At 55.1% G+C, this 121,896-nt stretch overlaps 4 protein-coding genes and 1 long non-coding RNA gene across 15 annotated transcripts; 1 reads left to right on the forward strand and 4 right to left on the reverse strand.

The window, feature by feature from the left end:
• Positions 1 to 8,105: 8,105 nt before the first annotated feature.
• On the reverse strand, positions 8,106 to 23,661 carry MEIS3 (Meis homeobox 3). Of its 5 annotated transcripts, none has more exons than XM_035286121.3 (14): positions 23,193 to 23,661; positions 22,401 to 22,502; positions 21,132 to 21,304; positions 20,744 to 20,903; positions 20,594 to 20,644; positions 19,036 to 19,086; positions 18,693 to 18,791; positions 13,941 to 14,052; positions 13,625 to 13,773; positions 12,259 to 12,335; positions 11,980 to 12,038; positions 11,789 to 11,872; positions 11,364 to 11,417; positions 8,106 to 8,527 (listed from the first exon to the last, which is right to left on the reverse strand). In XM_035286121.3, the coding sequence occupies exons 2-13, from the start codon at positions 22,485 to 22,487 to the stop codon at positions 11,368 to 11,370; spliced, it is 1,152 nt and encodes a 383-aa protein (XP_035142012.1). In that variant the 5' UTR covers positions 22,488 to 22,502; positions 23,193 to 23,661; the 3' UTR covers positions 8,106 to 8,527; positions 11,364 to 11,367. The 5 variants fall into 5 exon arrangements, with proteins under 5 accessions (XP_035142012.1, XP_035142011.1, XP_035142015.1 ...); XM_035286120.3 differs by having other exon boundaries at positions 18,693 to 18,842; XM_035286124.3 differs by lacking the exon at positions 22,401 to 22,502.
• Positions 23,662 to 36,949: 13,288 nt separating this feature from the next.
• On the reverse strand, positions 36,950 to 79,358 carry SLC8A2 (solute carrier family 8 member A2). The gene is made up of 10 exons (XM_054249658.2): positions 79,256 to 79,358; positions 73,365 to 74,055; positions 65,558 to 66,228; positions 57,115 to 57,537; positions 49,541 to 49,644; positions 49,373 to 49,390; positions 46,844 to 46,968; positions 46,459 to 46,558; positions 41,589 to 41,867; positions 36,950 to 39,764 (listed from the first exon to the last, which is right to left on the reverse strand). The coding sequence occupies exons 2-10, from the start codon at positions 74,037 to 74,039 to the stop codon at positions 39,388 to 39,390; spliced, it is 2,772 nt and encodes a 923-aa protein (XP_054105633.1). The 5' UTR covers positions 74,040 to 74,055; positions 79,256 to 79,358; the 3' UTR covers positions 36,950 to 39,387.
• Positions 78,031 to 84,900, forward strand: LOC128930463 (uncharacterized). Its single transcript, XR_008478529.2, has 3 exons — positions 78,031 to 78,189; positions 83,378 to 83,591; positions 84,030 to 84,900. It is a non-coding gene; the product is annotated as an uncharacterized LOC128930463 (long non-coding RNA).
• Positions 82,454 to 91,603, reverse strand: KPTN (kaptin, actin binding protein). 2 transcript variants are annotated; one of them, XM_035286126.3, is made up of 13 exons: positions 91,498 to 91,603; positions 91,217 to 91,367; positions 90,782 to 90,864; positions 90,576 to 90,660; positions 90,441 to 90,495; positions 88,341 to 88,416; positions 88,155 to 88,228; positions 87,762 to 87,871; positions 87,223 to 87,300; positions 85,115 to 85,190; positions 83,796 to 83,931; positions 83,523 to 83,705; positions 82,454 to 82,815 (listed from the first exon to the last, which is right to left on the reverse strand). In XM_035286126.3, the coding sequence occupies exons 1-13, from the start codon at positions 91,573 to 91,575 to the stop codon at positions 82,714 to 82,716; spliced, it is 1,287 nt and encodes a 428-aa protein (XP_035142017.1). In that variant the 5' UTR covers positions 91,576 to 91,603; the 3' UTR covers positions 82,454 to 82,713. The 2 variants fall into 2 exon arrangements, with proteins under 2 accessions (XP_035142017.1, XP_035142018.1); XM_035286127.3 differs by having other exon boundaries at positions 91,217 to 91,550.
• A 3,296-nt stretch (positions 91,604 to 94,899) lies between these two features.
• NAPA (NSF attachment protein alpha) lies at positions 94,900 to 121,685 on the reverse strand. 6 transcript variants are annotated; one of them, XM_078360238.1, is made up of 12 exons: positions 121,437 to 121,685; positions 119,036 to 119,151; positions 110,439 to 110,518; positions 108,034 to 108,150; positions 102,660 to 102,706; positions 100,585 to 100,662; positions 100,290 to 100,345; positions 100,134 to 100,218; positions 99,235 to 99,339; positions 98,102 to 98,170; positions 96,914 to 96,964; positions 94,900 to 95,611 (listed from the first exon to the last, which is right to left on the reverse strand). In XM_078360238.1, the coding sequence occupies exons 3-12, from the start codon at positions 110,464 to 110,466 to the stop codon at positions 95,510 to 95,512; spliced, it is 738 nt and encodes a 245-aa protein (XP_078216364.1). In that variant the 5' UTR covers positions 110,467 to 110,518; positions 119,036 to 119,151; positions 121,437 to 121,685; the 3' UTR covers positions 94,900 to 95,509. The 6 variants fall into 6 exon arrangements, with proteins under 6 accessions (XP_078216364.1, XP_035142021.1, XP_035142020.1 ...); XM_035286130.3 differs by having other exon boundaries at positions 94,900 to 95,623; XM_035286129.3 differs by lacking the exon at positions 119,036 to 119,151.
• Between the last annotated feature and the right edge of the window lie 211 nt (positions 121,686 to 121,896).

Below are 121,896 nucleotides of genomic sequence, written 5' to 3' on the forward strand. Positions count from 1 at the left end.
AGGGCTACTTCAAGTCAGAAATGCAGGCTTTTTTCTCTCACCTGCTACCCCCGATCAGTCCCTAGGCCCTGTCCTTTCACGCTGTATCTCCTGGGGGGTGTGTGTGTGTGTGTGTGTGTGTGTGTGTTTGAGACAGTATTGTACTTTCGCCCAGGATGGAGTACAGTGGTGCAATCTTGGCCCACTGCAACCTCCGCCTACCAGATTCAAGCGATTCTTGTGCCTCAGCTTCCCAAGTAGCTGGGAATACAGGTGGACACCACCATGGCTGGCTAATTTTTTGTACTTTTTCTTTTTGAGACGGAGTTTCGCTCTTGTCACCCAGGCTGGAGTGCAATGATGTGACCTCAGCTCACTGCAACCTTTGCCTCCCAGGTTCAAGCGATTCTTCTGCCTCAGCCTCCTGAGTAGCTGGGATACAGGTGCCCACCTACCACGCCCAGCTAATTTTTGTGCCCAGCTCACGCCATGGCACCCAGCCAATTTTTTTGTATTTTTTAATAGAGATGGGGTTTTGCTATGTTGGCCAGGCTGGTCTTGAATTCCTGGGCTCAAGCGATCCTACCACCTCTGCCTCCCAAAGTGCTGGGATTACAGGCGTGAGCCACTGTGTCCAGCTGTGTTTTGGCATCTACCCCCTGCTAGTTGCTGTGGCAGCCACACACTGACCATCCCTGGAAGGTGATGCATTTTGGTGACACCGTCGTCTCCAAAATGCCTGGCTCTGTTTACCAATATCCTTTCTGCAGTTCCTGGATGAGCCCCTCCCTCCCTCTGGTCCTCCCCTCCTCCCCCCCTCCCCTCCACTCTGCCTTCCTGTGTCAGTTTGCTAGGGCTGCCGTACCAAAACCTCACAGACTGGGTGACTTGAAATGACAGATCTCTCACAATTCTTGTGGGGCAGAAATTGGAAGCCAAGGTATCGGCTGGGCCGAGCTCCCTCAGGAACCTGCCAGGAGTCTTCCCTGCCTCTTTCCAGCTCTGGCATGCTGCCGGCTGTCCCCCTTTGTAGATGGGCATGTGCCATACTGGACCAGAGCCCACCCTATGACCTCATCTGAAAAAAGCCTGTTTCCAAATAAGGTCACATGCACAGGCATTGGGAAGAGGGTTTTAGCATGCCCTCTGCCGGGACACAAGTCAAGCTGACCTACCACCTCTAAAGCTCTGGAGGGATAGAGCCCTAGCCCGACACTGTCCCTTCTCTGCTCAAAGTTGTTCCAGGACAACGGAGTATCTTCAGCAATGAAAAGGAATGACAGGCCGTGCGCGGTGGCTCACGCCTGTAATCCCAGCACTTTGGGAGGCAGAGGTTTGAGCCCAGGAGGTGGAGACCAGCCTAGGCAACGTAGTGAGACCCCATCTCTACAAAAGATACAAAAAATAGGCCGTGCGCGGTGGCTGAAGCCTGTAATCCCAGCACTTTGGGAGGCCGAGGCAGGTGGATCACGGGGTCAAGAGATCGAGACCATCCTGGTCAACTTGGTTAAACCCCATCTCTACTAAAAATAAAAAAAATTAGCTGGGCATGGTGGCGCGTGCCTGTAATCCCAGCTACTCAGGAGGCTGAGGCAGGAGAATTGCCTGAACCCAGGAGGCGGAGGTTGCGGTGAGCTGAGATCGCGCCATTGCACTCCAGCCTGGGTAACAAGAGTGAAACTCCGTCTCAAAAAAAAAAAAAAATAGAAAAAATAGCTGGGCATGGTGGTGTTTGCCTGTCTCCTAGCTATTTGAGAGGCTGAGGTGGGAGGATCGCTTGAGCCTGGGAGATTGAGGTTGCAGTGAGCCAGGATGGCAGCACCGCACTTAGCCTGGGTGACAGGGTGAGACCCTGTCTCTAAATAAATAAATTAGTAAATAAAAAAGAAACAAAACACCCAGGCACAGTGGCTCATGCCTGTAATCCCAGCTCTTTGGGAGGCCGAGGCAGGTGGATCACCTGAGGTCAGGAGTTCAAGACCTGCCTGGCCAACATACTGAAACCCTATCTCTACTAAAAATACAAAAAATTAGCTGGGCATGGTGGCGGACTCCTGTAATCCCAGCTACTCTTGGAGGCTGAGGCAGGAGGCGGAGGTTGCAGTGAGCTGAGATTTCACCATTGCACTCCAGCCTAGGCAACAAGAGCAAAACTCCTTCTGTCTCTCTCTCTCTCTCTCTCTCTCTCTCTCTCTCTCTCTCTCTCTCTCACACACACACACACACACACACACACACACACACACACACGAGAAAGGAAGAAAACAAAAAGCATGCACAAAAACGGAATGCCTGACACTACACACTACAGCAGTCCTGCAGCTGGAAGACAGGACGCCGAAAGAAGCCAGTCACAAGGGCAACGTAGTGATTCCACTTCCGCGAAGTGTCCAGAATAGGCAAACCCATGGAGACAGAAAGGGGATTGGTGGTTGCCAAGGACTGGGGGCCGGCGATCACTGCCGGGGGTTCAGAGTTTCTTTAGGGGATGTTGACAATATTCTAGAATCGATTATGGTGACGGCTGCACAACCCTATAAATACACTAGAAGCCAAATACACTGTGCTTTTTAAATAGGTGGATTTTATGATTTATGAATTAGATCTCAGTGAAGTTGTTAACAAAAAGAAATCCACGGCTCTTCAGCGCCCCCTGGAGGGAGGCAGGATCACTGCCTTCCCCGCAAAGTTCTCCTGGTCTGCCTTCCTCCGCGGCTCCCTCCATCCCTTGAGGACCTGTGCAGCTCCGCTTTCCCCACCTCCTGACCTTCTCCCCTCCACCCCGCTGACGCTTCATCATCCTTCAGGCCTTAGCTCCCACCTTCCTCATCTCAGAAGCTGACCCTTACGCCCAGCACATCCCCTCTGGTGGGGCCTTTGTTCTGCAGAGGGAGGGTGGGTGGGTTCCTGGAATTCTTTCTTAAAATTTATCTCTAGTGATAGGGTCTCATTCTGTTACCCAGGCTGGAGTGCAGTGGCACAATCAGCTCACTGCAGCCTCGACCTCCTGGGCTCAAGTGATCCTCCTGCCTCAGTCTCCCGAGTAGCTGGGACACTGGTACCAGCCACCACATCTGGCCAGTTGTTTAAATTTTTTGTAGAGATGGGTTCTATGTTGCCCAGGCTAGTCTCGAACTCCCGGCCTCAAGAGATTCTCCCGCTGAGCGTGGTGTCTCATGCCTGTAATCCCAGCACTTTGGGAGGCCGAGCAGGGTAGATACCTGAGGTCAGGAGTTTGAGACCAGCCTCACCAATATGGTGAAACCCCGTTTCTACTAAAATCACAAAACTTAATCGGGCGTGGTGGCACGCACACCTGTAATTCCAGCTACTCAGGAGGCTGAGGCAGGAAAATCTCTTGATCCCAGGAGGCAGAGGTTGCAGTAAACCAAGACTGCGCCACTGCACTCCAGCCTGGGCGACAGGGCCAGACTCCATCTCAAAAAAAAAAAAAGATTCTTCCACCCAGGCCTCCCAAAATGTTGGGATTACTGATGAGCCACCGCTGAGCCAAGTCATAGCACTCTGATGGCTGCTTTGACTCTGCTGTGCACACGGTAACTGCGCCCACCTTGCCTTTGATTATTAACTTGGTCCCTGCTACCTTGAGATCCAATTATCCCAATTAGAGTCAGGCTTTCTGATTCTTGCTCCATCACTCAGGCCGGAGCAGCTCACTGCAACCTCACCTCCCACGTTCAAGCAATTCTCCTGCCTCAGCCTCCTGAGTAGCCAGGAATTACAGGTACTTGCCACCACGCCTGGCTAATTTTTTGTCTTTTTAGGAGGGACGGGGTTTAATCTTTTTGGCCAGGTTGGTCTCGAACTCCTGACCTCAGGTGATCCGCCTGCCTCAGCCTCCTAAAGTGCAGGCATTACAAGCATGAGCCACCGTCCAGACCTAATTTTTGTATTTTTAAAAGAGCCAGGGTTTCACCACATTGGCCAGGCTGGTCTTGAACTCCTGACCTCACGTGGTCCACCCAGCTCAGCCTCCCAAAGTCCCACTGTAAGTTCTGACCTAGGAGAGCGACTGTGACACATCGATGCATGGACACATACCGTTGATGGAGACCACCTTGTCACACAATTCCAGCCTGACACAAGAGGGGATACAGTAAGCAACTGCCTCCCCCTCACCGGACCTCAGAGCCGACGCAAGTGCAGCCTCGTCGTCACAGACGCGAACCTACACAGACACACACCACCTCTACCAAGGCACGTGTGACGGACGCCGCCACTCAGCGACACTCACATACCGAATTCAGCTTCAACAGGACACGCGGGCGGTGGCTCCAGCCACACCGCCCTCACTCCACCACTGCCCGCGACCACCACGTTCCCAGTCCGCAGGCCCAGAGGACACACAAGGGTGGGACACACACCAACCGCAGCCCCCACACCCCGCCCGCCTGTTCCCTGGGTCCTCACTCCCACGACTCACGTTGTCCCTGGACCAGGGGCCCTTCCTGCTCAGCTATGCCCACCTACCTTACAGGCAGGTCCAGCAGCGGGTTCCTCCTCCCAGGATGTGGGGGAGGTATTTATAGTTACAATTAACCTCCCACACAATTTCCCTTCTCTCCAGGCGCATCCAATTGGTTTAATTGGAGAGGCAATTCCAGGTTCTGGGGAAAGGGGGAGGAGGGGAAGAGGGGAGCTGTTCCCTCCCCGACTTCTCAGTGTCCCCGATGCTGGGACCCCTCCCCTCACCAGGCAGGAAACACATGAAGCAACTCTCTCCCCTCTCAGTCGACCTTAAAGCCTTGGCCTGCCCCCGCCCCCCTCTCCCACATCTTCCTTCAGGGGAAGGTGATCGTTTGAAGCCGTCTACCCATCATTCATCCCACTTGAGTCCCGGGGAGTTTTGGGAGTGATCAACTCTCCTCATAGTCAGAAAAACAGTATCAGGCTGGGTGCGGTGGCTAACCCCTGTAATCCCGGCATCTTGGGAGGCTGAAGGAGGCAGATGGCTTGAACCCAGGAGTTCAAGACCAGCCTGGGAAACATGGTGAAAAGCCATCTCTACCAACAAATATAAATAATTAGCCAGGCATGGTGGTGTGTGCCTGTAGTCTTGGCTGCTGGGGAGGCTGAGGAAGGACAATTGCTGGAGTGCTGGAGCTGGAGGCTGTAGTGAGCCGTGATTGCAGAGTGAGACCCTATCTCAAAAACAAACAAAAGCAATTTAAAACATTAAAAATCAGGCCAGGTGCGGTGGCTCACCCCTGTAATCTCAGCACTTTGGGAGGTCTAGGTGGGCAGATCACTTGGGGTCAGGAGTTCAAGACCAGCCTGGCCAACATGGTACAACCCTGTCTCTACTTAAAAAAAAAGTACAAAAATTAGCCAGGTGTAAGTATAATGCGCACCTGTAGTCCCAGTTACTTGGGAGGCTGAGGTACTGGAATTGTTTGAACCTGGGAGGCGGAGGTTGTGGTAAGCTGAAATTGGGCCCCTGCGCTCCAGCCTGGGTGATAGTATAAGACTGTCTCAAAAAATAATAATAATAATTAATTAAAAATCAGAATCTCAGAGAATTCTATTTTAAGGAAAGAGGGCTGGGCGCAGTGGCTCACGCCTGTAATCCCAGCACTTTGGAAGGCTGAGGCGGGCAGATCACCTGAGGTCAGGAGTTCAAGACCAGCCTGGCCAAGATGGTGAAACCCCCATCTTTACTAAAAATACAAAGAAATTCGCTGGGCTCTGTGGCAGGCCCCTGTAATCCCAGATACTCAGGAGACTGAGGCAGGAGAATTGCTTGACACCGGGAGGTGCAGGTTGCAGTGAGCCAAGATCGTGCCACTGCACTCCATCCTGGGTGAGAGAGTGAGACTCCATCTCAAAAAAAAAGAGGCTGGAAGTGCAATGGTTAGGGCCTGGGCCCTGAAGCCAGGCTGTCTGGATTCAAATGGAGTCCGGCCCTACAATCTCCAGCTGTGTAGATTGGGGCTGGAGACCTTGGACGAGCCACTTCACCTCTCTGGTCCTGCTTCCTCATCTGGGAAATGGGGACTGTGACTGCACGCACCTCCTGGGGCTGCATAGGGTTTAACAGATTCTCAGGTACACCATCCTAGAACAGAGCCGGGACCCAGCCCTCACTGGAGGGCCCCATAAGGTCATAAAAGGGGCAGCCCATGCTCTCATGCTGTGCCTGTTCTGCTTTTTGTGACACTTGTCCCCTTTTTTTTTTGAGACAGAGTCATGTTCTTGTCGCCCAGGTTGGAGTGCAGTGGTGCAATCTCAGCTCACTGCAAACTCCACCTCAGTTTCAAGCAATTCTCCTGCCTCAGCCTCCCAAGAAGCTTGGATTACAGGTGTGAGTCACCACACCTGGCTAATTTTTGTATTTTTAGTAGAGGTGGGGTCTCACCATGTTGCCCAAACTGATCTCAAACTCCTGACCTCAAGTGATCTGCCCGCCTCGGCCTCCCAAAATGCTGGGATTACAGGCGTGAGCCACCGCGCCTGGCCTCCCCTGAGATTTTGTTCATTCACTCATCCCCTCAGCAGATATTTTCTTTTTTGAGATGGAGTTTCACTCTGTTGCCCAAACTGGAGTGCAGTGGCTTCATCTCAGCTCACTGCAGCCTCCATCACCTCCTGGGTTCAAGCAATTGTCCTGCCTCAGCCTCCTGAGTAGCTGGGATTACAGGTGTGAGCCACCACGCCCATGTAATTTTTTTGTATTTTTAGTAGAGACAGGATTTCACTATGTTGGCCAGGCTGGTCTCGAACTCCTGACCTCAAGTGATCTGCCCATCTCAGCCTCCTGAAGTGCTGGGATTACGGGCATGAGCCACCACGCCCGGCCGCATGTGACGTATCTTCTGTGCATCCTTTATGTGTGTGTATGTTTCCGAGTGTACATGTGCCTATTTGCATGTGGGTCTGTTTATAGCAATGTGTGTGTCTCTGTGCAAATCTCTCCACCTGGGCCCACCCCAAGGGACTCAGGGGGTCCAGGAACACATTTTTCACGGCACTCCTCAAAAACCCACACACGTGCCCCCGGGCCTTGAACACAGAGCAGTGGTGAACATGGCTGGGGGTGCCAAAGAGACTCAGAGGTCCAAGGATGGATCTGAGGAGAGGGTGGTGAAGGGGGTGCGTGGATGGCGGAGGGGCTGAGGGACGCTACGGAGAGGGGCCTAGAGGGCAGTGAGACAAGACGAAGCAGCCGGAGTCCAAGGGAGAGAGCTCACCTGGACTCTGAAGGAGAAGGGACAGGGAGGCCCTGAAGATGTGGGTTTCCAGTGGGGGAGGGGACAGAGAAAGACAAAGAGTGAACAAGACAGAGACAGAGAGAACGAGAGGGAGAGAGACAGAAACAGGCAGGGGGGTGGTCCACGCTCGCCTTGGTGGTCTCTCTCTCTGGAGTGTGGAGGGGTCAGAGGTCTGGAAAGCTGGGAACCCCAAGAGACTGACATTGATTTCTGAGCCTGTTTTCCTAGTTAGCCTCTGCCTGTGATGGCTGCTTGCAGGCGGCTCATGGTTCCCCATGTGTCCCTCAAGATCCCTCCACCATCAGCACAATCCTCCTATAAGACAGGCAAGGCTGCTCTCCCCATTGTCTAGGCGTGGAAACCGGGGCCCAGACAGGTGAAGTCATAACCTGAGGTGCCACAGCTGTTGCCTTCCAGAGGTGAGATTCGAACCTATGTCCGTCCAGAAGCCTTGGAAGTGAGGGTGTCCATGCCTAACCTGCTCACACGGAGAGCCACAGCTGGCAAAGTGATGCACCCGTGGCCCCGGGACTGCATTCTCCTCGGCAACCACATCTCTTGCAGTCATTTTGCAGCTCCCTGTAGTTAAGAGGTGGCGTCTAGGCCAGGTATGGTGGCTCACGGCTGTAATCCCAGCATCTGGGAGGCTTCCCAGTAGCTGAAACTGCAGGTGTGCACCACCAAGCCCAAGCAATGCTTGCTTTTGTACAGATGGGGTCTCACTGTTGCCCAGGCTGGTCTTGAACTCCTGGCCTTAAGTGATCTGCTCACCTTGGCTTCCCACATGGTTGAGATTACTAATTACAGGCCAATTAGTATTCTTATTCGGGGTTCATGAGCTTCAAACTGGTGAGAATTTGAAATCTTGGAACAGACACAAAAACTCCAGTTGGTGGCTTTGTGTTTTTAAGACTTTATCATTAAAAAAAAGAAGAAGTTAGAGAGGGGAGGCGGGGGGACAGGAGGGTGAAGGAATCTCTCCAAAATGTCGGATCCGGGCAGCCCTCCTTCCCTGGCTGCCCAGCCACCCCCGTCCCTTCTCTGTCCTGGCGGTGAGGACCCAGCTGCCATCTTCCGGGGACCAAGGCCCAGGAGTCCAGCGCGCGTCCCAGGCAGAGGTGAAGGCAGAAGTGGGGCTCGGGGCCTGGAGGCCTTGTTGGTGTCCTTGAGAGCCCCTCGGATGGGCAATCAGGCCCCCATGTCCCAGCAGGGCCCCGGGGAGGTAGGCGTTGAGTGGAGGAGCCTTTGGAGGTGGGGTCCTGAAGCCGGAGGACCAGGTGGGAACCAGAGCCAGTGTGAGGCTGGTGGCCACAGTGGGTCTGTGGAGAGGGGAGGAGAGGCCAAGTCAGGAGCAAGCAGGGGGCCTGGCCCCACCCCAGCCCGCTGTGCAGCCCTCATCGCACCAATGTGAGGGGGACACAGAGTGGCTGGCGGGGAAGATGCAGGAATGTGGGAGGGTCACAGAGACAAGAGATGCAGAGGTGAGAAAGAGGGAGACAGAGAATCAGAGCAGAGGTGAGGGTGGGAGAGAGACCCAGAGACAGAGAGACAGAGAACAGCAAGGAGAGACAGGCCGAGTGGGACAGAGAGACCTGGAGGGGTCAGAGAGGGCGACGTGGGGAGAAAGAGAAGCAGTCATACAGAAACAGACAAATGGAGAGACGGAGAGAGAGAGAGGAGGGTGGGCGCAGTGGCTCACACCTGTAACCACAGCACCTTGGGAGGCAGAGGCAGGGGGATTGCTTGAGCCCAGGAGTTCAAGACCAGCCTGGGGAACAAAGCAAGACCCCCGTCTCTACAAAAATAAAATAAACGTTAGCCACATATGATGACGCATGCTAGTGGTCTTAGCTACTTGGGAGGCTGAGGCCAGAGGACTGCTTAACCAGTGAGGTGGAGGCTACGGTGAGCCATGATTGCACAATGCACCCCAGCCTGGGTGACAGGGAGAGATCCTCTCTCTAAAAACAGAAAGACAAGGGAGAAGACAGCAGTGGAGAGACAGAGAAGTGGAGAAGAGAGCCCAGGGGGTGGCCAGGCCATGGGTGAGAAGCCCCCTCAATGACTACTGAGCTGTCCCTGACCCTCTTCCCAGACCATCCCCACACACGCTTGAGCATGCCAGTGCTGAGTCACCCACTGCCCTACCTGGCCTGGACACTCCTGCCTGTCTCTTCTTCCTAGGCTCGGCCTCCAGCACCCGCCTCCACACCCACGCCCTGGGCAGGCCTCCGCTCTCATCCCCGGGGCCTTTCTGCTGACCCTGAATTCATTACCCACCTGCCCGGCCACCTGCCTCAACCCAGCCCATGGAGAACTTCCTCCTTGTGTGCAGGGGGCCGGGGCTGTCTCACAGCCATGAGATTTCCAAGCTCTCCTGACCTTGGCACATGCTATTTCCTCTACAGACACTCCTCTCCTACCTCACTCCTCCCAGTCTCCTGGTCTGGCCTCCGAAGTCCTCTCCTCCAGGCAGCCCTCCCTAAATCCTCCAGTCTGGGTCAGATGCCCCCTCTTCCAGGAAGCCCTCTCTGAACACCTCCCCCAATCCCAGGTCCAACACCTGCCGCTGTGAGCTCCTACGCTTCCTGGGCTTCCCCATCCCAGTGCTGCCCATTCTGGATCATCACCATCTGGGGATGGGTCTGTCCCCTTCACTGGACTTTGTGCCCCAGGAGGGCAGGGCTGGGGCTGTCATGGACACTGTTGTGTCCCAAACATCACCCAGCACAGGGCTGGGCACAGAGGGGCTCAGGGGATGGATGAACAGACGGATGCTAAACTAAGGAGTCAGGACTTTGTCCAGATGGAACTAGGGAGCCACAAATGGTTTAATCCATAGAGAGTCAAACTCTGATCTGTGCTTTGGAAACTCCAGGCTGCCTCCCCACCCTGGGCCTTTGCACATGCTGTTCTCTCTGCTTTTGTGAGCAGGGTACACCTGTGCAGTGACCTCTTCTCTCTGAACCTCGGTTTTCTCATCTGTGAAATGAAAATTAGGCAACAGTCTTTTCCTTTCGGAGTTGTGGTAAAGACTAAATGAGAAGATGCTCTAAAGTGCTGCCATCATACCAGGCCACAGGAGACTCATGGCCTGGGAGAGTCAAATGATGCCCCCCTCCTAACACTATCCCCCACTCTGCCCGGTGGACTCCTATTCATCCTTCAGGGCCCCATCCAGAAGCCACTTCCTCTGGGAAGTCTTCCCTGATACCCCATTCCCTCCTATGGGAAAACTATGTTTTACTGTTTGAGCACTTGCACTGGATTGTCACTAAGGTTGCCAACTTCCCCACAAGAACAGAATCTTCTCAAGATCCAGACCCTACCTGAGGCATGTCAGAAGGGAATGAAGGCTCAATTTACGTTTGGAGATATATCATAGATGGATGGGTGTAGGGATGGACGGGTGTAGGGATGGATGGGTGTATGGATGGACAGGTACAGGGATGGATGGGTGTAGGGATGGACAGGTGTATGGATGGACGGGTGTAGGGATGGATGGGTGTAGGGATGGACGGGTGTAGGGATGGACGGGTGTAGGGATGGACGGGTGTAGGGATGGATGGGTGTATGGATGGACGGGTGTATGAATGGATGGGTGTAGGGATGGAAGGTGTAGGGATGGATGAGTGTAGGGACAGACGGGTACAGGGACGGATGGATTGATGGATGGTGGATGGTGGGTGGTGGGTGGGTGGATATATGAATAATGGGATGTGTGAGTGGACGGACGGGTGCGTTGATGGGCAGATGGGAGGATGCCTGGGTAGGGAGGTTTGTGGGTGGTTGGTCAGCGTGGACATAGATGGATGAGTGGATTGGTGAGAGGATAGATGGATGGGGTGAGTGGGTGAACGTGTGGCTGGATGGGTAGTGCATGGGTAGGGGAAAGGACTAGGTTTGGATGGATGGATTGCAGGTGGACGAGTAATGGATGGATAATGACATGGACAGATGAGTGAGTGGGTAGATGAATGAATAGATGGAGGAGAGAAAAGGGGTTGGAGGGAGGGAAACATCTTCCCATCAAGCCTCAGAAAACCCGCAGTGCAGGGACCCAGGCTGGCCGTGCTCTGGGTGTGCCCACTCTTGGAGTCCTGAGGTCTTATGGAGGTTTGAGAATTGCACAGTCCCTAGCCCCCGGACACTCACGCCTCTATAGATAATGCCATTCTCCTTCCAAGTTCAAACTCATCCCCACTGATCCTGGAAGACAAAAAAAGGAGGGTCAGTGGGTCCTTCAGAGACACCCCAGCTGCCTCTAAGTCTCCCCCACCTCTTCCTTCACCAGGCGATCCCTCTACCAGGATAGACTGAGTCATCTTTTAAGGTGCTGGCCGTTTAAGAAAAAAATGAAGCCTTCCAAGGTGGTGGGCTTGAAGTCTGGAAGAAGTGAGGTTGTAAGGAAAAGGTGGGAGACCAGGAAATCTGCCTAGGAAATCCCCGCTAGGCAAGTGACACTATTCCGCTTCAATTGAATCTCAGGTGGGGGCGTTTTTGTTTCAGAGGTGGGGGCCAGGGGCGGAGGGGCGGGGCCTGGTGCAGGGGCAGGGCCTAGATAAGGGGGCAGGGCTTACCCGGAGGCCGGACGGCCACGTGTGACTGTGTCTCGGTGTAGCCCCCGATGGGCTGGCCCTCTGGGCTGAAGGCTGCACTCTGCCCTGCGAAGGGGGTTGGGAGGTGCAGGCTAAGCCTCAGGAAGCCTGGGGCCCGGCTTGGACGCCCTCCTAAGAACCCCAGGCTCTCTGTCCCCGCCTTCCCCCTGTACCTGTGCGGTTGGATTGATCGATCATCGGTTGCACGATGCGTCTCCGGGCGTTAATGAACCTGAGAGGCGGTCAAGGAAACGGAGGGTGGTGAAAAGAGGGAGTGGGAGAGGGGCCTAGACGAACACAGAGCAGGCTGGGCAGAAAGGACCGCAGCGGGAGAGGCAGGGCGGGGCGAGCAGGGGCAGAGGCTTCGCGGGGCTGGGGGCCTCCGTCAGTACCGCGGACAGCGCTCGGGCTCCCGCCCCCGGCCGGCCCGCGGGCCCTCCCGGGCCACTCACCAGTTGTTGACTTGCAGGATGGTGAGCCCTGTGTCCTGCGCCAGCTGTTTCTTCTGCTCCTCCGACGGGTACGGGTGCTGCGGCCACCAGCAAGAGTCACTCTGCCTGCCTGGCCGGCCGCGGTCTGAACCCCAGTCTTTCCCACCGGGGTCCCGAGGATGGGGCGCCCAGGCCCAGGCAGACGTCGGGAGAGCTGGCGCGTCTGAGCATCTCTGCGCTCCCCAGGATGGAGGCCAAGCGAGCCCCAGACTTGGGGCAATTACATGCCTGCGAGCCCCCGCCTCTTCCAGCAAGTTAATTGGCCAGCTCTGATTAGAGAGACCGTGTTGGGGGAGGGGGCTTCACTGGCGTCGGGCAGGGGAGCAAAGCCCAGACCCTCCCTTTCTAAATCTGTCAGAGTCTGTGTGGGCCTCTCCCCATCCATTTCTTTCTCTTTTTTTTTTTTGAAACAGGGTCGGTCTCCCTCTGTCACTCAGGCTGGAATGCAGTGGTATCTTCATGGCTCACTACAGCCTCAGCCTTCCTGGGTCAATCAATCCTCCGGCCTCAGCCTCCTGAGTAGCTGGGGTCATAGGTGTGCGCTACCATGCCTGGCTAATTTTTTTTTTTTTAGAGATAGGGTCTTACTATGTTGCCCAGGCTGGTCTCAAACTCCTGGGCTCAAGCGATCCTCCTGCCTTGGCCTCCCAAAGTGCTGGGATTACAGGTGTGAGCCACTGTTTCTGGCCCTCCATTTATCATTTATCTCTTTGTGGCTCTCACATTCTCTGTCTCTCTCTCTCTCTCTCTCTCTCTGGGATTCAGTCCCTCCCTGCCTCCAAGTCTCTGTTTTGTCTCTGTCCCTCTATGACTCAGCCTCTCCCTGTCTCTATCTTGCTCTGACTTGGTCCTCCCCAAATCTCCGTGTCCCTCTGTTCCTGGCTCTGTTTTTCTCCTCTGTCCTTGAGGCAGTGTGGTGAACTGGTTAAGGCCAGACTGCCTGCCTTTGAATCCACTTCTGGCTGTGTGACCTTATGCAAGTCTCCTAACCTCTTTGTTCCTCCATCTCCTATCTGCTAGATGGAGATAACAGCAGCCCCTCCCTCCAAGGGTATATTGGGTGGATGACTGATGGGTGGGTTAATTGATGGATGGATGATTCGTGGGACGGATTTAGTGAGTGAAGTGTCCCGAGCAGCACCTGCACACAGGTGGCACTCACTCCTGCTGGCTCCTGTCACAATTCTCCACGTCTGTGAGAGTCTCTCGAAAAATTTCCTGCTGCCTCAGTGTCCCATTTCTGGGTATCTCTGGGGTCCCAGTCTCTGTGGCCCACCCTCCTCCATCTCCCCACGCCCACCCTGCACCCGGGCAGCAGGGTTCTCACCGAGAGGTGCTGGAACAACCAGGCTCGCATGATGTTGGTGGCCACCTTGGGGAAGATCCCCCTCTTCTTGTTCCGCCGTCGCTCCTGGTCCAAGTCCTCACCTTCCTCACCAGAACTGGGAGAGGCTATGCTGGTGTCCAGCGTGTCTCCTGAGGGAGAGCAGTGAAGAGTGGGGGACGAGAGGGCCCCAGAACTCTCCCCTAAGACACCACTCCACACCCCCGGCATCTCTGCCCCTCTGGAAGTCCTCCCTGTGATCTACCTTCAATCCTCTAGTTGACTTTCCTGTTTGCCCTCCACCTCCTAAGATTCTCACCTTGGTCACTGGAGTTGTCACCACTCTGGGAGGCCAGGCCCCCACTGGATGGACCTGGGGTCCCCAAATGTACAGACCCGCTGTCCTCGTGGTCTCGAATCCATATATTATTCTATAAAACAAGAGTCAGAAGTTAGTGCCAAGGCTTGGGGCATGGGCTCTGGAGCTAGGACTGCTGGATGGGAAGTCAGTCACTGCCTCCTTCCTGGCTGTGTGATCTCAGACAAGTCATGTCCCTTCTCTGAGCCTCCGTTTCCTTTCTTGGAAAATGAAGGACAGGATGGGGCACAGTGGCTCATGCCTGTTATACCAGCACTTTGGGAGGCCAAGGATCACCTGAAGTCAGGAGTTCAAGACCAGCCTGACCAACATGGTGAAACCCTGTCTCCACTAAAAATACAAAAAATTAGCCGGGCATGCTGGCAGCTGCCTGTAATCCCAGCTACTCGGGAGGCTGAAACGGGAGAATTGCTTGAACCTGGGAGGCGGAGGTTGCAGTGAGCCAAGATGGCACCAAGGCACTCCAGCCTAGCCTGGGCACCAAAGTGAAACTCCGTCTCAAAAAAAAAAAGGAAAAGAAACACAAAATGGACAATAATATTCCTAACGGAGTGTAGGCAGTATTCAACAATGAGTTCATTACACAGAAGCTCAAACAAGATGACCTTACACCTTCTATGGCATCTTATCTAAAATCCTTGGGGCCACGCCTATAATCCCAGTACTTTGGGAGGCTGAGGCAGGCGGATCACAAGGTCAAGACATCAAGACCATCCTGGCCAATGTGGTGAAACCCTGTCTCTACTAAAAATACAAAAATTAGCTGGGGGTGGTGGCAGGCACCTGTAATCCCAGCTAGTTGGGAGGCTGAGGCAGCAGAATCGCTTGAAACCGGGAGGCGGAGGTTGCAGTGAGCCGAGATTAGGCCACTGCGCTCCAGCTGGTGACAGAGCAAGACCCTGTCTGTCTCAAAAAAAAAAAAAAAAAATTCTTGGGGCCAGAAGTGTCTCAGGATTCGGAAAATTTCACATTTTATTTTTATTTTGAGACAGTGTCTCACTCTGTTATCCAGGCCGGAGTGTAGTTACATGATCTAGGCTAACTGCAGCCCCTGCCTCCTTGGTTCAAGCGATTCTCGTGCCTCAGTCTCCCGAGCAGCCAAGTAGCTGGGGTTACAGGCGCCCACCACAACTGGCTAATTTTTGTATTTTTAGTAGAGACGTTTCACCATGATGGTCAGGCTGTTCTTTAACTCCTGGGCTCAAGCAATCTACCTGCCTCTGCCTCCCAAAGTGCTGGGGTGACAGGCGTGAGCCACCGCACCCCTCCCATTTCACATTTTTACACCATGCAGTTCGCAACAGCAAGCATCGCAGGCGCAGGCTGGGTCTGGGGCACAACCTCGTCATCAGACTCATTCACATTTCTACAGCAACACGGAAGAATATTTAACTACGTGGCATGTATAAAGACTGTAACTAGCCCCTCATTAGTTCAGGTCAGCTTTTGCTGCCAAATGAGTTTGCACTAAATTTATGGGATAAAATCCAAAATTTTCAGTTTCAGAGATTTTGAGGTCTCAGATTTGTAGCTAAGGGGGTCTGGGGCTGTATTCTCTTTTTCTTCTTTTTTTTTTTTTTTTTCCTTTTGAGATGGAGTCTTGCCTTGTCACCCAGGCTGGAGTGCAATGGAACGATCTCGGCTCATGGCAACCTCTGCCTTCTGGGTTCAAGTGATTCTCCTGCCTCAGACTCCTGAGTAGCTTCAAATACAAGTGCGTGCCACCACGCCTGGCTAATTTTTTGTATCTTTAGTAGAGATGGGGTTTCACCACGTTGGCCACGCTGGTCTGGAACTCCTGACCTTGTCATCTGCCTACCTTGGCCTCTCAAAGTGCTGGGATTATAGGTGTGAGCCACCACGCCTGCCCTTATCTTTTGAGACAGAGTCTTGCTCTGTTACCTAGACAGGAGCGCAGTGTTGAAATTTTAGCTCTCTGCAGCTTCAAACTCCTGGGCTCAAGCAATCCTCCCACCTTGGCCTCCCAAGTAGCCGGGACTACAGGTACGCCTGGCTGATTTTTCTTATGTTTTCTGGAGATGGCATTTAACGATGTTGGTCCACACTGCTCTTGAACTCCAGGGTTCAAACGATCCTCCTGCCTCGACTTCCCAAAGTGCTGCGATTACAAGTGTGAAGCCACGATGCTCAGCCTCGTATTTTCTTTATCCAAATTCCAGCACACCTTGAGGAACTCGACAACATGTTAGGGTTACCCTGCACCCCTGCTCTGTGCCCCAGGAGGTCAGCTCACCCACACGGGGTTACCCTGCACCCCTGCTCTGTGCCCCAGGAGGTCAGCTCACCCACATGGGGTTACCCTGCACCCCTGCTCTGTGCCCCAGGAGGTCAGCTCACCCACATGGGGTTATCCTGCACCCCTGCTCTGTGCCCCAGGAGGTCAGCTCACCCACATGGGGTTACCCTGCACCCCTGCTCTGTGCCCCAGGAGGTCAGCTCACCCACATGGGGTTACCCTGCACTCCTGCTCTGTGCCCCAGGTCAGCTCACCTACATGGGGTTACCCTGTACCCCTGCTCTGTGCCCCAGGAGGTCAGCTCACCCACATGGGGTTACCCTGCACTCCTGCTCTGTGCCCCAGGTCAGCTCACCCACATGGGGTTACCCTGCACTCCTGCTCTGTGCCCCAGGTCAGCTCATCCACATGGGGTTACCCTGCACTCCTGCTCTGTGCCCCAGGAGGTCAGCTCACCCACACGGGGTTACCCTGCACCCCTGCTCTGTGCCCCAGGAGGTCAGCTCACCCACACGGGGTTACCCTGCACCCCTGCTCTGTGCCCCAGGAGGTCAGCTCACCCACATGGGGTTACCCTGCACTCCTGCTCTGTGCCCCAGGTCAGCTCACCCACATGGGGTTACCCTGCACCCCTGCTCTGTGCCCCAGGAGGTCAGCTCACCCACATGGACTGCAGCAAGAATTCTTCGTTTTTCAGTTTAAGGCTGGGTTTTAATCTAAAACCACCTGGCAGATTGAACCCAACCTTAAACTGAAAAACTGTGTTCTTCTACCAAAATTCTCAGCCACTGTCAATCACTCTGCTCCTCTCTCTGGTTCTGGTGACCATTCCCTCTCCCATCCTCCTTCTTTTTTTGGAGACAGAGTCTCACTCTGTCACCCAGACTGGAGTGCGGTGGCGTGATCTTGGCTCACTGCAACCTCCACCTCCCGGGTTCAAGCGATTCTCCTGCATCAGCCTCCTGAGAAGCTGGGATTACAGACGCAAGCCATCACGTCCAGCTAATTTTGTATGTTTTTGTAGAAACGGGGTCTCACTATGTTCCCCAGGCTGGTCTCAAACCCTTGGGCTCAAACGGTCCATCCACCTGGCCTCCCTAAGTGCTGGGATTACAGGCATGAGCCACCGCTCCCAGCCATCACCAGGGGCTACATTTTTCTGTTTGTGACTGTAGTTTGAGGGTTTGGTTGTCTCATCTGTCACACTGCTGTGATTCCTGTGCAAGTAAGTAGAAGCCTCTGCGACTTGGCCGGGCGCGGTGGCTCACGCCCACCACTTTGGGAGGCTGAGGAGGGCAGATCACTTGAGGTCAGGAGTTCAACACCAGCCTGGACAACATGGTGAAACCCTGTCTCTACTAAAAACACAAAACTTAGCCAGTGTGGTAGCGGGTGCCTATAGTCCTAGATAGGAGACTGAGGCAGAAGAATTGCTTGAACATGGGATGCAGAGGTTGCAGTGAGCTGAGATCACACCATTGCACTCCAGTCTAGGTGACAAAGGAGGCTCCATCTCAAAAAAAAAAAAAAGTCCGAGGCTCCAGGACTATGGGTGTGTCTGGCCGCGGGGGGGGTCATCACGTGCGTGTATCTGAGGCTGTGTGGGGTGTGTGTGTGCATGTGCTGTGAAGATGTCACTGCCAGGTGTGCCGGCAGCAGGACTGCATGGGTGTGGCTCTCGTGTGACTTTGGGATCCACACGGCTGTCCCGTGTGTGTTTGCTGTCTGGTGTCCTAAGTGGATAAAACTAGTCAGGCTCCGTTGGACACGGTGCCACCTCGTTGCGTTGCTGGGTTTGATTCTGTGCGGCTGCATCTGAGCCTGTGAGTCTATTTCCAAGTCTGTGTGGATGAGTGGTGTGTGTGTGTGATCTCGGCTGCAGCCCAACTGTTACGTGGCCAGGATCACGTGTGTGCAAGAGGGCACCATGGCCAGTCTGGGCCCAAGCGTGCTTGCATCTGAGTTCGACGGGCAGTGCCTGGAGCTGTCTGGCTCTGTCTCCATCTGTGTGGCTGTTGTGTGGCTGAAGCGGGTGTGCGTATGTGGTGGACACACACGTGCTTGAGAGTGGGGTGTGGAATGCAGCCGTGTGTTCCATGCTGCTGCCGTACAGCTGGGATGTGTGTGTGAGTTGGTGGTAAATGCTGCATCTGGCTGTGAGTGGAAATGGCTGTTGCTGAGTTGGTGTGGCCATGTGTGGACCTGTGTGGATGTAGCGGAGTCTGTGGGTGGCGCCTGCAGCCGCTGGGGTGTGTGTGTCTGTCCCCATCTGCATGGCTGTGGTGTAGTGGCTGTGGGGCTGTTTGCCAACGTGTGCCCCGTGATCAGGCCAACCATGGCCCCATCTGAAGCTGTGTGGTGCGTGTGTGCCCTCCTGCGGGGTCCAGGCATGGCAGTGGCTGCAGGGTGCTGCCTGGCACCCACCCAGGGCCCACCTGGTCTGGGAGGCTGGGGCAGGAGGCGGGGTAGTCCTCAAAGTCCTCCCTGCAGCTGCTGTCCCGGTCCTCGATGACCAGGTCGATGGGCATCTTTCCCTTGAGGCAGGTGATGTAGCGGTGACAGAAGTTGTCGCACAGGTCGTGGACCTGGGGGGGCACCGGGGTACTGGGGGGGCCACCCAGGGGCGCAGGGCTGGGGTACATAGGGCTGGGGGAGGCATTCTGCTTCAACTCCGGTGGGGAGAGAGCTAGAAGGTCGGGGGTGGAGGTGACGAGAGAGGGTGGGATGGGGGGGTCAAGCAAGGGGATGGGTGTGTGTGGGGGGGTGAGACGCACTCACCTTCTCCAGCTCCAGCAGGTGGAACCGTAGCACTTGGATGGCCTGGATCATCTGAAAACAGGGATGGGAGGTGAGGGGAGACAGAGGGAATCGGGGGAAGGGAGCAGGGAGGAAGGAGGAGGAGGAAGAGAGGAGAGACAGAGAAACAGAAGAGTGAGGACAACAAAGTCAGCAGGAGCAGGGGGAGAGAGAACAGAGACGTGGCCAGAGCAAAGGAAAGAGCGGGCGTTAGAGTGAGAGGGAGGGATGAGGAAAGAGAAACAAGAGGAGAAAAAGGGCCCATCACCAGGGCAAGGACAGAGGTGAGCCCAGTGGTCCCTCGGCACTACCACTTCCGCCTGCTGGCCCCCAGCTCCAGGCCCACCCCCCGACCCGCTGCAAGCCACATTTCCCCGAGCCCTTTGCCAAAGCGTTTGGCCAATAGGAAGCCCTGGCAAGAGCTTGGGGAGCAAAGGACAGGAGAAGCCAGGCTGTTTCCCCTCCTTTCTTCTTTGTCTTCTTCTTTTTATTATTCTTGTTTTTAGATATGGAGTCTCAGTCTTGTCACCCAGGCTGGAGTGCCGTGGCACAATCTCAGCTCAGTGCAACCTCCGCCTCCCAAGTTCAAGCGATTCTCCTGCCTTAGTCTCCCAAGTAGCTGGGATTACAGGTGTACACCACACCCCGCTAATTAAATGTTTTTGCAGAGATGGGGTCTCACTACGTTGCCCAGGTTGCTTTTGATCCCTGGCACACTCAAACTATCTCCTGGCCGTGGCCTCCCGAAGTGCTGTGGTTCCAGGCCCGAGCAGCCGCACCCGCCTCCTCTCCTTGGGCGGCGGTGCCCATCCTTGCTTCGGTGTGGGTGCTGTTTCCCTGACGATGGAACATCGGACACTTTTTGAGCCCTATTCTGTGCCAGGTGCTGTCCCATGCACTTGAACTCGCTTTCACTCATTAAATCTCCACAGTCGGTCGGGCGCGGTGGCTCACGCCTGTAATCCCAGCACTTTGGGAGGCGGGCGGATCACGAGGTCAAGAGATTGAGATCATCCTGGCTAACCTGGTGAAACCCCCTCTCTACTAAAAATACAAAAATTAGTCCGGCGTGGTGGTGGGCACCTGTAATCGCAGCTACTCAGGAGGCTGAGGCAGGAGAATTGCTTGAACCCGGGAGGCGGAGGTTGCAGTGAGCCGAGATCGTGCCATTGCACTCCAGCCTGGGTGACAGTGTGAGGCTCCATCTCAAAAAAAAAAAAAATCCCCATAGCCGCCCTCCAAGACAGAAATTACTACCAGCCACACTTCACAGATGGGACGCTGAGCACTGAGTCCTGTAGCGCCACTTGCCTGGTCACAGAGCTGGGGAGTGGCAGAGCTGGGATTTGAACTCTGGCTGAGGGTCCTGTTCTCAGACTCTCAGGGACCACATGGCACGTGTGCAACAATCAATCATGGCTGTCTGGGGGCACGGACCAGGCGGCTCCTCTCTGTACCCCCTCAACCAACCCCGGGGACGGGGAGTCGGGACAGGAGACTGATGGGAAGGGGCGTAGGGGAGGGCCTGCATCTCTCTCACCAGATTGTCCAGTTCTGGGTTGGAGGAGAAGAGGGGCCTCTCCGAGCGAACCTGGGAGGGAAGAGAGAGGCAGGCAGGGGCAAGTTGCGCCTCCACCCGCCCCTCCTCGCTGGCTCTCCGGGTGGGTGCGTGGTGGGCGGGGGCACCCACCTGCTTGGCGAAGGCAGCAATGTCCTCGTTGAAGGAATCGGAGGAGCAGACGTCGCCGCCGGGGGGCGTCCCCACCCCAGCGCTGGCCCCGTCTCGGGGAGAGCAGGTAGCCAGTTCACATTTCTCAAAGACCAGGGCCAAGAGGGGGAAGAGCGGGTGTCTAGGGAGGCAGGAAAGGAGAGCAGTCAGGGGAGAGGGGGTGGATGGAGGGGCTGGGAGGGGGACAGGAGACCCTGAGGGGAGAGGAGACAGACACTTGTACACAGAGACACAAACAGACCCCAGGAAGTGAGGAAACAGAAAGACAGACAGGAGGACACACAGAGGACACACAGAGGACAGGAGCCTGCGTCCGCGACCCCCCCGCCCACCACCCGCTCACGCTCACCCGTAGATGTCATCCTTCTCCCTCTTCAGGCTGTCACTGTCCAGGCTGAGGGGCAGGGGCTGGGGAGGCCGGGGCGGGCCATAGGGCCCTGGTGCTGCGGGCACTGCCTCCAGGAAGCCAGCCAGGGCTTCTGGGCTATCTGCGATGCCTGGGTAGTGTGGCAGCTCATTGTACTGGGGGAAGGTGAGGAACAGGGAGCCTCAGGGAGAGGTCAGCACCCAGAGACTCGGCCGAGGAGCTTCTCCATCCTGGGACACAGGAGATGCCCCTCTGTGTCCCAGAAACCTGCCTCTGGTCCCCGAGTGTCTGAGCCCCACCCCTTTAAGCCCTCCAGGTCCCCTGGAGCTGTCTGGGTGGGAGTCAGAACCCCGTCCAGGCAGAATGTTGACATTCGGGCAGGAGGACCCAGAGGGAAAGACAGCAGGGTCTGGCTGGGAGGGAAGAGAGACGGAGAGAGGGAGAGAGCGGTGTGGGACGACAGAGGCAAGACAGACAGAGGGAGAGGGAGATGGTCAGCACCAACACCTTCCACAGGGACCGCTCCCACTGCTGTACACAGAGTACACATAGGAAGTCTCCCTGTCCACGGTTTCATTTCGCAGCTGTCAAATAGGCACGTCAGAGTATGTCTCAACACGTCACACCCCACTCACCACGTGAATCCACCACACACAGATACAGCCATACCACCAACCCACGTGCACACTCGTGTGTCAGTCACACCCCAATACACCCCCCACGTGCGCACACACACACACAGCCAACAGCAGGCACAGGAATGAATGTATGACTGAGACATTTAGCACACGAATGAATGAATGAATGAATGATTGAATGAGGCATTCGGCACCGGGCCTGGCTGGTGCTGTGAGCACTTGTTGCTGGAGAAGGTCACTCCGCACGGCCACAGAGACACACTTGCGTACCCAAGAGAAACACCATTAGTGTCCTGTCGTGACAGAACCTTGCGCCCGGGGAAGCCAGAGGCACCTTTCACCCATCAGGTCAAACCCTTTCCTCAGTGATGAAGACACGGAGGCTCAGAGAGGGAGCAGGACTTGCACACAGGAGGAGGCTGGGGCGTTCCTGCCTCCGACCCTCCCCCGGTCAGGCACCCTGGCTCGGTGGGCCCACTCTTTCCCTTTCCCTCTCCTAACTTCTCCTGCACCCTGAAGTTGAATCCAACCGCTCCCGCTCCCCGCGGCTCATGGCACACTCATCAAACACGGTCCTTACAGCCAACCCTGAACCCCCAAAGCAGGCTCGCACCTCCTCCTGTCTCCTGTCTCCATTCACATCCCTGGGGGGAGAGGCTCCCTGGGGCCAGCAGCCTGGTGAGCCCACCTCTTCCACCATGTCCCACTCCTAGCCCTGGAGGAGCAGGGGAGGCTTGGAACAAAAGTAGTCGGAAGAGAAGGATGGAAGAGGGAGGAAAGAGGGGGTGGTTGAGATGGAGAAGGAAGCCTAGGGACAGAGAGGAGAGATAAGGGGGGCAGAGAGGGGGGACAGAGAGGCAGAAAGAGGGGGCAGACCCAGGCAGAGAGAGGGGGACAAAGAGGCAGAGAGAGGGGGAAGACCCAGGCAGAGAGAGGGGGACAGAGAGGAAGAGAGAGGGGGAAGACCCAGGCAGAGAGAGGGGGACAGAGAGGCAGAGAGAGGGGGGAGACCTGGGGCAGAGAGAGGGGGACAGAGAGGCAGAAAGAGGGGGGAGACCCAGGCAGAGAGAGGGGGACAGAGGCAGAGAGAGTGGGACAGAGGCAGAAAGAAGTGGGAGACCCGAGACCCGGGGCAGGGAGAGGGAGACAGAGAGGCAGAAAGATGGGGGAGACTGGGGCAGGGAGGGGGAAGCTAAATCGTGGGGGAGGAGGTGGGGCCGAGGGGCAGGGAGAGGGGGCACTTGGGGGCAGAGAGGGTCACAGAGGGACTGGGAGAGAGGAGACCCAGGGGCAGAAGGAGGGGCAGAGACAGAGATGGTGGAGAGGACTGATGGACTGATGCAGGCCAGGCCGGAAAGGGGGGATGTAGGGACAGGGGGCGCGGGGTCCCCGCCCTGAGACCTACCCTCCGGGCCATGGGCTGAGGCCGGCGGCAGCTCCCGGGTCCCTCCAGAGCCTGGCCGTGGGGGAGGGCGCAGCCCGGGGCCGTAGCCCCCCACGGCCCGCGGAGCCGACGCCAGGGGGTGGGCAGGAGGCCGGGCGCGCGCCCCCCCACCCCCGCCGCCGTCAGCGGCAGGCGCTGGGCCGGGTGGGGGCTCCGTGCATGGACCCCGGCCCCGGCCCCGGCCCCCAGCGGGGGTCACGGCCAGGGACGCATCGCCGCCGGGACGGGGGCAGCAGGCGTGGGCGGGGCGCCCGAGACCCCCTCCCCGCCCCGCCCCGCCCTTCCCCGGCTCCGGGGGGAATCGAACCGGCCCGAGACGGACGGACCCGGGACCGTGGGGGGCGGGGGGCGGCCCGGGACAGCGCGGGGTCCGGCGGTGGCTGGGGGTGCTGGCGGCCGCGCTCCCTGCCCCGGGTCTCTCCCTCTCTGTGGTCACATCCGGAAGTTCCACGGTGGAGATGCTTAACCCACTGTCCGCCGGCGCGGCCGGGCGGGGCGGGGCGGGGCGGGGGCTGCGGGTTCCCTCCCTCCCCCCTGCTCCCCTGTCCCCTCCCCTCCTCCCCCTCCCCTTCCCCTCCCCCCACCTTCCTCCACCCTCCCCTTCCCCCCTCCCCTCCTCCCTCCCCCTTCCTTTCTCCTGTTTTCCCCCTCCTCCCTCCCGTCCCCCCTCCCCTCCCCTCCCCTCCCCTCCCCTCCCCTCCCCACTCCCCGTCCGCGCCCCGCCCTGCCTCGGTCCGGCCTCTCCCTGAGGCTTTTGTATTGGAGTCACCCGCCCGCCCCGGAGAGGCGTCCTCCCGACCCCCACCGCTCCCGCCTGGCTCGCTCCGGGCCGTGCTCCCCCCACCGCGCCCGGCTCTCCCTCTCCCCTGCCGGCCTCGGTCTCCCTCACCCCTTCTCTCTCTCCCCACTCTCCCTGTGTGTGTCTCTTTCTCTCCACCCCTGTCTCTTTTCTCTCTCATTTCCTTTCTCTGTTTTTTTCTGCTTCTCTCTCCTCCCACCTCTTCCCGCCTCTCTCCCCGTTTCTGTCTCTCCCTCAACCCCCCACCTCTCTCCCTGTTTCTCTCCTCTCTCCCCCTCCACCTCCCAGTCTGTCTCTCTTCCCCTCACCTGTTTCTCTCCTCCCCCCTCCACCCCTCCGTTTGTCTGACCCTCTCCCCCACCTCTCTGTCTCCCCTTACTTCTCTCTCCCCTCACCTCTCCCTATTTCTCTCTCCCCGTTTCTCTCCCCCTCACCTGTCTCTGTGCTCTCTGTCTCCCCCTCACCTCTCTATCTGTGTCTCTCTGTCTCTCTCTGTGTCTCTCTCTGTCTCTCTCTCTCTCCCCCTCACCTCTCTATCTGTGTCTCTCTCTCTCTCCCCCTCACCTCTCTGTCTCTCTCTCTGTCTCTCTCCCCCCACCTCTCTGTGTCTCTCTCTGTGTGTCTCCCTGTCTCTCTTTGTCTCTCTCTCTGTCTCTCTCTGTCTCTGTTTCTCTCTGTGTCTCTCTCTGTCTCTCTCCCCCTCACCTCTGTGTCTCTCTCTCTGTGTGTCTGTCTCTCTCTGTCTCTGTCTCTATCTCTCTCCCCCTCACCTCTCTGTGTCTCTCTCCCTATCTCTCTCTGTGTCTCTGTGTGTCTCTCTCCCCCTCACCTTTCTGTGTCTCTCTGTCTCTCTCCCCCTCACCTCTCTATCTGTCTCTCTGTGTCTCCCTGTCTCTCTCTCTCTGTCTCTCGTTCTGTCTCTTTCTGTGTGTCTCTCTCTCTGTGTCTCTCTGTTGCTCTGTTTCTCTCTGTGTCTCTCTCTCTTTCTCTCCCCCTCACCTTTTTATCTGTGTCTCTCTGTGTGTGTCTCTATGTCTCTCTGTCTCTCTCTCTCTGTGTCTCTGTCTCTGTGTCTCTCTCTCCCCCTCACCTCTGTGTCTCTCTCCCTCTCTCTCTCCCCCTTACCTATCTGTGTCTCTCTGTCTCTGTGTCTCTCTCTGTCTCTGTCTCTCTCCCCCTCACCTCTCTGTGTCTCTCTGTGTCTCTCCCTGTCTCTCTCCCCCTCACCTCTCTGTGTCTCTCTGTGTCTCTCCCTGTCTCTCTCCCCCTCACCTCTCTCTGTATCTCTCTGTCTCTCTCCCTCTCTCTCTCCCCCTCACCTATCTCTGTCTCTTTGTGTCTCTCTCTGTGTCTCTGTCTCTCTCCCCCTCACCTCTCTCTCTGTGTGTCTCTCTCCGTCTCTCTCCCTTTCCCCAGCCCTCTCCTATGGGGCAGAATCAGAGGAGAGGGCTGGTGCTGGAAGGAAGCCAGTCCTCAGATTTTCGTTTCTCTTCTTGCCCTCAACGCTTTCCCTCCCTCCTCTGGGAGAGAGGGGGACCCCTGTACCTGCAGCTCTGTGTGTGTGCGTATGTCGGTGTGTGTGGTGTGTGCTTGCATGTGTGTGGGCCTTATGTGTGGTGTGTGTTTTGTGTGTGCATGGTGTATTTTGTGTTTTTGTGTGTGGTCTGTGTGTGGCGTGTGATGTGTATGTATGCATAGTGTGTGTGGTGTGGTGTGTGTGGTGTCTGCGTATCTGTGTGTGGTGTGTAGTGTGCATGTGTGCTCTGTGGTGTATTTTGTGTGTGCATTGTGCATCTGTGGTGTGTGGTGTGTTTGGTGTGTTTTGTGTGTGTGGTATGTGTGGTGTGTATGTGTGTAGTGTATATGTTTGGTGTGTGGTGTGTATATGTGTGTGGTGTGTGTGGTGTTTTGTGTGTATGGTGTGTGTGTTTTGTGTGTGGTGTGTTTTGTGTGTGTGGTGTGTTTTGCATGTGGTGTTTTGCGTGTGGTGTGTGGTGTGTTTTGCGTGGTGTGTTTTGTGTGTGTGGTGTGTGTGTATGTTTTTGTGTGTGGTGTGTTTTGTGTGGTGTGTATGTTTTTGTGTGTGGTGTGTTTTGTGTGTGTGGTGTGTGTGTATGTTTTTTGTGTGGTGTTTTGTGTTTGTGTGTGGTGTTTTGTGTGTGTGGTGTGTTTTATGTGTGTTTTTTTGTGTGTGGCATGTGTACATTTTGTGTGTGTATGTTTTGTGTGTGTGGTGTGTGTTTGTGTGGTGTGTTTTGTGTGTGTGGTGTGTATGTGTTTGCGTGGTGTGTTTTGTGTGTGTGGTGTGTATGTGTTTGTGTGGTGTGTTTTGTTTTGTGTGTGTATGTTTTGTGTGTGTGGTGTGTATGTTTTTGTGTGGTGTGTATGTGTTTGTGTGGTGTGTATGTGTTCGTGTGTATGTTTTGTGTGTGTGGTGTGTATGTGTTTGTGTGGTGTGTTTTGTGTGTGTGGTGTGTATGTGTTTGTGTGGTGTGTTTTTTGTGTGTGGTGTGTATGTGTTTGCGTGGTGTGTTTTGTGTGTGGTGTGTATGTGTTTGGTGTGTTTGGTGTGTGTGGTGTGTATGTGTTTGTATGTTTTGTGTGTGTATGTTTTGTGTGTGTGGTGTGTATGTGTTTGTGTGTATGTTTTGTGTGTGGTGTGTTTTGTGTGTGTGGTGTGTATGTGTTTGTGTGTATGTTTTTGTGTGGTGTGTTTTGTGTGTGTGGTGTGTTTTATGTGTGTATGTTTTGTGTGTGGCATGTGTACATTTTGTGTGTGGTGTGTTTTGTGTGTGTGGTGTGTATGTGTTTGTGTGTATGTTTTGTGTGTGGTGTGTTTTGTGTGTGTGGTGTGTATGTGTTTGTGTGTATGTTTTTGTGTGGTGTGTTTTGTGTGTGTGGTGTGTTTTGTGTGTGTATGTTTTGTGTGTGGCATGTGTACATTTTGTGTGTGGTGTGTTTTGTGTGTGTGGTGTGTATGTGTTTGTGTGTATGTTTTGTGTGTGTGGTGTGTATGTGTTTGTGTGTATGTTTTGTGTGTGTGGTGTGTATGTGTTTGTGTGTATGTTTTGTGTGTGTGGTGTGTATGTGTTTGTGTGTATGTTTTGTGTGTGTGGTGTGTATGTGTTTGTGTGTATGTTTTGTGTGTGTGGTGTGTATGTGTTTGTATGTTTTGTGTGTGTGGTGTGTATGTGTTTGTGTGTATGTTTTGTGTGTGTGGTGTGTATGTTTTTGTGTGGTGTGTTTTGTGTGTGTGGTGTGTATGTTTTGTGTGTGTGGTGTGTATGTTTTTGTGTGGTGTGTTTTGTGTGTGTGGTGTGTATGTGTTTGTGTGTATGTTTTTTGTGTGTGGTGTGTATGTTTTTGTGTGCTGTGTTTTGTGTGTGGTGTGTATGTTTTGTGTGTGTGGTGTGTATGTTTTTGTGTGGTGTGTTTTGTGTGTGTGGTGTGTATGTGTTTGCGTGGTGTGTTTTGTGTGTGTGGTGTGTATGTGTTTGTGTGGTGTGTTTTGTGTGTGTGGTGTGTATGTGTTTGTGTGTATGTTTTGTGTGTGTGGTGTGTATGTGTTTGTGTGTATGTTTTGTGTTTGGTGTGTTTTGTGTGTGTGGTGTGTATGTGTTTGTGTGTATGTTTTGTGTGTGTGGTGTGTATGTGTTTGTGTGTATGTTTTGTGTGTGTGGTGTGTATGTTTTTGTGTGGTGTGTTTTGTGTGTGTGGTGTGTATGTGTTTGTGTGTATGTTTTGTGTGTGTGGTGTGTATGTTTTTGTGTGGTGTGTTTTGTGTGTGTGGTGTGTGTGTTTTGTGTGTGTGGTGTGTATGTGTTTGTGTGGTGTGTTTTGTGTGTGTGGTGTGTATGTGTTTGTGTGTATGTTTTTGTGTGGTGTGTTTTGTGTGTGTGGTGTGTTTTATGTGTGTATGTTTTGTGTGTGGCATGTGTACATTTTGTGTGTGGTGTGTTTTGTGTGTGTGGTGTGTATGTGTTTGTGTGTATGTTTTGTGTGTGTGGTGTGTATGTGTTTGTGTGTATGTTTTTTGTGTGTGGTGTGTATGTTTTTGTGTGGTGTGTTTTGTGTGTGTGGTGTGTATGTTTTGTGTGTGTGGTGTGTATGTTTTTGTGTGGTGTGTTTTGTGTGTGTGTGTTTTGTGTGTGTGCAGGAGTGACTCTGCATGTCGTAACCGTCTCTGCATGTGGTGGGTGCTGGAGGCCCCTCTGCCGTCTTAGGCCCCTGTCTTGAGCCTGCAGCCCCCTCAGCTGCTCTCAGCGCGTCCCTGGAACCTGCATTCCGTGGGGTAAACCCTGTGCCCCACACAAGGTGCGGAGGGCAGGTGCCGGCTTTCATCCCATTCCTAAGGCGAGCTTTCAACCTGGCGTTGAAATCGTGGGTGCAGAGGCTGGAAAGGGGGGAGCAGACGGTGCTTGGCGTGTCCAGGAAATATCCAAGAGGCTAAGGACGGAGCGGGAGGGCCGGGGGAGACCCTGCATACATTCAGTCTCACGGAGTCGTCTACACTGGGGGTCTTTAGTCCTCCCGCGGGGAGTGTGCGGGTGGGTGTCAGGAGACCCGTGAACCTAGAGGAGGTTCCAAGGGAAACTGTGGACTGGGTTCTTCTGTGTCTTTCCCCAGGGAGGTGCTCATAGTTTTTATCACATTCTCGCAGAGGGATACCTGACACCTACAAAATACTGAAACCTCACCCCAGAGGAACAGCGCCAAAGAAGAATGAGGCAGAGACCCAGAGAGAGGGGGACAGAGACCCGGGGGGGGACAGAGACCTGGGGGGGGACAGAGACCCAGAGAGAGAGAGGGGGCAGAGACCCAGAGAGAGAGAGAGAGAGAGAGAGAGGGATAGAGACCCAGAGGGAGAGGGGGACAGAGACCCAGAGAGAGAGTGGGGACAGAGACCCAGAGAGAGAGAGAGGGACAGAGACGGGGGGGGGGGACAGAGACCGAGAGAGAGAGGGGGACAGAGACCCAGAGAGAGAGAGGGGTACAGAGACCCAGAGAGAGAGGGGGAAAGAGACGGGGGGGGACAGACCCAGAGAGAGGGGGACAGAGACCCAGAGAGAGAGGGGGACAGAGACTCAGAGAGAGGGGGGGACAGAGACCCAGAGAGAGAGAGGGGGACAGAGACCCAGAGAGAGAGGGGGACAGAGACCCAGAGAGAGAGGGAGACAGAGACCGGAGGGGGGACAGAGACCGTGGGGGGACAGAGACCCAGAGAGAGGGGGGATAGAGACCCAGAGAGAGAGGGGGGACAGAGACACAGAGAGAGAGAGAGGGGGAAAGAGACCCAGAGAGAGAGGGGGGGACAGAGACCCAGAGAGAGAGAGAGGGACAGAGACCCAGAGGGAGAGGGGGACAGAGACCCAGAGAGAGAGAGGGGACAGAGACCCAGAGAAGAGGGGGGACAGAGACCCAGAGAGAGAGGGGAACAGAGAGCCAGAGAGAGAGAGGGGGGACAGAGACTAGGGGGGACAGAGACCCAGAGAGAGAGAGAGGGGGACAGAGACCCAGAGAGAGAGGGGGGACAGAGACCCAGAAAGGGAGGGGGGACAGAGACCCAGAGAGAGAGGGGGGGGGGAAAGAGACCCAGAGAGAAAGAGGGCAGAGACCAGGGGCGGGGGACAGACCCAGAGAGAGAGGGGGACAGAGACCCAGAGAGGGAGGAGGACAGAGACCCAGAGAGAGAGGGGGAAAGAGAGAGAGAGGGGGACAGAGACTCAGAGAGAGGGGGGACAGAGATGGGGGGGAACAGAGACCCAGAGAGAGGGGGACAGAGACCCAGAGAGAGGGGGACAGAGACCCAAAGAGAGAGAGAGAGAGGGGGACAGAGACCGCAGGGGGACAGAGACCCAGAGGGGGTGGGGACAGAGACTCAGAGAGAGAGGGGGGACAGAGACCCAGAGAGAGAGAGACAGGGACAGAGACTCAGAGAGAGAGAGAGAGAGGGGGACAGAGACCCAGAGAGAGAGAGAGAGGGGGACAGAGACCCAGAGAGAGGGGGACAGAGACCCAGAGAGAGAGAGACAGGGACAGAGACTCAGAGAGAGAGAGAGAGAGAGGGGGACAGAGACCCAGAGAGAGAGAGACAGGGACAGAGACCCAGAGGCCCTGGGAGAGGCCAGAGGCAGGTCTCTCAAGACAGCGCCCTCCTGCCTTGTGAAAATTGAACAGAACCACCTAGGCCCGGGAGAGGGGTGAGCCGGTGGCGTCAGGGCAGCGGCACTTCCCGGTGGGAGTGGGGCGGGGCTGGCTCTGGAAGGGACTGTGCCTGGCGCCCACAGGGCCCCCCCACCCGGCACCTGCTCCTGCCCACTGGCTTTCTCAGTCTCCCTCTCTCCCGTCTTGTCTCCTGGTCTCTCTTCCCTTCTCTCTCTCGTCCTTTCTCTCTTTGGCTCTGTCCTCTGAGCCCCCGACACACCATGGAACCCCTCCATGGCCATCTCCAGGGGTCCCCTGGGGATCTGCAGTCTGGTCCCACCGTCGGCTCTCCCCTCTCTCAGCCTGGATCCGCCCTTTGCAGGACAGGCAATGCGCTGGGGGCAGGGTGGATGGAGAAACAGCTAAGCTAGACGGTGGCAGGACTCTAAGGGTCTCGGCTGAGTCTGGGGGCCCCACGCTGGTGGGCTCCGCCCCTTGGCTACCCTGTGGCAGGGCTGGCCCTTTAAGGCAGTTGGAGAAGACGGGTCAGGAGGCCTTTCATCAAGGCCAGCACACCCGCCCCCAGATAGGCGTTTGGGAGCAGAAAATTAATTTGAATCACTTTTTAATTAAAGACACAAAGCTGTTTGGACTGCCGCACCCCCACCTCGCCCTCAGCCAAGACTTGGGGTGAGGGATGCAGGGGTCCGAGTCCCTGTCCCGATTTGCTTTTGGGGTGGGGGTACATGCTGAGGTCCCCTTGGCCCAGGCTGATCCTGAAACCGGGAGGAGCAGGTGGGGGGCGTGGGCAGAGTGGGAAGGGAGGGAGGAGAACGGGATGGGGGCGGGGATGACCTGGGGAGGAGGTAACTCCAAAGAGGGGGTGTGATTCAGAGAAAGGCAAACGGGGAGAGACAGAGAGACAAAGATGGAGGGGGGAGAGAGACACACACAGAGAGAGGTGCAGACAGGGCGAGAAAGTCAGAGGAGGGGGGCGTGGGGGAGAGGAGCTCAGATAGAGACCCCAGAGTCGTCCCTGCCACCGCCAAACAAGAGCAGGGGGTTGGACTCGGAAGCATAAATCTTTTTAATTAAAGAAAGGAAAGAGATGTTGGGAAGGGAGACATTTGTCTGGGAGAGAAATTGATGGGGGAAGGTGCAGACTGGGGTGAAGGGAGGAGGCGGGAGGCGCCCCGGCTTTCTCAGGCTCTTCAGCCTTTTCCCTCTGTCCCTCTGTCTGTCTGTCCTGTCTCTCTCATACACACACACTCTCCTCTTCCTGGCTGTCTCCTTTAAATAGTCCTAGGACCCTTCTGTTCCCAGGGAGGGAGCAGGTGGCAGCCAGGCCTGGTGCTGGAAGCGGGGGGGGGGGGACGTGGGGGGAGGTGGGGGGAGGGTGCCCTGCACCTGCTGGTGCAGTGAGGGGGCCAGTGTCTCAGTGTCCCAGCTGCCTTCACTGGTGGCTCTTGGGTGGTGCTTGGGCCTTTCTCTGTAGGTGTCTGGAAGTGTCTTCCCTGCCCGGCTGAGAGGCTCCCTGGGTGGCACAGAGAGACCCCAGCTCCCTGCCTGCTGGGTCCCCGCCCTCTGGCCCTGTCCTGCACCTGTTTTACAGACAGGAAGCGTGGAGCACTCTATGAGTAGACCTGGGAGACTGTCTCTCAGCGGCCTGGCCCCTCAGTGCCCCAATCTCAGCAGCGACCATCGGGACTCTGCCCCCCAGGCAGCCATGCCCCCCGGGGATTCGCAGCAGCCCCCAGGATCCCCTCTGAAAGGCTGCGGGAGGGCCTGCAGGAGCGAGGCTTCTCCCAGGCCTGCTAGCTCCCTGCCTCGGTTCCCTCTGTCGACAGCTCTGTGTCCGCCTCCCTCCTCTCGGGGCCCAGGTTTGGCTCCTTCTCACTCAAGGCTCTCTCCCAGAATCTGTGTCTCTGCGGGCGTGGGGAGGAGGGGACCCTAAAGCACAGGGCATCTGTCTGCGTCTCCGCCCGGCTGTGTCTGTCTGTCTCCTGGTTGTCTACGTTTTCTTTTCTGTATCTTGCTTTGTCTGGGTGTCTTCTCTGTCTCGTCTCTTATCTCTCTTTCTCTCCATCAGGGGCCTCTGTCTCTCAGTCTCTGTCTCCAGGGGCCTCTGTCTCATCTCCCTCCTTTCCTCTCCCTCTCTCCACGTCCCTGTGCCTGCGCAGTCCCCCCACCGTGCCCCCCCTTCTGTCTCCCTGGTGCTCCCCCTCTCCCCAACCCGGGGCCCTTCATACAGACGTCGCCCCCTCCCCCTCCTCCCCCTGCCTGGCTCAGCTCCAGGAGAAGGAAACATTGATCTTGGTGGGGACCCCACCCCCTGCGCCCGCCCCTCCGCCCGCCAGCCGTGCTATCCATCACCCGAGCCGACTCCGATGGCTCATTTGTCACCGGTCCTGACAAATGCCTGCCGCCCCTTCCCCTCCCGCACCACCAAGCAACTGTACCGTTAGCCACGGCTCAGTGGCGCGGGAGGACCCGGCCTGACCCGGGCGGGGGCGGGGTATGGGCTGCGGCTCCCACCGAGACCCTGTCTCCCCTTTCCTTCCGTCTTGCAGGGATCTGCTTTCCTTGGCCAGGTTCTGCTGTGCCTCGACCCGTCTCTGCCCGTCCTCCTTTTTCCTCCTTCTCTCCTCCCACTGTCTCTCGCACTGAGTCTCTTTCCGTCTCTGCTCTGTCTCTGTTGCTTTCTCCTTCACTGCCTCTCTCCGCTGCTGTCTCTCTATAACTTGGTCTCTCTCTGTCCCTGTCTCTCTCCGTCTCTCCATCTCTCCATCTCTCTTTGTCTCTTCGTCTCTCCATCTCTCTATCTCTCTCCGTCTCTCCATCTCTCTCTGTCTCTCCATCTCTCTCCATCTCTCCATCTCTCTTTGTCTCTCCATCTCTCCATGTCTCTCCAGCTCTCCATCTCTCTCCCTGTCTTTCCATCTCTCCCTCTCTCCATCTCTCCCTCTGTCTCTCCATCTCTCTCTCTCTCTCCCTCTGTCTCTCCATCTCTCTCTCTCTCCCTCTGTCTCTCCATCTCTCTGTCTCTCCCTCCCTCCTTCTCTCCATCTCTCTCCCTCTGTCTCTCCCTCTCTCTGTCTCTCCATCTCTCTCCGTCTCTCCATCTCTCTACCTCTCTCTGTTTCCCATCATCTCTCAGTGACTCTCTCCCTGTCTCTCCATGTCCCTCTCTGTCTGCCATGGGCTCTGTCAGCCCAGCTGTGCCTTTTTAATCTCTGGCCTCTGAGCATACCCTCGGCGTTGGCCTCACTGGCTCTGTGTGCTGGGAACAGGGTGAGGGCCTTGCCCTGGTGCCCCCTCCCTGCTCCCCTCCCTGGTGCTGTGTCCTGAGTCTCGGGCTTCCTCTGCCTGCGTCCTGTGTCATCTCTGCGTCCAGCATCATCTCTGTGTCCTGCAGTCTGTATCTCTGTCCTGTCTGTATCTCTGTCTCTGCGTCCTGTCTGTATCTCTGTCTCTGCATCCTGTCTGTTCATATGGGGCACCTCGAGAGTCCCCTGAGAGGTCCCCAGCAGGACGGAGACCTCATTGTCCACAGGGCGACCTGCTCATTCAACACGACCTTTATATATTTACTTATTTGAGATGGAGTCTAGGAAGGCTGACACTCCCTGGTGGTCTAGTGGTTAGGATTTGGCACCCTCACCATCGTGGCCTGGGTTCGATTCCCAGTCAGGGAAGTCTTCCTTTATTAAAAAAAAAAAGTTAAGGGGCATTTGGAGGAAAATTAAAGGAGAGGGAGTCTTGCTCTGTTACCTGGGCTGGGTGCAGTGGCGTGATCTTAGCTGACTGCAGACTGCCCCTCCTGGGTTCAAGTGATCTTCTTGTCCCAGCACCCTGAGTAGCTGGGACTACAGGCATGCGCCACCATGCCCGGCTAATTTTTGTGTTTTTAGTAGAGACGGGGTTTCACCATATTGGCCAGGCTGGTCTTGAACTCCCGACCTCAGGTGATCCACCTGCCTCTGTCTCTCCATCTCTCTCTGTCTCTCCTCCCTCTGTCTCACAATTCACTGCAGCCGCAACCTCCTGAGCTCAAGTGATCCTCCCACCCCAGCCTCTGGAGCAGCTAGGACTAAGGTGTGCAGCACGATGCCTGGATAATGCTGACTTTTAGTAAAGATGGGGTCTCACTGTGTTGCCCAGGCAGGGCTTGAATTTCTGGACTCAAACAGTCTGCCCAAGTTGGCCTCTCAAAGTACTGGGACTACAAGCATGAGTCCCCACACCTGGCCTGTTATTCTAATATAGATTCATTCAAGCCTCACAACAACCCTGGGACATAGGAACTGCTACCATCATTATCGCCCATTTTCCAGATGAGGAAATGGAGGCACAGAGAAGATCTGCCGCTAGGCTCTGCTGCCACCAAGGACAACGTCAATCACTCCCAAGCTGACCCCATGGAACTTTCTGCTTCCATGACCTTCCAGGTGAGGTGAGGGGACAGGTGTGAAAGCCCTCATGTTTTCCAAGCCTCAGGCTCTCAGTGTGTCCCTCCTTGAAGCAGAGACCTTACTCATCTTCCTGCACCCAGACTCTACACCCCACCCCCCTTTCTCTTTTAAGATGGAGTTTCACTCTGTCGCCCAGGCTGGAGGGCAATGGCACGATCTCAGCTCACTGCAACCTCTGCCTACTGGATTCAAGCAATTCTCCTGCCTCAGCCTCCCAAGTAGCTGGGATTGCAGGCGCCCACCACCAGGCTGGGCTAATTATTGTATTTTTAGTAGAGACGGGGTTTTACCATATTGTTCAGGCTGGTCTTGAACTCCTGACCTCAGGTGATCCACCTGCCTCAGCCTCCCAAAGTGCTGGCGTGAGCCACTGCACATGCCTGTAATCCCTCTTTGAAGCTGAGACCTTATTCAACTTCCTACACCCAGACTCTGCACCCCCACTTCTTTGTGCTTGTTAAGATGAAGGTGTCCCTTGTCCCATTCTGCACCCTGGACCTCATCCTGTCCCATCTTTGCCCTTTTACCTGTGAGATGTTGGCACGTTGCTTCACCTCTCCCAGCCTCAGCCTCCTCTTCTGTGGAGTGGGATGATGCACAGAACCTGTGGTGGGTTTAAGGAGATCGTGCATGGGGGTCCCCATCACTGCCAGCTGCTGTTAGCACAGGCCTCACTTGCTCTCCCGTGCCCCCGTAGCCAGTGTCCTGCTGCTTCTCCCACAACCTCCCCTCCTTGCATCCAGACTCTCCCTGACTCAGTTTCCCCACCTCCCCCTCCAGATCACCAAATCAGCGCACCTTCTGCCCCAACACCTTCCACAAACATGTTCTCACTCATCAAAGCCTAAAGCCAAAGGTCTTTTTTTTTTCTTTTTTGAGACAGGACCTTGCTCTGTCACTCAGGCTGGAGTGCAGTGGTGCAATCATAGCTCATAGCAGTCTCAACCTCCTGGGTTCAAGCAGTCCTCCTGCCTCAGCCTCCCAAGTATCTGGGACTATAGGTACATGCCACCAGGCTTGGCTAACTTTGTTTGTTTCTGGGTTTTCTTGTTTTGTTTTGTTTTTTTTTGAGATGGAGTCTTGCTCAGCCACCCAGACTGGAGTGCAATGGCTTGTTCTCAGCTCACTACAGCTTCCGCCTCTCAGGTTCAAGAGATTCTCCTGCCTCAGCCTCCCGAGTAGTTGGGATTACATGTGTGCGGCACTACGTCTGGCTAATTTTTAATATTTTTAGTAGAGACGGGGGTTTCACCATGTTGGCCAGGCTAGTCTCGAACTCTTGACCTGAGGTTATCCATCCACCTCGGCCTCCCAAAGTGCTGACATTACAGGCGTGAGCCACCGCACCTGGCCAAATTTTAAAGTTTTTGTAGACACAAGGACTCACTATGTTGCCCAGGCTGGTCTTGAACTCCTAGGCTCAAGCGATCCTCCCGCTCTGGCTTCCCAAAATGCTGGGATTAGAGGCATGAGCCACCATGCCGCGGGCCTATGGACAGTCTTGACGTCGGACTTTGGGTTGGGTGCGGCCACTGGGAAGCAGTGGCAGGAGGCTGGAAGGTGGGAGTGGAGTGAGGTTAAGCCTCCCCCGCGCCCCACTCCCCAGCGCGGGCCGGCGATGCCTGTACTCTTTACAGACCCAGGTACACGTCTCTGCACCCTCGGGTGCCTCTGCTCACCCCTTCTAGCCCAGGAATGGCAACTGCTCCCTCTGCTGGTAGCCATGCAGTACTGCACCTTCTCTCGTTCTCCCCCAACCCTGCCCACTCCTCAGTAGCCCCTTCACCCACCTCCCGCTGGCTTCTCCGTTTGAAAGAACACACCACCTCTCTCCTGCCAGGATGCTTTCCCTGAACTCCTTCACCCAGACCCATCCATTCTTTCTCAACCACTCCCTTCCCACCATCCGCCTCTCACCCCCCTACTCCTCTCTCACCTCCTTTTCTGCCCTTGTCCCTGCTGCAGCCTCGTCCCTGGTCTCCCAGCCACCAGTAGCCAGGAGGAACGTTTGATAAAATACATCAGGTGATATCAATCGCCTGCCTTCCTCTCCTACTTAAATCCCTTCCAAAGCTCCCCTTTGCTCCCAGGATAAATTCCAAGCTCCCTAGCGTGGCTGATAAAGTCTCTTAGGATTTAAGTTCGCTCCCGACGCACCCCATACCCTGTTCATGATAAGCATTTGCAGGGCTCTGAAAAAGCCATTATCTCACAAGTCTGCACACCTTTACACAGATTGTATCCTTTGGCACAACACACGCGCGCGCGCGCACACACACACACACACACACACCCTCTTCCTGTAGGATCTGAGAAAATTAGTTGCTTTATTTAGGAAATCCCATCAATCCCAGCTCTTTGGCTCAGGCAATTGAGCATCTTTCTCTTTTGTGTTCTCAGGACGCCTCATAAAGTGGAACAGAACAGTCTGGCTGATGCACGTGGGCGTGGCTAGTGGAAGCCCGTGATTGAAGCAGGAAGGCGTGGCTGAAGCGCGACTGATGAGTGGGGATGTGACTAGCGAAAGAGCTGGGCTGATGGATGGGGGCGTGGCTAGTGGTAACCCGTAATTAACGTATGGGGGCCTGGAAAGTGGAGGAGATTGGCTGAGTGGGGGCGTGGCTAGTGGAAGCCCAAGACTGATGGATGGGGTTGTGGCTAGTGGAGGAACTAAGACGACGGTGGGGGCGTGGCTAGTGGAAGCCCGTGACTGATGATAGGGGCGTGGCTAGTGGAAGCCCGTGACTGATGATAGGGGTGTGGCTAGTGGAGGAGCTAGGCTGACGGATGGGGTCGTGGCTAGAGGAAGTTCTCGACTAATGGTGGCGTGGTGCGTGGAAGAGCTTGGCGGCTGGACTGGAGCGCAGGTGCTGGATATGGGTGCGTCCCGCAGACGACCCACGGGCCGCAAAATCCCGGACTACCTGCTTTAACAGATGTGGTAAAGTTGTCCACATCTCAGTCAGACACCTTATTAGCCCCCTCCTCCTGAATCCCAGCTTCCCACGGGACTTTTTCAGGCAGAATTTCAAAGTTTTATGGCAACTTTTACAGAAATCACAGAAAAGAGACAGCGACTGATGCTGATGAGCTGGGGGGAGGGGGAGAGTGGGTAACGGGTCTGGGAGGTTGGGGCTGAGAACAACAGGACGATAGAATGCTGAAAACCTGTGGGAAGCAGAAAGTTATGGGGGTAGCTGGGTCGTCCTAGGGGCCCAAGGAGTGGGTGGCACTGCCCATATGTGTCCTTTGGGCAGGAAACATCAACAGTAAGAAAATGCAGATGGCCTACCAAAGATGGATGGCCTCCAAAGTTAAAAATGCCCACCCAGATCCCTTGGCCCAATCCCATCCCCCCACCCACCCCCACCCCCATCAGGCAGAGATGTGGCAGCATTTGCTGGCTTGTAGCATTGGTCCTCTGGGACCCTCGGTCTCCTCTTCGAGGGTCCTGCCCGGATTTGCTGGCACTGAGGGCAAAATGAACCTTCCAGATTGTCAGGGGAGATCAGCTGACTCCCTTTGATTCCCGGCCTCCTCCCCAAAGCCGGTTCTCATGGCTGAGGGAGTTTGCTGCCCTCTCAAAAGTTAAGTCTGTCACCCCCTTTTCCCAAGACATGCACCCTCCCGCGTCCCCCCTCCCCCAAACACACTATGTACACACACAGGCCCCTCCCTCCAAGGCGTGGCTGGGCTCTCAGAGGTAGTGGAGGGCGAGTGGGGGCGCTGGAATGTCTGAAGTTGCAGGTTCAAAATGTGCCTCCTCCAGCTAAGCCCTGGGACTGAAACCCCAAACTTCTCCCCTCCCGTCTCCGAGCCTGGAGAATGAGTGTCCTCCCGAGAACCCGAGTAGAGGGATTGGAAGGTGTGCGGCAGGCACACCCACCGGCTCCTCCCTACCGGGGCTGAGCGGAGCTCCCTGAGGGCTGTGGGGAAGGGCTGGGATCTGAGACGGTCTGTGAGAGCCTCCTTCGAAGGTTTCCCCAGTGGGGGTAGGTTCTGAGGCTCTGGGGCATGGGGTGAGGTTGGGTCGGGGGCACTAGGGGAAGGGAGACTTTGGGGGCAGAGCCAAAGTCTGAGTGACCAGGGAGAGAGACGTTAAAATCCCCAGGATGGGCCGGGTGTGGTGGCTCACGCCTGTAATCCCAGCACTTTGGGAGGCTGAGGCAGGTGGATCACCTGAGGTCGGGAGTTCGAGACCAGCCTCAAAATGGAGAAACCCCATTTCTACTAAAAATACAAAATTAGCCGGGCGTGGTGGCGCATGCCTGTAATCCCAGCTACTCGGAAGGTTGAGGCAGGAGAATCACTTGAAGCCGGAAGGCGGAGGTTGCGGTGAGCCCAGATATGCCACTGCACCCAGCCCGGGCAAGAGTGAAACTCCGTCTCCGCTCCCCCCCCCCCCCCCCCGGCAAAAAAAGCCTCAGGATGGTCACTGGGGGTGGCTTCCTGGGGAGGGGGCTGGGGTGGAAATTCTCCCAGGGGTGTAGATGGTCACCGACAGGATGGGCTAGATTGGGGTCACCGCAGGGGAGGAACTGGGGAGGCTCCCGAGAGGGAAGGCTGAGCTACTGGGGACAGAGGACAGGGACGATCAAAGCCCGGAGCTGGGTGGGGAGGGAGGCCGAGTCCCAGGAGGGGAGGATGAGTCTGGAGGGAAAAGGAGACCAGGGTCCAAGAGCCGGTTCGGCGGAGCCCCCCAGCCCCGGGCGGGCGGTGGGGCCGAGTCTTGGGCAAGGCCCTAGAAGCCTCGGATGTGGCAATACGCCTCCAGGCTGGCAAAGAGGATGTACAGGAGCCACAGGCCCAGGAAGAGCGCGGTGGTGGCGAGCTTGGGTCCGCGCGGGCCGCCCAGCTCGCCGCCGATGTGCGGCCGGCGCCGGTACAGCAGCACGGCGATGCCCACGAAGGCGAAGACGGTGAAGAGCGTGACGGAGAAGGCCAGCGTGCCGGTGCGCACCTCGAAGGGGCGGCCCTGCACCGCCCAGTACACGGCGGCCACCGACCAGGCGACGCCCAGGCCCAGGAACACGTTCACCGCGTTGGAGCCGGTCACGTTGCCGATGGACGCGTCGGCGCACTGGTCCTGCAGCGCCGCCACCTTGCTGGCGAACGTGTCTGCGGGGCAGAGGCACGCGGGTCGGAGGGGCTCTGCGCCACCCACGGGGGCGGGCAGCCACCTGCTCCCTCCCGGCCTTCCCCGGTCGCCTGCTTTCTGCCGGCAGGGTGGGTTCAAGGCCCTGAGCCCCATCCAGGAGGCGAAGTCCATCTCCACCCCAGGCCTGCTCGCGACTGGAACCGCCGCCTGCTTTCTGTGGGACTCATTCTCTTCTTTCTACCGGACTCACTGCCTGATTTTTATGGGACTCTCAGTTAACTTTTTTTTTTTTTTTTTTTTTTTGAGACGGAGTCTGCTTTGTTGCCCAGGCTGGACTGCATGTTGGCTCACTGCAACCTCCGCCTCCCCAGGTTCAAGCGATTCTCCTGTCTCGGCCTCCCAAGTAGCTGGGATTACAGCCCACCGCCACGCCCCCAGCTGTGTGTGTGTGTGTGTGTGTGTGTGTGTGTGTGTGTGTGTGATGGAGTTTCGCTCTTGTTGCCCAGGCTAGAGTGGAATGGTGAGACGGCTCACCACAATCTCCACTTCCCGGGTTCAAGTGATTCTCCTGTTTCAGCCTCCTGAGTCGCTGGGATTACAGGCGCCCACCACCACCGTGCCTGGCTAATTTTGTATTTTTAGTAGAGTCGGTTTTTCTCATGTTGGTCAGGCTGGTCTCAAACTCCCAACCTCAGATGATCCGCCTGCCTTGGTCTCCCAACATGACTGGGATTACAGGCATGAGCTACTGCACCCAGCCTAGTTGTTCTATTTTTAGTAGAGATGGGGTTTCACCATCTTGGCCAGGCTGGTCTGGAACTCCTGACCTCAGGTGATCCACCCACCTCAGCCTCCCAAAGTGCTGGGATTATAGGCATGAGCCACCGAGCCTGGCCGGCACAGTCTACTTTCTATAGGACCCACTGTCAACTTTCTATAGGACATGCTGCCTGCTTACGATGTGACCCACTGCCGGCTTTCAGTGGGTCTCACTATCTGCATTAGGTTGGAAGTGCTGCCTGTCCACTGTGTGACTTGTATGAGTTCAATGGACCCACTGTCTTTCCTCAGGACTTACAGCCTCTTCCTTTGGATTACAGCTCACGCCTCTAGTCCAGCACTTTGGGAGGCCGAGGCAGGCAGATCACGAGGTCAGGAGTTCACCACCAGCCAGGCCAATATGAAATCCCGTCTCTTCTAAAAATGCAAAAATTAGACAGGTGTGGTGGTGCACACCTGTCGTCTCAGCTACTTGGGAGGCTGAGGCAGAAGAAACACTTGAGCTTGGTAGGCAGAGGTTGCAGTGAGCCCAGATCGTGCCACTGCACTCCAACCTGAGCGACAGAGCGAGACTCCATCCCCCCCCAAAAAAACTTTGAGGTTCACTGGGCCGGTTCCTATCACGTCCCCCAACATAGTTCCATGGACTCTTGTCTGGTTTCTTGGGGGATGGGGCATCAGCTTGTTTCTATGGAATCCACTGATTGGCTTCTCTGACATCCAGTGTCTTCCTAGGAACCCCTCTCCCCACAGCTGGCTCTTCCCTACCCTGCTGCCTTCTCTCTATGAAATCCATTGTCAGCTTCCTACCACTTCCCACCACCTTTGTTTTATGGGACCTTCCACCTGGGTGCTTTTAGGGAAGATTCCATCCACATCTTGGATCTAGGGACCCGCTGGGTAGCTTCTACCCTGCCCCACCTCCGTACTTCTCTGAGGCCACCACATGGGTGCTGTGTGACTCCTCCCACCTCATTTCGGCAGGATCCTGTGTTGCCCCTGCCTGGTTCATCTGAGATCCTACCCCACCGAGCCTACCCCACCGCAGTCTCCCGGGGTGTTACCAGGGATGGAGGTGCCCAGGGCCACGAAGACAACAGCGTTGACAGAGTCCTTGAGGCCAACGGTGCAGCCGAAGTGGGAAGCGAGGTCCCCAATGAGGGCGGTGAGCAGGCCGATGACCAGGATGGAGACGCCAAAGCAGGCCCAGCCGTGGCAGTACTCGGTGGGGGGCACGCAGGCGAAGAGCACCTTCCAGAACACCGTCAGGAAGTGCATCACGTAGTCAAAGCAGGACGGCAGCCGCTCCTCCCGGGACCCGTCCTCCTCCTCCTCCTCGTCCCCTGTGGGCACACGACCCAGCTGGGGCACACACCCAGACACCCTTCCTTGCCTACAGAGGCCCGGAGTCGTCTGACAGCAAGTCCTGCAGCACGGACTGCTTTCCCCAAATCCCTTGCACCTAAATGTGGTCAAGGCAATAGCTGAAAACAGTTACTTTCCCAGAATCCCTTGAAGCTAGGAGCGTGAATGGGCCCAGGTGAAAAATATTTACTTTCCCAGAATCCCCTGAACCTAAATATGGCTGAGTCAGCAGCTGAAAACAGTTACTTTTCCTGCATCCTTTGAAGCTAGGAGCGTGAATGGGCCCAGGTGAAAAATATTTACTTTCCCAGAATCCCTTGAACCTAAATATGGCGGAGTCAGCAGCCGAAAACAGTTACTTTCCCAGAATCCCTTGAAGGTAGGAGTGTGAATGGACCCACGTGAAAAATATTTACTTTCCCAGAATCCCTTGCACCTAAGTGTGGCCAAGTCAGCAGCTAAAAACCATTACTTTCCCAGAATCCCTTGAAGCTAGGAGCATTAATGGGCTGAGGTGAAAACTATTTACCTTCCCAGAACTGCTTGCATGTAAATGTGGCCAAGTCAACAGCTAAAAACAGTTACTTTCCCAGAACCCCTTGAAGCTAGAGGAGGCCATATCAGCCCAGCTAAAAATATCCAGTTTCCCAGGACCCTTTGCTGTCAGGGACAGACATACCCCTAGCTAAAAATATTCCTTTTCCCAGAGGCCTTCACAACTACTGAAAGCCATGTCCACAGCTAGAAACATTCACTTCCTCAGATTCACTGCAGCTAATCAGAGCCACAGGCTCTACTAAATGTACTCACATTCCCAGAACCCCTTGCAGCTAGAGGGCCATATACCCAGCCAAAGTTAATCACTTTCCCAGAATCCCTTGAGGCCAGTAGCAGCTATGGCCTCAGATAAAAATACAGTATTCACTTTCCCAGAATCCCTTGCAGTTGGCAGTTGCCATGTCCCCAGCTAAATGCTTGTTTTGCCAGAATTCCTCCCGTGAGCGGCCATCTGACCCAGTCTGGCAATGAGATATAACAGAGGGTTTCTGGAAAGCCCTGCCTTTCCTGATATGGGCATTGGATTGTGGTATGTTTTCTGAGCTTTGTAAAGGATGCCTCCCGCTTAGAGCTGTATCACCTATTGTGACCTAATTTGACCTGCAGTGACTTTTTTTTTTGAGACAGAGGCTCACTCCATCACCCAGGCGGTGGTGCTATCTCAGCTCACTGCAACCTCCGCCTCCCAGGTTCAAGTGAGTCTCATGCCTCAGTCTACTGAGTAGCTGAGATCACAGGTATACACTACCCCACTTGGCCGATTTTTTTGTATTTTTGGTAGAGATGGGGTTTCTCCATGTTGGCCATGCTGGTCTCGAACTCCTGGCCTCAAGCGATGTGCCTATCTAGGCCTCACCAAGTGTTGGGATTACAGGCATGAGTCACCACACCCAGCCAACCTGCAGTGGCTTCTGTAATCTGAAAGCCCCATTGCAATATTCGGTTTACCTTACCCTACGATGGTCAGCATATGCAATGAATGAGAGTGAATGGCCGCACTTGAGGGTGCCACGCATTACATCTGGAAGGACGCTGATAAGAATGAACGTGACTCCTGAACAGTCACTGCTGACGCATCCCTAGATGATGTAAGACATGGCTTCGGGCAGAGCAGGGAGGCCACACTCTTTGAGAGGGAGGGGGCTGCTATTACCGCATCACTGTGTCAATTTGGGCTTCTGCCTGCCCTGCTCCAAATCCTTCCTTGGTTCTGCACTGCCTTCAAACCCAGGCCCACACGCCCAGGCTGGGCATTCTGTGGACTCTGGCCTCAGCTTGCTAACCCAGCCACTCTCCTCTACAGGGAGGCTTGTGGTTGTGTCTGTCACTCTGAAGTCACCTCTCTGGTGTCCAACCCTGGATCCTGAATTGGTGTCCTCACCTCTCTGGGCTTCCGGGTGCCTAGCTGTGACAAATAATTAGACCTGCTTTATGGGAAGCCTGTGATGACCGAATGAGTCGGTTCATGTAAAGTGCTGTCAGCGGCCCCTTGGACACCTCGAGTTATTACTATCATTTCGAATGTTATTGCTGACGGCCTCTTTTGGTGCCTGGGAGAAATTCAGAGATTCTCCATGCCAACTCCAGCCTGCAAGGAGATTACAGTAGGAAGGGAGGCAAAGGAAGTACAAAAGCACCTCTGCACGCAGGGTGGGACCCAACTCATCCCCTAAGGGAGTGAGAACTGCCCTTCCCCCTCACCCCTCCAACAGCTCTGTGCTCACACAGCAGAGAACCAAAAGGCACGGGCTGGGCAAAGTGCGAAGTGACCAAGTGCTGACACAGACCCTGAGGATACATTAATTAAATGAGTTCACTCAGGAAACACATTTCCAACCATGCCTGGCACTCAAGACGTGATAGGGTCAGCTGGGCACAGTGGCTCATGCCTGTAATCCCAGCACTTTGGGAGGCCAAGGTGGGCAGATCACTTGAGGTCAGGAGTTTGAGATCAGACTGGCCAACATGATGAAACCCCATCTCTACTAAAAATTCAAAACTGAGCTGGGCGTGGTGGTGGGTGCCTGTAATCCCAGCTACTCGGGAGGCTGAGGCAGGAGAATCGCTTGAATCCAGGAAGAGGAGGCTGCAGTGAGCCAAGATCGTGCCACTGCACTCCAGTCTGGGCAACAGAGTGAGATTACATCACTTGAGAAAAAAAAAGACATGATAGGGCCAAGATTGTCATCATCAGATTATTATTACTGTTACTGCTTGTGTTACGGTTGTCATTCTTCCTCCACCCCGATGTAACCACCTGATCTAACCACCTGGTTTTTAAAACCCACTGCCCGATGTATGCGGGGTCTCCACAACCACCACCTCACGCCTCATTCAGTTCCGCCTCATCCTCCGTCTCCGCTGAGTCCCCAGAGGGAATGTTCTGAAGCTCAAAAAGCCCCTTGCTGTCACCCCACTGTTCCTGGGACACGCCCATCTTCTGCTAGTTTCTCCAGTCCCTACCCCACCCCATCCACCCTCCCCCGTTTCCTCCCACAAGCTCTCTCTAGACCCAGGGGCTCCCCCATGTGTTCAAAATCCCACCCAAGCTCCCTACTGAGGCCCACAAGGAACCATGTGGTCCGGAACCTTCCAATTTCCAGCCTCATCCTGATACCTCTTCTCCCCGTCCGAAACCAGGCATCCAACCAAGAAAGGTGCCATAATCCTGCACACTCCAGAGCTTCCGTGCTTGGCTCTCCCTCTGCCTGGAACACCCTCCATGTCTTCTCCCTCCTCCTGGCTGACATCTTTTCCCATTTGAAGAGTCAGCTCAGAAGCCACCTCCTCCAGGAAGCCCTCCCTGACTCCCAGGATGGGTCAGGAACCCCATCCGGGCTTTCCTCCAGGTCTCCTTCCCAGCCCTGCCTACTCTGGGTTGTCTCTTTCTAAGCTCCATGAGGGCAGGGCCAGGACTGTTTTGGTCACTTTTGTGTATCCTTGGCAATGTCTCACACAGAGTTGGGCTAAGACGATCCCTCAGAAGTATGTCCAGAAAGATGTGGCTTCAGAGGGAGATGCCACTTTGTTTCTAGTGGGAAAGCAGTCTGCTGTCGCCTCATATTTTTCCATCCCTGAAGTCTGGTTTCTTTTGATCCCACTCGCCCAGTTTCTTTGCAACCACAATTCCTTGTATGCCTTCAGTCCCCAAGAGCTGGGGCCTTAAGGCTGATGTTACGTGAGACTGAAGCCCTGAGCTCTGACCTTGGACCGTCTTTGGACTCCCTGTGGGACTTCGGGCCAGTCCCTCCTCTGTCTCTGAGCCTCAGTCTCGCCAATCCATAGCACAAAGGGCCAGTGCTGTGCTTCCAAGACCATCTGTGGGTCCAAGTGTCATAGTGTCTCTAGCCACAAGGGGGCAGTGCGGGCCCGTCTGAGGCCAAGGAGGGTGGGGACCCGTGCAGGTGGGAGAGAGCTGGGTACCGTGGTGACTATCTCCATGGCAACGGAGGAACCCAGGCTCTCTCTGGGGTGGCCACGCCATTTAACCCGTTCCCACACTCCTGACGCCTGATGCCGGGAGAAAGCCCAGGCCTAGACTCCTCCTGGCTCAGCCTGAGCCAAACCCTCCCAGCCTCCTCCTAGCAGCTCCCACCACCACCTCTCCCGTCTCTGCCCTTTCTGTGTGTCCCATCTACCTGCCTCCCTCACCCTGGCCCTCTTCTGTTTGCACATTCATTCTGTCTCATGCCTTCTCCATGATTCTCCCTGTGTACTTCTGTGTGTCTGTCTCTCATGCTTGCAGTTGTATTTTAGAGACAGAGTCTTGCTCTGTTAGCCAGGCTGGAATGCAGGGGCGCGATCATAGCTCACTGCAGCTTCAAACTCCTGGCCTCAAGCGAACCTCCTGCCTCAGCCTCCCAAAGCGCCGGGATTCCAGGCATGAGCCACTGCACCTGGCCTGTTTATCTCTGTGCCTGTCTCTCCATTCATTTCCATTCATTTCTCCCCCTTTCTCTGTGTCTCTATCTCTCCATCCTTCTCTCTTCTCTCTCCTCCCTCCCCACTTACCTGCGCTCACCGTAATTGCCTCTAAAAACTGCTCCCTCCATGAATGGGTCCCAATTACCAAGGCCAAGTTCGTTTTCTTGATGAGTTTATCCACCGTGTTCTGGGGACGAGAGGGTGGGGGAGAGGTCACTGCCCCTGAGCGAACCAGGGCAGCTCCACGTGGGGTCCTGGGTCAGGGGCTCATAGCCTGGGCCCAGGGGACCTCAACTTTCCACACCCCAGGTCTGAAGGCAAGCAAAGGGAGGCGTGTGCTGTCCGTGGTGCTGACGCGGGACCCCCGTTTAGCCTGCCCTCCTTGGGAAGCTGGTGGCTCCCTCATTTCTGGACCCTCCCCAAGGAAATGACCCAGGCCAGACTCCAGGAAGATGAGCCCCTGGAAAATCACCTTAAAATCATACGACTCCTCGATGATGACCTCTAGCCGGCAGTTTTCCCCAAGAACTGGCTTGCCCATCTCTGCTATCCTCCGAGCTTCCTCCTCCTCGGCTGTTAGCTTCCTGTCCCCATCCCCTACAGCATGAGGGATGGAGGTTAGACTCCCAGGAGACCTACCCAACTGGGCCTGCCATGCCTTTACTACCTGTCCCCGTAGTTAGAGAAAGCCTATCTCTTCTCCTCTGGAAAGCTCCTTGGTGACCCCTCCCAGCCTCGCACCTGACCCCGGTCTCCTTCAACCTTGGGGCCCAGCTCCCAAGGGCTGGTCCATGCTGTTTAGTTTGTGGGGTCTGGGGTTCACATGGTGGAGGCTGTGAGACCTCTCTGTGCCTTAGTTTTCATATCTGTAAAATGGGCATAGTAATTAGTACCTACCTCACGGGGTGGTTGTGAGTTTTTTTTTTTTTTTTTGAGACGGAGTTTTGCTCTTGTTGCCCAGGCTGGAGTGCAATGGCGTGATCTCAGCTCACTGCAACCTCTGCCTCCTGGGTTCAAGCGATTCTCCTGCCTCAGCCTCCTGAGTAGCTGGGATTACAGGCGCACACCACACGCCCGGCTAATTTTGTATTTTTGGTAGAGACGGGGTTTCTCCATGTTGGTCAGGCTGGTCTTGAACTCCCGACCTCAGGTGATCCGCCCACCTCGGCCTCCCAAAGTGTTGGGATCACAGGCGTGAGCCAGCGCGCCCGGCCAGTTGTGAGATTTAAATGAGTTAATTTGTGTGAAGTGCTTAGAACAGTGCCTGGCACACAATAAATATTCAGAACATGTTCTAATCTTTATTATTACCACCAACATTATCATCATCCTCGCCACCCTGATGGCGGAGGCCTGGTCTCTACACCCAATTTCTGGAAGCATCCTAGCGTGTGTCTGAGGTGGTGAGGAGAGGGGAGGACACCCGATCTTGGTACAAATCTTGGAACCAGACCCACCTACATCCTGGTCCTGAGCCCACTTCTCTCCCCAGAGTATGCTGACCCTTGACTCCAACCCAGCAGCAGCCCAACCCCAATTCTGGTCCCTAACTCTGAGCTTGACTCTCACTGTGACCCCAGATGGAAGCCTGTCATCAACACTGACCCCAAACACCAACCCTCAACCCTCGATCTGACCTCATCCCAACTCTAACATTCTCCATAACCTGGAACATCAATAACCCCAAGCCATACCCCAAACTCCATGTCCAGATCTAACTCCAGGCCTACACCTGACCCCAAACCTCAGTCCCAACTCCCAACTCTGCCAGCATCACTCTTGAGGAGCTTGACCATGTGGCAGAGGCTGCTGTGTGTTCACCTGAACCTGTTTCCTCTCCCGCCTGGGCAAAGAGCTGAACTACGTTTCCCAGCCTTCCTTGCAGCTGGGCGTGGCCACAGCCTGAGTCATGGACACTAGAATGTGGGCAGAAATGATGGTCAGTCCCTCTAGGCTTAGACCCTGAAAACCTCCCATATGATCCTCCAAACTCTCTTGCCCTGTTCGCCAGCAGCAAATCCAGCCACAACGCCAAAGCTCCCTGGCACAGTGGAGCCACAAAATGGAATGGCTACATGGCAGAAGAAAGCCACCCACCAACTAGGAACATTCTCGTAAAACTTTGCCTGAATGGCCAGGTGCAGTGGCTCATGCCTGTAATCCCAGCACTTTAGGAGGCTGAGGCAGGTGGATCACCTGAGGTCAGGTGTTTGAGACCAGCCTGGCCAACAAGGTAAAACCCAGTCTCTACTAAAAATACAAAAAATTAGCCACATGTGGTGGTGGGTGCCTGTAATCCCAGCTACTCGGGAGGCTGAGGCAGGAGAATCACTTGAACCCAGGGAGTGGAGGTTGCTGAGATCACGCCACTGCACTCCAGCCTGGGCAACAAGAGCAAAACTCTGTCTGAAGCAAACAAACAACAACCCCCCCCCAACCCTGCCAAAAAACCCAAATAACAACAACAAAAACTTTGCCTGGGCAAGCAATAACTTGTTTTCCTTCCCCTCACCCCCTCTCCTCCCCTCTCTTCCCCTGTTTCCTTCCCTCTCTCCCTCCCTTCTTTGTCTTTTCTCTTCTTTTTTCTTTTGAGATGGGGTCTTCCTCTGTTGCCCAGGCTGGAGTGCAGTGGCGTGATCTTGGCTCACTGCAACCTCTACCTCCCGGGTTCAGGCGATTCTCCTGCCTCAGCCTCCCAAGTAGCTGGAATTCCAAGTGCCATCACACCTGGCTAATTTTTGTAATCTACTAAGAGATGGGGTTCCACCGTGTTACAGACATAATCTTGACCTCCAAAACGCTAACTGTAATCCCAAACTCACACAGGCACTACCAACTCTAAGGCCTGCTCCCAGCTTCCCCCAGTCCTGAATCTGCCTTTATCTCACCTGCAATCTGCCTCAAACCCAACCTAGAAGGGTAGCTTTGGGGCTGGGCCCCTCCCCCAGGGCCCACTTCCAGTCGCTCCTCCCACTAAGAGCCCAGAGGTGACTTCACTCACCTTGATTGAGTAGCAGAGCTGGGGAGAGACAGAGACAGGCAGACCGTGAGATCAGTCCCCAACAGAGCTCAGATCCATGAGCTTTAAGGAGTGCCCGAAATTGAGCCCCCGAAAGTCCCCCAACCCTGGACCCCTTACCTCTCCCACTGCCCAGTGGTCACCCCTCACCTGAAATCCCTCGCTTAAGCCACTGGGGCTGGCCCAGCTCAATGAAGAAGTTATCCTTTTTCTCATATTCCTCGTCATCAACTATCTTCACCTGAAGAGTTTTCCTGTGGTGGGGGGGGGGAGGCAGAACACCCAGCATGAGGCCCCCTCCCCAGAATCACCAGGCAACCTCCTAGCAGACACCCAGTTTTCTGAGCACCTCCTCTGTCCAGGCTCCACAATCTCATTTAGTCCTCATCAGCACTCAGGGAGGAAGGCTCTATTATCATCCCCATTTGGCAGAAACGAAACCAGGCACTGGTGAGGAAGCTGAGGCTGATTAAAGCATTCCGGACGTGGGGGCTCATGCCTGGCATTGCAGCTCTTTGGGAGGCCGAGGAGGGAGGATTGCTTGAGGCCAGGAGTTCGAGACCAGCCTGGGCAATACATCAAGACCCCATCTTTGTTTATATTAAATATTTTATTTCAAAAATAAAGTAGGCCCAGTACGGTGGCTCACGCCTACAATCCCAGCACTTTGCGGGGGGTGGGGGTTGAGGCAGGCAGATCACCTGAGGTTGGGAGTTCGAGACCAGCATGACCAACATTGGAGAAACCCCATCTCTACCAAAAATATAAAATTGGCCGGGCGTGGTGGTGCACACGCCTGTCATCCCAGCTACTTGGGAGGCTGAGGCAGGAGAATCACTTGAACCTGGGAGGCGGAGGGGGGTTCTGGTGAGCCAAGACCAGGTCATTGCACTCCAGCCTGGGCAACAAGAGTGAAAGTCCGTCCAAAAAAATTAATTAAATAAAATTAAATGAAAAATAAAGTAAAGCAGTATGAGCTCATGGTTGAGACAGGATTTGAACTGAGCGCTGTCAGAATCGAGACTGTTGAGCCCTCCACTCCAGCGCAGCCATGACTGTCTCCCACCCAGATGGCTGTAGTTGCCTCCTAAGCAACCCCATGCTCCAGCTTCACCCCCCACACTCTGTTCTTCCAAGAGCAGCCAGAGCAATACTGATAGAACCAAAGTCAGACTGGGCCCCTCCCCTGTGGGAAACATTGGCATGGCACCGTCTCTCACAGAGTGAAAGCCGAAAGTCCTTAGAAGGGCCCACAAGGCCCCTGCCATCAGGCACTCATTCCCGCTCTGGCCTCCTTGCTATTCCTTGAACCAGCCAGGCCTGCTCATGCCTCAGCGCTTCTGCGCTGGCTGTTCCCTCTGCCCAGAACACTTTTCCCCTGAGCTCACGTCCTCATTCTTCCAGTTCTCTATTCAAACTCCACCTCCTCAATGAGGCCCACTCCTTCCATCTTACTTAATAGTGAACTCCCTCGCTCCCTGCACCCCAGCACTCCCTTACACTGCTCTGTTGTCTTTCTTTTTAACGTATTTATTATTATTTTTGGAGACAAGGTCTTGCTGTGTCACCCAGGCTGCAGCGCAGTGGTGCAGCCATACCTCACTGAAGCCTCAAAATCCTGGGCTCAAGCAATCCTCCTGCCTCAGCCTCTCATGTAGCTGGGACTACGGGCATGCACCACCATGCTCAGCTAATTTTTTTTTTTTTTTTTTAGATGAAGTCTTATTCTGTTGCCCAGGCTGCAATCTTGGCTCACTGCAACCTCTGCCTCCCGGGTTCAAGTGATTCTCCTGCCTGAGCCTCCCGAGTAGCTGGGATTACAGGCACCCCCCCAGCACGCCCACCTAATTTTTGTATTTTTTTTTTAGTAGGTTTTGCCATGTTGGCCAGGCTGGTCTCGAACTCCTGACCTCAGGTGATCCACCCACCTTGGCCTCTTAAAGTGCTCACAGGCATAAGCCACTGCGCATGGCCTGCTCAGCTATTTTTTTACATTTTTGTAGAGATTGGGTCTCAGCACATTGCCCAAGCTGGTCTTGAGCTCCTGGCCTCAAGTGATCCTCCCATCTTGACCTCCCAAAGTGCTGGGATTACAGATGTGAGCCATAGCGCCTGGTCTGTCTTCTTTAAATATCACCTAATACCCTCCAACATTTATTTAGTTTATTATTTATTATTTACCATTTTTTATTGAGTGAGCCTCCCCATTTTAAAATTTAAGGTCCCCCAGGTAAATTCATTTATAGTTTTTTTTTTTTTTGAGACAGAGTCTCATTCTGTTGCCCAGGCTGGAGTGCAGTGGTGTGATCTTGGCTCACTGCAACCTCTGCCTCCTGGGTTCAAGCAATTCTCCTGCCTCAGCCTCCTGAGTAGCTGGGATTCCAGGTGCCGCCACCATGCCCAGCTAATTTTTTTGTTTAAGGCAGAGTCTTGCTCTGTCGCCAGGCTGGAGTGCAGTGGCACGATCTTGGCTCACTGCAACTTCTACCTCCCGGGTTCAAGCAATTCTCCTGCCTCAGCCTCCCGAGTAGCTGGGACTACAGGTGCCTGCCACCACACCCAGCTAATTTTTTGTATTTTTAAGTAGAGATAGGGTTTCACCATGTAAGCCAGGCTGGTCTTCGTCTCCTGACCTCGTTGTGATCCACCCACCTCAGCCTCCCAGAGTTCCGGGATTACAGGCGGGAGCCACTGTGCCCGGCCAGTCCACTTACTTTTTTTTTTTTCTGTCTCCTACAGCCAGAACAGTGCTGGGCATGGAGCAAGCCCTGAATACATATTTTGCTAACTCCAGTCCTTCAGCACAGAAAAACCTGTTTCCTGCTCTCCGTCCCAACCAGATTTGGAGAGTTAACCAAATGCTGATGCTAATTGATTTTCTCAGCATCTCTGCTCCTATGGTAACCAGCAGGTGGGAGCAAACAGCCAGAAGTTACCTGTCACCTCCAGGCACACAACCCACCTGCCTGGACCCTGAAGGCCCACAACCCCAGAATGCCCACAGCTCTGCCACTGGCAACTCTTTTGGCTGTAGGAACTATGTAGTCCCACAAGGCCTGGCCCCAGAACCCAGAAACACAAACACCCGGCCCACACAGTCACCCAATCGAGGAAGCACAGCTGATCACACCGCCCACACCCACACGCCATCACACCCGGCAGCCGTTCCCAGTGCAGTGGCGAGACTGCATGGACCAGATGCCCATCAGTTAGCACGACTCCCCCACCACAGCCTCGGTGACATTGCCACCCTGCAGCCCCCCACTGCAGTATCACGTAGACACTCCTACCTTCTATCTCACTCCTGATGCCTCCTGGTATCTCTGTTTACTTCCTTCAGTGCCTACATCTCTGTCCCCACATTTTCCATCTTCTTTTCTCTGCCTCTCTCGGGTTCTCTGGGTCTCTCTCTCCATCTCTGACTCTTTCTGTCTCTGCAATTCTCCAGCAGTCTCTCTCTCTGACTCTGACTCTCTCTGTTCTCTGTCTCAGTCTCTTCTCATCTCTCTGCCCTCCCTTTTTTTGAGACAAGGTCTCACTCTGATGCCCAGGCTGGAGTGCAGTGGCATAATCATGGTTCACTGCGGCCTTGATCTCTAGGTCTCAAGCAATCCCCCCACCTCAGCCTCCTAAGTAGCTGGAAATATAAGTGTGCGCCACCACACCTGGCTACTTTTCAATTTTTTATAGAGACAGGATCTCACTATGTTGCCCAGGCTGGTCTTGAACTCCTAGGCTCAAGTGATCCTCCTGCCTTGGCCTCCCCAGTACTTGGATTACCGGTGTGAGCCACCTCACCTGGCCTGCCCTTCTTTATCTGGATTCTTCTCTCCCCATCTCTGTCTCTCAGAATCTAAAGAATGGAGTAACCAGGCCGGGCATGGTGGCTCACACCTGTAATCCCAGCACTTTAGGAGGCCAAGGTGGGCAGATCACAAGGTCAGGAGATTGAGACCATCTGGCTAAATGGTGAAACCCCATTTCTACTAAAAACACAAAAAATTAGCCAGGCATGGTGGTGTGAGCTCCCAGTACTCAGGAGGCTGAGGCAGGAGAATCGCTTGAACCTGGGAGGTGAAGGTTGCAGTGAGCTGAGGTTGCGCCATTGCACTCCAGTCATGGCCACAGAGGGAGACTCTGTTTCAAAAAAAAGAAAAAAAAAAGAAAGAATGGAGTAACCAAAGTCAACGCACTTCTAGCAGAAGGGTTTCAATCAGGCACTCATTCAAAAGAGGCATCTCAACACACAAACACACACAAGACACAGCGACACCCGCGAAAGGACAGGCGCACACAAGCCGGCCATGTGGGGACACCCGCCTACCTCCACCCTCCTGATTTCAGGATATTTTCAATTTTCTGTGGGTGGAAAGGGCCGCCCCCGACCTTAGCAGGGGCTGGGAGCTGTCCGCGGTGCTGAAATGCTGGGGACAGCGGGGAGGGAGGGTCTCCTGAAACACGCTCCGCACACACAGCTGCCGACACAGTGACACGCTGACAGAGTGACACACACACACACGCACACACACCTCTGTTGCTCACTCTTGCAGGCACGCTGCGATCCACTGACACACAGTGACTGGCGTGCAGGGACACACACGTCAACTGCGCCCTGGCAGGCGCGCCCTCAGGGGACCCAGACGCAGGAGAATCCCAATACGCAGGAAACAGCAAGAAGGACTCGAACTAGACCAAGGCAGGACTTCCTGAGATCACAGGAGGCAGACTTCCTCCCCAGCCTGCCCCCTGGTTTCCTGAAAACTCCACTCTCCTGCCCTTCTCCCCTGCCAGCCTCTGATCTCAGACCCAGTCTCCTCCTCATCCTGTTTCTCACTGACCCAAACTTTCCCTTCTCTCTGCAGCATCATGAGACCCTCTCCTTCCTGGGTCCGACTCTCTCTCTCCTTCCCTGGGTCCGACTCTCTCTCCTTCCCTGGGTCCAACTCTCTCTCTCTTCCATACGTGTCTTTATTGCCTCTGTGTCTACCTTTCAGTCTCCCTCCATCGCAGTCTCTTAATATCCATCTCTCTGCCTCTGTGTCTCTTCCTTTTGTGTCTTTTTTGTTTTTTTGAGACAGGGTTTTGCTCTTGTTGCCCACACTGGAGTGCAATGGTGCAATCTCAGCTTACTGCAACCTCCACCTCCTGGGTTCAAGCAATTCTCCTCTCTCAGCCTCCCGAGTAGCTGGGATTACAGGCGCTGCCACCACGCCCGGCTAATTTTTGTATTTTTAGTAGAGATGGGGCTTCAACATATTGGTCAGGCTGGTCTCAAGCTCCTGGTCTCAGGTGATCCACCCACCTCGGCCTCTCAAAGTACTGGAATTACAGGCGTGACCACCTGACCTCTAAATTCCTGTCTTTCTGTGTCCGTCTCTCTACTCTGTCTCTGTTTCTCTCTCCAGTTCTCGCTGTCATTCTGTCTTCAGCTCTCCCTGGGTCTATCTCTAAGTCTCTGTCTCTGTGTCTCTCGTGCTCTCCCTGCCACCCCATCTCTGTGTGTCTCTCCTCCATCTCTGAGTTGGTCCTCCAGCCTAGCTGCTTCAAAGTGCCTCTAATCAGCGCCTGCCCATCAGAGGAAGGATGAGTTTCCGTAAACACTAATTAGACTCCTGTTTGCTGTCTTCTGAAGCAGCAGCTAGGAGCTGGGGTGGGGAGTGGGGGGACAGAAGGTGTCCCAGCCTGGGGAAGCTGTGTGGGGGAGGAGAGGGCCTATGGGGTTGCAGCAGCAGGAAAGAAGCAGGTTAAACTACAAGAAGGATGGAAGAAGCAGAAAGAAAACTCTCTCCATTCCCCCTATCTCTTGGGTGTGAGAGAGGGGGCTGGGATAGTGCCTCTCACAGTCCTGAACCCAAATTCTCAACAACCCTAAGAGGGAGACCAAGCCAGACAGAGAGAGAGATGGAAAGGTGTGGAGAGTGTGTCTGAAATATAAGATGAGTGCAAAGAGCGAGGTGCTGGGGACAGAGAGCCACAGATGAACAGAGATGCAGAGACTCAGAGAGAGACCGCCCAGGGAGGGAGAGATGCAGAGATGCAGAGGGAGAGATGGCGAGACAGCGAGCGCTGTGAGAAGCTGAGCGCTGCCGGAGGCGGAGGCGCAGAGGCTGGGAAGAGGAGGGAGGGGGAGCGCGGTGGGGACTCCGCTTGAGTAGGAGGCGCGTGGGCGGCACGGAGGAGGGAGACAGACGGGGAGTGCGGGGGTGGAGGGTAGCTGGCAGAGGAGGGGCAGGCGCTGCCTGCATCTTGACCAGGCGGGTGGGGGAAGGTGAGGCTGCAGACACACGTTGGGGGACACTCAGGCATCTGTGTAAGGAATGGCCGGGGCTCTGGGCGTGAGAGCAGCCTTGACCCTATAATTTAGTGTACACATCTGTGACTTTATATGTGTCCACATGTGGCTTTTTTAAAATTATTTTTTTATTTACAGAGACAACGTCTCGCTGTCTCCCAGGCTGGAGTGCAGTGGCTTGATCACAGCTCTCACACCTAGCCATCCTCCTGCCTTGGCTTCCGAAGTAGCTGGGATCACAAGTGCGCACCACCATGCCCAGCCACTTTTAACAAAAAGTAGAGGCTGCTCTCCAACTCCTAGGCTCGAACCATCCTCCCGCCTCAGTCTCCTAAAGTGCTGGAACTACAGGTATGCGCCACCACTAATTTCAAAAAATTACTTTTAGTGTAGGAGTTCTGCTATGTTGCCAAGGCTGTCTCGAACCCCTGACCTCGAATGATCCTCCTGCCTCGCCCTCCCAAAGCGCTGGGATTACGGGCGTGAACCACCAAGCCTGGCCGTGTGTGTCTATGTGTGTGTGGTGCGTATAAACGGCTTTGTGTCCGATCTGTAAACGTCTGTCTACATGTGTGTGTCTGCGTGTATCCAGTCAGCCCACCTCCCCACACCCCATTTTCCCAAATCCCAGCCCTCAGGCTTCCCATTGTCACCCCAGGTCCTGCCTTGCCTTCCCAGGCCCCCAGATTCCCGCACCATCTTTTCCCAAAGCCTCACCCACCTTCCCCTTGGTGCCCCGCTACTTCCCCAGGTTCCTCCTCTCATCCAGAAGCCCCACCCCTTCCCTAGCTCTGCCTCCCCATGTCCCACCCATCTCGTTAGGCCCCGCCTTCTTCCTCAGCCCACATCCATTTTCCCATTTCCTGGCGCCCTGTGAACAAACCCAGACCCCACCCATCACCCTGGACCCGCCCCTTCTTACAGCCACATGCAACGTCTCACCTCGACAGGCCTCTCCCCACATCTTCCCTGAACCCTCTTCTTCAGGACTCACTCCACCAGCTACCAATTAAGGCCCCACACCCCTCTCGCCAGGCCCCTATCCCATCTCTCTTCACCTTGCCCACCCTTCCTCCTTGGGACCCTCTTCACCTGTTCGGCTGCCTCTCTGAGCCTCGCCTCTTTATTTCACAGTCACAATCCCATCAGGCCCTACCCACATTGTGGACACAGCTCACCCACGCCCGGCCCCTCTCGAGGCTCAGCCCACTTTTGAACACAATTAACTCAGGCCCCTCCCCTCCTGAGGACCCACCAGGCCCAGCCCTTTGGAGCACTGGTTAGTTAAGCCCCGCCCACGTCGTGGGCATGGGTCACATGCCCCTCCCACTTTCCGGGCGCCGCTCACAGGCCCCGCCCCACCCTTGAGCCCTATCAGGCCCCGCCCATTTCGGAGCCCCGCCCCTCTCCGGGCCGCCGCGGGCGCGCTCACATGGTCTCGTCGTCGCCAAACTCCAGCTCTCCGCACGCGTCCTCGTAGTGCACCCCGCCGCCGCGCGCCGTGCCGTCCACCGTGCGGTAAGGGAGGCGCACGGTGCCGCGCGCGCCCGAGCTGCGCACGACGCGCACGTCCACGGTGCCCATGCACTCGCTCACGTGCAGCAGGCGGTCCTGGAAGGAGAAGATGCCCGCGTGGTCGTCGTCCAGGATGGTGACGGTGGCCAGCAGGGGCGCCACCAGCCGCCCTTTGGGCCGCCCGCCGCCGTCGGGCTCGAACATGCCCTGCGCGTCGCCCACGCGCAGGTTCAGCAGCCGCACGAAGAAATGCTCGTCCTCCTCGAAGATGTCGTCGTCGATGATGCCGATGCGCAGCTCCTTCTGCGTCTCGCCTGGCTTGAACACCAGCGTGCCCTCGCTGCGGCAGGGTGGGGAGGGGGAAGAGCGGGGTGAGGGTCGGTCACCGGCTATGTGTTGTAGGGGGTGGGGGGAGTCTGGACGTGCTTGCCACAGGAGAACTCCCAAGTATGAGAATTGACAGGCACTAAACAAGCACTGACGTGAATCAGGGTGGGCGTCCTGGAGGAAGGGCTGCAGAATGGGAACAAGACAGAGTGGGCCCCTCCCTGCCGTGGAACTTGTGAGGAGAGAAGGCGGGCATTAAACAGATAAGGATAAGGCTGAGATGAGGGCAGGCTTCCTGGAGGAGGCATTAGCGGGCATACTCCAGGCAGAGGGAATAGCACATGCGAAGTCCAAGAGTTGAGAGGGAGCATGGGCGGGCGCGGTGGCTCATGCCTGTAATCCCAGCACTTTGGGAGGCCGAGGCAGGTGGATCACGAGGTCAAGAGATGGAGACCATCCTGGTCAACACGGTGAAACCCCGTCTCTACTAAAAATACAAAAAATTAGCTGGACATGGTGGCGCGTGCCTGTAATTCCAGCTACTCAGGAGGCTGAGGCAGGAGAATTGCCTGAACCCAGGAGGCAGAGGTTGCAGTGAGCCGAGATCGCGCCATTGCACTCCAGCCTGGGTAACAAGAGTGAAATGCCGTCTCAAAAAAAAAAAAAAAAAAAAAAGAAAGAAAGAAAAAGAAAATGCAGAGTCTGGTTCAGAAGCTTCTGGGTTTCCTGGAATCTCATTTTTTTTTTGAGATGGAGTCTCGCTCTGTCACCCAGGCTGGAGAGCGGTGGCATGATCTCAGGTCATTGCAATCTCCGCCTCCCTGGTTCAAGCAATTCTCCTGCCTCAGCCTCCCAAGTAGCTGGGATTACAGGCATGAGCCACCACACCTGGCTAATTTTTTTTGTATTTTTAGTAGAGGTGAGGTTTCACCATATCGGCCAGGCTGGTCTCGAACTCCTCACATTGTGATCTGCCCCCCTCAGCCTCCCAAAGTGATAGGATAACAGGCATGAGTCACCGAGCTCGGCCTAGAATCAATTTTTTTTTTTTGAGACAGTTTCAGTTTCGCTCTTGTTGCCCAGGCTGGCACGATCTCAGCTCACCACAACCTCTGCCTCCCTGGTTCAATTGATTCTCCTGCCTCAGCCTCCCTAGTAGCTGGGATCGTAGGCATGAGCCTCCACGCCCTGCTAATTTTGTATTTTTAGTAGAGATGGGGTTTCTCCACGTTGGTCAGGTTGGTCTCAAACTCTTGACCTCAGGTGATCCGCCCACCTCGGCTTCCCTAAGTGCTGGGATGACAGGCGTGAGCCACCACACCCGGCTATTATTGCATTTCTAACGAGCTCCAGGGACTGATCTGGTCACATTTTGAGTGGCAGGGATATAGGACCCGGAAAGGATCCTGTCATTCCTCTGATAAAAACCCTTCCCAGATGCCCCCAAGAGAATGTTCATATGCCTTAACTTGGCATCATTCATTCATTCAACAAACACTCCTAAGAGCACCTGTTCTGTGCCTTGTGCAGAGTGGTGCTGGGGACACAGCAATAACTAGGCCCTGTCCTCACAGGGTTCACAGCCCCATGGGAGAGCCATATCACCATGACAATTGCACATCTAATGATTTAATTATGGTTCATTCATTCAACAGATACTGAACGTTGTGTGCCAGGCATTGTTCTAAGTGTTGGGGGAACAGCGGCAAGCAGCAGCTCTGAGCTTCTGTTTTAGTGCAGAAGATTGAGCAGTAAACAAACAGAATGTCAGGTGGTGATGGTGCTATTGAGACCAACAGTCAGGAGGGTAAGGAGTGAGGGGAGGGAGCTGTTGCTGTGGTCAAGAATGCCTTTTGGAGGACGGAACATTTGAGCAGAGATCTGAAGGAGGGGAGGGAGTGAGCCATGGGGAGGCTGCCTAGAAACATGTTTTTTTTTTTTTAATATTCTATGAATAGTTTATTGATAAGAGATAATAAATGACGGGGAATTGCTAAAGATTTGTTTTGTTTTTTTGAGAGGGAGTCTCAGTCTGTCGCCAGGCTGGAGTGCAGTGGCGGGATTTCTGCTCACTCCAACCTCCCCTCCCAGGTTCAAGGGATTCTCCCACCTCAGCCTCCCTAGTAGCTGGGACTACAGATGCCCACCACCATGCCCAGCTAGTTTTGTGTACTTTTTGTAGAGATGGAGTTTCACCATGTTGGCCAGGCTGGCCTCAAACTCCTGACCTCAAGTGATCCACCTGTCTTGGCCTCCCAAAATGCTGGGATTACAGGCGTGAGCCACCTTGCCTGACCAAAAGAGTATTTTTGGTAAAGGGAACAGGCAATGTGAATGCTCTGACCTGGAGCTGGACAGCTGGACAGGATCTGACATGAAGCAGGGACAGCTCACCTGCTCAAGAAACCGCAGGGAGACCAGCATGATGGCGGTGGGAGCCAGGGTGAGAGGGTGGGAGATGGTGGCACAGAGCAAACAGGGGCAGATCTCCTAGGGCCTGGGTGGGCCACGGTGAAGACTTCTGCATTCACCCTGAGTGAGGCGGGAGCCCGGGAGGCTTCCGAGCAGAGGAGGGACATTCCGAGCGGAGGACAGACGTGAGCTGGCTCAGTCCATCCTTTAAAAGAGCAACGGTGGTGTAAATCTCTGAAGCACCCACAAGGTACTCTGTCATGGGGGGAGCCGGGGAGGGAACAAGGCAGTGACATTAGATGAGTCAGGGTGAAAGTCTGAGGGTCATGGAGTAAGGGGGCTTTCCTGGAAGGGCTACAGACATCAGCATGACTCTGGGATGTTTAGGAATCTTGAAAATCTCTCCTTTCCTCTAAGCCTTTCCACCATCTCTGAACTCCTGCTACATGATCCATACGCATTCACTATCACTTTCACATTAAAGGGGTTCTGGGGCCGGGCGTGGTGGTGCAAGCCTGTAATCCCAACACTTTGGGAGGCCGAGGCAGTTGATGACTTGAGGTCAGGAGTTCGAGACCAGCCTGGCCAATATGGTGAAACCCCGTTTCTACTAAAAATAGAAAAATTAGCAGGGTGTTGTGGTGCATGCCTGTAGTCCCAGCTACTCCAGAGGCTGAGGCAGGAGAATCATTTGAACTGGGGAGGCGGAAGTTGCAGTGAGCCAAGATTGCACCACTGCACTCCAGCCTGGGCGACAGAGTGAGACTCCACCTCAAAAGAAAAGGTGTGTGTGTCAGGGGGGTTGGGCTCCAGTTCTCCAGCTCTGTGGGAGGAAGGCAGGGACCCCAAGGTTCTGGCAAAGAGGTAGGGGGTGTAGAACCAGAGGGTGTAGAACGGGACCTGCAGTGAAGGGACAGGGGAGTCCCCCAGCTTAGGATTCGCTGTCCGTGGTGGTGGGGCACCCAGAAGGGTGGGCTGACCTGCTCTAAGCCTAGCTCGGCTACCATGCCAGCTGTGTGATCTTAGGCAGTCAAGATTCTGCCGTCCTCTGAGCCTCGGTTTCCTTTTCTGTGGAATGGGCTAAGAATAGTGTTTACCTCCTGGTGCTGTGGTGAGGACTGAATTGATACAGGGGAAGCACCCAGAGGCACAGCGAAAACAATGACAGTTAGCTAGTGATATTCACATATTAATATTAGAATCTTAGGGTCCTAGAGCTGCGGGATGGGAGACATTTAGACATAAGGGATAAAGGGATCAGTAGAATGTGGAGATTGTAGCACCATCTTTTTTGTGTGTGTGTGTGCAGTTGCACAATCCCAGCTCCCTGCAGCCTCAACCTCCTGGGCTCAAGCCATCTTCCCTCCTCAGCCTCCTGAGCAGCTGGGACTACAGGCATGTGCCACCACACCTGGCTAATTTTTATACTTTTTGTAGAGATGGGGTTTTGCCATGTTGCCCAGGCTGGTCTTGAACTCCTGGACTCAAGCAGTCCGCCGACCTTGGACTTCCAAAGTGTTGGGACTGCAGAGGTGATCCACCGCGTACATGCTGCGGCGTCATCTTTGCCAAACAATCCAGAGATTTAGCACCATCTTTACCAAACAACTAAACTGGGCATCGCAGTAATGGACGAGCGGACATCACGTTCCTCCTGATACAATGCACGCAGAGGGATAGAGCATCACTTCCATGGGATTCCTGCCAAAGGTGCAGGACTCTCATCATCAGGAAGCATGAGACAAACCCAGACTGAGAATCATTCTAGTAACTGGCCTATCATCCTCTAAAGCATCAGGTCACGAAAGTCACGGGAAGGCTGAGAAATGGATCCAGACAAGGAAATGCAACGTGTGGTTCTGGATCAAGTGGGAAGAGAGGGAAGGAGTGAAAACGCAGCCGCCAAGGACATTACAGGGATGACTGGCGAAATGCAAACACGGGGTGTGTATCACTCAATGGATATTGAGTTAACAGTATCAGTTCAACATTAGATTTCTTGAGTGAGACCATAGCATTATGATTAGGTAGGAGAACGCCATTATTCTTAAAAGATGTATGCTCAGGCCGGGCAAGGTGGCTCATGCCTGTAATTCCTGCACTTTGGGAGGCTGAGGTGGGTGGATCACCTGAGGTCAGGAGTTCGAGACCAACCTGGCCAACATGATGAAACCCTGTCTCTACTAAAAATACAAAAAATTAACTGGTTGTGGTGGCACACACCTACAATGCCAGCTACTTAGGAGGCTGAGGCAGGAGAATCACTTGAACCCAGGAGGCAGAGGCTGTAGTCAGCTGAGATGGTGCCACTGCACTCCAGCCTGGGCAACAAGAGCAGAATTTTGTCTCAAAAAAAAAAAAAAAAAAAAAAAGCATGCTCAAGTATTTAGGCATGAAGTTCATGGTATTTGCAACTCACTGTCACGGAGTGCCACAATTATTATTATTATTATGTTATTATTTTGAGACAGAGTCTGGCTCTGTCACCCAGGCTGGAGTGCAGTGGCACAGTCTTGGCTCGCTGCAACCTCTGCCTCCTTGGCTCAAGCGATTCCCCGACCTCAGCCCCCACCCCATCCCCGCCCCTCTCAGTAGCTGGGACTACAGACACACGCCACTATGCCCAGCTAATTTTTTTTTTTTTGAGAAAGTGTCTTGCTCTGTCTCCCAGGCTGCGGTGCAGTGGCACGATCTTGGATTACAGGCATGCACCACCATGCCTGGCTAAATCTTGCATTTTTAGTAGAGACAGGGTTTTGCCACGTTGGCCAGGCTGGTCTCAAACTCCTGACCTCAGGTTGGAGTTGATCCATCTGCCTCGGCCTCCCAAAGTGTGGAATGACAGGCGTGAACCACCACGCCCAGCCCCCAATAATTAACATTATTAAATATTAAAGAGAGAATAAAAGCAAACAGGATAAAATGTGAACAACTGGTGAATGTGGATGAAGGTGATAGCACAGGTCGTCAATCTGTGTGTAGCCCTGCTGCAGGTGTGAAGGCTTTCACAATAAAAGAGGGTGTGGCGGCTGTAGTCCCAGCTACTCAGGAGGGCGAGGCAGGAGGATCACTCGAGCCCAGGGCTTTGAGTCCAGTCAGAGCAGCATAGCAAGACCCTGTGTCTAAGAAAAAAAGAGTTTGGCTTAGCTGGGCGTGGTGGCACACACCTGTAATCCCAGCTACTGGGGAGGCTGAGGCAGGAGAATCGCCTGAACCCGGGAAGTGGAGGTTGCAGTAAACTGAGATGGCACCACTGCACTTCGGCCTGGACAACAGAAGGAGACTCTGTGTCAAAAGAAAAAAAAAAAAGAGTTTGCGCCAGGCACAGTGGCTCACGCCTGTAATCCCAGCACTTTGGGAGGCTGAGGCAGGTAGATCACCTGAGGTCAGGAGTTCGAGACCAGCCTGACCAATGTAATTAAACCCCATCTCCAGTAAAAATACAAAAAACTAGCTGGGTGTGATGGCAGGTGCCTGTAATCCCAGCTACTCGGGAGGCTGAGGCAGGAGAATCGCTTGAACCTGGGAGGCGAAGGTTGCAGTGAGCCGAGATCACACTACGGCACTCCAGCCTGGGTGACAAGCGCAAAAGTCCGACTCCAAAAAAAAAAAAAAAGAAAAGAAAAAAGAAAAAGAAGGAAATAAAGAGAAAGAGAGAGAGAGAAAGAAGAGGGGAGGTGAGGGGATGGGATGGGAGGGGAGAGGTAGGGAGGGGAGAGGAGAGCAAACTGGCCCCAGGAAGAGAATGGTTAAGAGATGAGGGATTGGCTGCTAGTTGGTGGCAGAACCAAGGATCTGGGAAGAGTTTAGCCTCAGCTGTATCCCAGGGAGGAGATTAAAGGGGATGTGCCAGGCTACTGAGCATGTAGAACCTCTGAAAAACTCAGCCACTGGCACTCTTTCTCCCTGTCTCCTGATTTATTTTTCTTCACAGCTCCTACCACTACCTGGCATTTTAAGGTAATCGGTGTTTACTTCCTAATGGCCTGTCTTTCCCAGGAGAATGTGAGCTCCATTTGGGCAGGGACTTTATGAGTTCTATTCAGTGACAGATCTGGTTTTTTATCTGTTTCTTGCACATAGTAGACACACGATAATTGTCATTATGGGAAAGGGGAATTTGACACACATGAATTAACAATGCGTACTGTTTAAAGCATTAAGAAGGCTGGTGAAAATCATTTGAAAGAACATACTGTAAAGCTCTAAGTCTTAAAAGAGTGTGGCATCGACAGAAGAACTACAAATAGATGAAGAACTTTGTGGGCCACGTGAGGACAGAGATCTTATCTATCTTGGTTATTGTTCTAGGTTAATCCTTTAAGGCTCTGGCACACAGTAGGTGCTCAGAAGGAACTGTTGAATGAGAGAATATCACAGATCTTCAAGGACAGGGGTAAGGATAGGAACTGGGATTGTGAGATATGGTAGAGGGTGATGGGTGTGTTGCTTTATGGGGGAACCAAAGGCCTTTAGCCGTTGTCTCTCTCCTCCTGTCCTTTTTTATTTTCCTCCATAGGACTTATTGCCACTTCAAGTTTTTATATGTTTAGTAGTTTATATCCTCTTTGCAGTTTGAGGGAAGGGACCTCAGCTGTCTTGTTCCCCATGGTATACATGGTATACCCACTAGCATATAGTGTGTGCTCAATAAGTATTATTACTTAGTAATGGTGGGAGAAGGCTTGTCCTACCAGGTAGCAATACACATAACGGAGCTCTAATAATTAAAACAGTGTGGCATTGGCACAAAACCACAGACAGACAAAGAATGTAGGAGGAGGGGTGTGGAGACAGAGTTTGTCTCATTCATCATATGCACTGAGTGCCTGGGGGCAGCATATGGCACATGGTAGGTGCCCACTAAACATTAATGTTCTATGCACATGAGGAGACATCTGTTTTACCAAACAATAAAACATAGAACATGGCCAGGAGATGATGGCTCACACTTGTAATCCAAGCACTCTGGGAGACTGAGACGGGTGGATCACTTGAGGCCAGGAGTTTGAGACCAGCCTGGCCAACACGGCAAAACTCTATCTCTACTAAAAGTGCAAAAATCAGCCGGGCATGGTGGCACATGCCTATAATCCCAGCAACTCAAGGGGGTGAGGCATGATAATCACTTGAACCTGGGAGGCAGAGGTTGCCATGAGCTGAGATCGGGCCAGTCACTCCAGCCTGGGCAACATGTGAGACTCTGTTTCCAACAAACAAACTGAAAACACCCAGAGGTAGACAATGAAGGCGGGAGGGGTAGCCTTCCCATAGCCATGCGCTCTGCCCGGCCCAGTGGTGTGTGCCCCAGGTCTAGAACAGGGACTGGCACAGAGCAAGCTCTCAGGAATGAATGAATGAGTGAATGAGTGATGAATGAATGAGCAAATGAATGAATGATGAATGAGCGAATGAATCAGTGAATGAAAGAATGAATAAATGAGTGAATGAATGAGAGAATCAGTGAGCGAGCGAATGAATCCTGCAGGAGGCAGTCGGGAGGCCCTGAGCCTGGAGGCTGCAGCACATCGGGACTAACGGCGGCCCTGCACCCCGGCCCCGCCCCCTGCCCCCCTGCCCGCCCCCCGCTCCCACCCGGCACCCCCACCCGCGGCTCCCACCTGTACTCATAGTCGGAGCCCGCCTTGGCCGAGCCGTCCTCGGTGCGGTAGTCCACGTAGAACGTGCTGTTGCCCTCGCCGCCCTGGCACGTGACGGACAGCAGCACGGAGCCGCAGTTCTCCAGGCAGTGGTAGAGGCTGGGCTCGAAGAAGATGCGGCTGGCGCCGTCGTCCTCGTCCTCGCCCGCGCCCTCGGCCGGGGCCGCCCTGCGCGACGCGTCGGCCGCGTGTCTGCGGAGCACGTTGCCCGCGCCGGTCATGAGCCGCGTGGCCTGGATGCGGTAGAAGGCGCGGCTCTTCTGCTGGTGCAGCAGCGCGTAGTAGTTGGCGATGCCCACCAGCTGCTCCAGGTCCTTGTCCGGGTGCTTCTGCTTCAGGTCCTTGAGGATCTGGATGACCTCGCGGCGGCTGGCGTCCAGCTCGCGCGCCTCGGCGGGGCCCGCGCCCAGCCCGCCCAGCTCGCCCCCCGGGGCCTCGGCGGCGCCCACGAACGTGCCGTCCAGCTCGATGCTCTTCGGGGGGTCGCCCTCGGCGCCGATGATGATGCCGCTGCGCGGGTCGGTGCGGTAGCGCTTGTACACGTACTTGTAGAAGAGCAGCCGCTTGTCGGCCATCCAGGCGAACACCACGCACACCGGGAAGAAGACCAGGGTCAGCAGCGCCTCCCACACCTGCGGGCGGCGGGCGTCAGGCGGGCGGGCGGCCTCCAGCTCGGCTCCCTCCCCGGCCGCTCCTAGTCCCTCACCAGGCCCCAGCCCCGCCGGCTCTCCCCACTTCCTGTCTCTCTTCATCTCTGCCTCTCCCCATGTCTCTCGTTCTCTTCCCATTTCTGTCCCCCTCTCCTTCCCCATCTGTGTCCTTCTCTCTCTGACTCTCCCTTTTTGGTTCTGTCTCTGTTCATCTCTGCCTCTCCCCATCTCTCTCTCTCCCTCTCCTTCCCCATCTCTCTCCATCTCGTTCTCTCTCTGTGTCCTTTTTGTCTGTCTCTGTTTGGCTCCTGCCTCTCCCCATGTCTGGACATGTCTCCTTGTCCTTCTTTGTACCTTTTTATTTCTTAATCGGGTGACATATACCTTTTGGTAGCTATCCATCCCGTCCCTTGTGTGTCTCTTTCTCTCTCAGTATCTGTGCTTCTCCAGGGGTACTTTTTCCCTCTCCGAGTCTCCGTTCCTCTCTCCTTTCCCGTCCTTCTCTTATTTTCTATCTCCCTCTTGTCTCTGTTCACCTCTGCCTCTCCCCATCTCTCTTGCCATCTCTCTCTCATTTCTCCCACCCCTTTCCAGCTCACTCTGTCTCCATCCCTCCCTCCTGTCTCCGCTCACCTCGGCCTCTCCCCACCCCCCTTTCTCTCCTTCTCATCTCTTTCTCTGCTCCTCACATATTCTCAATTTCCCTCTTATCTCTGTTCACCTCTGCCTCTCCTCCTCTCTCTCCCTCGCTTTCCTCCCATCCCTTTTTACCTCTGTCCTCCCTTTTTGTCTCTGGCCTCTCCCCATCCCCCCAGGTTTCTCTCTCTCCATCTCGTTCTATCTCTCTTTCCCTGTTCGTCCCTGTCTCTCTCCGTTGCTGTGTCTTCTGCTGTCTCTTTCTCTCCTTGCCTCTGTCTCTGCTTTTCTTAGTCTTTCCTCCTCCTCTTTCTCTCTTCCTGGCTCCCTCTTTTCCTGCTGCCTGGGTCTCCTTCTCTCCACGTCCTTCTTTTAGTAGATATCCATCTCCCTCCCTTATGAGTTTCTTTCTCTTTATCAATATCTGTGTTTCTCCAGAGCTACTTTTCCCTCTGTCTCCCTCCCTATTGCTGTCCCTGTGTGTGTGTGTGCGCGTGTGTGCATGTGGTGCATGTGCATGTGTGCATGTATATGTGCGTGTGTGCGCACAGGTGTGTGCATGTGCATGTGCATGCATGTATGTGTGCACACGTGTGTGCATGTATGTGTACACGTGTGTGCATGTATGTATGCATGCATGTGTGTGTGCATGTATATGTGCGCATGCGTGTGTGCGTGCATGTGTTCTCTCTCTCTCCTGGTCTCCTCATTCATCCATCTATCCACTTTTTACACTCTGAGAACCACGCCTGGCTGCCCAGGTGCCAGGAACCCAGACATCCTCAGCCACTGCCAAGCAACAGACACATCCCCACGCTGTGGTCCCAGCTGCTGTCAAGGGACAGAGCTTGTGTCTCTTCTGGCCTCTCTCTCCCTCCATCTTTTTTCTGCCTGCTGCATTTCTCCCCAGTCACCTGGGGGTGCCTCCACTTCTACAAACCTTGCCCATTATCCGAGGCCTGCTCTCCATTCACCAAATGCCCTCAGTTCCCCACCCACACCCCCCTCCAGTGCCTCCTTAGCCTTCGCCTGGCCCTCAGGGACAGAGCTCTGCCTCAAACAGAGACGCACATGCTGTTCATCTGCCTCATAAAACCAGTTCCCATGCACTGCCGGGGCAGCTCTGAGTTGAGAGCCTGCTTTACAACGGGATGGCTGTCTCGTCTCTTGGTCTATAAAATGGGGACATTTCCAAGACTGAATGAGCACATGCATCCCTGGTGCACAGCATTCTCAGTTTCTGACACATGGAAAAGACGTGACACTGACATTGCCCAGCTGAGCGCAACAGCTCACGTCTGTAGTCCCAGCACTTTGGGAAGCTGAGGCGGGTGGATCACCTGAGGCCAGGAGTTCGAGACCAGCCTGGCCAGCATAGTGAAACCCCCTCTCTACTAAAAATACAAATCAGCCAGGTGTGGTGGTGTGTATCTGTAATCCCAGGTACACGGGAGGCTGAAGCAGAACTGCTTGAACCCAGGAGTCGGAGGTTGCAGTGAGCTGAGATCACACCACTGCACTCCAGCCTGGGTGGCAGAGTAAGACTCCATCTCAAAAAAAAAAAAAAAAAGAAGAAAAAGAACCTTGCCATCATTATTTAGTGCTGTTATCTTGGCTCACAGACCCAGGCTCAGTCTGCTGATGGGCCACCACAGGCCACAGCACATGAAAAGCATCTGCCAATACTCAAGGGTGTGGCTTGAAGGTACTCATGGAAAGACTCTCATGAAAGATGAAGAGGAAAAGAGTAAAGAGTATTTACAATCCGAAAGCCCCAAAGCCAGGCATGGTGGCTCACGCCTATAACCCCAGCCCTCTGGGAGGCTGAGGCGGGTGGGTCTCTTGAGCTCAAGAATTTGAGACCAGCCTGGCCAACATGGTGAAACCCTGTCTCCACTAACAATACAAAAATTATCCAGGTGTGGTGGTATGCGCCTGTCATCCCAGCTACTCGGGAGGCTGAAGCAGAAGAATAGCTTCAATCTGGGAGGCAGAGGTTGCAGTGAGCTGAGATCGCGCCACTGCACGCCAGCCTGGGGGACAGAGTGAACTTCTGTCCTGAAAAAAAAAAGGCAGCCCTGAAGTATGTTAAAAACCAGCCTGGTAGGAAAAATATCGAAGCTGCAGCGGTCACACCCACCATCGCCGTGTTTACTGATGGCTCGGAGAACACACGAGTCTTGCACATAGTAAAACTGCATGAAGCCAACAGGCAGATTTGGGAAACGAAGCTGAATGTTTTCAGCGCAAGCTGTGAAATGAACTCTCTCCCTTGTACTAATTGAACCTACCACTATGTATATTGCAAGGGAGTCTCTATTCATCAGAAGACAATCCCAAACCCCTAAGATTTCCCTTCCTCCCACGGGTAAATAAAACGTGTTCCTGGCTGATTGGCAACGCCTTTCTAGAACACCCACTGGGAGTGTGCCCAGCCTGGGAAGGCACGGTGACATTTTCAGGTCTCAGTGGAGCAGGCGCACCCCTGAGATAGAGTATTGGAAACCTGAGGGTGTTTATGGGTTTCTGTCATAACTAGGGAGGGGGACATGGTCTTGGCCTTTCATGGCCTGAGGACATCCAGTAACTAATGGGACGGTCCCACACAATAGAGAAATGTCCCATATGCCGGCTCATTTCAGAACCTGCCACTAATGTTCTTATCCGTGAAAACCCTGTTGATGACAGTTAGAATTTATAACTCTGTTTTATGTGTATCTTTTTTTTTTTTTTTAGACAGTTTTGCTCTAGTTGCCCAGGCTGGAGTGCAATGGTGCAATCTCGGCTCACTGCAACCTCCGCCTCCCAGGTTCAAGTGATTCTCCTGCCTCAGCCTACGAGTAGCTGGGATTACAGGCATGCACCACTACACCCAGCTAATTTTGTAGTTTTAGTAGAGATGGGTTTCTCCATGTTGGTCAGTCTGGTCTCAAACTCCTGACCTCGGGTGATCTGCTCACCTCGGCCTCCCAAAATGCTGGGATTACAAGCATCAGCCATTGCACCTAGCCTATGTATATCTTTTCTTAATTTTTTCTTTTTGAGATGGAGTCTCACTCTGTCACCCAGGCTGGAGTGCAATGGCCTGATCTCAGCTCACTGCAACCTCCACCTCCCAGGTTTAAGTGATTCTCCTGCCTCAGCCCCCAAGTAGCTAGAATTACAGGTGCCTAGCTAAGGTTTGTATTTTTAGTAGATGGGGTTTCACCATGTTAGTCAGGCTGGTTTTGAACTTATGACCTTAGGTGATCCTCCCGCCTCAGCCTCCCAAAGTGCTGGGATCACAGGCATGAGCCACCATGCCCAGCCAATTTTCTAATTTTTTGAGACAGGGTCTGGTTCTGTCACCCAGGCTGGAGTACAGTGATACCACCTTGGCTCCCTGCAACCTCCACCTCCCAGGTTCAAGCCATCTTCCTGCCTCAGTTTCCTGAGTAGCTGGGACTACAGGCAGGCCCAGTACCCCAGGCTAATTTTTGTATTTTTTGTAGAGACTGGGTTTCACCACATTACCCAGGCTGGTCTTGAACTCCTGGGTTCAAGTGATCCACCTGCCTTGGCCTCCCAAAGTGCTGGGATTACAGGTGTGAGTCACCGCGCCCGGCCTTATGTATATTTTATATGAAGTGTTTTTCTGTATGGTTTCACATAATCAAATGCCCTTGTTTCAAATCTCGTGACTACCCGCTCCTCTGCCTAGACTTCTTGCAAGAAATGGTTTCTGAGCTTTTTCTTTCTCTGAAGCCCAGCTTATTCATTATAATAGGCGCCTGCATCTGGCTCCCTTGTCTTGAGGGTAGTTGTTCTGTTAGAAACCTTGTCTTTAGGCTGGGCACGGTGGCTCATATCTGTAATCCCAGCACTTTGGGAGGCTGAGGCTTGAGGTTGGGAGTTTGAGACCAGCCTGGCCAACATGGCAAAACCCCGTCTCTACTAAAAATACAACAATTAGCTGGGCATTGTGGCATGCACCTGTAGTCCCAGCTATTCTGGAGGCTGAGGCAGGACACTTGAACACAGGAAGCAGAGATTGCAGTGAGCCAAGATCATGCCACTGCACTCCAGCCTGGCTGACAGAGCAAGACTCCGTCTCCAAAAAAAAAGAAAAAGAAATCTTTTCTTTGTAACACAGTTTGGACATTATACTGAAGTTTTGGGACGCAAACATATAGGCCAGTCTGTTAATGAGCAGAAAACCTTCCCTCTGTTCCAGGCAGGCTGTTCTAAGTCTTTCCACACAGAGCAGTTGAGTTAATCCTCATGGCAGCGCTGAGCAGTCAGCACTCTCACGAGCCCCATCTTACAGGAGAGGAAACTGAGGCATGGAGAAAGTAAGGAACCTGCTCTAGGTCACACAGTCAGGGCAGAGGTGGGGTCTGGGTCTCTGGCTTCAGGTGCATGGACCAAACTCTGAGGCTAGAAGATCTCTCTTCCATTGCCTAAGAATTTCACATCAGCAGAAATCAAGGGGCTGTAACAAAGTATCTGCTATATTCTGATGCCTTTCTTTCTCTTTCCCTCTTTCTCTTTCCTTCCCTCCTTCTTTCTCTCCTTCTCCCTTTCTTTCTTTTCTTTTCTTTACTTTTCCTTTTCTTTCCTGGAGTCTCGCTCTGTCACCCAGGCTGGAGTGCAGTGGGGCCATCTTGGCTCACTGCAACCCCCACCTCCCTGGGTTCAAGCGATTCTCCTGCCTCAGCCTCCCACGTAGCTGGGACTACAGGTGCACACCACCACGCCCGGCTAATTTTTGTATTTTTACTAGAGATGGGGTTTCACCATGTTGGCCAGGCTGGTCTCGAACTCCTGATCTCAAGTGATCTGCGTGCCTCGACCTCTCAAAGTGCTGGGATGACAGGCATGAGCCTCAAAGGCCTTTTTGAAAGCTGAAGTCAGGACACCATTCCTTTTAACAGCACCTTAAACTGTATGATATATCTCTGCACACCGTCCACCATGGCAGATGGGAACTTCTCTCATCTTTCTCCTCTTTCTGAGCCCTGTCTTCTGGTGCCACTGTCCTCTCCTCTCCTCACTGTGGCTTCTGATCCCTCCATTATATATCCTCCTCCTTCATATAAAATCCACAAAGCAATTTTCTATCTCTAGCTTCAGATCCTTCCCAGGAAGAAACTGTAACTGGCAGAAACCTGACAGATAGGCAAAAATAGATTACACACATGTGTGAATGAGTCCTGGACACCCGCAAATAAATTATGCATGTGTGTGACTGAATTAGGCCAGGCCCATAAATAAATTATGCAAATGGAGGAGGCAGTCATGGGGCTGTGGGAAATACTTCAGGCGAACGAGTTGAGGAAGACTGCACGGTTTGCAGGTGAAGGCACCAGGCGAGCGAAAGGCTAATGATTATAAGAATATTGGTGTAAATTATGCAGCTGTGGGTCTAAATTTTGTCTCGAGACTGGAATGAATTATGCAAAGCGGCCACCGGGCTTATATCGATGCTGGGTTGGAGGGGAGTATACATTACACTGAAGTGGCATAAATTATCCCAGCATCAGAAATTGGCGATGAATAATGAATGAATGATGCAAACCGTGATTACATATCTGGCAGATAGCTAAGTTATGCAGATGTGGGTATGTATCAGGCGAGCCCAGGGATAGATGATGCAGACCGCACCAAGTTACTCAAGCCAATTAGCGATGTCAGAAAACACAAGGCTGGATTATACACAAGGGGAGTACGAATTATGCGAATAGAGGACGTCTTCCTGCAAAAGCGGGAAGAAATTGTGCAAAAGGCAGGGAGCGTAGGAAAGCGTGTGCACACACCTAGCATGCATTGCACACATCACAGGGGCTCTGTCAGTGCATACAACACCCGGGTGGGAGCTAAACGGTGCCCCTTCCAAATGAGCATGCTGTTATTTATTTATTTATCTTTTTGAGACGGAGTCTCGCTCTGTCACCCAGACTGGAGTGCAATGGCGCGATCTCGGCTCACTGCAACCTCTACCTCCAGGGTTCAAGCAATTCTCCTGCCTCAGCCTCCCGAGTAGCTGGGACTACAAGTGCACACCACCATGCCCGGCTAATTTTTTATATTTTTAGTAGAGATAGGGTTTCACCATGTTAGTCAGGATGGTCTCGAACTCCTGACCTCTTGATCTGCCCGCCTTGGCCTCCCTAAATGCTGGGATTATGAGCATGAACCACAGTGCCCGGCCCATGAGCATACTGTTATTAAGTGCAAAACAGTGCCCTCCTCTGGGCAAATAAATGCACCCTCCAGAGATATGGCTGAGCAGCATCAGCAGGACTCCAGCCCCTCCGGCAGGTACCCCGTTTGGCTCAGTTCCCTCGTGCAGCCTGTGACCTGCACGACCGTACCTGGCAGCCCTCTCGGATGTGAGCGTGCGTTTCTGCAAACACACCAATCAACATTCCAAGCCAAGAGCCACCTCTCTGGATGCTGCAGACACACATGCACCAAGGAAGCATCCATGGGTCTTTGCTCACCTGGACTACCCCCGGGGAGAAAACAGCAAGGATGAGATAAAGCCAGACGTAGGCGAAGATGCTCCAAGAGGCAGTGACGAAGAAGACTCTCAGGTGCTTGATCTTGCGGCTCTCGCCGGCCGGGATGACGTAGATGCAGACGGCGATGACCACAAACATGTTGAAGGCAGCGCTGCCCACGATGGTGCCCGGGCCCAGCTCGCCGGCCTGGAAGTTGTGGCCGCAGACCTCGATGACGGACAGCAGGATCTCGGGGGCGGAGGAGCCCAGGGCCATGAGCGTGAGGTTGGACACCGTCTCGTTCCAGATGCGAACGGTGCCCACGCTGGTCTCACCGTTGGCCTTGGTGATGGTGATCTCCTTCTCCTTCGACGTGATGACCTCAATGGCCGCCATGAAGCGGTCGGCGATGATGGACACGCCCAGGAACATGTAGACCATGGCCACGAAGTAGACCACTGCGCGTGCCGCCTTGTCACCCAGTGATGGGTCGTCGGGCTCCCACACGGGCAGCAGCACCCCCGGCTGGCAGCGGTAGGAGCCCTGGCAGCCCCCTGTGCTGGTGTCGCTGTCATTGGCCGGGGGAGGTGGCAGGGAGGGGGTTGGGGTGGCTGCCCCGGAGCATGGGGGAGCCGCCAGGAGGAGCGCGACCCCCACCAAGGCCAGGGGAGCCATGGGGGGTGGTGGGGTCCTATGGGGGAGAGGAGGAGGAGGTCTGGGTGAGGGGAACAAACCCCTTTTTGTCACATAAAGGTCAAAGCTCATTGGGGGAGGAGGGTTGGGGAAGAAGCTGAGGACCAGTGCAGGGAGGATGGGGACAGAGGGTGACAGAGAGACACAGAGACTGAGGGACAGACCCAGAGAGAGAGAGAGTGAGCTGAGATGGCACTACTGTACGCCAGCCTGGGCGACAGAGTGAGACTTCATCTCAAAAACAAACAAACCGAAAAGGAACATTCAGAGCAGCTTTATTTATAATAGCGTCAATCTTCATTTCACTTTATGTTTTTGAAGCAGTCTCATACTGTCTACCAGGCTGGAGTGCAGTTGTGTGATCCCGGCTCACTGCCGCTTCCACCTTCCAGGTTCAAGCGATTCTCCTGCCTCAGCCTCCTGAGTAGCTGGGATTACAGGCACCTGCCACCACGCCCAGCTAATTTTTGTATCTTTAGTAGAAATGGGGTTTCACCATGTTGGCCAGGCTCGTCTTGAACTCCTGATCTTGTAATTCGCCTAACTTGGCCTCCCAAAGTGCTGGGATAACAGATGTAAGCCACCACGCCCAGCCGATAGCATCAATCTTGAAACAACCCAGAGGCTTATCAGCAGTAAAATGGAAAAATACATTTGGAGGAATCACCCAGTGGAATATTATAGAGCACTGAAAAGGGAGTGGACTATTTGCTGCTGCACCCACCACACGGATGAATCTCACAGATATCACAGTGGCTGAATGAAGCCAGGAAGAAAAGCACACAGAAGGTAAAATTCACTGTGGGGGGCAGGGAGCAGGTGCCCTGGGTTTGGAGGAGATTCTGACTGTCTCCAGCTGGGCCCTTGGAGAGCTCTTGCTCAGGACTTGGGCTGTGGCGGTGTTGGGGCATGTGTCTGTCTGTTTCAAGTCAGGCTGAGGAGGGGCTTCTGGAGGGTCCCATTCATGTCCCTCCCCAAGGTGGCAGCAAGCATCAGTCTCTCCAGCATTCCTGTGTCTGACCTGGGCTTTTCCCCAGGCTCTGTAAATTTCACAGTTCCTTAGGGGCTGTGGCATCCAAGGTCCTGTGCTAGGCTTTCTTTCCGAATAGTGGGGTGTGGGGGCCCTACTGTTTCATTATTTCTCTCCCTGCCTCTCGTGCTGGGTTTCAGGGGCTATTCCTGTGTCTTATCTGGGTTTCCTTTTAAAACACAAACTGCCAGACACCGTGGCTCACACCTGTAATCCCAGCACTTTGAAAGGCAGAGGCGGGTGGATCACTTGAGGTCAGGAGTTTGAGACCAGCCTGGGCAACATGGTGAAACTCTCCCTCTACTAAAAATAAAATTAAAAAAAAATTAGCCAGGCGTGGTGGCGTGTGCCTGTAATCCCAGCTACTCAGGAGGCTGAGGCAGGAGAATCACTTGAACCTGGGAGGTGGAGGTTGCAGTGAGCCGAGATCGCGCCACTAAACTTCAGCCTGGGCGACAGGGCAAGACTCGGTATCAACAACAACAAGCAATAAAAAGCCCACAAATCAGCTCACATCCTCCCTCCGCTGTTCAGAACCCTCCATGGCTCCCATATCACTCAGAGCAGCAACGTTATCTCCAGGACCCGTGACGCCCTGCACAATCTGGTCCGAATTCCTTTCTGGCCTGTTTTCCTGCACTCCCCGCCTCCCCCAGTCTACCTCCGTCACCGTCTCCTCCCCTCTGCTCCTCAGCCTCACCAGACAAGCTTCTGCCTTGGAGCCCTGGCAGCTGCTGTTCCCCCTTCCTCAGACACACTTCTCTCTATGTATTTTTGAGACAGGGTCTCACTCTGTCACCCAGACCGGAATGCAGTGGCGCAATCACAGCTCACTGCAGCCTCGACCTCCAGGGCTCAAGCGATCCTCCCTCCTCAGCCTCCCAAGGTACTGGAACTGCAGGCATGCACCACCACCACACCCAGCGAATTTTTTGTAGAGCTGGGAGTCTCTGTTGCCCAGGCTGTTCTTGAACTCCTGGGTTCAAGCGCTCCTCCTGCCTTGGCCTCCTAAAGTGCTGGAATCACAGGCGCGTGCCACCGTGTCCCGGGCCCACTCTTCTCCACATGTCCACTAGCCTCGCTCCCTCTTCCCTTTCAGGTTTCCACTCTGATGTGGAAACACCCTATCCAAAATGACACCCTCCCCCTTTGGGGAGCGCCCCTCCACTCCACAGGTGAGAGGGCCAAGGCACAAAGAGGTTACAGAAGCAGCACTCACTCCGGTCCCAGGTTGCCTCTCCAAGAGTGGTCCTGACTCTGAGCTCCTCTGACCCACCCTCGCATTGCCATGGTAACCCAGCATCAAAACAGGAGGGAAGGAGAGAAAAGGGAGGTGTCCTGGGCCTCCACCCTCCCAGACCCCTCTGCCGCCAGCCTCTTCTCCCAGGGACTTTCATTTGCCTGAAAAGTTCTTCTGTGAGTCTAACCCACAGCCTGTCCCCAACTCACACCCACGTACCCACGGGCTTGGAGCTGGCTCCTCTGGGGGAGGGAGGCAGCATGTTGGCAGAACTTCCCAAGAAGGAGAGAGCAAGCGAGGAAAATGCCTGTGTGCCAGTGTGTGTGTGTGTGTGTGTGTGTGCAGGGGCGGGGGAGAGGGGTGATTCTTAAAGGGCCACAGCACAATTAGCCCCCTCGGCAAGGCCCCCTAATGATACGTCTAATTAGCAGCCCCCTAATTAGCAGCAACTTAGGCATAATTACAAGCCCACCAGGATCCAAAGCAAAGACTCATGTTCCCTTCTCCCTCCGCCTCCTCGGCTTTGGCTTTCGGGAGAAACAGGGGCCAGCGGGAGTGGAGAATGCTTCTAAAGCATGGAACTAAATCCTGCTCTCTCCGGAGGGAGCCTCAGCCTGGGAAGTCCTCCCTCGGGTTTAACCACCTGTCCCTCTGGCTGCAGTCCTCCAGGGAGATCAGGGCCAGGTGATGGGGGTTCCCATGTCCACCCTACTAGCCCAGGGGCTGGGTCAAGCACAGCCTAGTGCAAACCCTTATTCCTGCAAAACCTGGTTTCTTCTCGCTGGAGCCTTGGGGGGGAGCGGTTGGGGAGAGAAAGCACTAGATAAATATTTGTGAAATAAATTACTAAGAGGTCTGAGCCCTGTCACTGGGGACCGTGGGCTCCCTCTGCTCCTGGCTCCTGCCTCTGTCTCTCCACTCACCGGCAGCCCTGAAATCCAATCTGGTTTTAGAATCTAGGGGCAAAAGGATCAGGTGGAGCCCAGGGTGGGAGCGGAAAGGGCAGATGGCAGGTACCGGCTCCCAGGGCCATGTCTCCCCCGCCTCGAGGGCCCTTGGCCAGCTGGGTCAGGGGTGAACCCCATTCCACCTCGTGGGTCCTTGGTCAGAAGAGCGGGGCTGCATACCTGGGGGTGGGTGTGGTCTGGCATGCAGGTAAGCCCTGTCCTGCATGTCCCTCACGCTGCCACCCCACAGTGGGATGGAGGCGGGTTGGTTACCGGACTGTGCCTGTGTTGGGGTGCTAGGTCTTGCAGGACCGAGGTGGGGGCTCAGACTTCTTCTAAAATGCACATTTACTGCCCTTGCATGAGCCACTACCTCAAAATGGTCCAGTGTGGGGACCACACCAAAGCTTGGGCGCTCGGGGCTGTGACACACTGATAATAGGTAAACTGAGGTCCATCGGAGGAACAGGGCTCTTAAGCTAGTGCTCTTTAAAGCCGTCTGAAGCCCCCCATGGGCACTGTCACACAGGGCTGGGACCTCACCTGCAGTCAGGGACAGACACACACACACACACACACACACACACACCAGGGCTCCAGTCACAGCCTTATACATTTTCCTCATTGCTCACTGTCGCCCACCTTCTCCAGGGCCCTCTTCTCTCCCGGAAAGCAGACAGTATATTGGCCAGGGCCGTCTCAGTGGCCCCCCCAAGAGGTGGTGGAGACACTTTTGAGATCCACCCCCACTGAGACAGGTGTGAGGCTGGCACGCCAGGAAAGAGATGGAAGTGAGACTGCAGGAAGGACTGGCCCCCCTGACCCAGTATGCAGTGCCTGCTGCCCGGAGCAGGAAAGGCCCTCAGTCATTACCAAAAAGAATGAATGAATGAAGAGCTGGACAAACAGCAAGAGGTATGGAAGTTGGAAGGTAGGAAGGACTGGTCCAGTTATGCGAGGAGGAACGGTTAGGCTGAACTGAAGGGAGGTCTGGTCTCGTCTCTACTCCAAAGGTTCCTGGTTAAACTGCTAGGACCGGGCTCAGAATGCCAGAAACAAGCCGGGCGGGGGGGGGGGACGGGCTGGGGGGGTTGCCGGCTGGGAGGACCCGGAGAGAGTGGGGAGCTCTGCGGAAATGGCCAGAGGAGTTTGCAGGGCTCCAGGCATGGGGGAAGCCCACTCTGCGGGGGCAGGGGGGCGGGGGCGGGGGTGGGGTCTTCCTCCTCCAGGTCTCCCCTGCCAGGGGCGGAGACAAAGGTGTGTGGGAGGAGGGTGCACTGGTACCCAGGGAGAGCCAGAGAAGAGGAAAGAGAGAGAGAAACAGACTGAGATACCCAGAGACAGAGATGGAGACGAGGGGGAGACAGACCAGAGACAGACACGCGGACATGGGAAGAGATAGAGACACAGGGAAGCCGAGACAGGGGAGAGGCAGAGACACAGAGGAACAGAGATGGCGCAAGAGGAAAGCGGGGAGAAACCCAGGACTCAGAGACAGAGCCCCGGAGAGACTCAGAACAGACCCCAGCACAGAGATACAGAGACAGAGGAAGACAGGAGTGAGACGCAGAGAAACAGGGACTCCCAGAGGCTGCCAGACTCCGCTAGACAGAGATCCCTGAGAGATGTGGAGAGACAGAAAGATGAGACCGAGACACAGGAAGGCGGGGGCGGAGGTGGAGAGCGCGGGGGGAGGGGGGAGGTGCCCCAGACGGGGTGGGGGCGGGGTGTTCTCGCCCCCCAGGATGCAGGCACCCCCCTCTTCCCAGCCGCCCAAGAACCAGAAGGGCTGAAGATGTTGGGTGGCTGGTGGCACTCCCACCCCACAGAAGGTACCCGTGCTGGGCCAGGCAGCCCCCCACCTCCATAAACCAGCCCAGGGAAACCAGCTCCCGGCTTCCCGAACCCGCCCCCACTCCGCGCCTGGGGTAACCTAGTCCTTTTCCCACGCCCCCACCTCCCCACCAATGGGGTCTCTTACCTGCAGCTACAGCCTGTAGCAGGTGCCCCCAGCGCTCGGCTGGCAGTGGTGGGCGACTCCGCCCGAAGGAGAGAGAGAGATTGAGAGAGAAAAGCCGGAGACTGAGAGGGAGAGCCCGGAGGAGGGGAGGGAGAGGGGATAGAGGGAGGAGAAGAGGAGAGGGGAGGGACACGGGGGAGGGGGAGTCGGCGAGGGAGCGAGGGAGGAGGGAGGGGGAGGAGCCGGAGAGAGGGGGAGGAGGCGGAGGCGGGCAGAGGGGAGGCCGCGCGGGAGGCGGGGGAGGCCCGGGGAGGGGCCTGGGGAGCAGGGCGGGAGGAGCAGGGAGCCCGAGCCTCCTCCCCAGCCTCCGGGTTCAGCACCAGAGGCAGGGGACAGCAGCGGAGGGCGCGCCTGTGTGTTTCAGAAGCAGCCCCCGCCCCCCAACACACACACACGCACACGCACACACACACGCACAGTCTCCCAGCCATACAAGGGCCAACAGCTACAAATAGTTACAGACTCACAGAACTAGGGGGAGGGCAAGAATGTTTTAGCTAGAGCCAGATCCAAACTCACATACTGTGCCTGCACAGCCTCACGAAGAGGCCGGAAACAACCGCAAAGGCACCATTAATAATCATAACAGCCGCCGCCATGCATACAGGCGTCCCTGGCATCGCCATCACATTTTTATTATTATTTGGGACAGGGTCTCACTCCATCACCCAGGCTGGAGTGCAGTGGCACGATCCCTGCTCACTGCAGCCTCCACCTCCTGGGTTCAAGCGATTCTCCTGACTCAGCCTCCCAAGTAGCAGGGATTACAGGCGTGCGCCACCACGCCCATCTAGTTTGCATATTTTTAGTAGAGATGGAGTTTCGCCATGTTGGCCAGGCTGGTCTTGAACTCCTGATCTCAAGTGATCAGCCTGCCTTGGCCTCCCAAAGTCCTGGGATCACAGGCGTGAGCCACCACACCTGGCCCGCAGGCCACTTCTTGACCTGCCCCATCCTCAGCCTGAGGAATTGTGTGGTGCAGCAGGTAAGGGTGTAGAATCCGGAGCCATGCTCACCACCTCGTGCCTTGGTTTCCGTGTGTGTGAATGGGGCTCATAGTAGCACCTACCTCACAAGGTAGGTGTAAGGGTTGATTGTGTTAACATGTGTCCTGAATGTATAAAGAAAGGTTAGAACATGCCAGGTACGGTGGCTCTCACCTGTAATCCCAGCGCTTTGGGAGGCCGAGGCAGAAGGATTGCTTCTCAAAAAAAAAAAAAAAAAAAAAAAAGTGAACTGCAAAGAACCAGGCAGGTGTCCTTGGCTCCCAAAGACACAAACTCACCTGCCCTGCCATGGATCCATAGGCGAGTACACACCTCTCCAGGGCACACCATCACTATACCCACCCCATCCCACTCCCCCCAGGACAGGAGGCGATGGAGTGTGAGCCGGTGTGAGGGCTCCTTCTCTGCAGGCAGGCAGTGGGAAGGAGGGGACCCTGCTCGTGCCACCGGTCCTGCCCACTGCCAGTCCTGGCTGGACACCATCGGGCCGGGCCTGCTGCCAGGGGAGGGAGAGGAGCCGGCTCCCTGCAGCTTCCCACGCCTGGCCTGGCTTCTGGGGGAGAGGGTGAACACAGGGGGCCAGCAGTTGCTGAGCTCCTCACTCCTGTAAACGCTCGGTAGATAACTGGTGACTGGACCTTCCCTGTCAGTGTCGGTGGTGAGACTTTGGGGTGGACCTCCACAGCAGGAGGCAGACAGATGGCAAGGATGACTACGTGACTGCCTGTCCCGAGCCCCCCAGGAAACAGGTGTCCTGCCCAACCCCTGCCCCCAGCCTGGATCCGGCCCAGGAATGATTACCCCCAACCCTGCTGACCCAGATTCTATTCCTGGCCTGCAGTGGAGGGAGAGCAGGACTTCCATCATTCCTGTCCTCCATTGGCCCTACAGACAGGCCTCTGATTCCTTCTCCTGGTATACAGAAAGGAACATAGGAGGCTAGGCGCGGTGGCTCACACCTGTCATCCCAGCACTTTAGGAGGCCGAGGTGGGTGGATCACCAGAGGTCAGGAGTTTGAGACCAGCCTGGCCAACATGGAAACCCCGTTTTTAGTAAAAATACAAAAAAGATTGGCCAGGTGTGGTGTGCACGCTTGTAATCCCAGCTACTCAGGAGAATCACTTGAACTAGGAAACGGAGGTTGCAGTCAGCCAAGATCGCGCCCACAAGAGTGAGACTCCGTCACACACACACACACACACACACACACACGACCACAGGCAAGGGAGGTCCTACCACCACAGGCTTGGAAAATCAGGCTTGTCTCCCACTCCCTGGTTCCCCAACCCCGCCTCCCCAAGGCTTTTTAGATTAGGTCTAACCTTAGACCCTTCCAGCATGGTCTAGCCTGGGTCTTTTTCCTGGGTCTTGCCTTAGTGCTCCCCACCAGGGACTAAACTCATTTTCTGCTGGGGTTTCACCCAGGGCCCCTGCACAGGGTCTAGCCATAGCAATTTTTTGCTGGGGTCCAACCTGATTATTATTCATAGGGAAGTCTAGCGTCAGACCCTCCACTGCAAACAGACCACTGCCTTCCCACAGCAGCCCTTTCTAGCGGCAAGTTTTCCTCTGAACCCTCAAGTTCCTTGCCTTTCCACTGGGGTCTCGTTTCGGCCCTCTGCATTTGGGGTCTCCCCTCAATTCACTAGCGGGGGTCTAACCTCAGCTCTTTCCCTTCCACTCTACAGCCTATTCCACAGGGGTTTAACGTCAGCCTTTCTGCAAAGGTGTCAGCTCACTTCTTTATCTATTTTTTTGAGACAGAGTTTTGCTCTTCTTGCCCAGGCTGGAGTGCAATGGGATCTCTGCTCACCACAAACTCTGCCTCCCAGATCCAAGCGATTCTCCTGCCTCAGCCTCCTGAGTAGCTGGGATTCCAGGCATGTGTCACCGCACCTGGCTAATTTTGCATTTTTAGGAGACGGGGTTTCTCCGCATTGGTCAGGCTGGTCTCATTTCTTTCTCTTCAGGTCTACCCTGGGGTCTAACCTTTGACCTGTATCTGGGTCTAGACTTGGATTCCCTGTCCCCCAAATCCCTCTCCCTCAATTCCTCTCGGTGAATCCAGCATCCAGCACAGAGCCAGGCATACAGCAGGTGCTCACCAAATGCTTGCTGAACCAAGGAATCAAGACAACTGGGAAAGCAATGTTCTTCTCAATGTGTAAATAACCATTAAGTAGCAAATTCTCATCCGGAGTGGACGGGGTGGGATGGGGTCATCCCTGCTTTCAAATAGGGATATTGAGGCACAGAGAGAGAAGTGGGTTAGCGGGGGTCCCAGGGCACAAATTCACCACCCTGGGGAGGTCTGGGGAGAGCACCCAGCCTTTCAGGACACCCCCCAGCGGCAGCTGGATGTGGGGACGTGTGAGTCACCTCAGGTGTGGGAAGAGCGGGTGAGTGGGTGCTTAAGAGCCTGAATCCTCCAACCCCTGTAGCCGACGTCTCCTCTGCTCCACTTGATGTCGAAGCCGGGTCAAGACCAGCTCCGAGGCCTGGAGCAGGCTGTGCTGTGGGGAACAAGAGAAGGAGGGGGATAGAGCTGAGGAAGAGGTGCAGGTTAGACCGTGGGGTGCAGGTTAGACCATGGCGGGATCGTCTGGAGTGAAGCAACTCCAAAAACCAGGAGCTCAGCCCAGGTGAGAGGACAGAGGATGGACCACAGTGTGTCGGGGGGAAGGGGCCTGTGATCAGGGTGACGGCTAGACCACAGGGCAGTGGACGGACCACAGTGTGTTGGGGGGAAGGGGCCTGTGATCGGGGTGGAGGCTAGACCACAGGGCAGTGGCCTTAAGCAGTTGTCTAGCAGGAGGGACAAAGTCTAGACCCAAATGTAAGGAAGTGAGGTTAGAATCTGATGGGAGGAATACAAAAATTAGCCAGATATGGTGGTGGCGCCTGTCACCCCAGGTACTCGGGAGGCTCAGGCAGGAGAATCCCTTCAACCCGGGAGGCGGAGGTTGCAGTGAGCCGAGATTGCGCCACTGCACTCCAGCCGAGGAGACAGAGCAAGACTCTGTCTCAAAAAATAATAATAAATAAAAATAAAAATCAATCAATCTCCTTCACCAGGCAGTGCCCCAGCCCTGCTGCTGTGAGCTCACAGCTGCCCCCTTCCCCTGGGAGTTGTCCTGAACCGCCTTGCAGAACCGAGCTTGCACCTGCTGCCCAGAACTGCAGTGGCTGACTCCCCTCCAGCCCTGAGAGCCGGCGTTACCTGCAGGATATGCACGCCCTTCAGGGAGACCACAGCCAGCTCCTGCAGCCCGTCCCCGGTCAGGTCCAGGTGAGCCATGGCCAGCAGGGGACTGGAGAAGCTCCGCTGCCACAGCAGGCGGAACCCACGCTGGGCCCCGGGGAGCCCCGACTCCAGCCCCTGGTACTTATAACACAGCAGTTCCTGCAGGGGTGAAGAGTCGGGGTCACACAGGTCGAAGGGGGGATGGTGGAGGGAGGCCCATGGGTGGGGACTCCAACCGTCCCATCCCACCTGTCCGTAGGTGGCCACCAGGACTTCTGGCTGCCCATCCAAATCCACATCGGTGACCAGGCCACAGAGGACGCTGTCAAATTGGTCACTGCCGGGCAGGAGAAGCTGGTCTTCCAGGCCCCGGTTCAGCAGGTCCCTGAGGGTTCCAAATGCAGCAGAGAGACTGGGGTCAGCCTGCAGTGCCTGCCACCCTTGGCGGATGCTGAGCTGGTACCGGTCCTGTTTCCCTTCCAGGTCTCAGGAAGCCGAGGCACCATCATCTCAGATTTGGACACGTTCAAAGACCCAGCAAGAGCTCAACCTGTCACTCAAGCCGTGCGCCTCTGGACCATCTCACTCCCAAATGGAAAGCCGCGCCGTGTCCCACTGGGGACTCAGACGCACGCATCCTCAATCTAGACACCGATACTGCCTTCATGGAGCCCAAAGACGGCTTGGCCCTGGCTTGGACACCTTCCCCACCCCTACACGGGTGACAGAGCTGGCCACAGTCGGTTCCAAGCGCTGACTGGGCAATGTTGCCATGTCATCAATTCATGGCTCGGAACCCACGGTGGTGGGAGAATTTACACTTTGTATACTCGGGTAAATGCTTCACACCTGGGCTTTCCCTGTGCAGAGCCAGTGATTAAACATTTGCCAGCACACCCACTATATCCCCTCCAGTGGGCGAGGGCATCTCTGCTCCCATCCCCCCCGCCTCAACATATTCCCAAGTCTACACTTCAGTATTCACAGCCCCACCCCTGGGTCACAAGTATCTTTTTTTTTTTTTTAAAGACAGGGTTTCACCATGTTGGTCAGGCTGGTCTTGAACTCCTGACCTCAGGTGATCCACTCGCCTTGGCCTCCAAAGTGCTTGGATTACATGCATGAGCCACTGCACCCAGCCACAAGTATCTTTTTTTTTGAGACAGTCTCACTCCGTTGCCCTAGCTGGACTGCAATGGTGTAATCTTGGCTCACTACAACCTCTGCCTCCCAGATTCAAGTGATTCTTCTGCCTCAGCCTCCCAAATAGCTGGGATTACAGGTGCCCACCACCATGTCCAGCTAATTTTTGTATTTTTAATTAAGACAGGATTGCACCATGTTGGTCAGGCTGGTCTCGAACTCCTGACCTCCGGTGATCCGCCCGCCTCAGCCTCCCAAAGTGCTGGGATTACAGGCATGAGCCTCCGCACCTGGTCCACAAGTGTCTTTACTTGTCCAGCTCTGACTAAACCACGCAATGGAACTTACTGTAGAGAATGATGAGGTTAGACCACAGTGGAAAGAAACAAGGTTAGACCACACCCATGGGTCTCAGGCCCCCTTACCGGTACACCACGGCTGGCTCCAACATGCTGGCCACGAGCACGCTGTACTCATCTTGTGGTGGCCTGTCCTTGGTCTCTAGAGAAGAAACATGAATGGTAATCCCAGCACTTTGGGAGGTCGAGGTGGGTGGATCATCTGAGGTCAGGAGTTCGAGACCAGCCTGGTCCACATGATGAAACCCTGTCTCTACTAAAAATACAAAAATTAGCCCGGCGTGGTGGTGGGTGCCTATAATGCCAGCTCCTCTGGAGGCTGATGCCAGGAGAATCGCTGAGTTGGGAGGTGAAGGAGGCAGTGAGCCGAGACTGCACCACTGCTCTCCAGCCTGGGCAACAAGAGCAAAACCCTTGTCTCAAAAAAAAAAAAAAAAAAAAAAAAAAAGACACTTGCCATGTATGTTTACAGCAGCCCAATTCACAACTGCAAAGGTGTGGAACTAAGCTAAGTGGCCATTGACGAATGAGTGGAGAAAGAAAATGTGGCATGTATACACCCTGGAGTACAACTCAAGCCATAAAAAGGAAGGCAATATTGTCTTTTGCAGTGACTTAGATGGAGCTGGAGGCCATTCTCTTAAGTGCAGTAACACAGGAGTGGAAAACCAACAAAAGTATGTTCTCGCAGAAGGAACTAAGCTCTGAGGACACAAAGGCATACGGAGTGTATGGTGGGCTTTGGGGGCTCTGAAGGGGCAAGGTGGGAGGGGGTGTGGGATAAAAGCACACAAAAGGACCCTACTCAGTGATGGGCGCACTAAAATCTCAGAATCCACCATCGCATAATCCATCCATGAACCCAAAACTGCTTGTGCCCCCAAAGTGATTGAAATTTAAAAAATCTTTTTTTTTTTTTTGAGACAGAGTTTCGCTCTTGTTACCCAGGCTGGAGTGCAATGGCGCGATCTCGGCTCACTGCAACCTCCGCCTCCTGGGTTCAGGCAATTCTCCTGCCTCAGCCTCCTGAGTAGCTGGGACTACAGGCACGCGCCACCATGCCCAGCTAATTTTTTGTATTTTTAGTAGAGACAGGATTTCACCATGTTGGCCAGGCTGGTCTCAAACTCCTGACCTCAGGTGATCCGCCCCCCTTGGCCTCCCAAAGTGTTGGGATTACAGGCACCCACCACCACACCCAGCTACTTTTTGTATTTTTTTTTTTTTTGAGATGGAGTTTCGCTCTTGTTACCCAGGCTGGAGTGCAATGGCGCGATCTCGGCTCACTGCAACCTCCGCCTCCTGGGTTCAGGCAATTCTCCTGCCTCAGCCTCCCGAATAGCCGGGATTACAGGCATGCGCCACCACGCCCAGCTAATTTTTTGTATTTTTAGTAGAGATGGAGTTTCACGATCTTGGCCAGGCTGGTCCTGAACTCCTCACCTTGTGATCCACGTGCCTTGGTTTCCCAAAGTGCTAGGATTACAGGCATGAGCCACCGTACTCAGCCTAATTTTTGTATTTTTAGTAGAGACGGGGTTTTGCCATGTTGGCTAGGTTGGTCTCGAACTCCTGACCTCAGGTGATCCACCCTCCTCAGCCTCCCAAAGTACTGGGATTACAGGCATGAGCCACAGTGCTCAGCCAAACATTTTTTTAAAAAGCAAAATGCCATTCAGGGACAGACCCCAATAAAGGAGCAGCAACGATCCACGTGTTGGGGAAAAGGCTAGACTCTGAGTGGTGGGGCAGCGGTGAGGCCAGGAGCATGGCCCGGGGCTAGACTGCAGCAAGAGACAAGGTGAAGCGGCCACAGAGAGGGCGAGTAAGTCCCGAGGTGAGACGCGCAGATCAGGGCACAGGAGAGGCGGACGCTCAGCCCCAGGCTACGGGCTAAGGTTACGCCAAAATGAGAACCACTGTGAGCCCTACCAGAAAAGACAGGGCTTGGCCTCCTGTTTCAGTCCTGCACGTTAAATTCAGAAGGGAGGGCAGGGGAGGGAAGACGCGCTCTGTAGCTCAAGGTCTGGAGTCGGGGATGCACGAAGGAGGGACTGCGGCCTGGACACTTTGGGAGAATCTGGGTGGGTGGAGTCAAGCAGGCAGCTTGGCTTCCTCCCCTCACCCCCCTCCGCCCACCGCTGTCTCCCCATCCCCTCAAACCCAGAGCTCACCCTTGGGGGCCGAGAGGCTGAACACGATCACTCGGGAGATGGGGCCGTCCTGCAGGACCGACCACGTCTGCAGAACCTCTGCGTGGAGAGCAAGGATTCAGGGCCCCAGCCCCACCATGGTCCTGCGCCCCCCCACCGCCCTCAAACCCCTGTCCTACCTCCCCCACCTTTCAGCCTCACCTTAGCTCCAAACCGCTGCAGCTTTCAGCCCCACCATAGCCCGGTCCCCGAGCCCCACCCTCATCCGTCAACCCTTCCCCCTACACTACACAGTTCCAGCCTTCAGTCCCACCCCTAAGCCCCAACCTCATTCCTCAACCTCCCCCGCCCTCCCCTACACCACCCAGCTCCGGCCCTCAGCCCCACCCTAGGCCCCTTGCCCCCCCCCCACAAGCCCCATCCTCATCCCTCAACCTCCTTTCCCCCTCAAATCTCCAGTCCTCAACCCCACCTTGGCCCCGCCCCCAGCCCTGAACGCCCCCTGGCCCCGCCCCCAGGGCTCAACCCCACCCCCGGCCCCGCCCCACCACGGCCCTCACCTCGACTCAGCTGGTCGACGTGGGCGACACGGACATAACCACTCTGACAGCCCAGAGCTGAGAGGCGCCGGGACGTGCCGGGGAGGTTGTGGACGTCTAGCCAGAGGACGCTGGCGGGCAGGTGGATGGACAGGCCCGAGGGCCACTGCTGGGCCCTGCCCCGCCCCTCTGCCTCCCCAGGGGCAGCCAACCCTCCCTGTACCACTGGGACACTGCTGCTTGATTCCTCCTGGATAATCCCCACCACCCCAGGGCTGAGTTCACATCTCGTTTTCTGTGGGGTCACCCCTGCTGATCAGTTTCTCTGAAATCATGCCATGGCCTGATTTTCCTGAGGTCACTGCCCCCCCCCCACCCCCGGTCCCCGGTGGCCTCTTTTGGGGCCTCTCCTACCTACTGGTCAGGTTCGTCAGCTCTGGGAAGAGGTTTTCCACGGGCTGTTCCTCAAACTGATGCAGACCTTCGTTCTGGGGAAACCAAGACCCATCCCACCCCAGGTTAAGCCAGCCGTCAGCTTCACACATGCACCTACCCGGTGCCAGCCCACAAGGCTCTGCCCAGCACGCCTCCCAACCTCACCTCCTTGTAGAGATGAATGGCCAGGTCGTTCCCACTCAAGAGAAACACGGTCTCCAGTTGATCCCCAACCTGGACTCTGAAAGCAGAGAAATCTAGAACCCTCAAGGTAGTGGAATCCATGTGGTCTGAGAGCCAGAACTCTCCTCTTGCAAAATCCTGTTGAGAACCCTAACATTCTGGGATCCAGACACTGGACCCAGGGTTAGAATCTCAGGGCTCAAGCTCCTGACTATCCTATCTCCTTGAAATGCAGAACTGTAGAAAGTAACCCTCATAAAATCTCAGAATCAGGGAACTGTACAACCTCCCAATCTCAGAACTGCAGGAACGAAGCTTGCTAGAACCTCCCCCTCCTAGAGCATGCACCTACTCCTACCTTCACTCTGTGGATTCAGGAATGGAACGTGGAATTCTCAAATGAACTATAGAACCTCAGAAAGCTAGGACCTCTTTAATCTCAGACCCTGTTTTCTGTCTCCTTAGAAATACTAGCACTTGCCGGGCAGAGTGGCTCACATCTGTAATCCCAGCACTTTGGGAGGCCGAGGTGGGCAGATCACAAGGTCAGGAGTTCAAGACCAGCCTGACCAACATGGTGAAACCCCATCTCTACTAAAAATGCAAAAAATTAATCTGGCATGGTGGCGAGTGCCTGTAATCCCAGCTACTCAGGAAGCTGGGGCAGGAGAATCACTTGAACTTGGGAGGCGGAGGTTGCAGTGAGCCAAGATCACACCACTGTGCTCCAACCTGGGCAACAGAGCAAGACTATCTCAAAAAAAGAAAAAAGAAATACTAGAACTTCTAGAATTTGCCAACACAGATTTCAGATTCATGGAATGATAGAATAGCCAAGTCCCAGCCAGGAGAACATTAGTGCAATTAGAATTTTCAGTTTCAGGGACTCTCATCTGTTAGGACCAGAACTTGGCCAACCATGACCTGCAGACCAAATGTGGCTCACCGTCTGTTTATGTAAATAAAGTTTTATTGGAACACAGTCACATCCATTCATTTGCACAGTGTCAATAGCTGCTTTCTGGCTACAATGGCAAAGTGAGTAGCTGTAACAGAGGCTGGCTCTGAAGGCCTAGTATTTCCTATCTGGACCTCTACCAAAAAAAGTCTGCCAATCCCCGCTCTAGACCATCCGTGTTCTGGAATCTGGAGCTCTACAACGGAACCCACACTCTGGAGTTCTAGGACCTTTGTATTCTAGATGGTCTGTCTTCTAGCTCCTTGAAATATGAGCGTGTCAGGACTTATCATTACAGAACCTCAGAAGATTCTGGCTTCTGTCATATTGTAGAACATTCAAATCTTGGAATCTTAGGGCTTACGATTCTAGAAAACTTAGCATCTCTGATCTTGGAATGTCAGAATCTAGAACGTTAGAATCTGGGAATTCTAGATGTGCAGAATACAGGTGCTCAATCAACTCTCTCAGATTATCTAGTTCAGGAATGGCAGGGCGGTGGCCCCTTGGTGATCTGGTCCATGGTCACCTTAAAAGCATGATGCTCTTGAAAACAAAAGTAGAATCTGATGGTCTGTGGGCAAATTCGTGGTCTCCCGTTAGCTACAGCTTTCCAACCTCAGCTGTGTGTGCGTGTGCGCACGTGTGCTTCGTTATATTATACTTGTGGCTTATCATTCTCTCACGTGACCTCTCTCGTCCCCAAAGGCATTTAGTTCTTCCTTTTTGAGACAGAGTCTCGCTCTTGTCACCAAGGCTAGAGTACAATGGTGTGATCTCGGCTCACTGCAATATCCACCTCCTAGGTTCAAGTGATTGTCTCAGCCTCCCGAGGAGCTGGGATTACAGGCGCTACTAATTTTTGTATTTTTAGTAGAGACGGGGTTTCGCCATGTTGGCCAGGCTGGTCTCAAACTCCTGACCTCAAGTGATCTGCCCGCCTTGGCCTCACAAAGTGCTGGGAATGATAGGCGTGAGCCACTGGGCTGGGCTGGTATTTCAGTACAACCACCTTATTTCCCAGAAGAGGAAACAGACCACAGGGGTCTGTAAGTAAGGGGTTCCAGAAGCCAGAGTTCCTACATTTACAGTGGGGTGGGCATGGATGCTCAGGGGACACTCACTCCGCGTGGCACAGCTGGAACGGAGTGAACTGGAGCTCCAGATTCAGGCAGCTCTCTGGAGGAGGAGCAGAGGCAGGTGAGTATTGCGGAACCTGCTGGGGACCCTCTCCCTCCTCCCATCCACGCCACACTCACGGGCAATGGAGTCCAGGTTGTATTCAGAGCCGGGTTCATAGTCGCAGTAAATGTTCAGGAAGGGGCTGCCCTTGTCCCCTGAATCCTGGGGGAGGACACTGGGTTCAGAGGAGGGCAGGGGTGGCAGGAGCAGTCCAGGGCAGCTCAGTGGGGCTCTCCATGTGTGTACAGAGGAAGGTGAGGGGAGGTGGAGGGATTCTGCATACCTTGATGAACGTGATCCCTACAACCAGACCCCGCTTGGGGGGTGACTTGTTGAAGGTGTCGATGGAGACAATCTCCGCGTCCACTGGGAGGGGAGAGTTCTAAGTTCAGTGTCAGGCAGAGTCAAGACTCGACTTTCCCCAAACACGGTGAGCTCTGGCCACCGCAATGATCATACCCTCCGGTCCGAGTGAGTCTTGACCACCATCACCTGACCTCTGTTCCCTGGGTACCAGGGATCCTGATCTGTAAATCTGAAGAATCCTGAAACCCTAGGCACTTCCAGGCCCCAACTATGCCTGCCCATTGATCCCAGTGACCCCCTTGAACCACTCCATCCCATTCTCTCAGCACGGTAACCCGGCTCGGATGGAGCCTCGGAAGCCTTCTCAACACCACGTTCCAGGACCCCCCGCCAGCACCATAGCGCCACCCACCGGGGATGTAGTTGAACTGCAGCTCCTTGGCCACTGGCCGGATTTTCTGTCGGAGGTCTTGGTAGCGGAAGCCGAGCACCTTGCCTTTAAGGGTGGCGGCCAGCAGCTCCCCGCGCCCGCCGGCACCACCTGCCAGCCCATACACATTGCTCTGCGACGAGAAGCGCGTGAAGCTGTCCTCGCGCAGTGGACAAGGCCCCGCGGCCACGGCTGCCTCCCCCATCACGCCCCACAGCCACGCACCCTCTCCGCAGCCCTCGACGCGACCCGCACTACCCAACCTGCGGCTCTCGAAGCGACCCGAACCGCCGGGTGGCGGGCCGTCGCGCAAACTGATGACGTACGTAAGCCACCGACATTGCCCTCTCCCAAGATGGCGGCCAGATCGCCTGCCCGGGCCTCCCAGGAGACTTTGCCCTACTGCGCCTGCGCGCTCTTCTCCTTTCCATTTCTGGATCAAGTAGCTGCCCTAAGGAGCCTGTGACCAGAGATGGGATGGCCACGGCCTCTTGCTGTATGCTGCGTGGAAGGTCAAACCATCATCATCATAAAACTTAGTATTGCTCTTAAGTGCCAGGAACTACTATAAACGCATTCCGTCTAATAATTTATCAAAAATTCTCAAGCGGGTGGAGGTAGGTACTCTTAAATCCATTTCACAGATGAAGGAATTGAAGCACAGAGGGGTAAAGTAACTTACTTAAGATCACACAGCTAGTAACAAGCGGTCAGTACTGGAACCCAAAGAAGGTACCCCATAGTTCATTTTTTTTTTTTTTTTTTTGAGACGGAGTCTTGCTCTGTCACTCAGGCTGGAGTGAAGTGGTGCGATCTCGGCTAACTGCAGCTTCTACCTCATGGGTACGAGCGATTCTCCTGCCTCAGCCTTCTGAGAGCTGGGATTACAGGCGCCACCACACCTAATTTTTGTATTTTTAGTAGAGATGGGGTTTCGCCATGTTGCCCAGGCTGGTCTCGAACTCCTGACCTCAGGTGATTCACCCGCCTGGGCCTCCCAATATGTAGGGATTACAAGCATGAGCCACCGTGCTGGGCCCATGGTTCACAATCTTAACAATATTATCTTAAAAATGATGAATACATTCTTCCTGCCACCAAGGAAAAATGATCCAGCTATAATAACCAACTCCTTTACGGAACACTTACTTGGTGACAGTGATGCTGGCTCTGATAGTCTGATTCCTCACAACTGTTCTGCAAGGGCCCAGTGCTACCCTCCCTACCGGTTTGCTTATTCAGCATTCACTGAGCTTTGACTATGTGCCCGGACGTCTTTTACAAATCTGTCTCACTAATCTTAGCAAGAAAGAAACCTCTACAAAGAGGTTTACTATCCTAGCTTACAGAGGATGAAATGGAGGCTCAGAAAGAGTAAGTTCACTGACTGATAGGCTAGTAAGTGGTGGGGACAGGATGTAAACCAGGTATTTCCGACTCCAGGGCCTTCAGGGGTTTCTGTCTGTGCTTGTCTCTAGAAGGCCATGAAGGTTTGGGTACTCTGTGCACATCTGTGTATCGTTTCCAGAAGACACAGGTTGGCCAGCTGTCCTGGGCACCTCCAGCACATGCAGACTGCAAGCTCCACGAAGGCAGCCGCTGGTCTCCCTTGGTCATGGCCAGATCCCTCGGACCACCAAGCCTGACCCAAAGCAGGCATTCAGTAAACATGTCAAAAATCACAAACTATGTCAGCTGAGCATGTAAGAGATGGCAAACAGAAAGCTCTCAAAGGCAGACTGGATATGGGAGGTGGCAAGAAGGAATGTGTGATGATTTCGGGTTTCTGCATGTGGGGAGTAGAAGCTCCCGGAGGGCAGGTCTGGGAATGTCGTCAAGTGTGCTATCTTCCTAGGGCCTGATACGCAGCAGGTGCTTAGTGAATACTCACTGAGGGAGTGGCACGTAGGACTAGGGCCACTTCAGAGGTGCGTTTCCTTCAGGCTTCTTCCCTGCCTAGCACCCTACAAGCCACATGTTGCGTGAATGAATGAACAAATGAAGTTACGGGTTAGGAAGGATTTATCCTGCTCAGAGGTTTCCAACCCTAGCTGCACAACTGAATTGCTGATGAAGCTTTATAAAAACCAACCAAGACAGGCTGGGCCTTGGGGCTCACACCTGTGACCCCAGCATTTTGGGAGGCTGAGGTGGGCAGATCACCAGAGGTCAGGAGTTTGAGAACAGCTTGGCCAACATGACGGAACCCTGTCTCTACTAAAAATATAAAAATTAGCTGGGCATGGTGGCATATGCCTGTAATCCCAGCTACTTGGGAGTCTGGGGAGGAGAACTGCTTGAACCTGGGAGGTGGAGGTTGCAGGGAGCTGAGATCGCGCCACTGGACTCCAGCCTTGGCGACTAGAGCAAGAGTCTGTCTCAAAGAAAAAAACCAAAAAACTCCAATCAAGAGTAGGGAACCTCAGTCAAACCACAATTTAACAGAGTGCGGCCACAGCCTGGATACTTGTATTTGTGCACCATCATCCTCATTTTTGTATTTTTAGCAGAGACAGGCTGCTCCTGAATGCCTGACCTCAAGTGATCTGCCTGCCTCGGCCTCCCAAAGTGCTGGAATGACGAGCATGAGCCACCATACCCAGACCTAAGCCTGCATACTTTTAATGACTTTAAAGCACAGCCAGGGCTCAGCAGCACTGATTTAGGTCATGGATGGCAGACACAGATTCTCATGCCATCCTTCAGCCAGTGCCCACGACGGGGGAAGACATGGTAATCAATCTCAGGTCTCAGGAGTCTCTACTGCCATCATCAGTGGACTGGAGCTGTGGGAGGGGCCGCAGGGGACAGCGGAGCAGGGCGGGTGTCAGGGAATTTGAACCTCGCCTGTGCTTCTCTGGGCTCACTGGGCTGGAGCATCTTTCCCAGGATCCCACCCTGGTTTCTTAGGGAGAAGAAATTGCCTAAGAAACCAGTAATTGCTCCTCTGTGCAATTACTGACCCTGCTCACTTCATGTTTTCCTATCATGCCTGGAGGGCACTGAGCGTCCTCCAGCCCATCACCTCCAGTGAGGGGCCCCGAGCAGGGCAGGGTAAAGCACGTGCGTACCAGGCGGGTCCCCTAACATGCACATCGTGGAGTGTGGTGGAGGCAGCTGGCTCCTGCCCACCTTCCCCGGGCAAAGGCTCCTGCTATCTCCTCCCCCACTCCCCAGACCCACTCAAGCCTCAGACTCTGCCCACCAAAGCTGCTTCCTCCCCCGTCCTGTGACAGATGGAACAACTGTCACCGGGGAGTTAAGCCTTCCTGCCAGGGAAATGTGGACATGGGGGATTCGGCGGGCTCCCGCCCATCTCTTCCACAGCAGTCATGAGCACTGTCACACTTGGCTCTGCCACTGGCTCTGAGGGGGGATCACCACTGTGCATCCCATTAAGCAAACCAAGACCCCCAGACCCCAAGAATCCAGAGAAAATTAGATCAAGATGGGTGATCTGGGACTCCCAAGCCAGAGCTCCTCCCCAGGCCCACCATCCCTGGGTATCCCCCACCTATCAACTGACCCAGCCCACAAGTTTCAAGGATGCATGCCCCCCACCTCCCAAAAGCTTGCCCAGAGCCTGGGGGGACCACGAGTGTGAGGAGGACAGGAAAGCAGCCCAGGGGGCAAGGTGGGTAGCAGAGGTGAGGAGGAAGAGAGACTCATGCAAAAGTGTTGTTTTTTATTTTCCTTCTTGGGCCAGCTGCACCTTCCAACCAACAAAACCTCAAAGCATTAGGGAGGGGGCAGGCGTGGGGCTGGAGTGGGGGACAACCCCCTAAGCTCCAGGGCCTGGGGTCTGACCTGAGAGGTCGGGGCTGCAGGAGGCTGGGGGAAGAGGAGCCTCTCTCTAGCAGAGACAGCAAGTCTCAGAGGCTACATGTGCTCAGGGCTTGGCTGGGGGACAAAAGTTTGAGACAGAAACCAGCCTCACAACTCAGCTGGTCAGGAGATGGGGAGCCAGACACCAACCCCCCGGCAGCACCCCAGCAAATAGGTATCAAAGATTCTGTACAGCTGGGTTTTGGGGTGAAGGGCACCTTTGGGGGCTTAAATAAATGGACCGGGCAAGGGATGTAGCGAGAAGAGAGGGTGACTGCCTGGCCAGCAGCCTGGGCCTCTGGCACCCCGCATGCTGACCCTCACTGCCGCCTGCCCACTGTGGCCTCGGGACTCCCTGGGTGGGAAGGGAGGGAAGCTCTCCAGCAAGCCTCGGCCCCACCTCTCTCTGAGCAGGCAGGACAGGAAGCCAGGCGCCGGGGCAGGGCGGGCCTAGCGCAGGTCCTCCTCATCGCCCTGGATGGTCTTCTTGATGCGCAGCAGCATGGTGGTGAGCCACTGGTCCAGCCGGGAGATGGAGTCATACTCCTTCACCTGCGGGCACACCTGGTGACAGACCAGTCGTGCCCCTCCCTGTCCCCAACCCTGCAGCCCAAGGGCCCGTGTCCCAATATTTTTAAGATCTGTCCCTGTCACCCCTGAGGAGCAGAGGGAGGGCTCGAGGTCCCAACTCAGCCAGGGCAGCTCCCTCTGGTCTTTACTACACCCGGCACAAGGTTTCCCTTGGGGGAGAAAGATGTTGTAGCTTATAAAAATAAAGGTCTACAGAAATAAAAAGTAAAATCTAAATTAATTAATTAATTAAAAAAATAAAATCTGGGCGCAGTGGCTCAAGCCTGTAATCCCAGCACTTTGGGAGGCTGAGGCGGGCGGATCACGAGGTCAAGAGATCGAGACCATCCTGGCCAACATGGTGAAACCTGTCTGTACTAAAAATACAATAATTAGCTGGGTGTGGTGGCAGGCGCCAGTAATCCCAACTACTCGGGAGGCTGAGGGAGGAGAATCTCGGGAGGCAGAGGTTGCAGTGAGCTGAGATTGTGCCACTGCATGTCAGCTGGATGACAGAGCAAGACTCCAACTCAAAAAAAAGAAAAAAAAGATCCAGTATCCTCATTGAATGGGTGGGGAAACCGAGGCCTAGAGATATGGAAAAGGCTACTCCCAAGTGCCATGGGGCACGGAGGAGAGAAGCCACAGCCTGCGGGCCTCCCTCCCTGAGCTCCTGGCTGGGCTGCCACCCCATGTCGGGGGCAGGAGGAACTGAATGGCCTCTGCTCGCTGTCCTCAGTTAGGGGCTCACATTCCCGATGGACACCAGGGGAGAAATGCTTGGCATGTGCCACTAGAGGAGTGAATCAGGACTGGGCAGCATTGAGCCCGGGAGCGGCTCCACCAGGCAGAGGGAAGCTGGCGCCTCTCCCGTGTCCTCAGCTCCACTTTCCTCCTCACCCCTTCCCTCCCCGTCTGTGCTTCCTGGGCACCCAAGGCACCCACTGTGAGAGTTTCTCACACTCGCCTGGGGAACTCAAGAAACCCTGGCCTTCAGGGGCAGAGAGATGTGGCTCTGAACCCCAACTCTGCCTTGAGGGGCCACGGCAGAGCCTCCTGACCTCCCCAACCTCAGTGCCACCATCTATAAAATGGGGAGAATACTCCCTATACCTCTTGGGGCTACTTGTGAGGTTTCTGTGGTGACTGGAGAAAGAAATTCACAGTGGGCTGGGGGCTAGATAAAAATGGGTGATTTTCAGGGGACAGCATGTCTGAGAAGGGTAGCTTCCCTAGGGGACCCATCCCTGTGAAGGGGCCTGGCCCCCTACGCTGGCCACTCACAGATTCGGTGTAGCTGTCCACATTCTGTTCCTCGTGGGCCTCTAGCAATTTCTGTAAGCAAATGGCAGAGAGGGGTCAGGGGCCCAGGCTGACCTGAGGTCGGGCCTGGATTAGATCAAGCCCATACTATCTGTATACCAGGCCTGGGGCTAGTGCTTCCTGAGGACTCTGAGAGGGTTGGTCGGTGTCGGTGTGGGTACAGGTGTGTTGCGTAGGGATGTTTTGCAATCCTGCTGCCCTACTCATCACAAACGGCTAGCTCTTGGGGTAACCTTACCGACACGGAGTATCACACAGTGTGTGTGTGTGTGTGTGTGTGTGTGTGTGTGTGTGTATGTGGTATATATGTGGTGGAGGTGTGTGGGTGTGTGTGGTGTGTTTTGGGGTGTTTGGTTGTGTGTGTGGATATGTGTGGTATGTGCGTAGTGTGTGTGGCATGTTTGGTATGTGTGTGGCGTTTGCTGTGTTTAGTGTGTGTGTGTGGTGCGTTTGGTGTGTGTGTGATGTGTGTATGGTGTGTTTGGTGTGTGGTGGGTGTAGTGTGTGGTACATGTTTGGTGTGGAATGTGTGTTGTGGGGGTATGTGTGGTATGTTTGGTGTGTGTGGTATGTATGGTGTGTGTGGTGTGCATGTCATGTGTGGTGTGTGTGTGGTGTGCATGTCATGTGTGGTGTGTGTGTGGGGTGCATGTCATGTGTGGTGTGTGTGTGGGGTGCATGTCATGTGTGGTGTGCATGTCATGTGTGGTGTGTGTGTGTGGTGTGCATGTCATGTGTGGTGTGTGTGTGGGGTGCATGTCATGTGTGGTGTGTGTGTGGGGTGCATGTCATGTGTGGTGTGTGTGTGGGGTGCATGTCATGTGTGGTGTGCATGTCATGTGTGGTGTGTGTGTGTGGTGTGCATGTCATGTGTGGTGTGTGTGTGGGGTGCATGTCATGTGTGGTGTGTGTGGTGTATGTGTGGTGTGCATGTCATGTGTGGTGTGTGTCCACCCAGCCCACCCCGGGCTCTAACACTCCCCAAGTTGTACTTTCTTCATCTGGAAAATGGAGACTCAACTGGCCAAAGAAAACAACACAAAGACACCCTCTGAGAACCACTGGACAAGCCTCAGTGACTGTCCCACGTGAACCCTGGCCACCCGCATCTGGTTTGAGAAGTGGGAGGCTGGAGCACTCAGCACTTACTTTCACCAACTTGCATTCCCGGGAATCAGAGAAAGCTGGGAACAGCTCCTCATACTTCTGCACAGCCAGCTGGACAGCAGGGAGGGAGGAGGGCGAGTCAGTCATGAGAGGGCCCTCAGAGCTGCTGGCCTGGCAGCCGAGAGGACCTGGGGATGGCTGGTGATACTGAGTCAGCGCTGCACGCCCCTCCCCAAGCCTCAGGTGTCACCTGGCTCTGTGCCTGTCAGTACCTCCCCGGAGCTGAGCTCAGCACCATCCTGGCTGCAGAGAGTGGTGGGTGGAGGGGGAAGGTTCCCCAGGCAGGTACCCACTGCCTCCTCCCACCTGGCTCAGCTGGGGCAGCAGGCAAATGAGCACATCCTCCATGCCAGGCCCGGGGCTGGTGCTTCCTGAGGACTCTGAGAGGGTCAAATAATGATGAGCACCCTTTTTAAAGGGAGGAAACAGATCCAGAGGGGCAGTGACGTGCCCAGGGCACGGTGAGACATAGGGTGGGGATGTGAACCTGGTCTGGCAAAGCCCAGGCTGGTGGTCACAGCAGAGCAGGGCTCGGAAGGGCTGTGAGGCAGGGGCTGGGCAGCCAGGGGGACCAGGAAATCCTGGGCTCTGTGCTCCTGCCAGGCAATGGTGGGAAAACTCCAGCCAAGCAAAGTCTAGTGCCAACCCTCTGGCTCCTTCCTGCTGGCCATGCCCTCGACCCACTGCCCTCTCTGGCCCCTTTTGCCAAGTGCCCTGAAAACAGGCGGGCATGTGAGCTCCAGTTAAAGGCATTACAGCGGCAGTCACGAAGCTCTGGAACGTTGAGCTGCAGGTCCCTACGCACATGGCCTCAAACTCTCGTCCCAGCCTCAGCATCTTCACCCATAAAATGAGGTGACAATGGTGCTGACTTTATGGGGTGCAGTGAGGATTCAAACAGTGTACCCACGAAGGAAAGAGCACAGTAAGGCAGGAGCTAGACCCGCAAGAGCCTCCAGGACCAGCGGCAGGTGACGCCAGCACAGAAACACAGCGGTGAGAACCACACTCCTCCTCCAAAGGCCAGCTGGCAGGGGCCAGGCGTGAGGGACGAGCACACCCCCTCTGGCCTGGTGATAGGCACATGGTGGCCTGGCCGGCGCGGGGCGCACTACCTTGGCGTTGAGCATGTCGATGCAGAAATGGCAGAGGGCCGCCTTGAAGAAGTAGTCTTTGGCACTGTACTTGAGGAGGGGGCTGTCCATGGCGCTGGTCCCCACCTGCAGCCATGAAGTAGCACTGTGAGCTCAGGGCAAGCAGCCAGAGGGCCAGGGCCACTGCCAAGCACCGGGAGCCAGCTGGGAGCTGGGTCTGTGTCCTGGGGTGAGGGCCTGTGAACCCAGGACCCTAATGGCAGGGAGCCAGGAACCAGCTTGGGGAGGTCAGTGGCCAGTGCGTGAGCAGCCAAGATCAGGGCATGACGGTGGCTGAGACTGTAGCCAGGTGTCCGTGGGCCTCCCGAGAGCCTGAGACAGTGGGGAGGAGGCAGTCTGGCTGTCAGGACCAACGGGAGGCTGGCACAGCGGTGGGCAGAGGGGTGGCAGGCGGCGGGAACATGAGAGGCGGTGCCCGCCCCTCTCTCCCCCGGGGCCAGCTGCCTGCCTGTTTCTCGGCCATCACCCAGGGCTGTGTGCACACTGCAAGGAGCCCATGTGACACTCCCTCCCGCTCACTGTGGATGAGGACCGTTGTGTCATGGGGTAGGGTGCCCACAGGCACCCCGGGCCCCTTGGCAATTCTTTCCGTTCTCTCTTTGACTCTGTTCTTGGCCAGCCTCACTCTGGATCCCTCCAGGAAACTCTGCATGGGGTGTGGGAGGGGCACAGCCAGGGAGAGGGTGCCAGCATGGCATAGGGTCATAGGTGGAGAACATTCAGCCAGGCTGAGGATGGGGTTGAGGGGATCGGGAGAGGCAGAGGGCGAGCTGGGGGAGGGGTGGTTCCAAAACAAGGTGCTGGTTCCTAGGAGGAGGCACATGTCCTGAGAGCGGGCAGGGTCGCCATCTGTTCCCCACCTGTTCGTAGATGTCAATGGCCTTCTGATACTGCTCCAGCTGCGCGGCGTAGCCAGCCACCTTCAGCAGACACTTGTTGGCTGAGCTGTGTGGGGAGGAGGAGTGAGGGAAGTGGTGGTGGTCCCTGCGGGGAGGGGCAGGCAGGAAGGGGGCTACCTGTTGGACTCCTCGCCTTTGTAGTAGTCTGCGGACTGCTCATAGTGGGCGATGGCCTGGGGAGACACGGGGGCAGGTTTCAGAGCTGAGCAGCGGTGGGAGAGGAGGCCTCATGCAGCTTCTACACCCTCCGCCCTGCCTGCCTGGGACACAGCCAGACCCCTTTACCTGACCTCTGCCGGTCCCCCACCCTCTCTTCTCAGCACTCAGACACCAGAGGAGTCCCCTGGTGGGAAGAAGACAGAGCCGCGCTGGTCCTGGCTGCCAGCCCAGGCAGGGCCCTGCTGCCACTCACCTTCTCAATGTCCACCAGCTCCGTCTCATAGATCTCAGCAATGGAGATGTGGTGCTTGGCCGCAATCGTGAATCGGCCCTAGAGGGAACACGGGAAGGGGCTGCCTGTGCCTGGTGAGCTCTTGCATGCCTGGCCCTGCACCCCTGCTGACCCATGACCCTTCAGGTTCCCACCCCTCAGCCACGCCTTCGAGGAGACATGAAGAAGACACTGAGAGGGGGGGACACGGGTGAGAACGGAGGGCCCCAGCACTCCTGGTTGTGCGTGCTGGGCTGAGCAGGTGACCTTGGGCAAGCCACTCCAGGGCCTCCGCCTAATTCTATCCGACCCACGGGGGCACAGATGGTGTGATACCAGAGAGGATGTGAGCACGAGCACTTGGCTGAGGCCCTGGCCCTGAGGAAGCATCTGATAGAGAGGCCAGAGAGGCAGAAGGACCAGCCCAGAATCACTTGGCAAAAGGCTCTGGAGAAACCAGGATGGGAGGGAGGGCTTGAGACCCCTGCCAAGAGCACCAGCTCTGCCCCCAGGCCAACAGCCACCTGTCAGCCTCCTCCATGCACACCCAGAGCTCCCCAGGGAGGCCTCAGGTTCCAGCCCATGCACCTTCCATCCGCCTCTGCCCAGCAACCAGGTGCCCGCCCGGCTGGCCCAACGCCACCCGCTGGTGCAGAGGAAAGGGCAAGGCCCTGGGCTCAGCCAGACCAGCTTTGGTCTCGGCGACTCCTGCCTGTAGCCCCGTGTCCCTAGGCAAGTTGTGTCACTAGTCTGACCCCCTCTTCCGATATACAACGGGGCTGTGGATTAACCACCTGCAGTGTCAGGCCTAACAAACGGCAGCTGCTATTACTGTTCCAGTCAGGCATCCCTGCAGCACTGCCCTGAACACAAGGGGGCAGGGCTCATGCCCCTGCCTGGGGTTGGAGGGCTGAGACAGACGGGGCAAGTGGAGAGGCAAAAAGGAAGGAGCCGGCCAGGCACGATGGCTCATGCCTACAATCCCAGGATTCTGGGAGTCTGAGGCGGGTGGATCACCTGGGGTCAGAAGTTTAAGACCATCCTGGCCAACATGGGGAAAACCCCTCTCTATGAAAAATACAACATTAACCGGGTGTGGTGGCTCGTGCCTGTAATCCCAGCTATTCAGGAGGCTGAGGCACAAGAATCGCTTGAATCCCGGAGGTGGAGGTTGCTGTGAGTGGAGATCGCACCACTGCACTCCAGCATGAATGACAGAGAGACCGTCCTCTGTCTCAAAAAAACAAAGAACAAAAAAAGGGAAAGCACTGGAAGAAGCCCCACCCTGGGTGGGCCTTCACCCTGGCTCTGCCTGGCAGCTGCCCCTCTGTTCTGCATCTGTCATTGGCAAAGCCCCCTGGGGCAGGGCAAGTGCTGAGTCTCCTGTGGGCTCTGCCCACCCCTCTGGCCTGCTGCAAGATGCTAATCAAATGTGACACTTGTGGGAAGGCTGGGCAAGGTAAAGTGCTGGACACTCCCTCTACAGTAACCTAACTTCTTTTTTTGTTTTGAGACAAAACGCCCATGCTGGAGTGCAGTGGTGTGATCACAACTCACTGCAGCCTTAACTTCCTGGGCTCAGGTGATTTTCCTGCCTCAACCTCCCAAGAACTAGAACCGCAGTGCATGTCACTACACCAGCTAATTTTTTGTAGAGACGTGGTCTTGCTCTGTTGCCCTGGCTGGTCTTGAACTCCTGTGCCCGAAAGATCCTCCCACCTCAGCCTCCCAAAGTGCTAGGATTATAGGCCTGAGCCACTGTGCCCAGCTCAATAACCTAAGTTCTATGAATGAAAACCATGACTGCCTGTGGAGGGCTGGAGGCAAGGTGTGTGGAGAGAGGGGCCATCAGGCTGGTGGGGAGCTAGGTGAAGACCCAGCCGGCCCAGGCCAGCCCAGGTGACCCAATGCCCCCAGCTCCCACTTCCCTCTCCCCAACTGGTTTTGGCCACAGAATAAGAACAGTACTGGGGGTGCTGAAGGTGAGGACACAGGCTGGAGCAATGCAGCAAGACCTCTGGGGCGGGCGGGCATCAGGACAAGCAAGCAGCCCTTACCATGTCTGTGTAGATCTCGATCGCTCGCATCAAACAGTTAATGGCCTCTGGAGGGAGAAAGGGAGGTGGGAAGAGAAATGAGAAAGTGAAGTCGTTTGAGCAGAAGCCGAGGAGAGGAGGCGGACGCAGGCGCGCCTGGCTGCCGGCAGAGAGATCAATAGGCACTCAGAACTGCCAGGGCTGCCGCACACTCTCCAGGGGCTGGAAGGAAGGGACGGAATTCCTGAGCCCAGCAAACCTGGTGAGAGCTGACTCTGCAGGCTGTGACTTGCTGGGCACACGAGATCGGGGGAGCCCTTCTCCCCTCGTTCTGCCAGGATGCTGCCAGCTTCCCAGAACCCCAGGGACAGGGCACAGCAGTGCCGGGCTGGGCTGATGGCCAGACTCTCACGGATGTTTTAAGCCAGACCTTCTAAGGCCCTGCTCTTGAAGAACTGAGCTGCTGGCAAAGGGGAAGGGGGCATGGGAGGTGGCCAAGCCCAACATCTGAGGTGGTCCTGGTGGCAGCAGGGATGCCCAGGTTCTCCCTGGGCTCTGCCAGCATCGCTGCAGGACCTTGAGCAGCTCTGTCCCTGCACCAGGAGGAGCTGGACCTCTGGCATGAGGCTGGATGCCGTGAGCACCGAGACCCGGGTGCACTCTCCACCGCCCCTCTTCCTCGTATCTTGGCAGTTGGGAACCCTCTGCTCTCTGTCCCTTTAACCTGGCCCTGCCACCCACCAGCTCCTCAAAGGTTTTGCCAAAGAGCCTGACTGAACACACCAGAATGGCACTGAGGAAGAACTGGGCTCTGTTGTACTACCTCTTGCAAGGTTTTAAATTTCGGGAAGGCTTTTTTTTTTGACAAGTTATTTGGAGGAGGGAGAAAAGCATGAGTGGGAGGCATTTTCTAGCTGGCAGAAATGAGCTCTCAAGGGGTATTTTTTAAAAACCCCATCTTAGTGCATCTCAGGAGGACGGGGTGTTGCAGGGAGGGAGGCCTGGGGTGGGAGAAGGAAAGGCAGGGAGCCTTGGCAGGCCACAGGGCGTGGGCTCTGAGCTGCAGCCTGAGCATCTGAAAGTTCCTGGTCACCGTGGGGGCCTCCATGTCACCCAGGCTGTATTCGCCTGGGACAAGGGTGCTTCCAAGAACCCACGGACCTGGGCTTGCTCTCAAGGGGCTCACAGTCTGGATGGGACTCCAACTCCTCTCCGTGAGGAGGCATCTGAACAAAGGCTCTTAGCCTCAGTCAGGCCTATGGTTGGGCTTTCAGGAGTCCAGCCCCTACTTCCGACATATCAAGAGTGGGGCCCATAAGCGCTCCTCTGGGTGCCCCAGAGGTCTGGAGATTCTGTCCAACTCAGAAAGACCCGTGGGGATCCGAAAGGGATTGAGAGAATGCACACCACTCAGTCCAGGTTCCCCACCTGACAGATAGAGCCTGTGGCCGCAGAAAGAGGAAAAACAAGGAAAAAAGGGGGCAAAAAGGGGCAGACGAGAGAACACAGCCTACACCCGGCAGTTTGAAGACACACGCATTCTGTCATGGGTGGGCCCAGAAGCAACAGCTGAGCCGAGCCAGAGGAGAGTAGCAGCTGGAGTGAGGTGAGCAGCCTGACCTGGCCCGCCCCGCCCTGCCCTGCCCTGCCCTGCCCTGCCCCACCTGGCTGCAGACTCTACTTGGCGCCCTTGGGCTGCTCACTGGTTCCCTGTCCTGGGCAGAACACCCAGGACACCAACCTGGCTCCCTGCGGGCTGAGGCGGCAAAGGCTGCTCTCACTCCACAGTGAGACCCACAGCTGCCACGTGGGCCTGCTGGCAGTGGCTGTGGAGCGCCCACCGTCAGCATGGCTCAGCCCTTGCAGTAGCAGCAGGGAGACAGCTTATCCCCGGCAGCAACATGGACTCACAGGGCTAAGTCCCCTCCACGCCTGGAAAGCAGCAGTCTGCCAGAGACACCCGGGCCAGCTGGCTCCTGGACAAGCTGCTGACACACACGACTGCTGCTCTTATCTCGGGTCACCAGACCTTGGGCATCCCGAGAGGCGGAGCAACACCCAGCTCCATGACCCGGCCCTCCTCCACCCACCCACAGAGGGCTGGAAAGGGGCTTGGCGCAATCCAGCCCAAGTGGGGGAGCTGCAGCCCAGGCCAGCCCCATCCCCACAGACACTGCACCAGCAATGCCCAGCTTGACTTCTGCCTCTCTCAAGTTCCCCCCGTCACACCTGGCTGTCTCCTCCTCAGTAAAATGGGGGCAAATCACAGAATTGCACAAATAAATCAAATGGGTTCAAAGATGCCAAGCATCTGGCACACAGTAGGAACCCAGTAAACGGCAGCTAGGGAGGAAGTGGGGGACAAGCAGGGGCCAGGCCCCTTCCCTGCCCCAGGTACACACACTGGCCCCAGCCCCAGCTATCAGGCAGACCCCGGTAGAGGCGTCCCTGGCCCGAGTCTGCCCTGAGCAGCAGTGGTGGTTGGGTAATTGAGGAACCAATGACACATATGGGCATCACCCTTCCCCACCCAGAGCCATCAAGGAGGCAGCAGGCCACCTCTCTGCAGAAGGAGAAGATGATAGAAGCCCAGCCGGGCCTCAGGAACACTCCAGCTGCCACTTGGGGTGGGGTGGGGGGGTCCTTTGGAGGGACTACTGGAGGAAGTGCTGACCCTGGACAGAGGCCTTCTAGGCTGCTGAGGAGACCAGTGATAAGGAGGGCTCCAGAAGTCAGTCACCTGCTTGGGGAAGCCAGGCGAGGTTCCAAATCGGGCCTTCAGCATTGCCTCACAACGCACTGGCCAAGGGCAGAGACCGTGGGGGCCCAGGGTAGGCAGAGGTCCCTGGACTGATGACAGCCAAGGGTATCCTGACTGGCAGTTTATCACACGCCAGGTGCCGCGCTAGGCATGACTGCCTCACCTCACAGTAGTCTCTGCATTAACAGATGAGGAAACAGAGGCCCAAAAGACTGACTTGCCCAAGACCACAGGGGAGGCAGGTCCTCCGAGACCACCCACCTCGTGTGCTGCTGAGCCACGCACAGCTGCTAGATGACATTCTTTGTGAGGCATTTTTTTGAGATAGGATCTCACTATGTTGTCCCGGCTGGTCTTGAACTCCTGGATTCCTTCTCAGCCTCCCAAAGCACTGAAATTCTAGGCATGAGCCACGTGCCTGGCCTTCTGTGAGGACTGACTGGCCTCAGACACAAAGCAGCTGCTGCCCTTCATGCCAATGTGCCCTGGGGCATGCATCTTTAGGCTATAGGTCTGGACGCTGTCCCTCCCTGCTCAGCACCACGCCCCTAGGGCTCCGGACATGGAACCTGCTCTCAGCTCTACCCAGGGGAGGTTCTCCTGTCAGAACTGCTCCTTTTCTTCCCCAAGAGCTCTCCCCCAGCCAAGCTCACCCGCTCCTCGCCTCAGGTCTGCGCAAGTTGGCCTCTGTGCCCCGATGCGGCATCGTCTTTACACTTTCCTACCCGCTGGAGTCCTTAGCCACCCTCTGAGCTTCCTAATTCCAGAGAAGGGCCACACCCAGACTCCCGGCCCACACACTGTAGAGAGGGCTAGAAAAGCTCAGATCAAATGCAGGGGAGGAAGCTCACCACATCCCACTGGCAGGCAGAGCCTGCTGCAGGAAGGGAGGGGCCTGCTGAAAGAGCAAAGGCGCTCACTGTTCCACAGCCTGGTGCTCAGCGCTGCCCCAGAGCAAGTCCTTCCAGTCACTCCAGATGGGGCAGCAGCTGAACGGCACAGATGCTAAGACAGCGCCTCTAGGCCAGCCAGTTTCCTGGGGAGCAGAAGGAAAGGCTTGGCAGGGCAGCTTAATGGAAGACACGGAGACTCCCCGGGTAAGTCAAGCTTACAACCAACCCAGGGTCTCCCGGGGTCGTCACTGCATCATCCATGCAGCCTGCTGTGGCCCAGTGCTGCCAGCCAGGTCAGCTCTATAGCCCACCCAGTTACAAGGCTGCTCCTCAGCCTCTTGCCAGGCCTCAGCCCCACCGTGTGATCACTGAGGCCAATTCGTGAGATGCCCAGCTGGTGGGGAACCACTGGCCAGTCTAAGGACAGAGAAGAGCTACTGGTCAACACACAAATCCATCCTTGTCTGGAAACTCACACCCCAGACCACGACAAAGGGGTATGCACACAGTTCCCCAACACGGCGTGTGAACCGGGGCTTACTGATCCGTGGAGAAAACTCCCTGCACTGCTGTAAACCCATCTTCTCTTGGAAAGGATAGGCCTTTATTCCAAGATTACATGGCTCCTTTTCGTTATTGTGATTATGATTATTATTATCAGCATTATTTGAGCGACGGGGGTCTCACTATATTGCCCAGGCTGGAGTGCAGTAGCTATTCACAGGCGCGATCCCACTACTGATCAGCACAGGAGTTTTGACCTGCTCTGTTTCCGACCTGGGCTGGTTGACCCCTGCTCCTTAGGCAACCTGGTGGTCCCCCGCTCCTGGGAGGTCACCATATTGATGCTGAAATTAGTGCGGACACCCGAACTGCACAGCACACTAAAGCCCAGAACTCCTGGGCTCAAGCAATCCTCCCACCTCAGCCTCCCGAGTAGCTGGGTCTACAGACATGCGCCACCCTTTTGATTACTGCCCGACACTTTTGATTATTTTTAAAGATTCATATATTTTCCATTCTCCTGAGAGGACAGTGACAGTATACAGTCATTTTTACAAACTGCCTGTGCTTGCTAATTAGCAACCTGTACCCACCAAGATTTTAAAAATACATTAAAATTCCCGCCCCAGGCAATCACTGGGCTGTGTTTCCTCTTCAGGAGGCACCCTGGGGGACAAACACTGTTTTCTCACCATGAGTCAGCCCCAAACTGGGCTTCTGTCCCTAACACACTCTCATTTTAAGTAACTTGTTCTCTGGCAACGACATCTCGGGCTCTGTTCTCTCTACTTCTTCCCCAGGATGTAGGGAAGCCAGGTTGGGCTAATTTCCGCTCCTTTTTCGGCAGCGACTCCTACCTGGCTGGTCTCAGAACTCCCCCCGCTCCCTTCTGCGTGTTAATTCTGACAACAGAACAGATTTTCCTCTCTCCCCGGCAGGCGGTGGGTCTGCAATGGAACTCCCACTCCCGAATGCTCTGGGCGTGGGGAGGGGCAATCAGCTGCACCCACACAGTAGCTGGGGGGGCGGAGACTTCAGCCGCGCGGGAATGCCAACCGGAAGGAAGGGAGCCAGTTCTGAAGTCAGCGCTCTGCTCTGCCTCAGGTGCGTCTCTGCCAGCCTATCACATGTCGGCCACTGGAAAAAACCAGAGCCACCAGGAAACCCGAGGACCCGATGCAGGGTGCTATGATGGCCCTCCGGGCAGCCAGCCCATGTGGCCCGTGGAGGCCCTCACCTTGGGGGTCAGCTTTCTTGAACGCGTTGCCGGCATCCACAAAGCAGGTGGCTGCGTCGTGCTTGCTCTGGAGCTGCAGGTGCAGCTGCGCGGCCTGGCAGAAAGCGTTTCCAGCAGCTGGAACAGAAGAGAAGGGTGGTCCCGGCCTCAGGGGGGGCTCCACAATTTATGAGGCCACAGAGACACGGCCCTGGGAGGTAGGTCGGGCTCTTGAGAATGCAGAAAGAGCCCCCAAGAGAGGACGAGGCTGACTTGAGCGAGCCCTTACTGAGGCCTAGATGTCACGTCTGCTGGCTCCTGGGCTGAGGCTTCTGGTGGCCCACCTGACAGTCTCTGAGGGTACCAGCTGCCTTGAGGGAAGCCCCTCAGCCCCAGAGTGAGAACAGCTAAAATGCCATGTCCCTAAACTCAGCTATGCCAGCATTTCCAGGGCCTCCACTTCTAAAAAGCTCCAAAGCACAGACAGAGCTGAGCTGGAGATTCAACAGAGCCAGGTCGCCTCCTGCACCTTCTGGCTTCGGCCGTCTGCCCAGGGGCACCTCGAAGCACAGGGCCCAGAACCACCACTAGAAGGCAAGTGCAGGCTGAATCATGGGGTGGGTTGGGGAGGGGTGTTCTGGGAAGCAAGGGGCAACTGAGATTCAATCACTAACACCTTCCCATCTACTCCCCTTTCCGAGTCCTGCTTCTTTCTCCACAGCTCCCCAAAGCTCTTCCTGTCAAATTCTCCCAACTCCTCTGCCTCTGTTCACATTCTGTTCCCTTCCCTGCAGATCCCCATGGACGAGGCACTTGTGCAAATTGTCAGGCTCATGGAGTTGGGGGCGGACAATACAGAGCCGGCTCCCTCCCTCCAGGAGCTGCATGTCCAGAATGGGAAACAGGATGTGGACACCCAGAATGAATGCATGCAGACCAGTGCCCACGGGCAGAGGGCAGAAGAGACCACGCCTGGAGCCTCGTGTGTCCTGTGCTCCTCTGCACACGGTCAGCGTCCGTGGGTCCCAAGCCACTCTGCCCTCACACCTCCTAAATTGACGTTTGGGAGGCAACAGCATCTCTCCTCCTCGTGAAGCTCCGACCACCCCCAGCTCGGTTCTGAGGCTTCTCCCCTTCGTTCTCCTCCAGCTGAATCTGAGTCAGAGGTTCTGAGGTGGAAGAGGACCAGGCGGCCTCACCCCATCCTCTTAAGTTTCAAGCAGCAGAAGAAACAAAGCCTTCCATGTTTTCACTACATGATTTCATTATTACTTTTAAGAGCTCCAAATCTGAGTATAAAATTAAAAAAAAAAAGGGGGGGATAGTATCAGGGGGAAAATGGCCTAGGGCTTTTCTTCCAAGAGTAGGGCAGCAGGGGTAACAAATTTTGAGGGAAAAGCAACACCTGTGTAATTAAAAAGTAAGCATTTCTTCTCTAGAGGAGTTTTCCTAGTTTGAGAGCATAAAAATACACAGAACATTTGGCTTCATCCACAAGGTATTCTGTGCAAACTCAGGAAAAACTCTTTGAATTTTTGGGAAACCAACAACATTCTCAAAAGCGATGAGCATCAGTTTCACCGTGCACCTCTGCGCCCTGCCTCCAGGGTCCCGCCATTAGACTCCCTTTCCGCTGTGGGCAGGAAGCTCCTCCCTGCGTTCTAACACTGGGTCTCTTGCTGTATTTCCTTAACTCAATCTTGGTGACATGCAAGACGTATTATGAAATGAGCCTCCAATGGGCTCAATGCACTGGCTTGTTGGACTTCTTGGGCGTGCAGGGAGCCCCAAACAGATCCCCAGCGTCTCTGAGCTCAAAGGGCTCCTCCCACCCCTCTCCTCTGTGAAGCTCTCCTGCCTCACTGGGGCAGGCCAAACACTCAGGCTCTGCAGTCAGAGCCTTGGTTTCTGAATCCTGGTTCTGTCACTTACTAGTCCTGGTACCCTGGACGAGAGACTAAGCCAAGCCTCAGTTTCCAATTCTGTAAAATGGGGATATTAACAGACCAACCCTTAGGGTGAGAATGCAGTTACATGATGAGCACTCAGTAGTCGGTAAACAGCAGCCGTGATTCATGTTGTTACTGGAAGCACTTGAACCTTTCCTGCAGCCTGGAATTCAGACGCTGATGGAGGCACTAAGGAAGTTCCCAGGAAGCCTGAGGTTCTGAATTTAGGGAGGACTCTGTCTATGAGCTCAGCAATCCACACGGGTTTATCTAGGTCTAACAATCTATTTATTCCCATCCTCTTTGTTCTTTCTTCAAGGCCCCGTGACCCTGAGTATAAAGTAACCCAGCAGGCACAAAACAGCTAGAGAGCAGGCCCTCGGTAACAGAGAAGTGGCCCTGAAGGGCAGGCCTCTGGGAGTGGAAGCGGAGGGAAGAGGAGAGCCCCTCGCAGGAGCGCTAGCGGAGATCACATACCACTCCAGTTTTTGGCCATTTTGAACATGTTTGCTGCTCTGGCGTAGATTTCACATGCTTCCTCTATTTTGGATGAGCCTCTGGGGAAAAAGGAAAGAAAAAAAGGAGACAATCTAGTCTGGTATCCAGGAGAAAGCAAGAAATCTGCTCCAGTGCCAGTGGAGACCCGGCCCCCACCCCTCACCCTTCCCCTATGAGGGCCCCACCCCTCAGGTGTCTGTGGCCCCCACCCCTGCATACAATGGCACACTCAATTCAGGCACACTGGCTCCCTCCAGGAGGAAAACTAGGTACTCACTGAGGGGTGTGGAGCGAAGAGTTCCTGACCCCACCACAAGCCCAGCCTCTGACAGCCTCCTCTACTTCCTGCCTGGATGCTGGAGGCCCACTGGGTCCCTGGTGCTCTACAAATCCCCTTTCCCCGGAGACTGCAAAGCATTCTGGGGGATTAGCCCAGTTTAAGACATCGAGTTGCTTCCGCAGAGAGCCTCAATCCCATGCCTCGTGCTCTGTGGCTGTTCAATGAAGACTGCAGCCCTAGAGTGTGTCATTACCAATTCAGGGCTGGGCATGCATATGATACAGCCATACATATACATTTTCTATCTACTATTTTCAAATGTAGATGGGAAATGTTTCCATAGAAAATGTTCCCATTTGTGTGTGTGTGTTTTTTTTTTTTAAGAAAAAAAAAAAAAGAGGGTGGGCTGGGTGCGGTGGCTCATGGCTCCTGTAATCCCAACACTTTGGGAGGCCAAGGTGGGTGGATCGCTTGAGCTCATGAGTTCGAGACCAGCCTGGGCAACACAGTAAAACCCCATCTCTACAAAACATTATCAAGGTGTGATGCTGTACACCTGTAGTCCCAGCTACTGGAGAGGCCAATGTGGGGGGATCACTTGAGCCTGGGATGTGGAGGCTGCTGTGAGCCAAGATCGACCTCTGCACTCCAGCCTGGACGACAGAGCCAGACCTTGCCTCAAAAAAAAAAAAAAAAAAAAAAAAAAAAGAGGGTGAGAAGAATAGCAACATGCATGTTTACATAAACATAGGATATTTCTGGGCAAATACATAAAAACCTAGCAACAGCATTTTTCTTTAAGGTAGAGCCTGGAGAAGGAGGGCCAGCTGTGGGAGGCAGCCTTATTCACTGGGCATTTTGAGTATGTACTGCATTTTTTCCCCATTTGCATATCTTACCAATTAAAAAAAATATATATATATATATACACATACATATTTTTAAATGTTAGGATTTCTATTTGGCCCTGTGGTCCAGCAATGAATTACATTTCTCGCAATCTATCCTAAAAAACTAATCAGAAAAGTTACAAGCATGTTCAGCACAGCCTTACTCAAAACAGCAAAGCCCCCAAACACTTACTGTCCAACAGTAAGGATGTACTGGAGCTAGACAGGAATTTAAAATCATAAAGGACACCCTGTTTGGGCAGCTTCATCGTGGCTTCTCGACCTCCACGTGTACATAATGAACCTCCTCCTGACTTGGGGGACCCCATTAGTACCTCAAACCCGTAAGTCCCACTGCCTCCTTCTGCCCTCAACAATACAACCAGGCTTAGCCCACAAGGTCTGTGGTCTCTAACTGCTCAAACTCCCATCATCCACATGATCAGCAGAATAAAATCCACACACTCATGAGTCCCACCAAATGGATTTCAGACTCTCTCTTCACTCATATGACTAGTGTTTAGCCTATTTTTTAGGGAAGAGAAAAGGGAGGGGTGGGCATTTTCCAGTGAAAAGCCACACAAATCGTCCTCACCATCCGTTCCACATCCCGTGTCAACTGGCCCAACATTATACCTGTAAACTTGTCCACACCAACCACAGCTGTGGAGGGCGCAAAGGTAATTTTGGGAGCTGGGACGTGAGCATTCATTCCTTCCCTCTGCACTGCGGGTTCAGTGTGTCCAACCTGCCCATCCCTTTGAACCACACGAAGTGCTCATTTTATCAGACCAGAGCCCCACAGCCACACTCACTGGGATTTGTTCAGTAGGTGTGGGTGGGGCCTGCAATTGAGATTTTTAACAATTGGGGTTTGGGGGGTCCCTGGTAACTCAGCTAATCAGGTTAGTTTGAGAAGGAAAAACTGACTGAGACTGACCCCCTGGAAAGCAGCCACCAGTGACCAGTGGACAGGCCTGGCATTGTCAGCAAGCAAATGCCCCTGGGGTGGGTGGGCGGGCTGGGACAGGGATGGGGACTCCCGAATCCACATCATGCCAGGTAAGGTTCTGGCCTACCCTGTGCCTTCCAGGGCTGTGCTGTCCCGCACCCTCTGTTGTCCCCGGGAAGTGCCCTGAGCAATGTGTTCTTCCCAAACTCACCCTGCTGTACCCTGTTTTCCCCCACCCACCTCACCCCGGCCAGAAGTTTGGAGGGACTCCTTTTTTTTTTTTTTGTAGATGGAGTTTCACTCCTGTCGCCCAGGCTGGAGTGCAATGGCGCGATCTAGACTCATGGCAACCTCTGCCACCCAGGTTCAAGGGATTCTCCTGCCTCAGCCTCCCAAGTAGCTGGGATTAATGGCATGTGCCACCTTGCCCGGCTAATTTTTGTATTACTAGTAGAGATGGGGTTTCACCATGTTGGCCAGGCTGGTCTCCTACTCCTGACCTCAAGTGATCCACAGCGACCAGCCTGGAGTGTCTTCTTTAGAACCATTCCTGGCCCTGGAGATGTAAGAAACTTTCAAAATCTTCTGGCAGAGAATCCTGAAGGGTCCTGTGGGGTCTGGCTGCAAAAAACCCTCAGGAGGACCTCTCTGGAATGTTCTCTTAAAGGGACATGCTCACAGACCTTAATCACAGGTCTACCCACCCCAGAGGTCCCCCAGCTCAGCCTTCCCTTTGTCGGTGTGACTAAGTCCCATCCAGCTCCATGCACTCTGAAAAAGCTCAGACCCTGGAGGAGCAGAAATGACCCATGTCACTGAGCGGCCCACAGCGGGCCATCAGCAATGAGCAGAGTCAACCCCAGCCAGGTTTATTTCAGTTCAGCGGGACAGAGCAGACACAGGACAGACACAGGGCCTTCCGGCTCCCCGGGCTGAAACTCTATGATCCCAGGCTAAGCACGGGGTCACTGATTCTAACCGTGGGGTGGAAAGGCCAGAGGGATTAGCACCAGCTCAGGCCCCAGGCCAGCCCCTCCTTCCCCTGTACACCGTGGTCTTGCCCACTGCCATGGCCAGGGGATGATGGGAGACCTCCAGAGTCCCATCCTCTTCTTTCAGAATCGGGAGTGAAGTCCCCAAGGAGGAAAGTGATATGCCTAGGTTCCAGTGGAAGACCCTGATGAAGCCATTCACAGATACATTTATTCACCTGGGAACAGGCATCCGAGCATGTATTATGTGCCAGGAGATAACAGCAGTACATGAAAGGAAAAACTAGCTGGGCCTCCTCCCTGAGGGCCTGGGCGGCAGCGCATGTGACAGCTGACTGTCCCTCCCCTACTGACCTCCCCCAAGCCGCCTCTGCTTCAGTCCTCCCATCCCACGGCTCTGAGTCGCTCTGGGAATAGAGGGAACTGGTTTGGGCTGCCTGATGCAGGGCTGTCTATAATTACTCACTCGGCTTTGCTCTCTCCCCCTCCAAGGCGGAGGAAGCAGTCTCAGGTCTCTCAAGCATAGCCACCAACCTCAGCGACTGCCATATGGAAGGCTTGGCGCTGCCAGGAATGCACAGACACCTGGTGGGACCTGGGCCAGGGGGTTCTGCAGGGCAGAGTCTCAGCCCCCATCCTTCCTTCCTCCATCCACCAGGCACTCCTTGGCTGCCAGAAAAGCACCATGCCCTGACCCACCACCTGCAGCTCCCGAAAGAGCTCACCAGGCAGGGTGGACAAAGTCAGGCCCCATTTCAGGTCCTGGATTCATTCTGTCCCTTTTGCCTCGATGGTAGCCACAGCGACAGGCCTACAGCTTCCTCCTCAGCCTTAAGGCCCACTGCCCTGAGTCTCCCGCCAGAGCCCTCAGTGCAGAGTCACATGCATGTGTCTTCCCTGTGAGCCCGCCTTCAGCATAGCTCTCAAGACCACGTCTTCATCACTGCTGGTGTGGAGGGCTCCCGGCCTCCCAGGCACTGTGCCAGGAGGATCCCGGCAGTGCCTCACAAGAGCCCTTTGGGTACTGCCTCTGCTTTACAGGGGAGGAAGCTGGGGCTTGGAGAGGGTGGAGGGCTTGCCCAAGCCTAGTCGGCTGGGAAAGAGGACTGGGGCCCTGGAGATCCAGTCCTGCCCTTGCCTCTCACTCAGTGATCAGGAAGGCTCCCTTCCCCAAGCTCAAGAGTCCTCAGGAAAATGAAGAGAGAGGACAAAGTCCCTGCTGTCCCCACCTCTCCTCTAGATTAAATGAGCCAGGGAGACTGTGCTGCCCAGGCTTCCCTCATCTGACAAGCAGAGGCTGCTCCCTGCTGGAGCTGTGTGGAGCATCCTCTAGGCAAAGGAGAATGAACAAGGCAAGCTCCCTACCCAGCCTGCCGGTAACATGCCAACAGGCAGAAGGAACGTCAGAAAAAGTTAAGGCTGCCCATGGTACAGGGTCTACCCTGGCACAGGGAGCCGGAGGCCACCAGCCCTGCTAGTCTACATCGGAGCTGACTGCATCGGAGCTGCCAGGGCCTGGCATCCTGAAGGCACCGTCACCAGCATCACCTAGAAGCGTTAAACCACCCGCTGCCTCCTGCTGCTCTGCAGTGGGCCTTGCCTGATGGAGCAGGGTATGAGTTCCTGCAGGGCAGGGCCTGGGCCGGCTCTGCTTTCCCATCTCCCCACAGTGCTGACGCAGGCCCTGGGTAACAATGGTGAAAGAATAAAGTGTCGCAGGCTAACTGCCCAGCTCTGAAATCGCCACCAGATCCTCTTGTGACATGTCTGTCTGGGCAAGGACAAGGGGTAGAAAGAGAATGACTCTGGGGTGGAGAGACCTGGGCTGAAGTCCGTTTCAGGTGCTTTGCCCAGTGGCCAACCTGGGGCTAGTAATCCGAGGCTTTTTTTTTTTTTTTCATTAAGAGATGGGGTCTCCCTGCCTTGCCTACGCTGGTCTCAAACTCCTGGGCTCAAGCAGTCCTCCTGCCTCTGCCTCCCAAAGTGCTGAGATTCCACTCTTCTATCTATAAAATGGAAGCATGGCCACCACAGTGGCTCACACCTGTAATCCCAGAGCTTTGGGAGACCGAAGCAGGAGAGTTACTTTATACCAAGAGTTTGAGACCAGCCTGAGCAACAGAGTGAGACCCCAACTCTACTAAAAATTAGCCAGGCATGGTGGCGTATGCCTATAGTCCCAGCTACTCGGGAGGCTGAGATGGGAGGATCACTTGAGCCCAGGAGGGCGCCACTGCACTCCATCCAGCCTGGGCAACAGAGCAGGATCCTGTCTCTCAAAAATGAAAAATGAAATACAACGGAGACAACGAACTGGAGCTGGGAGGGGTCTCTGTGAGGGTTAGAGATGACGTGCGCTCAATAGTGGCGCCAAGTGCAGAATGAAAAGGTGCTCAAATGGTTCTCATACAAAGGAACAGAAACACGCTCAGAGGGGCGCCTGCCGCCCAGGAACGGGAATTCTAGAGTTGCTTGTGGTGATAAAAATTACAGAAAACAAATGATGACAGTAGTCAGACAGGCCTGGCCTCAGTGCCAGCTCATCGCATGCCAGCCTGTGCGTCCTCATCTGTAACTAGAGAGAAGGCTCCACACCTCCACTGCTGAAGCATGAGCCATCCCGAAGACAGCACCCCACAGCGTGCCCAGCGGAGACCCAGCCACACTGTGGGCGCTCAGTAAATGAGAGCATCCCTCTCATCAGGCCCCGCAGAGGGCGGAATCCAGGCAGGCGTCCCTACTTCAGAATCGCAGCATGGCCACCTCCGCATTAGCTAAGTGCTGCTCCTCCTTCGGCTTCTAGAGTCCTGGCCTCCCACTGCCCCACCTCTTACTCCACGATGCTCACAGTGCACACAGGCCCATAGCCCTTCAAGATGACAGGCTCAGAGCCAGGACCTCACTGGCCACATGGCCTGTCTTATTTTCTTATATGGATGCCTTCCTAGATGCCAATGGGATTACACTTCACCACAGCCCAAGGGCTAATGTGCTTCCTTTTTCTTAAAAGGTGTTCTCAAAGACCCCTGTCTCTCAGTAGCCCCTTCCCAAAGAGGAGACGGAAATGTTTGCACAGCCAGGCATCAAAGTCCCATCCAGCAGGAAAGCCAGGGACTCTCGGATTCCCCAGGAACCTTGTGTGCCCTCAGGAAAGACTCCACTCTGAGACTGGGCAAGAGATGCCAAGTTTTCAGTTGTGGATCTTGGCAATGGCAGGGCACTGTGATTCACCAGGGTGCCACTGGAAATGGCGCTGGTGTTTCCGCACGCTCTGCAGAGGAAGGCGTCTGGAGGGACATCTGGAAGCTCATGCTCGCACCAGTCTCCGCCAAGACCCTGGGCAGGCCCTGCACAGGCAAGCTGGCGGCTGAAACAGGAATTGCTTTGTCAAGATCTGACTTTAGGAATGCAGTTTCTACACAGAACACCCTGCCACCTATTTCTCCAGCGCTTCCAGCTCAACTTCCTATGACAATACGTAAGTGAGGACGATAGTGAGCCATTAGTGAGCATCAGCTTAGCCAGGCACCGTGCCGTACCACTTCCCACGCAGCGTCTCATGTATCCCTAGAACCACTTGAGGAAACAGAGAGGACTATGCTCTTCGCTTCACAGATGAAGACACTCCCTCTACACGTGTGTATCCAAGAGCAAAGAAGTTTTCATTTTGGTTGTTTTGGGGCCAGTGGAGGTGGCCGGGAGACATCAGGGATGAGGAAAAGCCCCAAGGAACAGAGCTGCCATTCAGAACCTGCACAATCCCCTCAGGGCACAGAAGGCACTCCGGATTCACCAGGAGACACACAGCAGGGAGGGGGACTGGTGCGCCCGACTCAGCGTCTCCCTCTGCCGCTGGCTCACCGTGCTGGAGTTACAAAGTCTCCGTCTTTTTGCTTCCAGAGCAGAAGTTTGAGCGGCTCCCCCATCACCAAAGGGAGGAACGGGAATGGCTTTGAGCTTCTCCTAACTGGCTGGTGCCGTCGCCCTCGGTGGCTGCTGGTGCGTCAAAGCCCCCTAGCATCTGGCAGCCCGGAAGTAATGAAGAGCGAGGGCAGCATCTGAGCACCAAGGCAGGCGGCAGCACTGACGCCCACTGCCTTGCGGCCCGGGTGAGGCTATTGGACTTGCCCTTTGGCAGGACCAGAGGCCCCTCAATGTGGGGTGCTGTCATTGCTGGGGTGCCCAAAAGGGAAAAGAGAGGCACCAAGGACAAGCTGAACCCCAACACTCCCTTCTCCAGTACCGGCAGCTACCAAGGACCGTGAATAAAGGTGGGTTATGAAATGCTGAACACAGGCAAACTCAGATCAGAGAGGAGGAGGAGCCTGAGTGAGTCCCACCCAGCCAGCAGGTCCTCCCCAGCTGGCCTCTGGCTGTGCTCCCCGTTCCCAGGCACACGAGCTCTAGTCAGGCCAGCCTCCCATCCTCCCTGCCCTCCACCCTCACCTCACTCACACCCCCATAGCACCAGAGCGTAGGTCAGCTCTGCTTGGAGCTGGAAGGAACTGGGATGAACGACCAGCTCTGTCTTTCAAATATTTGGAGTAAACTGCCATGGGGACACTTAGGAGGGTGGCGGCTCTCCAACACACCCAGTTTGCCAACATCCTTCCTGAGTGTAGTGCCCAGAGATGGTCACGAACCTTCAGGAGAAACTACTGTGGTGGCACAGCAAAGGGGCTAAGCGAGAAGGCTCTGGAATCACACAGAACTGGGTTTGAATGCTGCCTCTCCCACTTACTGTGGGGCTGGGCAAAGAGTCACTTCTCCTAAGCCCCCGGCTTTCTCTACCTTCCTGGAGATTTTGTGCGGACTAAATCTATCCGATCCATCAGCAGGTAGAGCCTGGCCCAGGCCTGGGCCTGAGTCAGAGTGAGCACTTAGTAACCAGCATGTGCTAGTATTACTGGCACTGCAGCAGCCTCCTGCTGTCACTCTCCCCCATACCAGCTGCTGCAGTCCTTTCTAGAAGGCAAACGGGAACCCTCCAGGATGGGCCTCCCTTAGCCTCCTTGGGGCTCTGCAGTGACTCCTCCAGGCCCAGTCCTTGCTCACGAGGCCTTCGTTGTCTGGCCTTACGTGCCGCTTCCACCTTTACGGTCTAACATGGAACTCTCTGTGTTTCGTCTTCCTAAGGCATGCTCAGTCACACTTCCTCCATACCAGAGAGCACCCCAGAACTCCTGTTCATTCCCCAGGATTGGGCCCTCTCCCCCAGGAAGCCATTTCTGGTCCCTCTGGATTTCAGTTCCCCGTCTTTCCAGGCAGAACGTCTCCTCACGCTAGACCTCGGCAGCACCATCCCTGCTGCCTAGAGCACCCTCCCCGGCCCCACTCCCTTAGCAAGTCCTGGGCGTTCCCTGGGGCCTAGCTCACTCCTCACCAGAAGCCTCCATGCAGCTCCCGCTGCTTCCTCTCAGCTCAGCCATTCACACGGATGACATAATCGAGGCCTTCCTTACCGTAATTCTGCTTTACTAGTGTTTGGTGTTCATCTTGCCTTCCCAACCAGGTAGCAAGTGCCCTGGGGCTGACTTAGCTGCTCCCTCCAAGCACACGGTCCAGTACCCACCAATCCCTGGGCCAAAGGGAACAGACACTCAGAGCCACCCAGGAAAACCATCACCAAAAACCCAGCTCGTGGTCCCACCCCCAAACACAGCACTTGAACTTCTCCCCTTATGAAGAAAACACACACATACCCCCTCTCCCTCCTCTCAGCCTCTAAAAGAAAACATTTTTCACCTAATCAATATGGTCCATCAGCCCCGGATGTTTCCCCACACCAGGCAATTCCCGGTCATGTTCTTCAAGTTCTTTTGCTAAACATTATCCAACCTCAAACAAGGGGCGAGGCCCAGAGCCTTTTCCCGTTCTTTCCTCTCTTGGAAAGATCCCTCCACTTCGTGTCTTACCAGCCTCTGCCAGCTTCCTACCATGGTCTCCTCCGATCCCCAGGCCCTCCCCCCAACCCCCTTCTCCAGCCTTCTGCAGACGCTCCCAGTCCTACCACCTTCCCCAGGCTCTGCTTCTGAGTGGCTACCACACATCATCCTCTCTACAAGCCCACTAGTCCTTTCCCAAGCCTCCTCTCTGTTCCCACAGCCTCCCCTTGATCCTTTCAGGACCCCCCATCAGCGCAGATCTCACTCCCCACCTCCCACCCCCTGCCAAACCCTCCCCAGCTCCCTTCTACTTCCTCTGCCCAGAGTCTCATGTGCCTCTCCACCCTATTAAGTCCTCCTGGGTCCCTCTTGTGTTTTATTTCAGCTCCTCTTAGCAAACTCATGCTTCTCCATCTCTCCCTCTTCTGACCCCTCCCAGACCTCTCCGCTCACACTAACTTTGAACCCCTCATCCCTCTGCACGCTCCAAATCTGTTCCTTCTGGAAAGTCACATTAACAACAGCTAACATGTTCAGAGACGTTAACTCCATGCCAGGCTCAATCCTAATACAGCAAATCGCAGGTAGGTTTGGTTCGAGGTCTCCTTTAATGGGGAGACTGAACAATTTACCCAAGGTCATGAAGTGGCAGAGCCACATTTCAAACCTGGCCTCTTGACACTCCTAAGCCACTAGAATTTCTCAGAGGATGGCTGTGTCGCTTTTAGGAGCGAATGCGAGTTTTATGCCATGCCATATGCATTAGTTCTGTCTCCCAAGCCTCTTCCCATCCGTCTTCTCACCATGTCCCTGTCATCATCATCACCATTACTTGAGGATCACACAGCAGGCCTCTGATCCCCCGTTTTGGTTCTTTCTGTCCCTCTGTCTCGCCCTGTTACCCCTCCATCTCCTTGGCCAAGCCACCACCATGTGTTCCCCCACCCAGGAGTCTTTAGCCTCAACCCAGGCCTCCTCAGTCTTTTTGTTTTTCTTTGACATGGAGTCAGTCTCGTACTGTCACGCAGGCTGGAGTGCAACGGTGTGATGTCGGTTCACTGCAACCTCTGCCGTCTGGGTTCAAGTGATTCTCCTGCATCAGCCTCCCGAGTAGCTGGGATAACAGGCACCAGCCACCAGGCCCAGCTAGTTTTTGTATTTTTAGCAGAGAAGGGTTTTCACTACGTTGGTCAGGCTGGTCTCCAACTCCTGACCTCAGTGATTTGCCCACCTCGGCTTCCCAAAGTATTGGGACCTCCTCACTCTTGGCTCCATCATGCGGGTTCCCTGGTTCAGCTGTCTTTAGTCACTGCTAACCAGGGCCGGACTCAACCTAGGCACCCCCCAACACACACTTCAGATGTGTTTCACCACTCCTAGGATCACCAAATTCCCGAGACCCTCCGTCTGGTGTCAGCCTCCTTCAGCCATCACCCTTACTGCCCAGGACCCCCCACAAATCCACTGCCCTGGGGGACTGGAAAGGTCAGTCCCTCGGGCAGGGCGTCCTCAGTCCCAGGACCCATCACGCCGCCTGAGAGCCTTCAGACAGATGCCCCTAGAGCTCCGAAAGGCCTCCGACCTGCCTACTCTCCCGGATTCCCTCCGTCCCCCCCAGGCCAGTCCCCTCCAAAGCTTCAGGACGTATTCCCTCGGTCCAGGTTCTCCCTCGGCCCCCTGGCCTGTCTTTGGCCTGAGTCCCCTTTCTCGCCTCAAGACAGTGTCGCCTTGGCCCGTGTGTCCTCAGCCCATGTCCCTTCCGCCATGTCAGACCGTCTCTCTTCAAACCGTGTTGCCCCGGCCCGAGCCCTTGGCCCTCAGTCTGTGTCCCCTCTGCCGCCTCAGACCATATCACCTCATTCCAGGTTCCTCTCCGTCCCCTCGGCCCGAGCCCTGCGTGCCTAACCCGCCGCCTCCGGCCGTGACTCCTTCGTCCTCTCACCCTAGGTCCCGGCCGACCCCTGAGCCCGGTTCTCACCCAAAGAGGCCGGAGAAGAAGGACTGCGAGTTCTTCACTTTGCGCTCCGCCTCGGCCAACAGCGCCATCGCCTCCGCTTCCTTCCCGGAATTGTCCATGGCGACTACAAAGAGACTCAACAAGGCGCTCAACCCCGACCCTGGGAGGACTCAGCCGCGGCCGGGCCGCGGAAAACAGGTCGGGAAAGCTCGACCTGCTGCGTTGACGTCGCACCGGTGCGCGCTGCTGCAGCCCGGAACCACGTGACTCGCGCTGGCCAACCAGCGGCCTCGTAGCGCGGCGCCCGCTCCGGCGACCACGCCCCAACCTGCCGCACGCCGCCAGTGACTCAAGACCCCCCAATTGGCGTCCCGAGACCTCAACGCATGCGCACACACCCGCGAACGGTGCCCCTGCGGAAGGCAACGGCGGAAGGCAATGGCAGTTCGCACCGCCGAGGCCCCGCCCCACGGTGCTGAAG

This window comes from Callithrix jacchus, chromosome 22 (assembly GCF_049354715.1).
Source record: "Callithrix jacchus isolate 240 chromosome 22, calJac240_pri, whole genome shotgun sequence".
In the NCBI taxonomy this organism is placed as follows: Eukaryota; Metazoa; Chordata; class Mammalia; order Primates; family Cebidae; genus Callithrix; species Callithrix jacchus.

Excerpts from the sequence above, each read along its gene's own strand:
- MEIS3 (XM_035286120.3), bottom strand. The coding sequence starts at position 22,487 with ATGGTGGAAGAGGTGGGCTCACCAGGCTGCTGGCCCCAGGGAGCCTCT. Across the intron at positions 18,843-19,035 it reads ACCTGCTGGAGCTGGAGAAG|GTCCACGACCTGTGCGACAA; the intron begins GTGAGTGCGTCT and ends GTGCCCCCCCAG. Across the intron at positions 11,418-11,788 it reads CGTGGCCGTCCGGCCTCCGG|GATCAGTGGGGATGAGTTTG; the intron begins GTAAGCCCTGCC and ends TTTGTCTTCCAG.
- SLC8A2 (XM_054249658.2), bottom strand. The coding sequence starts at position 74,039 with ATGGCTCCCCTGGCCTTGGTGGGGGTCGCGCTCCTCCTGGCGGCTCCC. Across the intron at positions 49,645-57,114 it reads TTTGGCGACGACGAGACCAT|GAAAACTCTTCAGGTGAAGA; the intron begins GTGAGCGCGCCC and ends CCCCCACCACAG. Across the intron at positions 39,765-41,588 it reads CCTGGGCACCTCCATCCCTG|ACACGTTCGCCAGCAAGGTG; the intron begins GTAACACCCCGG and ends TCTGCCCCGCAG.
- KPTN (XM_035286126.3), bottom strand. The coding sequence starts at position 91,575 with ATGTCGGTGGCTTACGTACGTCATCAGTTTGCGCGACGGCCCGCCACC. Across the intron at positions 88,417-90,440 it reads TTCCAGCTGTGCCACGCGGA|AGTCCAGGTTGGGGATCAAC; the intron begins GTGAGTGTCCCC and ends CTCTGCTTTCAG. Across the intron at positions 83,706-83,795 it reads TGGTGGCCACCTACGGACAG|GAACTGCTGTGTTATAAGTA; the intron begins GTGGGATGGGAC and ends TCACCCCTGCAG.
- NAPA (XM_035286128.3), bottom strand. The coding sequence starts at position 121,534 with ATGGACAATTCCGGGAAGGAAGCGGAGGCGATGGCGCTGTTGGCCGAG. Across the intron at positions 100,663-102,659 it reads TCGAGATCTACACAGACATG|GGCCGATTCACGATTGCGGC; the intron begins GTAAGGGCTGCT and ends TGTTCCCTCTAG. Across the intron at positions 100,346-100,584 it reads AGCTGGTGGACATTGAGAAG|GCCATCGCCCACTATGAGCA; the intron begins GTGAGTGGCAGC and ends GTGTCTCCCCAG.